At 43.4% G+C, this 144,179-nt stretch overlaps 3 protein-coding genes and 1 non-coding gene across 5 annotated transcripts; 1 reads left to right on the plus strand and 3 right to left on the minus strand.

Moving 5' to 3' along the window:
* Positions 1 to 3,068: 3,068 nt before the first annotated feature.
* Positions 3,069 to 20,573, plus strand: LOC115457952 (NXPE family member 3-like). Of its 2 annotated transcripts, none has more exons than XM_030187672.1 (5): positions 3,069 to 3,313; positions 7,974 to 8,746; positions 16,471 to 16,541; positions 17,133 to 17,345; positions 19,064 to 20,573. In XM_030187672.1, exons 1-5 carry the CDS (start codon positions 3,176 to 3,178, stop codon positions 19,594 to 19,596), a joined length of 1,728 nt encoding a protein of 575 aa, XP_030043532.1. In that variant the 5' UTR covers positions 3,069 to 3,175; the 3' UTR covers positions 19,597 to 20,573. The 2 variants fall into 2 exon arrangements, with proteins under 2 accessions (XP_030043532.1, XP_030043534.1); XM_030187674.1 differs by having other exon boundaries at positions 3,233 to 3,313; positions 8,036 to 8,746.
* On the minus strand, positions 7,465 to 7,546 carry TRNAS-CGA. Its single transcript has one exon. It is a non-coding gene; the product is annotated as a tRNA-Ser (tRNA).
* A 16,222-nt stretch (positions 20,574 to 36,795) lies between the features above and the next one.
* Positions 36,796 to 73,027, minus strand: LOC115458037 (NXPE family member 3-like). The gene is given in 5 exon segments (XM_030187809.1): positions 36,796 to 38,164; positions 54,229 to 54,441; positions 55,511 to 55,581; positions 72,174 to 72,372; positions 72,375 to 73,027. Coding segments are annotated over 5 exon segments (1,632 nt in total). The 5' UTR covers positions 72,991 to 73,027; the 3' UTR covers positions 36,796 to 37,631.
* A 31,750-nt stretch (positions 73,028 to 104,777) lies between these two features.
* LOC115458036 (NXPE family member 3-like) lies at positions 104,778 to 121,464 on the minus strand. Its single transcript, XM_030187808.1, has 4 exons — positions 120,730 to 121,464; positions 117,859 to 117,929; positions 116,572 to 116,784; positions 104,778 to 105,337 (listed from the first exon to the last, which is right to left on the minus strand). Exons 1-4 carry the CDS (start codon positions 121,449 to 121,451, stop codon positions 104,805 to 104,807), a joined length of 1,539 nt encoding a protein of 512 aa, XP_030043668.1. The 5' UTR covers positions 121,452 to 121,464; the 3' UTR covers positions 104,778 to 104,804.
* Positions 121,465 to 144,179: the final 22,715 nt, after the last annotated feature.

The following is a 144,179-nucleotide window of genomic DNA, read 5'->3' on the forward strand; positions in this document are numbered from 1 at the left end:
ATTGACATTTACATTACAGAACCAGCTAACTCTAAACTTATGTACTGTAAGTTGGTCAATGTGTTCTGTCTGTGAAGCTCCAGCGCTGTAGCCGACCGTACACGTTATCCTTTCAGAATTATTAACCCAGTGCATTCTGAGAATTGTGGTCCTATTTTTTTTCATGCGCATCACTTTGCAGAGTATGTATTTTAATTCCACAGTCAAAATACCTCCCACTGCTGACCGTAAGAAGGGATATAATCTCCTAATATAAATTTTTTTTATTATTTATTTTTAAAAAAATTAATTTTTTTAGGTGGGTAATCAATAGAAATCAAACAAAATAAAACATGGAAAAGAAAATAAGATGATACCTTTTTTATTGGACATAACTTAATACACTTCTTGATTAGCTTTCGAAGGTTGCCCTTCTTCCTCAGATCGGAACGTAAGACCTTTGAAGTCAGAATGATTGAATATTTTAACACCCAACAGAAAGGACTTAACAAGGACCTGGGGTTCCTAGCCCATTATAAACCATAAAGCTGTATGTCTCTGTTGATCACCCCACCCCTCACCTATCCACACCCACCCTGTTAGAATATCAATGATATGCTTTGATGTCCCCATGCATACCTCCGACCCACCCCCATCCTCCCACCCTGTCAGACTGTCATAGTAATGCTTGAATGTTTTCACTTATATACACTGTCAGCTAGCACATTTGCTTATTTCCGATCTGACGAAGAAGGGCAACCTTCGAAAGCTAATCAAGAAATGTATTAAGTTATGTCCAATAAAAAAGGTATCATCTTATTTTCTTTTCCATGTTTTATTTTGTTTGATTTCTATTGATAACCTTAAGAGTGGACTAACACGGCTACCACACTCCTCTACTTTAGGTGGGTAAAAAATGCCTCAAAGTGCCTGGATACACCAGTTCACAAACAGTAGACGATCCCGTTGACCAATCTCTCGGTCTTAAAAGGATCTGATCTTTATCATCGGCAGAAAAAAACCCCAAACAAACTGATGCCACAGTATAGGTTGATACTCAGTACGAAATAATCATTAATATGTGCTATGGTCAACTGATGAATATAAAAGCACTCATCTCTCCTTATTCCCTTGTTGACATCTTTGCCAGAGATTATATCCCTTCTTACAGTCAGCAGTGGGAGGTATTTTGATTGTGATTTAGTGTTCTGCTACTTCCACCACCACTCCATATTATTTTTAATTCCACAGGGCAGGCTGAGCCCGTTCTGGTTGTACCCTGCTATTGCATACAGGGAAATGTAGTCCTCAACTCTCTTCAGGAGGTCAGAACTACATCTACCTGCATGCACTGGCACAACAAATAAGGACCGGCTCAGCCTGTCCCTCTTGACCGGGCGTTATACAGTTCCCCTGCCGTTCTACAAGGCCATCTATGCTACGGGACAGAATGCCCGCTCCTCCAGTTTAATATTTGAAAGGTATTAATCCATAAACAAATGTTTTCCAAAGACAGGAAGGCGGTAGAACTAGAGGGCATGAATTGAGGTTGAAAGGGGGCAGACTCAGGACTAATGTCAGGAAGTATTTTTTCACAGAGAGGGTGGTGGAGACCTGGAATGCCCTCCTGCGGGAGGTGGTGGAGATGAAAATGGTAATGGAATTCAAACATGCATGGGATAAACACAAAGGAATCCTGTTTAGAAGGAATGGATCTATGGAATCTTAGCGGAGATTGGGTGGCAACGCTGGTAACTGGGAAGCAAAACTAGTGCTGGGCAGATTTCTACAGTCTGTGTTCTGATCGTGACTGAATAGATAGGGATGGGCTGGAGGGTAAATTTTAAGGGGCTTCCACGTTAGCTTCAGAACTTTTAGTACAAGAACAGTGCTGGGCAGACTTCTATGGTCTGTGCCCTGAGAATAGTAAGGACAAATCAAACTTGGGTATACATATAAAGTATCACATACCATGTAAAATGAGTTTATCTTGGGCAGACTGGATGGACCTTACAGGTCCTTATCTGCCATCATTTACTATTTCCTGCACTTGTGGGCTTTTAAGCCCCTGCTTCGCATCCTTCTTATCCTATCAGGGAGCCTGAATTTGGTGCAAAAAAGCTGCTTTATGGCCTTTTTCAGTAGTAGCTCAAGGTGAGTTACATTCAGGTACTCTGGCTATTTCTCTGTCCCAGGAGGGCTCACAATCTAAGTTTGTACCTGAGGCAATGGAGGGTTAAGTGACTTGCCCAAGGTCACAAGGAGCAGTAGCAGGATTTGAACCAGCCACCTCTGGATTGCAAGACTGGTGCTGTAACCACTAGGCCACTCCATACATGTATCAGTCATATTCCTCCCTCTTGTTTTCATTTTACTAGCGTGCCTAAAGTTTGGGCATGGGGGAGCTAGTTTTCTGCGCTGTTCTTGCACCATTGGATGCGCACTCCTGCCTCTAGCGCTGGTGTTTTGAGCATTGCACCCTCAAAAATCTTACTTGGCATGTAGTGCAACTACAAAGAAAGAGAAACTGACATGCATTTCCTCCTGTCCCATACAAAGACATTAGAAATGCACATTTTGCAAAAAGAGAAAAATAATATTTTTTAAAAACTTCCCATAAAGCATTGAACAACCCTCCCCCCCCCAAAAAAAAAACCTCTCTATCTAATCCTGGGAGAAACAGCAGAAAAGTATACTGTATCCTGTGACCAGGCTAGAAACATAATTTGACTATGGACAATTTGGATCAACATCAGAACCTGACCTATATATTGTCATGCTGATAAAACTTTCTCAGTCAGAATCTGGAATCAAAAAACAACTTAGCCTGTCTGTGGTTCCCCCAAGGGACTGAAGTCACCCAAAACGGAAACTGAAAAAGAAAAAGAAAAATTAGGTGAACCTTGGGCTATCGAGGTTACAATGGGATCCAATATCAGAGCTGTCATCACATAAGGGGGGAAAAAATGCCACTCCACAGGTTTGTTTGCTCTGCCTTCCTTGGCCCTCCTCTTCCTAATCAGAAGGTAACTGGAGCCTCCCCTTCACGCCCTTGCACTGATGGTGGGGGTCTGGGGGCAGAGGGGGACAGCAACCTGGACTCTGGTTTAATTTAGCTCCTGGCTGGAGGAGGCGACACAGATGTCCCCTTGATGCTGGGCTGTAGGGGAGACTTGGGGGGCAGTCAGTTCTCACCATGGGTAAAATAATCATTGCCTGCAGGGCCTCCAAGACGTCTCCACGGTTCCACTTTTTCAAGTACGTCGTGGGCTTGGTGGCACGCAAAAGAGTTTGGTACCTGACTGCGACTCTCGTTGCGTGTATCGCGACTGGGGTAAGTGTGGCTGCATGAGTTTATCTTTTATACACAGAGATATGTGCTAGGTTTATTTGATAAACTGACCATGGATATAGTATCCAAATGGTTAAAATATTTAAAACTAGTTTCAGATCACACATTTATCACTGTTTTCTGGGTGCTTGTGGCTGAAAAAGTACTGTACAATTTGATCAAAATATCTTAAAATCATTAGTGCCGTCGAACTACACATACAGTGCATTTTAAAATAATTTTTAAACACACATTTAAAGATATTTACAGATTTTTATCATAAATCTCTATCAAAACTTTTATAAAACTAGAGATGTTCACTCTAATTAAAATTCTGCATCACCCCACACTCATGCTCGAGCGATGCCCACTCAAAAAAAAGCCCAAATCCAAAGCTCAGAACATTGGGGCAAGCTGCGGACAGCGTGGTTCCATGCTGGAAGTCCAGGACCCGCTTCCGGAGCCACAGCACTGGCCACCAGCAATCACTGGAAGCCCAGACCCCAGATTAAAAATAAAAAAAGAATAACTCACCGGGTTACAGTACTTTTCCTAACATTGCCTGTACAGAGAAGCAGCCTGGATTTTACCTTCCTGTGTGAAAGGGTCTTTTGGATCAGTGTCTCTCTACCATCTGCAGCGGGCCTGGGACTTCTCAAAGGTTTTGCTTGGATGAGCTATAAGCAGGATGAATATTTTTTTAATTTCAATCTCACTTTGCCCTGTCCTTGAATTGCATTGGGGTTGAGGATGGAATGAAAGGGCGGAAAAGGTTACGTTAAGTTGTTTGATCTTGATGCACTGCGAGCAAAGCGGTTTAAAAATTCAAAATAATAAGAAATGGAAAGGACCTACAATGTATCAGAGGAAAGATGTATTAGGAACTACTGAACATTTGAATGTTTCAAGGGAAATATTTCCTTGCAAACACTTCAGGTCCCAACATTTTTTTGGTGGTGGTGGGGGAGGGGATTGTAGGGACGCCTTAAGTGGGGACCCAAGTGGTTGCCTGATTATTCACTCTCTAAGGTGCTGATGCTTACCATTCTGGGGGACACTGCTCCCTGTTGTTTCTGACTGGTGAGTGGGGGTTGTCAGCTGGCTTCAGATTTGCTAGGGTTGATCCAGTCCTGGACGTACCCCTTGCATTCCCTAAGAAAAGTAAGGCTGCACATGGCAATGGGCTTAAAGCCAGGATCAACTCTTGTCAGATGAAGCAGGAGCTAGCTGGCAAGCCCATTTGGAGCAGATCAAGTGGTGTTTCAGAGCTACCCAGTCCCAGGAGAGTGACCCTTTTGACCAGCCCTGCCTGGATTTGCACTTACATCCCGAAAAGCAGTGGGTATTTGTAGTCCCTGATTGTGTCCGTTGAAATCAGTACTGCAGGTCCATAATGCACCTGAAGGGGGTTGGTGCTCTGGCTATTTCTCTGTCCCAGGAGGGCTCACAATCTAAGTTTGTACCTGAGGCAATGGAGGGTTAAGTGACTTGTCCAAGATCACAAGGAGTTGCAGTGGGCTTTGAACTGGCCACCTCTGGATTGCAAAACCAGTGCTCTAACCACTAGGCCACTCCTCCACTCCACATTAAAAATCTCCCTCCTGGAATGGGTAGTTTGGCATCTGATAGACAGTAAGACTGGCTGGGATTAGCACTATCATTGCTTAATCTCCATTTAATGTAGCCTTTTTGTTAACAAAGGGAAACCACAAAGCCCTTTTTGGTTTGTTTCCACAGATAAGACCTTTCACAAAGACATACAAGGTCTAACAGTAACATAAAGAGACAGACTGACAGACAGATATACACAGCTTCCCTAGGCTGACAGCATTTGGAGTTTGTGTTTGGATTAAGCCTTATGAACACAGCAGCAGGAGGCTGCATAAGAGCTGGGAATGCTTCTGCTGGACTTTGGGTAAATTATTGACGGAAAGAACCCTTATCATGTGTCCGGGATCACTGTGTTTACCATAGCTGAAGGCCACCAAGGTACATCTGATTAGGTCCCACTGGTTAAGATGAGGTCTGGTCTCTGGTGTCTACAGCTAGCAAACCAGCCACTTCCTACAAAGTCAGAGAACCAAGTTCACTGAAGCAGAAATGCTGGTCGGAGCTTGAGATGCCAAGTTGCCCATTGCCAGGCTGGTGACTTTTTGTCCAGTCCTGGTTGTGAACTTACATCCCTGGTTTCGAGTGGAGGAGTGGCCTAGTGGTTAGGGTGGTGGACTTTGGTCCTGAGGAGCTGAGTTTGATTCCCACTTCAGGCACAGGCAGCTCCTTGTGACTCTGGGCAAGTCACTTAACCCTCCATTGCCCCATGTAAGCTGCACTGAGCCTGCCATGAGTGGGAAAGCGCAGGGTACAAATATAACAAAAATAAAATAGATACTATTGGAGATTCTACATGGAATGTTGCTATTCCACTAGCAACATTCCATGTAGAAGCCTGCGCGGCCACATTGGTGATCTGCAAGGGCCGACTTCTAGTGGAATAGCAACATTCCATGTAGAATCTCAAATAGTAGCAACAGTGGAGTAGTGGCCTAGTGGTTAGGGTGGTGGACTTTGGTCCTGAGGAACTGAGTTCAATTCCCACTTCAGGCACGGGCAGCTCCTTGTGACTCTGGGCAAGTCACTTAACCCTCCATTGCCCCATGTAAGCTGCATTGAGCCTGCCATGAGTGGGAAAGCACGGGGTACAAATGAAACAAAAAAAAAAACAACCTGGGAATTGTAGTGCACTGGTTGTGTCCATTGAAGCTGTGCAAATGGTCCCCTTTGTTTCTTTCTTGCTGGGGCAGAATAGATACTATTGAAAAGGTACCGACTCCTCAAATCAACTATATTTTTGATGATTCTATAGAACAAAGATAGAATCATCAAAATATAGTTGATTTGAGGAGTTGGTAAATTTTTTTCTGGAAAAATAGGGTACCTGGAATTGTTCTTAAAACTCTTAAAGCATCCAAAGAAACTTTCCTGACTTGTATACATACCACTGAGCCTCTTCGGCACATTATGGACTCTGTTGATTATTTATTTATTTATTTGTTGCATTTGTATCCCACATTTTCCCACCTATTTGCAGGCTCTCAATGTGGCTTACATTATGCCGTAATGGCGATCGCCATTTCCGGAACTGAGAAATACAAAGTGGTATTGCATTGAAGTTCATAGAAGATAGAGTAAAGTGAGTTAGACAGTCATGTCACTATGGTACAACCCTAAATTTCACATTGACCCTAATACTATTTACCGGTCTCTGTGGAACTCTTTTGGAATTTACTTACTGGATCATCTTATGCATAAACAACAATTTCATAACTTTGATGAGCTGTCTCTAAAGTACAAGTTGCCTTCTTTGCAGTATTTCAACTGGTTGCGGCTTACCCAGATACTACTACTACTACTTATCATTTCTATAGTGCTACTAGACGTACGCAGCACTGTACACTTGAACATGAAGAGACAGTCTGTGCTCGACAGAGCTTACAATCTAATTAGGACAGACAAACAGGACAAGTAAGGGATAAGGACAAAGAGTAGCAAGATTCCAAGCAGAATCCCAAAAAGTAGCAAGATTCCGGAATCCCACAGTAGCAAGATTCTGTGCGGAAGCCCTAAGAGTAGAAAGATTCTATGTGGAATCCCAAAGAGTAGCAAGATTCCGGAACCCCAAAGACTACTACTACCACTACTACTTATCATTTCTATAGCGCTACTAGACGTACGCAGCGCTGTACACTTGAACATGAAGAGACAGTCCGTGCTCGACAGAGCTTACAACCTAATTAGGACAGACAAACAAGAGATAAGGGAATATTAAAGTGAGGGTGATAAAATAAGGGTTCTGAACAAGTGAATAAGGGTTAGGAGTTAAAAGCAGCATCAAAAAGGTGGGCTTTTAGCTTAGATTTGAAGACGGCCAGAGATGGAGCTTGACTTACCGGCTCAGGAAGTCTATTCCAGGCAAATGGTGCAGCAAGATAAAAGGAACGGAGTCTGGAGTTAGCAGTGGAGTAGAAGGGTGCAGATAAGAGAGATTTACCCAGTGATGATATAGAGAAAGAAACGAGAGGTTTTAGCAGTCTGCTGAATATGTGCAGACAAGGAAAGGGAGGAGTCGAAGATGACCCCAAAATAAGGAAGGCACTCGCTGCGAGCAGGATTTGAACCTACGCAGGGATACCCCATTGGATTTCGAGTCCAACACCTTAACCACTCGGTCATCGCAGCCACATGGTCACAGCTGCTCAAAACAAGCTCAATAGAAATAAATACATTACATGACACATCTTCTATACATGCCCTTAATACAAAGCAGATGGCTGAAGGGAAAATTCTCAACTATCTACAAATCTATACATATTCTACATTCAGTTTAGACAATAGATTGAATTCCCGTTGGACTACAGGACTGAATTGAACATCAATCAATATCACGGGAACAATTTGGACCAGAATTTCCAGAAAAATAGTATTAAAAAGTTCTAAAAATAGAAAATGACTGAAAATTGAAAGTTTGAAATATCGGGCAGATTAGGATACAATTTATCAAAACACATATCATGTAATAACCCTGCTTGTAGCTTAACCTCTGTAATAGAATACCTCATGGAATAAATATGTTAAATTGTCTCTTGTTTCTTCCTTCCCCTTCCAGGTCCTGATCAGATTTTGGAACGCAGATCTTGAACCTAAGTTATTTTCCTGTTTTCCACTCAGGATGAATCGTTTGGAGAAAGTAACACCTGCTCCTCATTCCCCTACAGGAACACAACAACCCTGGCGTGATAGGAACTCATCTCCATGGCAGGACTCTGAGGAGGTGAAGACGCTGAAGGAGCTGATTGCATGGCCAGAACCCCAGGGCTCGCCGACTTTTAACTCATCCACGAGTCCTCAGAACTGTGATTATCGGATCCTGAAACCCAGAGCCAGCTATTTTGTCGGAGAGACCCTGGAGCTGCTGCTAACCGCAAGAGACCACCGGAACAGGCCGAAGAGTTATGGAGGAGATTTCTTCCTGGCCAAGCTCCATTCCCCGAGACTGAAAGCTGGTGTGACGGGGTCTGTGAAGGACCACCAGAACGGGACGTACACCGTCACCTTCCTGCTGCTGTGGCCTGGAGACGTGGAGGTCTCTATCCAGCTCATACACTCCAGTGAGGCTGTCCAGATCCTCAAAAGACTTAGAGACACCTACCCCGACAAGGTCTATTTTTATGGGTATTTCCGGAGAAATGGAACTGAAGAAAGGACAGAATGCAACTTGGATATCCCGCAGAAGCCAGTGTGTGAATACATCGACCCCGGGACTGGCGAGAGGTGGGTCTGTGTCAGACCAAAATGGCTTCCATGCAGCAGTTTGGTTTACCACTCCGCAGGAGGTGTCAGGAAGATCACATCCACAGAAGATGAAATGTTTCTAAATGGGTAATTTTCTAGAATACGTGTGTATGTGTGCACCCCTCCTCCTGCCATGCAGAGGGGTGGTTAAGAATTTCAATGAGCCATGCTGCTCATGCTTTTCCCATTTGTTATTTTTGTTATTTCATTAATTCCCAGCAAAATGTTTATTGTGGGAAGAGCTAGTTTAGATTTCCTCACCAAATCTGTGAGAGAACAGCAATGACAGAGGCCACTTGCCACATACAGAGTTACCAAATAGCACATATGCAAAAGCCCAGCTTCAGCCTCCCCTAGAAGCATTACACTAACCCATTAAGAAATTCTGTTGTATGCCATTTTTTAAAAAATCTAGCAAGACTCCTTGAAGGATGACATGTGAAGCGTCTGTTTACGCTTTCCAAAAATACTAGGACTGGGGGGCATGCAATGAAGCTACAATGTAGTCAATTTAAAACTAATCAGAGAAAAACTATCTTCACTCAATGTGTAATTAAACTCTGGAATTTGTTGCCAGAGAATATGGTAAAGGCAGTTAGCCTAGCAGAGTTTAAAAAAGGTTTGGGCGGCTTCCTGAAGGAAAAGTCCATAGACCATTATTAAATGGAGTTGGGGAAAATCCACTATTTCTGGGATAAGCAGTATAAAATGTTTTGTACTTTTTTGGGATCTTGCCAGGTATTTGTGACCTGGATTGGTCACTGTTGGAAACAGGATGCTGGGCTTGATGGACCTTTGGTCTGTTCCAGTATGGCAATACTTTTTTACTTATGTACTTGGGATTCTGAATGGAATGTTACTACTCTTTGGGGTTCTACATGGAATCTTGTTACTCTTTAGGATTCCAGAATCTTGCTATTGTTTGCAGTTCTACATGGAATCTTGCCAGGTATTTGTGACCTGGATTGGCCACTGTTGGAAACAGGATGCCGGACTTGATGGACCTTTGGTCTGTCCCAGTATGGCAATACTTGTGTTCTTATGACATTTTTCCACTTCTGACAGATCTTGAGCCATTTATTGGGGATGGGGACCAGGGGGAGGCACTTACCAAGAACTAAGGGGTGGCCCTTTCATAGTTTCAAAATACTTTGCAATTGCTTAAACATTTAGGTCCCTGTTTACAAAGGCGCGTTAATTCCTATGGGCTTCTACAACATTAGCGTATGCTAAAAATGCAAGCGTGCATTTGTAAACTGGGCCCCTAGTATGACCTTTGAAAATACATTAGTATAATGGGGTTTTTTTTAGGGGCTTTTTTACTGAGCTGCGTAAGCAGCTACACACGCCAGTTCTGAGTTACTGCTCGGCTACTGCATGGCCCTTGTGGTAATTTCATTCTTGGTGTGCATCCACTACGCACGTCCGAAAAATCATTTAAATTTTCTGGCGCACGTCAGCTACGCACGCCAAGTGGCATTTGATGCATTTAGGTCATTACCGCGTGAGACTTTACCGCGAGGTCAACGGCTGGCGGTAAGGTCTCAGACCCCAAATGGATGGGCGGCGATTTTCATTTTGCCACACGCCCATGTTCGGCAAAAATTTTAAAAAGGCATTTTATTTGCAGGTGTGCTGAAAAATGATTCTGCGTGCGCCCAAAAGACGCGTCTACCCTACCGCAGGCCATTTTTCAGTGCACCTTAGTAAAAGGACCCCTTAATTAATTCATCATTTGTGTTCAAAGTGTCCTCCTTCAACCTTGACACATTTACTAAGTCTTTGTAAAAAAGAAAAAAGGTCTTACAGTGCAATTGTTTTGCAAGTTCCATCCTGCTGAAAGCTAAAGCATTCGGAAATGTCTTGAATTTCAGGCAGAAGTTTCTGCTGCAGTAGGATGTTTTGGGGTTATTTGGAAAAACAATTGGGGGATGGGAGGGAGGGGCTGTCCCGTTTTTCCAGACACCGTGTATTATGCAATGAACATTTTAACCACAATCAGAACATGAAATTATATTTTGATTTAATTGGCACTCATGTTGTGCTTTAGGCCTTAAAAAGGTTCAAGGTGGATTAGAAGCTGAAAACATAGTGTCATCCATAGCAATGATTTCATAGCACTAAACATAATCCTTAAATTTATATTGTAACTTGATCTGTTACATCTCTCCAATAAGCGGAAAGAAGCACCAGGGAGCCTTCAAAAACGGGACACAATTTCTTTAATCATGTAACTTGAACATCATAAATGACCCGACACGGGCCGTGTTTCGGCGCACAGTGCCTTCGTCAGGGGTCAATAAAGTTGTGATTTCTAAGGAGCAGTGGGGTTTTGTCCTTTTGAGATGATCAAAGTATGAAGGGACTGCTTCGGCTCTATTCCGCTAAGCTACCAATCGTATTTTATTGGCACTAAGCGGGACAATCATCCAATTTGTCATCTCAAATGGTGGTGGACGCTTGGAATGCCCTCCTGCAGGAGGTGGTGGAGATGAAAACGGTAACGGAATTCAAACATGCGTGGGATGTGCATAAAGGAATCCTGTGCAGCAGGAATGGATCCTCAGAAGCTTAGCCGAAATTGGGTGGCGGAGCAGGTGGGGGAAGAGGTTGGTGGTTGGGAGGCGAGGATAGTGGAGGGCAGACTTATACGGTCCGTGCCAGAGCCGGTGATGGGAGGCGGGACTGGTGGTTGGGAGGCGGGAAATACTGCTGGGCAGACTTGTACGGTCTGTGCCAGAGCCAGTGGTGGGAGGCGGGGCTGGTGGTTGGGGGGCGGGGATAGTGCTGGGCAGACTTATACGGTCTGTGCCAGATCTGGTGGTGGGAGGCGGGACTGGTGGTTGGGAGGCGGGGATAGTGCTGGGCAGACTTAAACAGTCTGTGCCAGATCCGGTGGTGGGAGGCGGGACGGTGGTTGGGAGGCGGGGAATAGTGCTGGGCAGACTTATACGGTCTGTGCCAGATCCGGTGGTGGGAGGCGGGACTGGTGGTTGGGAGGCGGGAAATACTGCTGGGCAGACTTGTACGGTCTGTGCCCTGAAAAAGGCAAGTACAAATCAAGGTAAGGTATATACATACACATGAGTTTATCTTGTTGGGCAGACTGGATGGACCATGCAGGTCTTTTTCTGCCGTCAACTACTATGTTACTATGTTAAATGGACAAAGCTCCGCTGCTCCTTAGAAATCACAACTTTATTGACCTCTGACGAAGGCACTGTGCGCCGAAACACGGCCCGTGCTGGGTCATTTATGAAAGAACTGATGTTCAAGTTACATGATTAAAGAGATTTGTGTCCCGTTTTTGAAGGCTCCTGGTGCTTCTTTCTGCTGTTCGGACTTTGTTCAGTGCTTCGGGGACCCTCTCTGTGCTGTTCTGTGACATCTCTCCAATAAAACGATGCATTAGCGTAGCTTCAGCTCCTCACCTGGATCACCTTTAAAACAATTTCATTCCCTATCAGGATAAGCAAAATGCAGATCACGTTTCAAAATAGCGGGACTCCATTTATTTTTCTCTATAACAAACAAAGGACTGGTTGTACCTTAATAAAACTTGCTTCACAATTGCACCTATGATAAAGCTACAAAATGATCATCTCAGCTGACATTCATGTGTGCCTAGTACCACACAGGGGCGTAGCTATAGGGAGCCACGGGGGCGTGGGCCCCCTCAAATTTCATCCGGGCCCCTGGTTTGGCTGGTGGGGGTCCCCAACCCCCGCCAGCCGAAGCCTTCTTCAGCGCAGGTCTCTGGCGCAGCCGCGTTCCTGCCCCTGCTCTTCTTTCTTCTTGCTCCTCCTGTGCACGCTGACGCTCCTGTATGTGAAACTGAGAAGGAGCGTCAGCGTGAACGGGACAGGAGGAGCAAGAAGAGCAGGGCAGGAACGCGGCTGCGCCGGAGACGGCGCTGAAGAAGGCTTCGGCTGGCGGGGGTTGGGCACCCCCGCCAGTAAAGGTATTTGTTTGCGAGGCGAGGGGGGGTGCGAGGAGGTGGTGGTGGGGGAGGTGAGGCGAAGCGAGGCATGGCGGTGTGGGGGGGGGGGGCGGCACTCAAAATGTGCCTCCAATCTCGTGCTCTGGCCCCCTCCCACTGTAAGGTCTGGCTACGCCCCTGGTACCACATGGTCCATAGGTATAAAATAGGACAGGCAGCATTTACTGCTGGATTCTATATATTGTGTCAAGCATTCTGCGCTGAAATCTAAGCGTATTCCATAAAAACGCGCGTAACTTAATAGGCTTAACAAGTTAATCAGCGTTGATAACAGCACTTAACAAGCAATAATGAGCACTAATTGGCAATAATTAGAATTTACGTGCACAACTCGCTAAGCGTATTTAGTAATAAGCTGCGCCTGAATTCTAAAGCGGGGAAACGGGCGTTTTGTGGGCTTTCCAAAATTTACGTGCATTGTAATAGAGTATGACCCGGTGCATGTGAATCTACACGCAGGGATTTACTCCATGTTTTCGTTGGTGTAAATGGAGGGACATAGTTTTAGGTGCTGGGATATCAACTAAGCGTATTCTATATACCATACCTACATTTTATAGAATACGCTTAGGCGGAAATGTGTTCCGCACGGAAGCACCATATATGGGATCTGACCATTAGCACTTATGTGAGAGACAATATCAGAGCGGCTGAAATGCGGGGAACCTGGGAAAAGGAAGAAGCTTTATAAGGAGGTGCTGATGCCCCTCTTCAAGTCGTTGCTGAGGCCCTGCTTGGAGTATTGTGTTCAGTTTTAGAGGCCGTATTTTGCTAAAGATGTAAAAAGACTGGAAGCGGTGCAAAGAAAAGCTACAAAAATGGTATGGGATTTGTGTTGCAAACCATACGAGGAGAGACTTGCCGACCTGAACGTGTATACCTTGGAGGAAAGGAGAAACAGGGGTGACATGATACAGATGTTTAATATTTGAAAGGTATTAATCCGCAAACAAACCTTTTCAGGAAGGTGGTAGAACTAGAGGACATGAATTGAGGTTGAAGGGGGGCAGACTCAGGAGTAATGTCAGGAAGTATTTTTTCACGGAGAAGGTGGTGGATATGTGGAATGCCCCCTCCCGTGGGAAGTAGTGGAGATGAAAACGGTAATGGAATTCAAACATGCGTGGGATAAACACAAAGGAATCCTGTTTAGAAGGAATGGTTCTGCGGAATCTTAGCGGAGATTGGGTGGCGACGCTGGTAATTGGAAACAAAACGGGAGCTGGGCAGACTTCTACGGTCTATGCCCTGATTGTGACTGAATAGATAGGGATGGGCTTGAGTGTAAATTTTAAGGGGCTTCGATGTTAGCTTCAGAACATGGTCTGTGCCCTGAGAATGACAAGGACAAATCAAACTCGGGTATACATATAAAGTATCGCATACCATGTAAAATGAGTTTATCTTGTTGGGCAGACTGGATGGACCGTACAGGTCTTTATCTGCCGTCACTTACTATGTTACTATGGCCATTAGCGCATACTAACCAGAGGCATAGCTAGATGGGGTGTGAGGGGAGCAGGAAACCGGCCAAAGAGTCGGTTGGGCCGCTGGACGAAAATGGTGTTAAAGGGGCGATCAAGGAGGACAAAGCCGTAGCGGAGAAATTAAATGAATTCTTTGCTTCGGTCTTCACCGAGGAGGATTTGGGGGGGACACCGGTGCCGGAAAGAATATTTGAAGCGGGGGAGTCGGAGAAACTAAACAAATTCTCTGTAACCTTGGAGGATGTAATGGGTCAGTTCAGCAAGCTGAAGAGTAGTAAATCACCGGGACCTGATGGTATTCATCCCAGAGTATTAATAGAACTAAAAAATGAACTTGCGGAGCTACTGTTAGAAATATGCAATCTGTCCCTAAAATCGAGTGTAATACCGGAAGACTGGAGGGTAGCCAATGTTACTCCGATTTTTAAGAAAGGTTCCAGAGGAGATCCGGGAAATTATAGACCGGTGAGTCTGACGTCGGTGCCGGGCAAGATGGTGGAGGCTATTATTAAGAATAAAATTGCAGAGCATATACAAAAACATGGACTGATGAGACAAAGTCAGCACGGATTTAGTGAAGGGAAGTCTTGCCTCACCAATCTAATGCATTTTTTTGAGGGGGTAAGCAAACATGTGGACAATGGGGAGCCGGTTGATATTGTATATCTGGATTTTCAGAAGGCGTTTGACAAAGTGCCGCACGAAAGACTCCTGAAGAAATTGCAGAGTCATGGAATCGGAGGTAGGGTATTATTATGGATTAAGAACTGGTTGAAAGATAGGAAGCAGAGAGTAGGATTGCGTGGCCAGTATTCTCAGTGGAGGAGGGTAGTTAGTGGGGTCCCGCAGGGGTCTGTGCTGGGTCCGTTGCTTTTTAATGTATTTATAAATGACCTAGAGATGGGAATAACTAGTGAGGTAATTAAATTCGCCGATGACACAAAATTATTCAGGGTCGTCAAGTCGCAGGAGGAATGTGAACGATTACAGGAGGACCTTGCGAGACTGGGAGAATGGGCGTGCAAGTGGCAGATGAAGTTCAATGTTGACAAGTGCAAAGTGATGCATGTGGGTAAGAGGAACCCGAATTATAGCTACGTCTTGCAAGGTTCCGCGTTAGGAGTTACGGATCAAGAAAGGGATCTGGGTGTCGTCGTCGATGATACGCTGAAACCTTCTGCTCAGTGTGCTGCTGCGGCTAGGAAAGCGAATGGAATGTTGGGTGTTATTAAGAAGGGTATGGAGTCCAGGTGTGCGGATGTTATAATGCCGTTGTATCGCTCCATGGTGCGACCGCACCTGGAGTATTGTGTTCAGTACTGGTCTCCGTATCTCAAAAAAGATATAGTAGAATTGGAAAAGGTACAGCGAAGGGCAACGAAAATGATAGTGGGGATGGGACGACTTTCCTATGAAGAGAGGCTGAGAAGGCTAGGGCTTTTCAGCTTGGAGAAGAGACGGCTGAGGGGAGATATGATAGAAGTGTATAAAATAATGAGTGGAATGGATCGGGTGGATGTGAAGCGACTGTTCACGCTATCCAAAAATACTAGGACTAGAGGGCATGAGTTGAAGCTACAGTGTGGTAAATTTAAAACGAATCGGAGAAAATTCTTCTTCACCCAACGTGTAATTAGACTCTGGAATTCATTGCCGGAGAACGTGGTACGGGCGGTTAGCTTGACGGAGTTTAAAAAGGGGTTAGATAGATTCCTAAAGGACAAGTCCATAGACCGCTATTAAATGGACTGGAAAAATTCCTCATTTTTAGGTATAACTTGTCTGGAATGTTTTTACGTTTGGGGAGCGTGCCAGGTGCCCTTGACCTGGATTGGCCACTGTCGGTGACAGGATGCTGGGCTAGATGGACCTTTGGTCTTTCCCAGTATGGCACTACTTATGTACTTATGTACTTATGTACTTATGTACTTATAAACGGATTTTCAATTAAATGGTGGCTCTGCAGATTGGGCCTGCAGTCTCGTACCGGGACCTGTTTTCCAAAAGGTTTGCGCCCCCTGACTTCAAAACCTGCCTACGCTTCTGACGCTAACCGTTAGTACATAATTTAACTGGACATAACTTAACTCTTCTTCTTACGATTCCCCAATATGTCTGTCACACATGAACTTTACTTTACCACAACCTCACTTTGTATTAGTTATAACCGGTATTGGCGATCGCCTCTACGGTACTATGTAAGCCACACTGAGCCTGCAAATAGGTGGGAAAATGTGGGGTACAAATGTAACAAATAAAATGTAACAAATAAAAATTCAGACTCGTATTGAAAGTGTTTTTTTTCCTCCTTTGCCTCCTAACAGAACATTGACCCATCCGATAATCGAGGGACATCTCTCAGCTCTTCACGTCCTGGATAGGAACAGCACCAGGGGTAAGAGGCTTTTACAGACCTGCAAACACGGATGCTGACAAAAGCTGCTTGGTCTACCCAGTCTGGTCACTTCTTCCTGCCTGCTGTGTTGACCAGGGTCCAGTGGCATAGGAAGGGGGGGGGCGGGGGGGGGGGCAGTCCGCCCCGGGTGTACACCGCTGGGGGGTGTCGGCTCCGCGCTGGTGCACTGCCCTCTCTGCCCCGGAACAGGTTACTTCCTGTTCCGGGACAGAGAGAGCAGTGAACCGGCGTGGAGCCGGCACACCCCAGCAACGAGGTTGCGGGCAGATGAGACGGGGACGATGAGGGTGTTATCAACCGAAATAGAGAGAGGAGGTAGAGGAGAAGTGGGTTTGGGTGGGAAGACAAGAAGTTTGGTCTTGGCCATGTTCAGTTTTTGTTTAGGTTTTGTCACACCAGCCATTTAAGCTTATTCACATCTCCTTTTTTCTCTATCCTGTCCTTTCTCACTCTACCTAATTCTAATACCCACAAAGAAATATTGTAGACAGGACAGAAACGTTCTGTAAGGAAATCAAGGCATGCTAATATGAGTGTAACCTCCATCTTCAATGTATTTGCCCTCCTCAGGTGAACCGCGGCCTCTTGTCTGCACCCCTGGGCTGCCGATTCCAAATCCATCCGGATTCTATTTCAACGATGTCTGGATGTCCCGAGTCTGTACCGGCAAGAGGTTCCCCAACCCATCCGATATGAGACGCTGCCTGAGGGGGAAAATCGTGTACATGTTTGGGGATTCAACCCTACGGCAGTGGTGGGAGTACCTTGTGAATGTCATTTCCAGTAAGAGACATGTTGTTTCGCAGAGTGCACATTTCCTGGAGGGTCCGAATGTTCTCTCTCTCTCTCTCTCAAACTCTTCTCCCTGATTCTCTTTTCTCCACCCAGTTCCCTTTCTCTTCTCTTATTTTTCTTTGTTCACTTTCTCTGTTTTCCTCGTTCTCTTTCCTTAATTTATTTTTTTGCTTCTCTTTGCCTTTAGCTCATTCTTTCTTTGTTCTTCCTTTTCTCTTGCCTTCTCTTAGACAGACTTACTATTCATATATTTCAGGAGTCTTTGATGGGACTCCTTTTAGGTGGGTTTGGTTTGCATTAGATTTTGTGTCCTCATTGTCCCTCCAGACCAGTCCAGACACATGAGTATATGCTGTCTTGCCAGCAGATGGCGACTGAGAACCACTGGTTCGATGCCTTTCACCCTATGAAGGATCGTGTGCAGTCTACACCAACCAATAGTTCTCAGTATCTAGCAAGTGGGAGGTATCTGCTGGCAGGAGAGTATATACCCACACACCTGGGCTGGTCTGGAGGGACTCAAGGAAAGAAAATTTCTCCTTTTTACTTTATATTTTTATGATTGAATCATTATATTCTGAACAGTGTTAGGTGCCTTGGTTGGGTATTGAGTGGGTTAATTCCAAATTTAAATTCTGGTGGAATTGGAATTTGTAGATATTGATTATGACGTCTGTGGGTTAAAATTCTATTTATTCTCCTTCTCCGGCAAATTTTTCCCCCCAATCCTAAGTGTTTCTTGAGGCATTCAGATACACTCCCATTTCTCAACAGGCATAATCTCTATTGCTTTTCTCAAAGAGTTTGAAAATCAGTGCTAAAGTTGGACTGGTGGATCAATGACAGCCTGTGCACTGCACTCTTTGGGCTACATTCCTTGCTCAGGTTTCTCTGGGTTGGCTGGGCTGGGAATGCTGGGGAGGTAGGTAGTCATAGATATGGTGCAACAGTGACACCTTGTGGCTGGATTTAGGACCCTTGATTGCCTGGCTGCTGGCCAATCATTGTCATGTCAAGGGACCCGTTTACTCAGCCGCCCAGGTGCCTATGCACACCCAATGTGCGCCAAATTGGAGTTACCGCATGGCCCTTGCGGTAATTTCAATTTTGGCATGCGTCCGCTACGCGCATCTGAAAAATGTTTGTTATTTTTCTGGCACGCGGCAGCTACGTGCATCAAGTGGCATTTGACATGCGTAGACCATTACCGCCCGGTTAACGCGTGAGACCTTACAGCTAGGTCACTGGCTTGCAGTAAGGTCTCAGACCCAAAGTGGACGCGCGGCAATTTTCATTTTTGGCAAAAAAAGGCATTTTTTTTGTAGGTGCGCTAAAAAATAATTCTGCGTGCACCCAAAACACGCGTCTACACTACCGCATGCCATTTTTCAGCGCACCTTAGTAAAAGGACCCTTTAATGGGGGAGGGATCGCTGGGTAGGTGTGAAGGAAGTCTCTAGAGTCTAGTCCCAGTTCCAACAGAGCTGGAGGCCCAGAGAAGGAAACCGCTGGACCCTAAAAATAAAAGTGAATCAATGTAATTATTTCCTATACAGGAAAAAAAAAGCCAAACTGCTAAATGAGCAACTGTTCTTGGTCTTTGGAAGGGGGGAATTGAAGGTTTTTGTTTAGGGACTGGGCGGGCGCTCGGTGAGAATCTGAGGCTGGGGATGAGTACTGACAATCTTCCACCTCATTATGTTACAGCGCTGATACAGATTGATTTGCACGTTGAGCATAATTCGGGGCCCCTCCTGGCCACGGACTCCGAGGACAGTTATTTGCTGCAGTACAGAGCACATGGGAACCCACTGAGGATGCTGAAGTATTGGATGGCAGACCGTCACTACGTGGCGAACGACATCGATGCTATTGGAGGTGGTCCGGATTTGGTGATCGTCCTCAATCTCTGGGCTCACTTTGTCACTTACCCTGTGGACTTGTACATCCGCCGGCTTCAGAGCATCCGCAGGGCAGTGACGGATCTCCTGCAGAGGAGCCCTCAGACCACTGTTATCATCAAATCAGCCAACACGGGGTTCAGCATGCTGCACGGCAGTGACTGGCTGTCCCTCCAGCTGGACATTATCATGAGGAAGATGTTTTCTGGGCTCCCAGTGGCTGTCATTGACACATGGCAGATGACGTCCTGTCACTATCTGAAACAGGACCTTCATCCTGGGAGAGTCATTGTTCAGAACGAAATAGATTTGTTTCTCTCATATATCTGTCCCCACTGAGCTTTGCCTTACATTTGTGTGACTGTTGCATCCCTTGCACTGTGACGTGACTGCTCTCCTACGTTGATCTCTGTTTGCACCTCCTGCAGTGTGACTGCTGTCCTGGAGCAGTCTCTGCTTGAATCGCCTGCAGCATGACCACATTGCTGTGGTGGTCTGTGCCTGCACAGCCTGCACTGTGACTGCTCTCTTATGAAAGTCTCTGTTTGCATGTGCTGCTCTTTACGTCCTGACTGCTCTCCTATGGAAGTCTCTGTCTACATCATCTGCGATGTGACTGCTCTCCCGTAGCAGTCTCTGCTGCTCTGTAGCTCCTGAAATGTGACTGCTCTCTTATGAAAGTCTCTGTTTGCATCATCTGCAATGTTACTGCTTTTCTGTAGCAGTCTGTGCTGCTCTGTACGTCCCGACTGCTCTCCTATGGAAGTCTCTGTCTACATCATCTGCAATGTGACTGCTCTCCCGTAGCAGTCTGTGCTGCTCTGTACCTCTTGAAGTGAGACTGCTCTCCTATGAAAGCCTCTGCTTACAATATCTGCAATGTGACTGCTTTTCTGTAGCAGTCTCTGTACCTCCTGAAGTATGACTGCTCTCATATGGATGTGACTGCTCTCCCATAGCAGTCTCTGCTGCTCTGTACCTCCTGAAGTGTGACTGCTCTCTTATGGCAGCCTTTGCCTGCACCTCCTGCAGTACAACTGCTGTCCTGGAGCAGTCTCTGCTCGAATCACCTGCAGTGTGACTGCTCTCCTGAAGCGTCTTCTTGCCTTTTTACTGCCATGTGACTACCTCAACACCACCCAACCTACTAAAAATAAATTACAAATAAACAAGTGAAAAGTCCCATATAAGATGCTATCAAGTACAAAAAATAACAACAACAACAACAACAACAAAATCCCTCTACATATACATTACTACTGAAAACATTTTTTGAACTTCAACTATGACATCCATGCCTAATAAAACATTTGCCAAAATAATCACTGGTTCTGTTGTAATGTCTAATTTAAAGTCTTAACTACTACTACTACTACTACTACTATTAAACATTTCTATAGCGCTACTAGACTTACGCAGCGCTGTACAAATGAACATGAAAAGACAGTCCCTGCTCAACAGAGCTTACAATCTAAATTGGACAGACGAACAGACAGCTAGGGGTGGGGAAAGTGCAGTGGTAGGGGTGATAAGTGAGGGTGTTGAGTAAGAGAGTCATGGTTAGGAGTCGAAAGCAGTAGCAAAGAGGTGGGCTTTAAGCCTAGACTTGAAGACAGCCAGAGACTGAGCCTGACGTACCCGGCTCAGGGAGTCTATTCCAGGCATAGGGAGCAGCAAGATAGAAGGAACGGAGCCTGGAGTTAGCAGTGGGGGAGAAAGGGGATGACATGAGATATTTACCCAGCGAACGGAGTTCACGGGGAGGAGTGTAGGGAGAGATGAGAGCGACATGAGATATTTACCCAGCGAATGGAGTTCACGGGGAGGAGTGTAGGGAGAGATGAGAGCGGAAAGGTACTGAGGAGCTGCGGTGATTTAACCAGAGCTTACATTGTGATGTCATAATGCCTCAGTCCACCAATGCCTAAGAGCCAACCTCATCAGTGATGTCACAATGGCTTGACTGTCCTATACTTGGCTCATACTACTACTACTACTATTAAACATTTCTATAGCGCTACTAGATTTACGCAGCGCTGTACAAATGAACATGAAAAGACAGTCCCTGCTCAACAGAGCTTACAATCTAAATTGGACAGACGAACAGACAGCTAGGGGTGGGGAAAGTGCAGTGGTAGGGGTGATAAGTGAGGGTGTTGAGTAAGAGAGTCATGGTTAGGAGTCGAAAGCAGTAGCAAAGAGGTGGGCTTAACCCTTTTGTTTTCATTTTTCTTGTGCATCTTAATATAATGGGGGGGGGGGGGGGGGGGAAACTTTTCCTGGATGAAGAAACCATGAAAATAAATTGTCCAGCAGAGGCCAACTTTTTCACCATTCATCTGTGTAAGAGCACATAAAGAAGTGGCAGCTTGTATATCTGTGAATTAAATCGATTTCTTTCTTTTTGATTTTATATCCTCCTTTGCAAAGCTTCTCTCCTTGGTTTTTTTCCCATCCAGCTCTCATGACCTGTGTGGATACAGATGTTGTAGACTGAGGCTATGCAAATTACAGCCTGGTACAATCAACGGTGCTAAGCCACCTAGATTACTGCAATGCCATCTATGCCGGATGCAAAGAACAAATCGTTAAGAAACTCCAAACTGCCCAAAACACAGCAGCCAGACTCATATTTGGAAAAACGAAATACGAAAGCGCCAAACCCCTAAGAGAAAAACTACACCTGCTCCCACTAAAAGAATGAATTGCGTTCAAAATGTATTTATTTATATATTTATTTATGGCATTTATATCCCACATTATTCCCACCCACCCTAGCCCATAAAATCGTTCACGGCGAGGCCCCGGTCTATATGTCAGACCTCATAGACTTACCAACCAGGAACACAAAAAGGTCAACACGCTCATTCTTGAATCTCCACTACCCCAGTTGCAAAGGACTTAAATATAAGATTGACGCCGACCTTATGACCCTGAAGCAGGTGACGAAACGCTGGCCACCGTTGGTCGTGGTCGCGCTCAGTGCCAAACAATAAAGAAAAGATCGGACCCTTGGAAAGCTAAGTAGTTTTCAAGCTAAACTCCTTATAGACTTATATTCCGCATGAGAAGCAAAAATTAAAATAGAAAAAAAGAAAAAAAAAAGAAAAATTAAGTGCATGCAGGATATTGGACTGTTTAACAGCTCAGGGGTGTTTGCCAATGATGAAGCAGCCCAGCCCCCGTGAGCTCTGAATATATAGAGCCGGGGGCTTCTAGAGGCAACACCTCTTTAATTCAATGACTTATTCTGTGGCCAGGTTGTATGCCAGTTGTGCTTTTTCATATCTCCTTCATATCTGAGTTTGTTATATAGATAACGTAGTAAGAAGGAGATAGCCTTCAGAATTTACTTAAATATAAATCGACATATGCATCCAGCTTCTCCTACATAAGCACGCAACTATGGAACGCACTGCCAAACGTCATAAAAACAATGCACGACCTAACAATCTTCCGAAAATCACTAAAAAACCAACCTGTTCAAAAAGACATACCACCATGATCCATCCTAAATACTAGACAACGAATCTGTACCAAAATCAGACAAAAAACGAATTCTTTACACTTGACTGCTTCATTCACTCTTGTCACTAATGAACTCTAACGCACCACCACTCTATCTCTCATTCCGGAAACGAACTCTCTATAGTTGACTGCTTAATTTACTCTATCATTTATGAACTTTAATGCAACACCACTTTGTATTTCTCATCCCGGAAATGGCGATCGCCACTACGGCATAATGTAAGCCACATTGAGCCTGCAAATAGGTGGGAAAATGTGGGATACAAATGCAACAAATAAATAAATACATTATACAACCATATGCCACAAGGTGGCAGTATAACACAAAATAGAAAAAAATAAACTTTATTAAAAAAACAAAGTGATTAACATATATAATTAGAGAGAGGTTAGACAAATAAGACACGATTCAGGAACCATATATGGCGAGATGCAGAAAGTAAGCTTGAACTTAATTTCTATTTTATTATTCTAGGTTATTTATTTATTTAAAGCGGTCAAGCCATACAGTCCACATCAAATAATGACCCTATGGTACAGCCGTCCTGTATTGGATGGCTTTCCAAAATGAACAAATTCATGGGCATTGCCACCAACTAGCATAATATAATCACTGTCTTTCAGTAATAACTGAGAAGGTACTATTACAGGTTGTATATCGATATTCAATAAATTTTACAGTCTGTGCACCCACAGAACAGCTACTTTTCTGCTGTGTGACAAACCGCGGGCAGAACTTCAGGGAGATCTTTAACTTGCTAGGAATTTAGGATAACAGGTTGGGATCAGTATAACTGGATGGCCGTAGCTATCAGAATCCGCTTACTCCACCTTCTCACTCCAATAATTCAATCCAGGCTAGGATTTTATTCTAAACCAAGAACTTTACTAAAGTCTTTACGGGTCAAATTAATATTAATTTTTTTTGTTACATTTGTACCCTGTGCTTTCCCACTCATGGCAGGCTCAATGCGGCTTACATGGGGCAATGGAGGGTTAAGTGACTTGCCCAGAGTCACAAGGAGCTGCCTGTGCCTGAAGTGGGAATTGAACTCAGTTCCTCAGAACCAGAGTCCACCACCCTAACCACTAGGCCACTCCTCCACTGTTGCTACTATTTGAGATTCTACATGGACGTCAGACTCACAGAAACAGAAGCCTGCGCAGCCTTCTACATGGAATGTTGCTAGTGGAATAGCAACATTCCATGTAGAATCTCCAACAGTAGCAACATTCCATGTAGAATCTCCAATAGTATCTATTTTATTTTTGTTACATTTGTACCCTGCGCTTTCCCACTCATGGCAGGCTCAATGCGGCTTACATGGGGCAATGGAGGGTTAAGTGACTTGCCTGGAGTCACAAGGAGCTGCCTGTGCCTGAAGTGGGAATTGAACTCAGTTTGGCTGAGACTTCCTTGAGTCTGGGGAATTCTCTCTTTCACTCCACGACAGGGGCGTAGCCAGACAACAGATTTTGGGTGAGCCTAGGAAAGAAGTGGGTGGGCACCAAGTGTTCTCCCCCACCACCAAAAAAAAAATATATATCTCAGCTGGTGGGATATAACACTTCTTTCCACCTTGGCAGTCTTTAGCAAGCATGTGCTAAAAACTGAGAACGTGCAGGTGCCAGTATCCTGGAGAGTAGCGTTTTCGTGCCAGTATCCTGGAGAGTAGCGTTTTCGTTACCATCAGCTGGCAGAGATTGGGATCCCCACCAGCTACCGCTAAACGTGTGCTACTGTTGGGTGAGCCTGAGCCCTAAGTGGGTGGGCCCCGGCCCACCCAAGCCCACCCGTGGCTACGCCACTGCTCCACGAATACCTTCTGGAGCAGGATTTTCAGGGCCGACTTAACCACTGGATCAGGTGAGGCGCTGGCTGACAAAGGCCTGCCAAAATCCCCAGCCTCTGACTTTGCGGCCAGTGCCTCACCTAATTTAAAGGTTACAAAAAAGTGTACTTTTGTCCTCACAGCCCTGAAGCAGCTAGGTGACATGCTGGCCACTGTAGGATGTGGACACAGTTATAGTGGAGTTTGAAAGTCTGGGCACCTGAGCTATGATACCTAAAGTTTAAAACGATAAGTACTTCTTTCTTTCCTTTTGAGTTATGAAAGAAGTAAATTAATAATTATTGGTTAAAGGCAAAGTGAAAGTTTATTTTTATGCCAATAATGATTTGGAGCTCATTAGATTTTGCAATCTGAGGTGTGTGAGGCTTTTCCCTTCCATTTTCTACGATATGTAACGTTGCACGGACGAGATCTCCCATAACATTTCCAGAGAGCCCAGAGGTACCTCATAGGGTCCGCATCACCATCTGCTTATCCCCCTCCATCTTTCTTTTGTATCACCTCCTAACGTATGGCTGCCGACTGCATTCAGATTCTCAGGATAGGGTTGATCCAGTTCTGAGTTTACCTCAGTGCATTCAGGCACTTGTAGATCTGAGTTCCCCATTGCATTCCCTAAGACAAGCAAGACTACAAATTCCAGATGCACTGGGCTGAACCCAGGACTGGATCAACCCTGTCCTGTGAATCTGGATCCAGTTGGCAGCCTTATCCTAATTGGATCCTGTGATGACTTAGTCCCAGAGTAAATGACCAGGGAAGGATTGTGGCCAAAGCTCAGTCCAGGCTTGAGGGTCCCTTCCCTGGCCCCTCTTCTCCCTTCAGCCCTTCTCCTCCCTACCTATCCTCGATGCTGAAGCCTCAGCCACTCCAAGCTCCAGTCACAACTTTCCCACAATCTGGCCTCATCCCCCCCCTCTCCCCACGCTGTTGCAGGGGTAGTATGTCCCCTTCTCCCCCACTTCTCTCATCTATCCTCTTAAAGGCACAGGGGTAGGGTTACCATATTTGGTCCCCCCAAAAAGAGGACACATGCCTCGCCACACCCTCCCCGCCCCCTGTCACCCCCCACCCCTTTCACCCCTCCCCCCAACACCCCCTAAAGGTGTCCTATCCCCTAGTCCCCTCCCCTTACCTTACTCTACTGCCCTGGTCATCTAGCTTCAACTCTTGGCGGCCATTTTGAATCGGCACCAGGACCCTCAGCATTGCAAGGGGAAGAGAGAGAATGCAGGGCAGTGCTCCGGGCAGGAAAGAGGGGGCTCTTTCCTGCCCCAAAGAGGTCACTAGACCACCAGAGCAGTAGAGTAAGGTAAGGGGAGGGGACACCATTAAGCTCGCCCGCCAGCCTACCCGTTTTTTTTATTTTCGGACGTGCGCCAAGGGGCATCTGATGCGCGTATGTCATTACCGCGCAGATTCTTTAATCGCTAGGTCTATGGCTGGCGGTAAGGTCAGAAACCCAAAATGGACACGCGGCAATTTTGATTTTGCTGCACATCCATTTTCGGAAACATTTTTTTAAAAAAAAGGCATTTTTGGAACGTGTGTTGTAAAATATTTCTGCGTGCACCCAAAACCCGTGCCTACACTACTGCAAGCCACTTTTTACCGTGGCTTAGTAAAAGGACCCCAAAATGTATGGAGGGAGACTAGGGTTTCTTCTGGGGTTTTTTTCTCTTATTTTTGTGAAGCATCCAGCGTGAGAACGCAGGAACAATGCAGAGCTCACTTAAATTATATTTAAATGAGCTCTGCGGTATTCTGCCCCTATGATCAGAGCACAGCGCCTTAACCCTATGCCTAGGACTAAGGCTCTGTTCCTGCCCCCACACCCCATCCCGTCAAGAGAATCAGGCAGTTTGGGCTGTCAAGGTCAGCCTGGGCTGCCACCGTGTCCCAGGGGAGGGAAGTCCACTGGACCCCCGGATTCCCCCAGAGAACGACATGTGGGGCTGGAGTTTCGGCAGACCCCCGACCTCCCTGACACCCCCCGACACAAGGGCCCAGGGGGCTGGAGATCCATCGGATCTCTAGCCCCCCCCAAACACCCAAAAAAAGAAGCCCTGGTGGCCCAAGTGGGCTGCTGCTCCAACCCCCATGCTCCCTGGTGGTCTAGCAGAGCCCTTCCACCTCTCCCCTCATACCTCTTTGACGGAGGAGGGAGTAGCACACTCTATCTTCATCCAGCGCCACCTTCATAATGGCTGTGCATTGGGCGGGGCTTCCCTACCATATAAGGGATGCTAAGCACAAGGAGAGAACATGCCACAGATGTCCGGATCGGTTCTGCCAGGGTTAGTTCTGTACTTGAACTGTGAACCAAAAATGCAAGCGTGGAACCGTTACTTGATTTCTGAAGGGGTGACCTATGAGCCTGACGGTTGTGCAGAGAGAGGGGAGCAGGGAGGGACAATGGTGAAAGTTGGCTTAAATTGCCTAATACCCTTGCACCAGCTCTGATCTGGTCACCCTGTACTTTGAGTGCTTTCAACCATGGTCCAAAGTTAGCAGATCAACCACAAGTGAAAAGAATCCTAACACTGTCACAAGTTAAGAACAAAGATCTCCCTCATCCCCCCTTACACATAAATAATATTTATAATAATTTACCCATTTAAAAGACATAATCCTCTTTGCTTGTGACGCTCCTTATCTATCCTACTTTTTGGTAGATCTAGGCACTACAGGGAAGTTCTTTGGGCTTCACACAGTACAACTTTTCTCCAGTACCAGGGTCTGTGAACTCACACAATGACCCATTCAACTTGTACATGTTACATTCTGTGGCTTCCTGCTTTCCCTTGTTCTAGAAATATCCAAGAGAGTAAACTGGCTGGCGTCTGGTCTCTGGGTTAAAGATTGTGGCTTCATTTCCATTCAAGGTTTTCTGTTTCTTGAACGGAAACTCAGGATACGTTTCACAACAGGTACGACTTGATTGCAAGCCAAGATTTTAAAGGTTATACAAACATCCCGTGTTTGACATTGAGGAGTACTCAGGCTTCTTCTGAAGAGTCTCCTGAGGTGACACCTTGTTTCAAGAACTGAACCATGGCTCAGGCCATAGTTACACTAAAGACCAAGGAAGATGAAAAGGGTCACCCGTTCCATTGTTCAGGGGGGGGGGGGGGCAAAAAAAGGCCAAGGGAGAGGGTGACAGTAGTTCTATCCTACAAGGGAAACAAAATAATTAGGGGGAAGGGTCTGAAGGATATAATTATGGAGGCAAGAGAGCCAGTAACTGAGGAAACAAGCAGTTCAAGAAAAATCACAGGAAGATCAGGCTAACAGCAAATATTATATCATGTGAACCATTTAATCATTAATATACATAAGCATAAGTACATAAGCATCGCCATGCTGGGACAGACCAAGAGTCCATCGAACCCAGCACCCTGTCACCGACAGCGGCCAAAAAAAACAAGCAATTTGTCCCGCCCATCCTAGAAATACTGTATTATTCCCTCGTCCATTCAATAATATTCTATGGCTTTTTCCTCCAGGAGTTAGGAGTTACGGATCAAGAAAGGGATCTGGGTGTCGTCGTCGATGATACGCTGAAACCTTCTGCTCAGTGTGCTGCTGCGGCTAGGAAAGCGAATAGAATGTTGGGTGTTATTAGGAAGGGTATGGAGTCCAGGTGTGCGGATGTTATAATGCCGTTGTATCGCTCCATGGTGCGACCGCACCTGGAGTATTGTGTTCAGTACTGGTCTCCGTATCTCAAAAAAGATATAGTAGAATTGGAAAAGGTACAGCGAAGGGCGACGAAAATGATAGTGGGGATGGGACGACTTTCCTATGAAGAGAGGCTGAGAAGGCTAGGGCTTTTCAGCTTGGAGAAGAGACGGCTGAGGGGAGATATGATAGAAGTGTATAAAATAATGAGTGGAATGGATCGGGTGGATGTGAAGCGACTGTTCACGCTATCCAAAAATACTAGGACTAGAGGGCATGAGTTGAAGCTACAGTGTGGTAAATTTAAAACGAATCGGAGAAAATTTTTCTTCACCCGTGTAATTAGACTCTGGAATTCATTGCCGGAGAACGTGGTACGGGCGGTTAGCTTGACGGAGTTTAAAAAGGGGTTAGATAGATTCCTAAAGGACAAGTCCATAGACCGCTATTAAATGGACTTGGAAAAATTCCGCATTTTTAGGTATAACTTGTCTGGAATGTTTTTACGTTTGGGGAGCGTGCCAGGTGCCCTTGACCTGGATTGGCCACTGTCGGTGACAGGATGCTGGGCTAGATGGACCTTTGGTCTTTCCCAGTATGGTACTACTTATGTACTTATGTACTTATGTACTTATGAAGCCGTCCAACCCTTTTTTGAAGTCCGCTAAGTTAACCGCCTTAACCACCTTTTCCGGCAGCAAATTCCAGAGTTTAACTACGCGTTGAGTGAAGAAACATTTCCTCCGATTCGTTTCAAATTTACCACACCGCAGCTTCATCGCATGCCCCCTTGTCCTAGTATTTTTGGAAAGCGTAAACAGACGCTCCACAGCGACCCGTTCAATTCCACTCATTATCTTACAGACCTCTATCATATCTCCCCTCAGCCGCCTTTTCTCCAAGCTGAAGAGCCCCAGCCTCTTCAGCCTATCCTGATAGGGAAGTCGTCCCATCCCCTGATGGAGGAAGGGGAAATCAGAATTGGGAGGAGTGTTGGAACCTTGCCAGATAGCCTCATGCAGGTCCTGGGTGATATCCAGCTGCAGTTCAGATTTTGGAAAGTTGACTACAATCCGTGACCTGGTTAACAGTTTTCTCACTTTATTCCAAATGAAGATACCTCCCACCCCTCCCCCTTGCAAGTAATCCAAAAGATAGAACTTGACAGGAAAAAAAGAGCTAAAATACCAGTTAACAGATCACACTTCTGTTCAAGAGCAGCACATCTGTGTGAATCTGGAAGCCCAACAAACATGCAGATGTGATCCTATGTACCATAGTTTTTCCCCCTTGTCTCAATTGATATATAGTACACCTAAAGTTTTACTGCCATGTGACTACCCTCAATACTTCTAAAATCTACTGAAAATAAATGACAAACAAATGGAAAAGTCCCATCTATGAGGTTATCAAACACTAAACGTAGCAAAATATCTCTACATACGCATTGTTATTGAGAAAAAATCAGATATGACAGACACCTATGCCAGATATGGCATTTACCAAAATCATTAGTAGGCTTCAGATAATCACTGGTTCTGATTTTTATGTCTTATTTAATGTCTTCTTACTGCCTTATTGTTTTTCCAGTGCTTTCTCAAATAATGAAAATAATCATTTTCCAGGATGAACGATCCAGACTAGAGAATTACCTCTCTTCCCTCCTCTCCCCCTATGTCCCCACCCGTAACCTCTGCTCTCAGGAGAAATCACTCCTATCTGTACCCTTCTCCACCACCGCTAACTCCAGACTCCGCCCCTTCTGCCTCGCATCACCTTATGCCTGGAACAGACTCCCCGAGCCCATACGCCATGCGCCCGCCCTGCCCATCTTCAAGTCCCTACTCAAAGCCCATCTCTTCTCCCTTGCTTTTGGCGCTTAACCGACCTTCCCCATTCATGATACCTACACTGACTACATAGCTTGTTACCTTTAGATTGTAAGCTCTCTTGAGCAGGGACTGTCCTTCCCCATGTTTTAACTTGTACAGCGCTGCGTAACCCTTGAAGCGCTATAGAAATGCTAAGTAGTAGTAGTAGTAGTAGAATGACACGGGGTTGTCCCCACTCCGTCCCCGTGGGTTCTGTCTCCATCCCCGGCTGTCCCTTCCCTGCCCCATGGGCTCAGTCCTCATCTGCAGAAGCCTCAAACACTTTATATTTAAATCTTTTTATTAAAGTATGAAAAGGAGCAATATGCTGTGCAACTGTTGCTTATAAATCACAAATAGAAAATAATAACAACGAGCAAACTATAAAACCCCTCCTCACCATCGCCCTCTATCCTTCCAACCCCAACAATAGCTGGGAATCCTAATCCACCCTGTTAAAATGTCCAGGGGTACAAAATAGAACCCGTTCTGTATGCCCTAGAGGGAGAAATATGCCCTATGAAGCAACGTTATTATTTTTAAATCTGTGGATGAATAAGAAGTCATCATCATTCTCAGGATTCAGTTTTGCTCTCCTGTCTTCCACAGTCCTTCCTGCAATGGAAGGTGTCTTCTTAGAAGGGTTGGACGCGGTGTTCGGGGTGCGGTCGCACCATGGAGCGGTGCAAAAGCATTGTAACGGCCTCATTTTTGTTTTCTATTCCTTTTCTGGTAGCGCCTAGCATTCTGTTTGCTTTCTTGGCCGCCGCTGCACACTTGGCAGGGGGTTTCGGCATGTCATCGGTGATGGTGCCTAGGTCCCTTTCTTGGTCTGTGACTCCTAACATAGAACCTTGCATGGTGTGGCTGTGGTTTGGGTTCTTCTTTCCCACGTGCGTCACTTTGCGCTTGCTCACGTTGGGCGTCGTCTGCCATTTGGACGCCCGGTCTCCCGGTCTCGTGGGGTCCTCTTGTGGTTTTTCGCAATCCTCCTGCGATGTGACAACTTTGAATAACTTTCAGGCTCATTTTCAAAAGAGAAGGATGCCCATCTTGCGACACAAATCGGGAGATGGGCGTCCTTCTCACAGGGTCGTCCAAATCGATATAATCGAAAGCCGATTTTGGACATCCCCAGCTGCTTTCCATCGCAGGTACGGCCAAAGTTCCCGGGGGGCGTATCGGAAGTGTAGCGAAGGCGGAACTTGGGCGTGCCTAACACTTGGACGTCCTCGACCCATAATGGAAAAAAAAGGGCGTCCCTGACGATCACTTGGACGACTTTACCTGGTCTTGTTTTTCTTACGACCAAGGCACAAAAAGGTGGCTGAAATGACCAGATGACCACCGGAGAGAATTGGGGGTGACCTCCCCTTACTCCCCCAGTGGTCACTAACCCCCTCCCACCCTCAAAAAACATCTTTCAAAATATTTTTTTGTCAGCCTCAGATGTCATACTCAGGTCTATCACAGCAGTATGCAGGTCCCTGGAGCAGTTTTATTGGGTGCAGTGCACTTCAGGCAGGCGGACCCAGGCCCATCCCCCTCCCTACCTGTTACGTTTGTGGAGGAAACGGCGAGCCCTCCAGATCCCACCAGAAACCCACTGTACCCACATGTAGGTGCCCCCCCTTCACCTGTAAGGGCTATGGTAGTGGTGTACATTTGTGGGTAGCGGGTTTTAGGGGGGGTTGGGGGGCTCAGCACACAAGGTAAGGGAGATATGTTCCTGGGAGTATTTTATGATGTCCACTGCAGTGCCCCCTAGGGTGCCCGGTTGGTGTCCTGGCATGTCAGGGGGACCAGTGCACTACGAATGTTGGCTCCTCCCACGACCAAAGGGCTTGCATTCGGTCATTTCTGAGATGGGCGTCCTTGGTTTCCATTATCGCCGAAAATCAGAAGCAACCAAGTCTAGGGTCAACCATCTCTAAGGATGACCTAAATTTCAAGATTTGGGCGTCCCCGACTGTATTATCGAAACGAAAGATAGACGTCCATCTTGTTTCGATAATACGGGTTTCCTTGCCCCTCCATCGGGACGTTTTGCAAGGACGTCCTCAAAAAACTTGGCCGTCCCTTTCGAGTCTCCATGACTCTCTTACTCAACACCCTCACTTATCACCCCTACCATTGCAATTTCCCCACCCCTAGCTGTTTGTTTGTCTGTCCAATTTAGATTGTAAGCTCTGTTGAGCAGGGACTGTCTTTTTCATGTTGATTTGTACAGCACTGCGTAAGTCTAGTAGCGCTATAGAAATGTTTAATAGTAGTATTAGTAGTAGTAGTAATGTGCTAGTAGCAGGAATACACAAGATCCCCCATGCAAATTTTGCTAGTTGTGGCCAGCATGTTTGCTTATTTTAAAAAAAAAAAAAAAACCTCTAAATATCGTGGTCTGCATCACTCAGACATAAATAACAGTCCAGTTCACTAACAGACTTCAAAGTAGAAAATGACATGGGGACAAGGTTTGTCCCCATCCCCACGGGCTCTGTCCCCACTTCTGCCACATCCCTGTGGGATCTGTCCCCACCACGTCCCAGCGGGCTCTGTCCCCATCCCTGCGGTTACCGCTGGTCCCCATCCTCATGTCATTCTTTAATCCAGACCCATGAAAACAAATTGCTGACTGGAATTTGTTGCTTGCAAACCTCATCTTGTCCAGCAGAGGGCACTAAAGGAAAATGATTGGAAGGGACTTTGGCAACATTGGTCTGTGTATGATTGTACGTAAAGAAGTGATAAGGGATGCTGGAGAAGCAGCAGACAAAACGGTGAAAACACTGCAACCTGGACTGGCAAATGCCAGGGAGGCTAGATACAAAGATATCAAAATGACACCGGAATGGCAGAAAAACAGACCTTATTGATACGTCGACCCAACATGGTCATGTTTCGGCGTAAGCCTGCATCAGTGTATCAGTTCTAAAAGACATACTGTATGTAAAATGTTTACACTCTCAAATAAAACATTCAAATTAAACATATAAATTAGGTGTTAAAATATAACATGAAAGTCATACTGGTGAACAAAAGACAAAACTGAGCTAATGGTGGAATTTTCTGGATGGAACCACATACTGAGTACTTTGCTGGCTGCAAGAACAATGTCCCCTAAGGAGTATTCAATAAATCATAGGGTCCTTTAGTACTGACCTTAATACACATGAAAAAGAAGGTAGAATATATACAGCTTGCAAGGATCATCTTGCGCTGATCTCATAGGAAACATCCAAAAAAACCCACAGGGATATTAATTAATTAGTGAATCATCTTGCAAGGACCACACAGGACAAGTCTCACCGACAAAACATAAAATACCTGCATTTCTTAGGGAAACATGGCAAGATAAACATCATTTTTAGGATCAAATGGATTAAATTTGCTTTGGTGGTTTTCTGTCAGTGCCGTCAGCATCCTTCGGATCAAGATTTGTATCATCATTACACGTTTTTAAAAAAAAATCTGGATTGTGCTTGCAGCGTGTCATAATTACAACTTAAGTGCCAAGTTTTTCTACTATTTTCAGGCAACCCTACAAGTTCCTGTACCCATGATGCAGATGAATATTTGCCGAAACATGGCCCGTGTCAGATCCCTCTAATAAAAAAAAATCACTTCTTCAGTTAGTGCATTAGGATAATCAGATGGTAATTTTATAGCAAGTTATTTTTGTATTTTGCTTGGAACTTTGCTTCAGAACTATTTATATATATTTTTCTTTACCTTATAAAAATATATATTTCATCTGTGGCATTGTTCATTTCTTCACACAGCTAATGTACACCTCCTAGACACGAGTACAGAGTATTGCTATCTTGTAATGGCTCTGATATATAAGTACCTCTAAAATCCCTACCTAATGTACTAATTGTATGGGTCATGAAGTTCATCCAAAAGGAGGTTACTGGGAAAATGAAAAGTAATGATGCAGGTGCAGGATGAGGTAAGACATGGAGAAATGTAGATGGGAAACTGGGCAGATAGACCATATAAGGGAATAGATAATTGGACAACGTAAGTACATAAGTATTGCCATACTGGGAAAGATCAAAGGTCCATCGAGCCCAGCATCCTGATTCCAACAGTGGCCAATCCAGGTCACAAATACCCGGCAAAATCCCAAAAAAGTACAAAACATTTTATACTGCTTATCCCAGAAATAGTGGATTTTCCCCAAGTCCATTTAATAACGGTCTATGGACTTTTCCTTTAGGAAGCCGTCCAAAACTTTTTAAAACTCCGCTAAGCTAACCGCCTTTATCACATTCTCTGGCAACGAATTACAGGATAGGAATTGATCTAATGGTGAAAGAAGGTATATAATAACAGGGGAATTCGTATAGAGTTAGACAACAACCTCCTACTTGTGTGTTGGATTTATCTCCTGTGTGCTGGATTAATCTTCTGGATGTTGTCTCCTTGCAAGTAATAAAGCTGCTTTAAACTGCTTTAAGCCTGACTTGGTCTCGTGGTGTTCGTGAGTATTGGTAAAATTATTTTAACAATCATCTTTCTCTCATGTTCTTCAGCCCAAAACTCCCTGCTACTTTATCTATTACCTCATGTTCTGTTCCCTGAACTCCTGTTCACATACCATTCTAACTACAGTCATGTCTGTTTAGTTTGGTCGGCCTTCACCTTTGGACATGATATGAGATTGAAGGGGGGCAGACTCAGGAAAGATGTCAGGAAGTATTTTTTCACAGAGAGGGTGCTGGACGCTTGGAATGCCCTCCCGCGGGAGGTGGTAGAGATGAAAACGGTAACAGAATTCAAACATGCGTGGGATATGCATAAAGGAATCCTGTGCAGTAGGATTGGATCCTTAGCAGCTTAGCCGAGTGGAGCAGGTGGGGGAAGAGGGCTTGGTGGTTGGGAGGCGAGGCTAGTGGAGGGCAGACTTATACGGTCTGTGCCAGAGCCGGTGATGGGAGGCGGGACTGGTGGTTGGGAGGTGGGAAATACTGCTGGGCTGACTTGTACGGTCTGTGCCCTGAAAAAGGCAGGTACAAATCAAGGTTAAGATACACATATGAGTTTATCTTGTTGGGCAGACTGGATGGACTGTGCAGGTCTTTTTCTGCCGTCATCTACTATGTTACTACGTTCTGTTCCCTGAACTCCTGTTCACATACCATTCTAACTACCATTTATTGGCTGCCAGTAAAGGTATGCCTAGCATGCCCACATGAAGGGATGGAGGAGAGAGAGGCAAGTGTTGCTTCCCCCCCCCCCCCCCCCGGCCACCCCTAGCCCTTCCAACTGCAGAGCTGGCTACGTCCGGAGAAAGAGCCTGTTGTTAAAAATTTATCAGCACACCCCTGCCTGTAACCAATAAAATGCCTTGTCCTGGATGCCACATTGATGTAATATATTAATCATGATCTGCCCATCAACCAGGTCAAAGGCACTGGAGAGGTCGAATTTTTTTAAAAATTATTTATTTATTTATTAATTTGCAATTACATTACATGTATATACTTGTTTAAGAAAATTGGTTAATAGAGATTACAACTATCAAAGGAAAATGTTTACCATCTATATTAAACATTTCTCAAACCAATATAAGTCCACATAAAGGAGTTCAAAATTTCAATATTGTTGAAGATTAAATAAGCAAAATATAATAGAAAAGATTAGACGGACGTGCATTGGACTCTATATTTCAATATCAAGCATCATTGCTAGTTGGAAGAAATCATTCCAACTGCCCTTCTAGTTGTGATAAAGGACTCAAGTTGGGAAGGGTCATAAAATACAAATTTTTCAGATTGGTAGTTAACGAAACATTTGCCCGGAAATTTAAGAAAAAAGGATGCTCCCAGTTGAATCGTTTCTTGTTTCTTCTGAAGGAATCTTTTATGGCGCACTTGTGTTTCCCTCGACACATCAGGAATATACACTAATTTTTAGTCCCTTAAAAAGTTTTTCTCGATTTTTATAAAACAATTTTAATGTCCAAACTTGATCCGGTGACAAGGGCTACCGTAGCCACCAATGTGGCCGGTACTAATTGTTCAGTATCTGAAATTTCTAGTAATGCTGTTACATCAAGTGGTTGATTTTCTTGTAATTGTTGATTTCTGGGTGGACTATAGAAAACTTGCACAAATGGAGGTATATTCTCCTCCTTTATTTGGAGTATTTCCTTGAAGTATAATTTTAACATCTCTCTTGGTGCCATAGTAGATAAATAAGGAAAATTTATGAATCTCAAATTATTACTTCTAGAGAAATTTTCCAGTGTCTCAGTCTTTCTTCTTAAATTAGTTAAGTCTTTAAGCATATTGTTCTGAACAACTTGTAAACGTTGAATATCTTTAACTTGTTTTTCAACTTGTACGTTCAATTGCTTTACTTTAAAGCTCCCAAAGTAACATTAGACTGTCTTTGGGCTCTAATAGTTGATTTGGGCAAAGCACTAATTCCCCAGATACAGAAAGTTAAACAAGATGTTGTCTGTGTGGAAGAGAAAGTTTGGTCATTAAAATTGTTTTATAAAAATCGAGAAAAACTTTTTAAGGGACTAAAAATTAGTGTATATTCCTGATGTGTCGAGGGAAACACAAGTGCGCCTTTTTTCTTAAATTTCCGTGCAAATGTTTAGTTAACTACCAATCTGAAAAATTTGTATTTTATGACCCTTCCCAACTTGAGTCCTTTCAAGTTGTAAGGCTGCAAATGAGAAGGTCCCTACCTCGGTTTGTTGTAAGGGAATACCTGCCGAATTTGAGGCACTTTGCTCCTCCATCGAAGTTTCAGCCAGCATGGTCATCCCTGTTCTCTCTTGATCTTCTACCGCCCCACGTCTTCCTCTTTCCATCGCCCTTTCCGGGTTTAGAGTCGGAGACGCCGTCGCTGAAGAGCTGAGTCCATGCGGCACTGGAGGAGGGGGAGGTGCTCGGTCGTCGGGGCTCAAAGAGACTTCCAGCTCTAGGTTCCCCTGCGTGCCTTCAACTGCCGCAGGGAACAACAGCGAGCCACTCACTGGCGTACTAGCGTCCTGAACCTGCTGTAAAAAGGAATCTAGTGGTCCACTTTGAGTTGGGGTGACAAGCCGCTGAGAGGCAGCGGCAGCGGCTTTCTGCCTTCTCTTGGGCATTGTAGAGGATCTCAAAAACAAAGGTAATTTTGCGGGAGCTGTATTGCACGTCCGTACTAGTCAGTGGCCATTTTGAACTCGGAGAGGTCGAATTTTAAAATGATGGCACATTGACCCTACTGAACAATCTTTTCCCTTGGGCTATCAAAGAGCCAATCATTGTTTCCATGCTGTGATTTATTCTAAAACCAGACTGGGTGGCATAGAGAAGATCATGATGAGTCAAGTAGTTTATCGTTTATTGAATTTTCTATATCGACATTAATTGCACAGCAAGTCAAATTGGTTAACAGAAGAAGAAGAAAGCCCGGGGCATGCCCTCAGGAGCCTGATTTAGTGGGGACAGATAAAAGAGAGAAAAATGTCTATTTCATTCTGAATAATTATCCTCCCGGGGTGGATGTCTTCGGTCAGGTAATGGCAGGATGTCATCTGCCATGCGTCAACGATGGCCACTGGGATCCCTGAGAACATCCTTCTTAAGATGATGTCCAGCTGCAGGCACAGCCAGTCATTGATGTCAACACGTTTGCGTCCTGTGTTTGCCGACTTGATGATAACAGTGGTCTGAGGGCTCCTGTACAAGAGATCCACCACCGCCCTACGGATGATCTGCACCCGTCGTATGTACATTTCCACAGGCAGAGAGGTGAAATGGGGCAAGATGCTGATGGCAATCACCACTTGAGGTCCACCGCCAATCCCATCAATGTCGTTTGCTATGTAGTGGACGTCGGCTACCATGGTCTTTGTCATTTTCAACGGTATTCCGTGAAACCTCCAATGAACTACGTACTTATTTTCTGGATCTGTGGCTAGTAAAGGGCCTATTCCTTGTGGCACATGTAAATCAATACTCTTTAGAGCTGTAAAAGAAGGAGATAACCAGTGTTACTATCAGTAGTATATACTTAGAGCAAAGCTCGTCAGTATAGGTGAACGAGGCCTGAGAAATGGATCAGAGGTCAGTTCTCAGATGTACGTATACAAACAAAATAAATAAATTTGGGGTAACAGGAGCAAAAAAAATGGCTTCTTTCAGAAATAAAGATGTGGAGGTTTTGTGAGCATTTCTCTTGCAGACCAGCTGCTCCTCCTGATTTTGGGGCCCCTTTAGTAAGCCGCAAAAGCATGTACGCATGCCCAATGCGCACCAAAATAGAGTTACCGCCCGACTAGCGCGTGGCTTTTGCGGCAATTTCATTTTTTGCGCGCATCCGATACACACGTCTGAAAAATATTTTTTATTTTCAAACGTGAGCCAAGCGGCATTTGACGCACGCGGGTCAATACCGCCCAGATTCTTTACCGCTTGGTCAGTGGCTGGCAGTAAGGTCTGAGACGCAAAATGGACAAGCAGCAAGTTTGATTTTGCCGCACGTCCATTTTCGGGCAAAAAAAAAAAAAGGCCTTTTTCACAGGCGCGCTGTAAAATGGATTGGCACGCGCCTAAAACCCTGTGCCTGTACTACCGCAAGCCATTTTTCAGCGCACCTTAGTAAAAGGACTCCTTTAATTCCCACAGAGCAATTTTTTAGAAAAAACCCCAAACCACAAGGCAGGTGGAGGAGATTTATTTTAAATAATAATTGAATTGTGAACCTTTACATAAAACTGTGCCGCTGGACAGTACCCAGAGCTCAAATCTAGACAACGATTCAATCCCACTGTATGTGAGAACAAAGAAAGTTCTTATTAGAGGAAGACACATTTTGCTGCGCGGTTGGGAGGCAGGGCTAGTGCTGGGCAGACTTATATGGTATGTGCCAGAGCTGGTGGTGGGAGGCAGGGATAGTGCTGGGCAGACTTACATGGTCTGTGCCAGAGCCGGTGGTGGGAGGCAGGGATAGTGCTGGGCAGACTTACATGGTCTGTGCCAGAGCCGGTGGTGGGAGGCGGGGTTGGTGGTTGGGAGGCGGAGCTAGTGCTGGGCAGATTTATACGGTCTGTGCCGGGGCTGGTGGTTGGGCGGTGGGGATAGTGCTGGGCAGATTTATACGGTCTGTGCCAGAGCTGGTGGTGGGAGGCAGGGTTGGTGGTTGGGAGGCGGGGATAGGGCTGGCCAGACTTATACGGTCTGTGCACTGAAGAGGACAGTACAAATAAAAAAGTAGCACATATGAATTTATCTTCTTGGGCAGACTGGATGGACCGTGCAGGTCTTTTTCTGCCGTCATCTACTATGTTTATGTTTATAGGCTGTAAAGATAAGAGCTGTACTGGTTAGTAAGACACACTGGGATAATTATATTAGGCTTTTTTGCACCTCTAAAATAGTCTGGGGTTATTTACTTGAAGAAATTATGAGTACAAGTTATGCATTATGGAATAGGGTTAAAAAGGTTAGAGATTGAAAAAGTCTGTACAGCTCTGGAAATTATGGTCCCTGGAATTTATGGTACCTTTAGGGGGCAGACAAGCAGCAAAAGAATGTTGCCTTAACAGCTTAAAAGAACCAGATCCCTGGAAATCAGATAAGCTCTGAGAAAGACAGTCTTGCAGAAGAAGGAACTATTGTGTGAAATAGGTATATTTTTTATTTATTTGTTACATTTGTACCCCATGCTTTCCCACTCATGGCAGGCTCAATGTGGAGGGTTAAGTGACTTGCCCAGAGTCACAAGGAGCTGCCTGTGCCAGGAATTCCACCACCCTAACCACTAGGCCACTCCTCCATATCCTCTAAGAAGAATATGTTGGAGATGAGCACAGACTAACATCTAGTTATGTTGCTGTATAATTGTGTCATGAGAAAATATTGAATTTGTAATTGGTAAGCAAATAAAAAGAAAATACTTTCTTATATCCTGTTTAATTAGCATTGGTTTCTGTTACCCCTCCAGCAGGTTCAGAATGGCTGGTTCATGCTAATTGGGAGGGGATAGAGCAGCCTTTATATAATTAAAACCACACTGTGCTACTGACATGCTTAGGTGTCCTGGAGATGGAAGTTGTGCAGAGCTGGTGTGGAGTTCTGACAAAACGCGCGTGAGTTACAAAATACATGTCTGACTACACAAACGTAGGTGTCCCGTTTGCACCTGATTCAGAGCTGGTGTAAGCATGTGTGTTGACTTTCTTTGCTAAAACAGGTGCCACAAATATGCCTCAGTTTTCACAGTTCAACCAGAAATACAGGTCCTTGGCTGTTTCTAAACAGGGCTCTGTTGGCTTCAGACTACGGGCTGATAAATCCTCTGAGTGCAACTCACTTTGCTGCCTCTGGAAGCTGAGTCCAGGGTTAGATACTGAATCCTAAACTAAATCCCCTTCCCTTCTTCATGGATTAGCATGAGAGAGGAGAAAGTGAGAATCATGGTATCACTATGACAAATCTTCTTCCATCCCTCTAGTACATGGATTGATAGCCCTGCAGGCAGGACTTACCCCTGACAAGTCTTCTGGCTTTGTATCTCTTGAAAAGATGTTAAATTCCTCTTTAAGAGCCTTGGGCTCCCTGTGTATGTGTGATCTGTGATTCCCAGCTAGGGCTGCCAACTTTTTGACTAAACCCCCCCCCCCCCCCTCCCCAGGCAGGGGAGGTCCAAGGCAATGTGCTGCCAGAGGTAGGGATGAGATACTGCTCCCACCTCCATCCGGTCTGGCATCTCCCCCCCCTTGCCTCCGCAACCCTCTTCCCTGTGTTTACCTTATTTTTTTTTTTTTTTTTCAAAAGGAGGCAGAAACTCCCATAGGCTGCCCTGCCGCGGTGCTGACGACACTGGCCGCTCTACTGCTTCCCACCTCTGAGGATACAGGAAGCTACGTCAAGAGGTGGGCCACAGTAGAGAGAAGAGGCCAGTGTCGGCGCAGGGTAGCCTAAGGGAATCGCTGCCGCTGTCGCCTTTTGGAAAGGAAAAAAAATAAGGTAAACATGAGAAAGAGGGTTGAGGAGGGAAGGGGAGGGTGCCGCTCTAGAAGCCTCTGGAAATTGAACAAATAATAGAAGTGTAAATATAATTTGGGGGAAGGGCTAGTGGGCTAGTTGTTATAAGCTCATAAGCACATAAGCACTGCCACGCTGGGAAAAGACCAAAGGTCCATCAAGCCCAGCACTCTGTCTCCGACAGCGGCCAATCCAGGCCCCAAGAACCTGGCAAAAAACCCAAAATTTAATAACGATCAATGGGCTTTTCCTTCAGAAATCTGTCCAGATCCCCTTTAAACTCAGCAAGGCCAGCTGCCGTCACTACCTTCTCCCTGTTTGCCTGCGAAATTTGTCTTGGGTTCCATCTCCTGCCTTTGACCCATGCCAAGAGGGAGATCCTTCCTGTCCCACCTGATGCAGAAATCTTGAATGCAGAATCAGCCTGCTGCACTCCCATGAGTTGGGAGTAAAAGGCACTTGCTAAAGGAGAAAGGATTCAAGGACCAAGGGACAAGTAACAGACCGGAGAGACTCCGCGGGACTGGACAATAGTGGTCCTGCTTCTCAAAAGAAGTGGAAAACTACAGGCTGGAAACCTTTCTTCAGTGCAGTGGCGTAGCTAGGGGGCCATGGGGGCCTGGACCCTCCCCCAAATTGGCTCCGGGGCCCCCCGTTTGGCTGGTGGGGGTCCCCAACCCCCGCCAGCTAAGGCGTTTAGTCCGCGCTGGTCTTACATTGCCTGGCACCCTGCCCTGTTTTCAGCGCCGTGCATGCTTGTTTTAATGAAACTGAGCATGCACGGTGCTGAAAACAGAACAGGGGGCCGGCCAGGCAATGTGAGACCGGTGCGGGACACAAGCTTTAGCTGGCGGGGGTTGGAGACCCCCGCCGGCCTTAAGGTACCTTCCAGCGGTGGTGGTGGGGGGGGGAGCAACGGCGGAGGGGAGGCAGAGATGGTGGCAGCGCGGCAGAGGTGGCAGCGAGAGGGCGGCAGCGGGGAGGCCATCCAAAATGTGCCCCCCCCCCACCTTGGGCTCTGCCCCCTCCCCCATCAAGGTCTGGTTACGCCCCTGCTTCAGTGGTTAGAAAAGTATTGGAAGCGCTGCTGAAGGAAAGGATAGTGAACTACTTTCTAGAATCTAATGGGCTGTAAGATCCAAAGCAACATTGGGTTTAGCAAAGGAAAATCCTGCCAAACGAATCTGATCGATTTTCTTTGACTGGGTGACCAGCATAGGCGTAGTTTGACTGTTTCATTTGGGGGGGCAAAGAATGGGCGGAGCATATTAGCATATCATTTGCATATATACATATGCAAATGAATATGCTAATATGGAGGAAGGAATTGAAATTTACAGGCAAAATATCACAGATGCACATTTCAAAAAGCTCACATATTTCAATTAATAAATTATGAATAAAATACTTTTATCTACCTTTGTTGTCTGATCATTTAGTTTTTCTATTCGCTTTGGTCCCAGTGTCTTCTGTTTTATGCAGTGTCTTCTTTCCAGTAGGCTTCCCTCTGCTCCCCACCCTCCCAGTCCCATCCATCTCTTGCTCCTTCCCTCTGCTCACCTCATTTCCCAGTCCAATCCATTTCTTGCTCCTTCCCTCTGCTCCCCACCCCTCCCAGTCCCATCCATCTTCTGTTCCTTCCCTCTGCTCACCATCCCTCCGTCCCATCCATATTCTGCTCCTTCCCTCTGCTGTGCCTGACCTCTCCCAATCCCATCCATCTCCTGCTCCTTCCCTCTGCTCCCCACCCCTCGCAGTCCCATCCATCTCTTGCTCCTTCCCTCTGCTCCCCACCCCTCCCAGTCCCATCCATCTTCTGTTCCTTCCCTCTGCTCACCATCCCTCCGTCCCATCCATCTTCTGCTCCTTCCCTCTGCTATGCCTGACCTGTCCCAATCCCATCCATCTCCTGGTACTTCCCTCTGCTCCCCACCCCTCCCAGTCCAATCCATCTCCTGGTCCTTCCCTCTGCTCCCAACGCTCCCAGTCCCAACCATCTCTTTCTCCTTCCCTCTGCTCCCCACCCCTCCCAGTCCCAACCATCTCTTGCTCCTTCCCTCTGCTCCCCACCCCTCCCAGTCCCAACCATCTCTTGCTCCTTCCCTCTGCTCACCATCCCTCCGTCCCATCCATCTTCTGCTCCTTCCCTCTCCCAATCCCATCCATCTCCTGGTTCATCCCTCTGCTCCCCACCCCTCCCAGTTCCATCCATCTTCCTTCTATTGCCCCCCCCCCTTGAGGTCCAAGATCGTGATTCCGTCTACCCCCTCTCTTCCTCCCTCCCTCCGGCGCAGGCAGCAGTCTTTTCCAGCGTTCCTGGCAGCGGTAGCGTTGTACACGCTGCCTTCGGTCTGCCCCGGAAGCCTTCTCTTCAAGTTCCTGTTCCCACCTATGCGGGAACAGGAACTTGAAGAGAAAGCTTTGGGGCAGAGCCGAAGGCAGCGTGTACATCGCTACCGCTGCCAGGAACGCTGGAAAAGACTGCTGCCTGCGCCGGAGGGAGGGAGGTAGAGAGAGGGGTAGACGGACACGCTCCTCTCCGTCCGCTTGGCTTCCCTGCCCTCTCTGTCTGCGTCCCGCCTTCCTCTGACGTCAGAGGAAGGCGGGACGCAGACAGAGAGGGCAGGGAAGCCAAGCGGACGGAGAGGAGCGCGTGCCTGCATGTGTTTTTTTTTTTAACTAATGGCGTGGCGGCGCCTCGTCGTCATTTGGGGGGGCATTGCCCCCCCTCGCCCCCCCCCAAGTCTACGCCTATGGTGACCAGAGAACTGGATCGAGGACATGCGTTAGATGTTTTCTACTTGGATTTCAGGAAAACCTTTGACACAGTTCCTCGTAGAATGACCCAACGTGGTGGACTAGATTAGAAACTGTTTGAGTGACAGACATCAGAGACTGCTGGTTAATGGAATTCACTGAGACGAAAGATAGGTGAATAGTGGGAGTGCCTCAAGGATTGGTGCGGGACATTGCTGAAGGGTTAGAAAGAAGAGTTTGTCTTTTGGTGGATGATACCAAGATTTGCAACAGTAGACAACACGAGAAGTGATCTGCAAAAATGAAAAGAATGGGCTAATGTTTCGCAGTTAAAATTTAATGTGAAGTGCAGAATGATGCACTTGGAGAGTAGAAAAGGGAACCATATGTGCTAGGAGGTAACATGGAGGGGCATAATCGAACGGCGCCGGCCATCTACAGTGGGGGAAATAAGTATTTGATCCCTTGCTGATTTTGTAAGTTTGCCCACTGACAAAGACACGAGCAGCCCATAATTGAAGGGTAGGTTATTGGTAACAGTGAGAGATAGCACATCACAAATTAAATCCGGAAAATCACATTGTGGAAAGTATATGAATTTATTTGCATTCTGCAGAGGGAAATAAGTATTTAATCCCTCTGGCAAACAAGACCTAATACTTGGTGGCAAAACCCTTGTTGGTAAGCACAGCGGTCAGACGTCTTCTGTAGTTGATGATGAGGTTTGCACACATGTCAGGAGGAATTTTGGTCCACTCCTCTTTGCAGATCATCTCTAAATCATTAAGAGTTCTGGGCTGTCGCTTGGCAACTCGCAGCTTCAGCTCCCTCCATAAGTTTTCAATGGGATTAAGGTCTGGTGACTGGCTAGGCCACTCCATGACCCTAATGTGCTTCTTCCTGAGCCACTCCTTTGTTGCCTTGGCTGTATGTTTTGGGTCATTGTCGTGCTGGAAGACCCAGCCACGACCCATTTTTAAGGCCCTGGCGGAGGGAAGGAGGTTGTCACTCAGAATTGTACGGTACATGGCCCCATCCATTCTCCCATTGATGCGGTGAAGTAGTCCTGTGCCCTTAGCAGAGAAACACCCCCAAAACATAACATTTCCACCTCCATGCTTGACAGTGGGGACGGTGTTCTTTGGGTCATAGGCAGCATTTCTCTTCCTCCAAACACGGCGAGTTGAGTTCATGCCAAAGAGCTCAATTTTTGTCTCATCTGACCACAGCACCTTCTCCCAATCACTCTCGGCATCATCCAGGTGTTCACTGGCAAACTTCAGACGGGCCGTCACATGTGCCTTCCGGAGCAGGGGGACCTTGCGGGCACTGCAGGATTGCAATCCGTTATGTCGTAATGTGTTACCAATGGTTTTCGTGGTGACAGTGGTCCCAGCTGCCTTGAGATCATTGACAAGTTCCCCCCTTGTAGTTGTAGGCTGATTTCTAACCTTCCTCATGATCAAGGATACCCCACGAGGTGAGATTTTGCGTGGAGCCCCATATCTTTGTCGATTGACAGTCATTTTGTACTTCTTCCATTTTCTTACTATGGCACCAACAGTTGTCTCCTTCTCGCCCAGCGTCTTACTGATGGTTTTGTAGCCCATTCCAGCCTTGTGCAGGTGTATGATCTTGTCCCTGACATCCTTAGACAGCTCCTTGCTCTTGGCCATTTTGTAGAGGTTAGAGTCTGACTGATTCACTGAGTCTGTGGACAGGTGTCTTTCATACAGGTGACCATTGCCGACAGCTGTCTGTCATGCAGGTAACGAGTTGATTTGGAGCATCTACCTGGTCTGTAGGGGCCAGATCTCTTACTGGTTGGTGGGGGATCAAATACTTATTTCCCTCTGCAGAATGCAAATAAATTCATATACTTTCCACAATGTGATTTTCCGGATTTAATTTGTGATGTGCTATCTCTCACTGTTACCAATAACCTACCCTTCAATTATGGGCTGCTCATGTCTTTGTCAGTGGGCAAACTTACAAAATCAGCAAGGGATCAAATACTTATTTCCCCCACTGTATATGGCCGTCCGTCTATATGGCCGGCGCCACAGACAGCTGTCCCGAACCGTATTATCGAAAAAGATGGCTGGCCATCTTTCATTTCGATAATACGGTTGGGGCCGGCTAAATGCATTGGATTTGGTCGGGTTTGAGATGGCCAGCCCCGGTTTTTGCCAATAATGAAAACCGATGCCGGCCATCTCAAACACGGCCAAATCCAAGGCATTTGGTTATGGGAGGAGCCAGCATTCGTAGTGCACTGGCCCCCTTGACATGCCAGGACACCAACCGGGCACCCTAGGGGGCACTGCAGTGGACAAAAAATAGCTCCCAGGTGCATTGCTCCGTTCCCTTGCATGTTGAGCCCCCCAAACCCACTCCCCACAACTGTACACCACTACCATAGCCCTTATGGGTGAAGGGGGGCACCTACATGTGGGTACAGTGGGTTTCGGGTGGGTGTAACAGGTAGGGGGGATGGGCCTGGGTCCACCTGTCTGAAGTGCACTGCACCCACTAAAAACTGCTCCAGGGACCTGCATACTGCTGTAAGGGAGCTGGGTATGACATTTCAGGCTGGCAAAAAATGTTTTAAATTTTTTTTGGGGGGGTGGGAGGGGGTTGGTGACCACTGGGGGAGTACGGGGAGGTCATCCTCGATTCCCTCCGGTGGTCATCTGGTGCTTTGGGGCACCTTTTTTGAGGCTTGGTCCTAAAAACAAATGGACCAAGTAAAGTCGGCCAAATGCTCGCCAGGGCTGGCCTTCTTTTTTCCATTATCAGCTGAAGCCGGCCATCTCCTAACCACGCCCCCGTCCCGCCTTCGGTACGCTGCCGACATGCCCCCTTGAACTTTGGCCGGCTCTGCGATGGAAAGCAGTTGAGGCTGGTGAAAATCGGCTTTCGATTATACCGATTTGGCCGGCCCTGGAAGATGGCCAGCCATCTCCCGATATGTAACATAGTAACATAGTAGATGACGGCAGGAAAAGACCTGCATGGTCCATCCAGTCTGCCCAACAAGATAAACTCATATGTGCCACTTTTTGTGTATACCTTACCTTGATTTGTACCTGTCTTTTTCAGAGCACAGACCGTAGAAGTCTGCCCAGCACTGGCCGGCCATCTCCCGATATGTGTCGGAAGATGGCCGGCCATCTCTTTCGAAAATAAGCAGGATAGTAAATGACGGCAGATAAAGACCTGAACAGTCCATCTAGTCTGCCCAACAAGATAAACTCATTTTACATGGTATGTGATACTTTATATGTATACCCGAGTTTGATTTGTCCTTGTCATTCTCAGGGCACAGACCGTAGAAGTCTGCCCAGCACTGTTCTTGTACTAAAAGTTCTGAAGCTAATGTTGAAGCCCCTTAAAATTTACATTCAAGCACATTCCTTATCTATTCAGTCACGATCAGGGCGTAGACAGTCACAGTAGAAGTCTGCCCAGCTCCCGTTTTGTTTCCCAATTACCGGTGTTGCCACCCAATCTCCGCTAACATTCCGCAGTACCGTTCCTTCTAAACAGGATTCCTTTGTGTTTATCCCATGCATGTTTGAATTCCATCACCGTTTTCAACTCCTCCACCTCCCGCTGGAGGGGCATTCCACGAGGTGAGAGACTGATATGGACAGTCAGGGAGAGGGACCTTGGGGTGACAGTGTCTGAGGATCTGACGGTGATAAAACAGTGTGACAAGGTGGTGGCCTTAGCCAGAAGAATGCTACACTGCAAAGAGAGAGGCATAACCAACAGAAGAAAGGAGGTGTTGATGCCCCTGTAGAAGTTGTTGGTGAGGCCTCACTTAGAGTATTGTGTTTAGTTTTGGAGGCCGTATCCAGTGGCGTAGCCAGACCTGACATTTTGGGTGGGCCCAGAGCTAATATGGGTGGGCACTATATAAAAGTCTGCCCAGCACTATCCCCGCCTCCCAACCACCAGCTCTGGCACAGACCGTAAAAGTCTGCCCAGCACTATCCCCGCCTCCCAACCACCAGTCCCGCCTCCCAACCACCAGCTCTGGCACAGACCGTATAAGTCTGCCCAGCACTATCCCCGCCTCCCATACACTGCCCTATTGAAGATCGCTGTGGTCAAGGGAAATTAATCAATCCCCTAAAGCAGCAGATGTGAAATGAGGATTCCTTGGGATGTGTAACAGCTACGCATTGGAAGGATCTGGATAAGTAGTGTTTGAAAAAAATATAATTTGAAAATATTGAGAAACTGAAGTCATCTCCATAGCTGACATTACTGTTCTGTTCTGAATTGTTATTGCCATTTCTTCTTCCCATACAGTTGACCATTAGTGGAGTTTTTTTCTGACCTCCCATGGCTGGTATGTCTGCACTGCTGGTTAAGAAGCAGTTATTGACTTGCTGAGGTCTTTTTTTTTTCTCCACTGTTTTGAGTGATTGAGTGTCCACTGAAGGAAAGCTACATGACAGTCTCTAGAAACACTGTTTGAAAGTTTCTGTAAATAATCAGACTACCCGTAGGGCAGATGCACATACTACTATCAGCACTCATGACAGCCAGCAATATTTTTACAACGATGGCTGCCTTTTTAGCGCAGGAGATATTAGCATGGATCCACACTGTCCACCACGAAATAAACCCTGCACTAGCTGCTTACTATAGCTTAGTAAAAGAGCTCCAAGATTGATATACAGGCTCAGACATAGCCCTTTACCCACAGCACTGCAATCATTTCAACTACATGCAAAGCTATAATGTGGTGGAGAAGAAGTGAATCAAGATGGCGTCAGAAACAGATGTGTGCTCCCAAAGCTCCTGAGACCCATCGTTAAACTAGCGAGGGAAGTTCTTTCTCCGACGTTAAGATGGGGAAAAGAAAGGGGAAGACGGCGGTTCCTACCTCCGTGGTTCCGCCGACGACGCCAATCTCTCGACAAGCAACTTTGGAGAGCTTTGGAATTGGGATCCATGGCGAACAGATGACTGCTTTGACGGGTTCGACCTCTTTGGGCACGGACCGCAGCATTGAAGGAGTGACGTTGAGCCCTCCTTCTTACACTGCCCCTCCACAGCCCGGAAGTGAAAGGTTACCCGAGGGACCACGGCAGTTGGAAGCGGTATTCGCAACGCCGTTGGGAGGAGGACCTTCGAGTACCTCAACCCCGGGGAAGGAAACAGCAGTGCAGGAGCAGTTGCAGGTCGATGCCCCTGTCGCCCGAGGTTCCACTACCGGGAGTAACGGAGGACTACAGAGACCAGCAGTGGTGACTATGAACTCATTATGGGATGCAATTCAAGGGGTCAATAACACTTTACTTCAAATGAATACCTCTATTAAGGGTGAAATTAAGGAATTAAAACAAACTTCTGAAAATCTGTCTAATAATTTTCAGGAACAAAAAGAAAAAGTTTTAAAGATGGAAGTTGAGGTTGGAAAACTTCAAAATCTAACGGTCTCCTTAATTAAAGAAAAAGGAATACAGGAAAAGAAATGAGAAAATTTGGAAAATAATGCTCGAAGGAATAATTTAAGGTTAATAAATTTTCCAAAATCACCTCTAGTTACAGCTATAGATATGTTGAAAAGATATTTTACCCAAATATTGGGAATTCCAATGGAGGGTTATCCCCCTATAACGAGAACTCAGTATATCTCGGGTGTTTCTAAACCTTTAAAGGAGCAACCGCCATCTACTCCAGATTTAAATCTGACAGAATTTCTAGAGAACTCTCTGGAAACTATTACAGAGAGAACAACACTTATTGTGACTTTTGCACTGGAAATGGACAGAAATAATATCCTGAGACTATATTTTCGCCATTTAAATGATGTCTTCTTGGGCCAAAAGATACAAATTTTTCCAGATTTGGCAAGGAGTACGCAAAAGAGGAGAAAAGAATTTCTGATTTATAAAACTAGAGTTCTTAAACTGGGTGCTACTTTTTTGCTAAAATTTCCTTGCAAATGTTATATTACTTTTGAATCGGTTAATTATATATTCTTTACTCCCTCGAAGCTGTTAGAATTTATTGATTCCAAGGACAGTGTTAATTCACCTGGAGACTTGCCTCCCTAATTAAAAATGCTGTTTAGTTGGCTGCAGATATCTGTTATGTCTCCTCCGTTTAAACAATTTTGTTTATTATTATTAATTCCTGATATAAATATTTCCTAGTATTTTGATTCAACTTATTGAGGTCAAAATTTGAATTATTATTTTCTGTAAGTAATGATATAAATGCATATTCCTTTATTTGATTTTTCTGATATTGCCAATCTTTATATTGTTTGATGTAAATGAAAAACTTATAAATAAAGAGTTAAAAAAAAAAAAAGCTATAATGTGGTAATGGACAATCTGTACGTGTGTGTTTCCTGGTGCATCATGTCGCTGTTTCTATTATATCACTGTGCAGCGTTCAACACAAACACAATCACCTGCTGTCCCAGCACATACCTCTGTTACAATGGTGGAGCGATACACGTCCATGCTGTACGTCCATCCGTCCAGGCATTTCTCTGTCTCTATCTCGGACACGTTCACGTCCAGCCCTGGCAGCAGCCCCTGGGCAGAGAAATTGAGCAGCCGGTACCACCAGCACATGCTGTCCACCGCCACCCCGTCCACCATCTTCTTAGGGACGCTAACCTTCCTCCACGCCTCGCTCAGGTTAGCGGTGGCCGGCACCAGGCAACGGTGTTCGGGAGATGCGGCCAGGAACACCACGGACATGCCGTTGAGGCCGTTGGGGATGATGCTGAGCAGGAAGAAAATGAGCTGCTGGACGGGTCCCCACTGGCCCAGGAAGCCGGTCACCTCGTCGTAGTCCTGCTGCTCCCGCATGACCCAAGGAGCACGTGTCTCTGGAGAGTTCAAGCGCCCTAGCGGAAGGGGAGGGGGGGTGTAACGGACAAGTGCGGCGAACAGCCGACGGACTCCACGCTACCGAAGGTGGTATGACCGCTCCCCCCATGGGCTTCTTCTGAGAGGCAGCGAAAAGGCCACGGGAGGCACCGGTGGGCGGGCCTCAGAACCTGGAGAGAGCTGAGCCAGAGTGCGAACGGGTGCCGTCTCCGTGGTATGCGCTGCTGCTGCTGCAGTGTGTGTGCTTGGGTGGGCGGGCCTGGGCCGAAATTGGGTGGGCCTGGGCCCACCCAGGCCCACCCGTAGCTACGCCCCTGGCCCTATCTTGTTAAAGTACAGAAAGGGGGAGAGCGACCAAGGATACCAAAGACAGGAAGATGTTCCTTAATAAAAGAGTTTATTTGGAGTATGAAGACTTCATACTCCAAATAAACTCTTTTATTAAGGAACATCTTCCTGTCTTTGGTATCCTTGGTCGCTCTCCCACTGTCTTTGTACTGTTATATTTATCGTGGGGCATTTTGAGTTCTCGGCCTGCCAGCGGATTTCTTTTCACATATCTTGTTAAAGCCATAAAAAGATTTGAAGCAGTTCAGAGGAAGGAAAATGGTATGGGATTTGTGCCGAAAGATGTATGAGAAGTGACCTTAATATGTATATGCAACAGTAAGGGAAAATATATGGTATATGGCTGTATTTCTCCCCTTTCTGCTCCTAACAGACCATCAGTGTCTGTATCTAGCTGGTGGCTGGCGGCCATTTTTTTTCTGTCAGCCCATAAGAATTAATGGATGGTGGCTTTGTTTTGTTTTTTAAGCCATCTGCAGACGGAGGGTCTGTAGGCTGCACGTCTGACTGGCTGTTTTTTTTCCTGTTTGATTCCTAGACCTGTTCTAGTGCCCAGATCCAGGATTAGAGCAGTTTCTCTGGAAGGGAGCCTAGAAACAGGGAGGAGTTGGACCTTCTGAAAGGGTGTTTGCTAGTAAGATTTAAACTCTGACTTTGCTACCAAAAATTTGTCTTTGGAAGCTCTCCCACTACTGATCATACCTGTTAACGGACAGCCCCATTCCTGCCAACGCCTGCAGCTGGCCCCGATGAGAAAGAGAGAATCAGCCTGTCTATACCCAACTGGTTAGACATTCACGGCATTTGCGAGAGCAAGGATTCAGAGGCTGGGGCAAGTGACAGATCTGAACCCCAGTACTGGTTTGCTCTAGTGAGGGGGTGTGGTGACCCTTCTCACCCTGTGTAGTCTCATTTGGGAAGGAGGAAGGAGATTTTCAGGACACTTAGCTTACCACCCAGGCAGCCCATACACCACTTCTGTGGGATCCTACGTTTATGGGGGTTTGGGTAAAACGTGGATCATGTGGACCTTGTGCATCCCGCGGATCTAAACCGCAAGATGGAGGAAAATTTAAGAAAATAAGAGTAACATCTTTCACTGTACCAGGCTAAAGCAGCAAAGGTATCTGTTAATGAACGTGTGTGACCACCATCAGCTTGTTCAAGTGTGACATTTTACTGAACTGTGATGATAACTATCTGAATAGCCTTAACGTTTTAAGACGTGTGAGCAAGACAGATGGATATCCACTATAAATACGCTGGTGTTCGAATGGACTTTTTTGTTTTTTTCAATATTCCTGTGTTTCACCAATTGACAGTGCAGTAAAGGTTACTTCATGGTGTGGTCTGGATGTTTATGTGAATGGAAATCTGATGCCTTGCTTGCCTGGCCTTCCAGCCCTAAGGTTGGCCCTGGCTCTGGTCTCACCCAATATGCTCTTCCTCAGTCATTAAGACTTCAACCATCTGTATCTAAATTTAAGACTGACCTCAAAACTTACCTATCTGAAGATGCTTATCACTAATTCCTCTCGCCCAGCTGGTGTGGGCTGTTAGCCATAAAGCACCGTTATTGTTCTACCCCACCCCTCTCTACGATCACAATTGTATTTCTTCCCATTATTACCCTTATTGTATCATGTCTTTCATATCTCCCTACTTGGTCTCCTCTCTTCTCCTTTTGTAGACTGTAAACCGCCCTGACGGCATCCATAGGGCGGGTTAGTAAATACTGAATAAAGTTGGAAATAAATTCTTTATGTGCCCCTTCTGCCACCACCCCAGGCAGTGACTAGGCATTTTCCTAGACACCTCTAAAAAAAGGGGGCATATGATGAAGCTAGAAAGCAGTAAATTTAATACAAATCAGAGAACATTTTTCTTCAGTCAACGTGTAAATTCTGGAATTCATTGCTAGAGAATGTGGTAAAGGCGGTTAGTTTAGCGGGGTTTAAAAAAGGTCTGGACGGCTTCCTAAAGGAAAAGTCCCCATAGAGCATTAGTAAATTGTAGCAACATTCCATGTAGAATCTCCAATAGTATCTATTTTATTTTTGTTACATTTGTACCCTGCGCTTTCCCACTCATGGCAGGCTCAATGTGGCTTACATGGGGCAATGGCGGGTTAAGTGACTTGTCCAGAGTCACAAGGAGCTGTCTGTGCCTGAAGTGGGAATTGAACTCAGTTCCTCAGGACCAAAGTCCACCACCCTAACCACTAGGCCACTCCTCTAGCCTGTGACGCAATTCAAAAGAGATCAGGGATGAACCACCCTAGGGCAGGAGATTTACCACTTGAAGGACCCAACAGCACAGACCCCCTTACACAAGAACAGCACAGAAACCTAGTTCTTCAATCCTCAAAGGAAATGGCATTCAAATTATATGCGCACTATAAAACCAAATGCAAGGAGGAGAAACATGCCTGACATATATGAACAAGGGTTTTGCAGTAAGCACAGCTTTTGTGTCTTTTCCCAAGTAGTCACACATTAGCGCCATTCTTCTGTGCCTTTAAATATAAGCTTTTCAAAAATGGATTTCACTTGAGAGACTCATATTTAAGCGCAGTTTCTGTTTTGCTCGGACTCCCACACATTTGTTTCTCACTATCAGCATTTATAGAAAGCACGGGCAGGCTTCCTTCTGCATCTAAAAGAAGACAACACCAGCAGTTTAAAGTGAGAAATTCTGAAGAAATCCTCTCTTGAAAACCTTCAATGCCACCCCCAAGCTGGTGGTAAGTTTCAAGCATTAAAGGCAGCATTTGCTTCTGCACTGTTCTCTGAGCATTGGGAGGGAAAACCAAATGAAGATCTGTGATAGGTGCTCTATCAAATGCCTTTATAACCTGATGGGATAGAAATAACACAGCCTGACCTTTGTATGTCATTTTCTCTATGCAGTAGATGAGTACATTAAAAATATGGAATGGACCCAGTAAACTGAGCAGGGACTCGGAGAGCATTTGGACACAGACATGACCTGAAGGATCTTGTTTTTCCATACAGACATATCACAGGAGGTAATTATTATTACTGAGAGAAATGAGATGGAATTATTGACTTACATGGAACAAACCTGTTAAGGTACTCCCACCACTGGTGCAGGGTCGAGTCTCCAAACATGTACACCACTTTCCCACTCAGACACTTGGTGACATTGGCCGGTTTGGGGAACTTCTTGGTGGCACAGATCCGAGATGTCCAGATGTCGTCATAATAGAATCCAGATGGATTTGGGATCAGCAGCCCCGGTGTGCAAAGGGGTAGCAACGACTCACCTGAGAATTGCAGAATTCAATTAGAATTTTTCAAGGAATCATTTTTCACCAAGATTTGATATCGTCTCCATTACTAAGATACATACACTGTGAACCTCCTACTGGATATTTATTTAATTATTGGGATTTATTACTCATTACAGTCATGATATGTGCAAATTGCAAAATAAACCCCATTTGAGGACAGTCCCCCAAAACAAATACAAGAAAAAGAATTCTAATACAAACTTCAGTCCCAATAAATGGGGAGGGGGGACATCTAAGGTTTCATCTGTTTTTTCCCCCCTTATTTTTGTGAAGCATAAAAACATTTTAAAATTGGGGAAACTCACTTCCCTAGAAAACAAAGGGTGCTCTGTGTCTCTGGCAGTTTTCCTATTTAATGCTTAGAGCAGCAGGCTGAGAAGCCAGGGTTCAAATCCCACTGTGGCTCCTTGTGATCGTGGGCAAGTCCGATCACCCTCTTTGGCCTCTATGCCCCGTAGGAATCGCTGGTGTAGTTTGATAAAAGAGGCCCTTAGATTATGAGACCTCCGTGGGTAGGAAAATGCCCACCTCTCCCAAATGTAGCTCACCTTGATCTACAACTGCAAAAAGGACTGAACTAAAAATATTCTAATACTCTTTTCCCTGTCTGGAGCAGAGGTAACTATCTTACTCTGAAGACGCCTTGATACAAATAAATGGTTCTCTTGTATTTGGGTGAATAGATGTCCATGGGCAGATTGAATAACATGAATGCAGCATGTGTGGTTGGCTCTTCCTCCTCCACATTCCATATTCAAATTTCAGTGAATATGTTATTGTATGTTTGTGAGAGAGAGAAGAACATCTGGTGAACATTTCCACTTCTGATACTATTTAGTAAAACCCAAAAGCTTAACGGCTGTGGGTGAATTGAGCCTCCTGAGATCTTGGAAATATTGCCCGTCATCTGATGGGAAGTTTCGTAGTCCACAGTTTAAATATTTAGGCGACTGCCTCTCCCTGAGTCATACAGCTGTGTATTAGTGTGGATCCTGTCGAAACAGGGTACATGTAGGGCAGAGGGGGGTTCTGAGATTCTTACCTTGGCTGCTGGTCCCAGCGAGGGCATGGATGACAGGAATTTGCCCTGGGAGCTGTTGATCTATTACGTTCCTGGTATCAAAGAGAAACAGAGAGAGAGAGGAGAGAGATGACTCACAGTACTGCAGCCATCCGAGAGCTCAACAGATAACATTCAATTACACGTCCTCTACATTTATTTATTTTAATTATTTCTTGGGATTTTTTAACCATCTTTATGAAGAGATTCACCCAAGGTGATGACCACGTAAACCCAAGGGCTGCATTAATGTGATTAAAATCCTGTACTGGGCAGTGCTAAAACAAAGAGCCTGGAACGGACCCACTTTCCTTTCTATAATATCCCAGTAGATATGCGTTTATATGCTTAAAAGTGAGCACTGCGGGATGTGGTGGAGATGAAAAAGGTAATGGAATTCAAACGTGTGTGGGATAAACACAAAGGAATCCTGTTTACAAGGAATGGATCTACGGAATCTTAGTGGAGATTGAGTGGCTGCTTGGAGCCCGTTGAATAGTGGATAAGACTGTAACCAATAGACTTGGATGGACCGAAACCTCTTAAACCAAAAGAAATTGAAGTTTGGAATTACTACCGTTGCAGAGTTCAGTAAAGTTTTGCATAAAATTACAATCCCTTGGTGTGCCGAGATTGAGTGGCTGCTTGGAGCCCGTTGAATAGTGGATAAGACTGTAACCAATAGACTTGGATGGACCGAAACCTCTTAAACCAAAAGAAATTGAAGTTTGGAATTACTACCGTTGCAGAGTTCAGTAAAGTTTTGCATAAAATTACAATCCCTTGGTGTGCCGAGATTGAGTGGCTTCTTGGAGCCCGTTGAATAGTGGATAAGACTGTAACCAATAGACTTGGATGGACCGAAACCTCTTAAACCAAAAGAAATTGAAGTTTGGAATTACTACCGTTGCAGAGTTCAGTAAAGTTTTGCATAAAATTACAATCCCTTGGTGTGCCGAGATTGAGTGGCTGCTTGGAGCCCATTGAATAGTGGATAAGATTGTAACCAATAGACTTGGATGGACCGAAACCTCTTAAACCAAAAGAAATTGAAGTTTGGAATTACTACCGTTGCAGAGTTCAGTAAAGTTTTGCATAAAATTAAAATCCCTTGGTATACCGAATCTTCTTTTGAGAGAAAGAATAAAAACAATATGGCTCTTGGACTGGTAGAGGATACTCAGAAATAAGCCTAACTTAACATCCTACAGCCTTTCGGATCTTTATCTGTCTCCAAGCTTGAATGAGAAGGATTGAATGAGGAGTGAGGAATGAGCTGGTAAAGAAAGGAGAGATTCTGTTTGTGGCCCGGATAAGGGGCAACTGAGCTGGTCGGTGAGACTCGGGTTACAGTGATATAAGGAGCAAGATGAATATGATCCCAAGCAGTGTAGGTCTGAGCATGGAGCTGCAGAGCCCAAGAGAAATGTAGATTCTACATCACAGGAAATATGGTAGAAAATTGTAGATTTGCTTGCTAGGATGGGCCCACCAAAGGATAAAAAATAAATTTGTCTGGTGGCAAAATCATTCTGCTTTAAGAAGCATTCAAAGTGGCCCTTCAGAAAAAGAAAGCAGTGGAGTCACAACTAGGGCCAGCCATACCACTAGGCCAACTAGCTATCAGCCTAGGATGGATACTAAAAGATACTAAAGATACTAAATACTAAAAGATCAGCATGCACATTCCTGAATCTCCACTTCCCCAGCTGCAAAGGACTAATGTACAAATTAATACATGCGTCCAGTTTCTCGTACATGAGTTCGCAGTTGTGGAATGCACTACCATTTGATGTGAAAACAATACGCAATCTAATCATCTTTCGGAAATCACTGAAGACTCATCTCTTCAACAAAGCATACTCCAACGATCTATCATAAGAACTGTATCGCATTAACGCTTTATCTATTATTCCGAATATGACCTTTGCATACTGATTACTTAATTCTATTATGTCACCCATGTTCTCTATGTAATATTAATTGTATCTTTTACTCTGTAATGGTGATTGCCATGACAGAACAATGTTAGCCACATTGAGCCTGCAAATTGGTGGGAAAATGTGGGATACAAATGCGACCAATAAATAAATAAAGATTTCAGGGAGTGGCAGTGTGGTACCAGCACAATTGGAAAGATAATAGCAGAGCATCAAACCACTGTCCACATGATGGCAAGCTTTTGAACACCTAGGTCAGTGATGGCAAACCTATGGCACGCTTGCCAGAGAGGGCACGCAGAGCCCTCTCTGTTGGCACGTGCACCATTGCCTCAGCCAGTTCCAGCCCCCCTCCGATTAAAAGTCATACCTGCATCAGGCCACCATCCCTCCCACCGAGCACCAGGCCGCCCGAGCACCAGGTCACCCGCCCTCCCTCCCTCCAAGCACCAGGGCCCCCCTCCGAAATTTAAAAGTCATACCTGGTCGGGGTTAAGGCGGCGTCGGCAGCGGCAGTGAAAAGCGCTGGCTCGGCGCGCCTTCAGCCTTCCCTTCTGTCTCTCAAGCGCTGGTCCCGCCCTCATTTCCTGTTTCCACAAGGGCGGGACCAGCGCTTGAGAGACAAAAGGAAAGGCTGAAGGCGCACCGAGCCAGCACGCTTTTCACTGCCGCTGCCGCCTTAACCCCGACCAGGTATGACTTTTAAATTTCAGAGGGGGGGCCCTGGTGCTCGGAGGGGGGGCGGGCAGGCGAGCTCGGGCGGCCTGGTGCTGGGTGGGAGGGAGGGAGGGATGCCTGGTTCCTGGAGGGAGGGAGGGAGGGATGCCTGGTGCGTGGTGGGAGGGAGGGATGCCTGGTGGGAGGGAGGGATGCCTGATGGGAGGGAGGGAGGGATGCCTGGTGCTGGGTGGGAGGATGGGTGGGTGTTTGGAATATGTCCAATTTGAGAATTTACATCTGCGGTCTTATTTTGCCCTGGGTATACTGGAGCTGTAACAGCTTACAGAAATTATTTATAATGAAAAAATCACGTTATTTTTTTCTCCTATACTAGTATAATATTTTCAATGATGTCTGTTTATATGCACCATGGCTGGTGTAAGGGGTGTGGCTATCATAGGGGTGGAGTCATGTGGTGGTCCCGCCCATAATGAGTACCGGCACCTGTTATTCAGGTTAAATTGCCCTGTTGGCACTTTGCGATAAATAATTAGATTTTGGGTTGCTGTTTGGGCACTCGGTCTCTGAAAGGTTCGCCATCACTGACCTAGGTGCTTACACTCAGGGCCTGCTGCGTTCCTCTCCTCTATGACAGAAACTTTGTGTCAGAGGGAACAGGACTGGCTTGAAGGCACAATGCTGAGCTTACTTTCATTTCAAGGCAGGCTTGAGGTCTGGCATAAATGGAGATAGGGTGGTGGCAGCAGCATCAATAGAGGCAGGAGGAAGAGAAGGGGGAACTCTGGACACCTTTGGGAGGGGAATAGGAGAGGGGAAAGAGAGAGATACTGGACACTTGGGGGGGGAGGTAGAGAAGTGCAGATGATGGATGCCTGATGTGGTGAGGTAAGGAAAGGAAAGAGGAGATGCTGGACACTTGGGGGGGGGGGGGGGGGTTGCAAAAACGTGAAAGGGAGATGGTGGAATACCTGGTTGATAGGGAAAGTTAGGGGAGATGCTATGGGATTGGAGGGAGGGGGGTACATAGATGAAGCTTTGTCTAGAGCATCAGATATTCTCAAGCTGACCTTGACCACAGCTACTGCATGTGGACATCTGGGCCTCCTATGCTCCTCTATTGTAATGGCATCAGGTACTGGACAGATGTTACCCAGAGGGTGAGAACTAAAGAATAACAGACAACACAAATTATTCCGAAAACTGGGGTTTCTGATATAGAACAGATTGAAGTCCATCTTCATATTGGCATGGAAACCTTGAAGGGTACAACATGTAGATGCCCAGGAAGAAGACAGCCAGTGGTGTCTGCTACTAAAGGAAAGAAGAAGCCTGTTCAGTGCTGTTGCCTCTTTGACTTGTTGAGAATTAAGGGGTCCCAAGCCCCCCCCCCAAGAAGGCTTAAATGACCTTAATCTGACTCCATCTCTAAATAGCCCTAGAACTGGGGCAATCAGGGGGTTGTGAAGTTCTAAGAGGAGTTGCCACTGAGAGAGACGTTAGATCTAAGAGACCCGCATTAGTCCGCCTCTCAGCACTGGCAAGGAATAGATACCAGCCTTATGACAAACTGGATTTAGGTTACAAGTTATATAATGCAGCGAGAGATAGCTGCTGGATGCAACAAAAGCATTTATACTTACAGCCTTTCATCATTAAGTTAAGCCCACAAATCATCATTTGGAATAAGGATTTTATTTGCACAACAGACTTTAATCAGGTACATTCAGCAGACAGATTCTGGGTACAACCGGACAGAGCTTCGCCGTCTGAGATAAGCGTTGGGGAGGAGTCCAAAGCTATGGCAAATTGTCCCCTCTTTTATACACAAACTCTCCATAGAAGTCAATGGTGAGATACCTAGCTCTCAATTTCTGAGATGATACTTTCCCACACAGTCTTATCAGCATGTTTTGAGAAGCTTTGAGATAACAGTTCCACATCTGTCTGTGTCGCAATACTTTTCACGCCATCTTAAGAACCCTGTATAACCTCTGTAGCCTTCTATACAAAACTAATAGACTCCATTTTGTTCATCTGATTTAAAGTGACAGTTGTACCTGTTTGTGTCAGAACTCATGGTTCAGACCTGCTTTTTACAGATATTTGGCCTAGTCAGTACTTTAGTTATTTTAGCTGTTAAAGGTATGTAAATTGACCCATCATTATTCCAGTGGATGGATCCCAAGCGGGGACACATATTAACTTACAGGAAAAGCAAGTCCTTGCTCAGCCAGTCATAGATTTTTAAACCTAGCTGGTATTTTTACAGCCTGAGTCCTAAAATCTGGCCTTCCACCCTTCCGGTGGGCATCTTGCTGTAGTATAATTATACATTCCCCACTTGTCACCCCCTCTGAGGAGGGGTGACACAAAGCTCGTCAAGCTTGTCATCATCCATTCCAGAAGGTGGCAAGCTATCAAACGAGGGGACAAGTTTTGTTCTTATGGATTGCTAGCAGATATTATGCCAGACAGAAAACTTCATTCTTAGGTGGTATATTTCTGGGCATATGGAATTCCCTTTATATTACTCAACCCCTTGGGCCTTAATCTTGATATTACCCCTCTTGAGGCGTAAATGGGACAAAACCATGAGTTCATCTACAAAATCTCACGAAGTATATGTATACGGGTAATAGTAATTTCAGGTGGATCATACTAATACTTTCAGGTTTTTTCTATGACTTCTATTGTATCTGTTGCATAGTACATGGGGAGATAATCTAATGTATGTATCTCAGTGGTCTTGAGAAGGAATAGTGGTTTTGATTAAGCATTGTTATGGGCTCAACAAATATGTGGTTAGTATTCAGATTGCTGTTTAAGGTTATAGGTATTCAGAATCCTTAAATAGGTCGGGATTCCTGGACCTTACTAGTACTCATCATTGGCATCCAATCATGAGCACTAATAAGTGGATAACAAGTATGAGGTTGCCTCATACAGCAAAAATGGTAACAAAGGTCATGCATGGATCTTGACATATGCATAATGACCTGGAAGTATGGGAAGCAATTTATATATCCATTACCCCACTTGGAGCTTAGTCAAACCTACAGAAAGACATGTAATGTAAGTAAGCCTACACCAGAGTTAAACAATTGCATAGCTGGTTGATACTAACAGAGTTTACATCTACATTATGATATCTTAGCCAGTATTAGGGTTTGATGTTACCCTTGTATCTGAGCAAGATCAACTTCAATTTTAAATTACCTAAACAGAAATAATAGGGAAACTCTTAGAAAAACAATTAGAACAATAAAGAACAATAAAGAAAATAATAGGAAAATAAAATAAAACCTTTTCTAGACAGGATTACTGCTAAACTGCTAAACTGAAAATAAAACAAAATATGAATCTATAATGTCCATAAACAGCAACAGTAATTCTCAAATTAAGTATCAGTTCTGAATTCTCTTTCATCGATCATGGTTGAGGCGGTGGAAGCGCTGAAGAATCTGGACGGAGATCTAACAGGGCTGGGTTTTCAGGCTGGCTTGCTGAAGGAAGTGGCTGGTCTTGAGATGGTTGGGGGATCTAACATCATTTGGGCCTGGATAGATCTCGAAGACGTACTTGTGGTGTACAAATTGGGATCTTTCCATGTCTTTATTCTAGGCATGCAGCATCATAAACAGTTCATCAAGAGTCAGAGGTTGTCAAAGGAATATGCAACATGACTGTATGCCTGAATGATACATTGCTATATCTTAGTGGGCATAATCAGTGTGAATTGAATAGGCATGAAAGACAATGTAAACACAGAGAAAACAGTGCTAATTAAGTGCAAAAACAAAAGGGAAACCAGAAGGGTTCAATAATGAAAAGCCAATTTACATAAATAACAATAGTATATATGAAATTGTATCTACAAAAAAACAATTAGAATTTAGAGATGATGGTAAATGTTCAATTATTGATGTATGGAGGGCAATGCGTCGCAATCTATCGCCAATAGATATGGAATCTTCACCTACGATGACTACCATTCACCAAGGGTTGAGCCCTCAGCTGCAGGAGGCCAGCAGGACTTACGAGTTAGATGATTCAGAAAGAAGGGTCAATTAGCAAATAGTCATAGTCAAAGTTGAAGACCAATGTGCAGAAATTTAAAACTCATAAATAGTCCAGGTGATGGAAGTATCTTCTGGAATCACGATCGCTGTCTGTTGTAATAGTGACATGTAGGTTCTGAAAAAGATGAGAAGCCTGCAAAAATATTCAATACAGCAGAATATTTAAGAGCATAACCAAGAAGGTCTAAATTAATAACATCATTTGGACAAAAGAAAATTCTCATTGGGGAAGTTGGTTGCTCCTTTTTCTTGCTAGAGGTCAGTTGCAGTAGAATAGAGGCGGTAGATCAGGAATTGGATTAGCAGTCTTCACTCAACCTACAGGACTTAATAAATAGAGGTGATATAAGAAGTAAAATCAAGTGGTCAAATCTCAGCATAGGACCATTAGAAAGAATAGATTATAGAATGCATTGTTAGTTCCTTTGCGCATCAGTAGGTGGAGCATAGTGTCAATATATAATATCACAAATTACCAGTAGGAATAATAAAATGAAAAAAAAATGTTCTCTGTATATTACATGTGGCTGGCACAGGAAGTCAGCAGAGTCTGAGGAAACATTGTGGTCAGAGTCTGTTCCAGGAAAATGCAGCCCTTAACATGATATTTTAAAAGATAGAGAAAGGCCAAAATCAGAAATGTAACAACTATATATTTCTATGAAGCCTTCTCACGTGACCTTTACAAGGTTAAAATAGGTCAAATGAGAAGGACAATAACCTATAGTCCTCTGTAATAGTTCACAGCCAATTTGGAAAATAAAAATTATATTAAATTTTAATTTGATCATTTCTATGCTTTCACAATTTTGGGCCCTAAATTATAACAGCATATGAAGATTCACATTCAGAGAGATAGCTAAAAATAAGCTTATATATTCCCAGCAATCAATTTACAATTTAGAGTATATTTTAAATACAGAGGAGGAGCAGCTTTATAAGCAGGAAACAAGTAGAGGCATTTCTTAGCAAAATTCAAAATTCAAGGATATAATAACAATTTTTATTAATGCAATAAATGCATAAATTGACCAGAAAGAAAGACCAGTATGATATGTTCATAATACTTCAGGAGAGGAAAACAAGGTTATTACTTTATCTGCTTCCAGAGGTACGGTTCTCAATAAAAAGGAAATTGGCAATTGTAGCTAGTCTTATCTGAACATAGCTCTGAAATAATAGCAACCTAAATTTCTTTAGTTCGGATATACCAGTTAGTTATGTTATGCAAGGGTTAATCTTTAAACTCTATTGAGAACCAAAAATGCTGGAACTCTATACAATAATATATCTTAAAACTATAAATCTTTAAGAGGCAGGGAAGGAAGTTTGAAAGTAGTAGATAAGACGTGAAAGGAAAAATTAAAACAGTTAATTCATTATTACGGAACACATCCCCAATAAAAAGCCAGGAAGTGAACATCAGCACTGGTTATTTTAAACAATGTCATAAAGTGCTTGCATTTCTAGTGAAAGCAATTTATCAGAAATCAAAAACAATCAGATATTTAACATCACAAATCAAACAAACATTGCTTAAATGAAATAATATACAATCCTGGAAACAAAACACTCCTTTGAGATTTACTATCACTGCAGTTGATAGGCAATCTCTCCGAGTAACCTTAAAGCACTAATTTAAAACTAAAGAAATGATTCCCTAATAAATAGCTGGTTTAATATATGCTATTTATCACAGGACACACACAGGAACATATAGACGTAAAATTAAAACTGTAACCTAATCCTGATACGTAGAAAACTTAAAACTCAGCAGAAGAAGAAAGATATTCCTAGATGTAGTTCAAAACTAATCATTGGAATTGTACACGGTTAAGGAATTCTTTAGGGTTTTAAAACAAAAAAATAAATATTCCAGTAGCCAATCACAAGTCACAGCACACAGACAGAAAAGAAAAGGAAAATCACACTCATACACATACAAAGTCTTAATCCTAAATTTGGTAAAATAAAATATTTAAATTAGTGCTAATCTAACAGGCTATGAAAGTATACAAAGGCAAACTCAATAGCAACACATACAATAAATAAAAATATACTCACGATTCGTACAATGTAATCTCCAGTGCAGAAAATCAATTGAGAAAGAGGACAGTTGGTGGGATCACTATGCCCTTCCGAACTGTCGGTGGTATAGGGAGGTCAACCGTAAAAATAGGTTGGTTTCGGACGGAAAGTCCTTACCAGAGATCTGAATAGATGTCAGATCACCAGTATCTGGCATTGGGTGCGGAGAGGAAGATATGATATATATAATAACGGGACCTAGCGAGCAAGTGGTCTACAAATAAATTTCAGGCCTGTAATTTGCTATAGAAAAATGAACTAGATTAGTAATATATATATTTTGACCAGACCTAGAACCTGGTTCAAAAGGCAGCTTCAGAGATAGCAAGGAGACCTAGAAATGATAATGTGCTAACAGTTTACAAAAACATGCAAAGACATAACACAATCATACTCACGCATCTGCTAATGTACTCCAACATAGGGACCCCAAAAATAAAAATTACTAATTAGCGGAAAGCTCAACGCTTTTACTGCAGATTAAATTAACAGACAAATGACAGTCACAAAGAGGAAAGGAGAGTTTAAGAAAAAAGTACAAAAAGTAAATGGTGTCAGCTATTATGTATCTATACTACTCTAATAAAAGAAAACTGTTCCCCAGGGTAGGCTTCTACAATTAGGATTCTGCTCTACTAGCTGCCAAGAGTCAGCTCCATTGGCCATGATTCGCTCCAATGGTAGAACCCTCAAAGGAGGGGAGACTACTACCCCTGAAAGTGCTCAGGAAACTGCGAAATTAGTTCCCTGAACTGGGAGAACAGATACCCTCTGGATTTTCGCTGGTTAGGAAGATTCTGCTCTATTCAAATGAAGATTCCGCTCAATTCGACTAACCTCCATCGGATATTTTAAATATACAGGTAAAAATTTAGACTGAAGATTCTGCTCTATTCAACTGAAGATTCTACTCAATTCAAACAACCAAAATACATTTAAGAATTTAGATACGCCCGAATCACCTTGTACACAATCGCAACGAAAGTCGTTAGACGTCTCTTTATTAACCCCGCGGTCATCTATACAAGTAATTCATAAATGGGCAATAATGCCAAAACCGCAGGCCACTCCGAAAAATGGAATGGAAGTCTGCTCAAAATCTAATAAATGAGATACCGTCATCCATTGAAGGAGCACCTTCGATGGATGTGAGTCCCAGACATCGGTATCAAACCCAATGGTTATAGCGTGACACTGGTATATAAGAAAACAATAAAAGTATAGTATGTCCTAGGGGAAAGCCCCTGAAAATTACTATAGAAGTGATAGAAAAATAGAGAGAAAAACGAAATATTCCAAAGCAAAACAAAACAAATGTAAGCTCTTTGGGAAAGGCACAGTCATAAAAAGAGCCTTTAGTTGGAACACCTTAGTCAGGACAAAAAATGTGAAAAATTCCACGTTCATCATTCACTAGACAATATATTTTCCACTCAACAAACCAGGAGAAGGAAACTCAAAAGCATTAGAGCGGAACAGTAACAATAAGAAAGCCTACAATACAAGGGCAAACAGTACAAATAAATTCATTCATACCTGTAGTAAAAGAAGAAAACTAATTAGGAAAGATAAGTGTACATAATATATGATAAAAACTGGGCCTATCTAATTTGTAATGTAAGGCAAAAATAAGCTGTAAGGGTAGGTTGGAAGCTGTATATGAAAACAAAATATAGACTTTAAACAAGACATGAAACTACTACATACTATAATAAGAGTAACAGGGGAGAACCATATATGTAACTGGAAAACCGATTTCAGCAAAAGGCAAGAAAGGCATTATAACATGTGTAGTCCAGAGCTATACCCCTAGAATAAATGAAATAAAGGTAAATACATATTAAATGCTTTTGGGGCGGGTACCGGATAGGTTGGAAGTAGCATCTAAACAGGAAAATATAAGAAAAGCATATAATTCAAGAAATTGTGAAACAGGACACTAGAATCGTTGTGCAAACATGACAAGTTAATACCCATAAATATGACAAATTAATATCCATACACTCAGAAAAGGAACATAGTAAATAAAATAAACCCCAATGCGATGGCAGGAAGCTTTTGTGACTAAACAGGTAAAAGAGAAAAAAAACAAATTAAAACATGTGATTTTTACATCAAGAACTTCCAATGATACAGCATGAAACATACATACTAATCAGTGACTGAAATGATATGTCTAAATGATGACAAACAGAACAGCTGCAGCATTAGAAGGAAAGAGAAGGTTGGGTTATAAAGGACCAACAGGAAATAACTGAAGTGAAACAACGCTGTATTCTCATGGCACGCAGCCATCATCTTCTCAACAGAAAAGGGAAAACATATTTTATATGCATATCTATTAAGGTAAAAACAAAGAAATGCTGCTATATAGGCTATATGTAAGAGCAGGAAGCATAGTCAGGAGAAAAGAAGGGTGCCGTTGCAGTACAGGGCGAAAGGTTATTACCGGAGATTATTAGAAACAGGATAATACATTCCAAAGCTAGAGATTAACAGATACGAGAGACAGAGAGGGCAGAGAATGGAGGGGAAGTTATTTATAAAACAGCCACAGAAAAAGAGGAAAATAGACAGCTATGCACTTGTAAATGGGGAAAGCAAAAATACAGAGAAATGAGACTGCAAGTATAGGGCGAGAGGTCTCAGTCATAAAAAGCTGAGAACTTGAAAACAGCCGTCGAGAGGAAACAGACCTTTCCTTTATTAGAGAGAAGTAAAACAAAAGTGGCTAGAGAGCTGAACGCCGTAATCGGTGCATCCAGCTAACGGTGAAAGAAAGTTATAAATAAACAAATAGAATAAGGAGACATACAAGCGGGTACGAGGAAAAAGGGACACACTCCGAACAGCAATCTTATCAGGGGTGTGCACAGAATGAAACTGTAATAACAAGAGGAAACAAAGGTAGCTGTGCAGTTTTAAATAGAATGCAGGAAGTGTGGTTCATAGCTAGAAAGGTAGCAAGAAAAAATTTTGTTTTAAAGGGAGAAAAACATGTAAGCTCTTCGGGTAAGGCACCTTAGTTTACAGTGTATACTAAGGTTGCCACACAGCAAACTATGAAAGGAAAGCTGGAGGGTGGTAGAGCGGAACAAGAAGGAAGCTAGGGCAAGCAGTACAAACTCAGTCATGCAAGACGAACAAAGCTGAAAAAGACTGTGAAATACTTAACCTTGTAGGACAGTTTTGACATACGTAGCTTAGTGTTAAAGATTGTAGATGGGCAGCGGACCAGCACTGCCATCATAGAAGTAAAAGTTATGAAAATTTAAGCACAAATATTTGTACAAGAAAGATTCTGTAGCTAGCATGCTCTGGAAATCACGCTAGACCCCTGTGTTATAGAACACAAGCACAATATGATAGCATTTAGATATAACAAAAACAGTTGCTTCTCAACAATATAACCACAATATGCAACAGTCTTCCTAAAGTACTACCAGTTAAGCATTCAGCAAGAAATACATGCGTATTAATTATACTAAGGTAAATGTGACATTATAGTGGAACATTAAGACATATATCTGTACAGGGCAAAAGAAAGTAACATCTGTAGGAATTGAGTAATACCATTTAAAGTGCGAAAACCAGGATCCTGAAGCATAAATCATGGGGGGCCACGTAAATGAACTATCAGCATAATACGAAAAACAGATTAAAGAAGTATTGCAACATAATTACAGAAAGCTACACTAGGACAAAGAAGGAGAAAGCCGGTTTTCAAAGGGGTAAGTTATGTATGTTTGAAGGAAAGATACCTTTTTAACACTTTGTAAGCACATGGTGTAGCACAATGAAGTCTATCAGGCTGTCACTAGCAGCACAAAAATAAAGAAACCTGTCTCGGGTTTAAAATCATGACTCAGAGACAGAATGAGAAAGCATTAGAGTATCTATTGTTTAAGGGAGGTGAGCTGAAAGAGAGGGCAACGTACAAAAGTCAAAGTAGTATGAGCATAAAGAAAAGGAGAATGCAGAGTAAGACTAAGATGCAGTGTCATAGTCTTAAAAGTGAAAGAAAAAGAATACATCCGTACATTGTTACATGCTCAGAGGTGCCCGTATAACGGACTTGGCAGCATGAGGCATGAAAAGATAAGTCATTTAACAATTATGATACCTGCTAAGGAAATATACCAGATATAGTTCGATAAATTTAGGAGCAATACAGTTGACGGAGGATAGACAGCAAAAGGTTCACAATATCCCTGTGTAAATGACTGGTTAACTTGTACCGCTTCAGCATAGAACAGAAAAAACGGACGGAGAAGGGGAAAAAAAATTACTTTCTGAGCTTTTAAAAGTGAACTGTAGCCTCTGCCAAAGCAGTGCTGGACTGACTGATAAGGCAGCTAAAATGGGCAAGCTTCCCAGATTCTCATGTCCTTGAGATAGTGAACTACAGCGCTTGTTAGGGAAAACTTTCAAAAGTTACAGAAAGAAATGGCAGTTTCGGAAGCCTGGATAAGGATATGTGAGGGAAAAAGGGTTTAGAACTTCAGCTCTTCGGGCAAATTTAAATGGATTTATAAAGGCAGATTCGAAGCCCAAGAGGGAGTATTACTAGTAATGTAGTAAGTTTTGTTCCAGAAAGAAAATTAAAACTCACACCACATGGGACTGAGAAGAAGAAAGAATAGTTTTATAGGGAATAAAAAAACGATTTCTAGTTTGCACGAGAAGCCAAAAAGGTGTATGTAAGGTGTTAAGTTACCCCAAATGGTATCGTGCGGGCCACAGACATATGGTATAGGAGTCGGTAGAGCATCAGAGAAGAGGGCAGGGAGGGAGGAATTCAGATTAGACTTAAGGGAAAAAGAAATGACTATGGGGGTGGGGTGAGAGCACAGAACTAAGCAGCAGTGAAAAAGGGCAATTAGGTGGACTACGCAGTAAATAATAACGGGCAGGAAATGCGGTTCAAAGTGAAAAAGCCAAGCCAGATTTAGACAGCGGCATACAGAGATAAGAAATAAGAAAAGCAGAGACGGAACAGTATAGTTCACACAAAAAATCCAATTCAGACGGAGTGCAGAGACATACAAAAAGATGCAAAAGGAAAAAAAGGACGGAATAAGAGATACTACGCAGTCATTCATAACAGCTGAAAAGATAGCACCGGAGCACCGGAGCATAAGATCTGTAAGGAGAAACGGAAATCAGAGGTTATAATGCAGCGTAAGGAAAAATAGCCGAGAGAAATGTAGACAGGAAGGGGGGCTGTGGGCTGAGTAATTAGAGAAAAAGCATAGTTCAGAGGACTGAAGGAACTGATTTAGAGAAACCAGAAGGATTTTAGAGGAGAGCAATCTGAAAGCGTGCTGTTCTCCTAGAGTAAAGGAAATTCCCCCGATCCGGGAGCCTACAGAAAAGAACGGAGCAGGATTAGACACAGGGGATTAATAGGAAGAGGTAGGCAGAAGAAGTTAGGATGAAGGAGAACAGGAAAAGGGATTGGGGGGGGGCGACAGAAGAAGAAAGAACAGCATACATAGTAAGAACAGGGGGACAGGGATTTGAAAAGGAGGGATTAAGACAGAACACAAGATGGAATGGGAAACAGAAAATGCCCAATCTCTAAGGATTGTTAAGCGAGAATGCTAGCATAAAGACCAATCCAAAGATTTTGAACATTGAAATAAACTTGCAGCAAACCCCAAATCGCAGTCGCCTGGATTCGGTGTTATGCACCATGCACACAACAAGCACAGTCTTGCGTACATCACGCAAATCAAAGAAATGGACAGAATAGGAGAAAGAAAAGAGAGTGAGAAAGAACAGAACAGAATATTGAAAGACAGTGACAGAATTTTAGTCAAGAGCTAGAATCAATCCCCACTTTGACAAAAATTCTCATGGCGTGTTTAAATCGAACGCTGGGTCACCAATGTTGAGAATTAAGGGGTCCCAAGCCCCCCCCCCAAGAAGGCTTAAATGACCTTAATCTGACTCCATCTCTAAATAGCCCTAGAACTGGGGCAATCAGGGGGTTGTGAAGTTCTAAGAGGAGTTGCCACTGAGAGAGACGTTAGATCTAAGAGACCCGCATTAGTCCGCCTCTCAGCACTGGCAAGGAATAGATACCAGCCTTATGACAAACTGGATTTAGGTTACAAGTTATATAATGCAGCGAGAGATAGCTGCTGGATGCAACAAAAGCATTTATACTTACAGCCTTTCATCATTAAGTTAAGCCCACAAATCATCATTTGGAATAAGGATTTTATTTGCACAACAGACTTTAATCAGGTACATTCAGCAGACAGATTCTGGGTACAACCGGACAGAGCTTCGCCGTCTGAGATAAGCGTTGGGGAGGAGTCCAAAGCTATGGCAAATTGTCCCCTCTTTTATACACAAACTCTCCATAGAAGTCAATGGTGAGATACCTAGCTCTCAATTTCTGAGATGATACTTTCCCACACAGTCTTATCAGCATGTTTTGAGAAGCTTTGAGATAACAGTTCCACATCTGTCTGTGTCGCAATACTTTTCACGCCATCTTAAGAACCCTGTATAACCTCTGTAGCCTTCTATACAAAACTAATAGACTCCATTTTGTTCATCTGATTTAAAGTGACAGTTGTACCTGTTTGTGTCAGAACTCATGGTTCAGACCTGCTTTTTACAGATATTTGGCCTAGTCAGTACTTTAGTTATTTTAGCTGTTAAAGGTATGTAAATTGACCCATCATTATTCCAGTGGATGGATCCCAAGCGGGGACACATATTAACTTACAGGAAAAGCAAGTCCTTGCTCAGCCAGTCATAGATTTTTAAACCTAGCTGGTATTTTTACAGCCTGAGTCCTAAAATCTGGCCTTCCACCCTTCCGGTGGGCATCTTGCTGTAGTATAATTATACAGACTGATGCAGTTTCTGCTGGCAATAACTGCTTGCACAACCAGAAAAAGATTGGTCAACCAACTACACTGTTGGCCATCTTTTCGAAGAGATACTGGAAGAATTCTTGGACAAAACTGACTGTAGACAGGACGGCATTACAAACAAGAATAAATAAAGTAAAGTGGAGAGACAGGTGGATACTGGGTTGGTGGAAGATGAGATAACCCTATGTGCTAACCTTGTTATGGAAATTATGGAAGAGAACCAGGTTTGCCTGGATCAAGGAGATAGCTGTTAATAAACAGATCCCTGCAACTGGTCTGTACCCATTGATCATTCTACTTTTCTAGAAGCACTGGAAGACGTATTAGTCTTTTGGGGTCTAGATAGAAGAATCTGCATAAAAAGGATGAAATATCATTGCACAGATGGTACCAGAAACTCATCTCCTGGAAAGGATTTGAAGAAACCAGATTCCTATCAATAAGTGCGACTCTCTGCAGTTCTGCATGAGACTCTGGTATATTTCTGTTTAGTTGCAAAACATCTGAGAACTACTTACTACATAGGATGAGAGAGAGCATTCCAACAGCTGATAACCCCACTGATTCCAACTTGTAAAAAGGAAAGGCCTGTTTTTCCTTTTCAGGATTTTGCCGGTTGCCAATTGCAAGGAGACAACACATCACAGACCTCAGGACAGGATCAGGTTTGGACTTCAACTGTGAACTGAGGCCCAAAGAAGGAAGGTCTATACTGTTACCTGATTCTTAATGGGGGGGACCTATGGAGGGAAAAGTGAAGGGGGGGGGGGGTTGGAAACGATACTGAAAGTTGGCCTAAGGTGCCTAATAGTCTTGATTTGGTTGTCCTTTATTTTGAGTGATTTCATCCAAGGTGAACAACACTAACAGATCAACCACAAGTTAAAAGAATCTGAGCACTGCTGCAAGTTTAATAACAAAGTTCTCCCCCATCCCCCCATATATGATATTTATAATAATTTACTCATCAAAATAAACATCATCCTCTTTGCTTGTGACTTTCCTCAGCCCTGCCATGCTGTGGTGGGTCCATGAGCTGCAGGGAAGTTCTTTGGGTTTCATGCAGTACCACTTTTCACCAGTACCAGGGTCTATGAACTCACACAATGACCCATTTAACTTGTACCCATTACATTCTGTGATTTCCTTCTTTCCCTGGTTTTAAAATGTCCATGAAAGTAGACTTTGTCTGGCCTGGTTTCCCTGAGTCTCTTGATGATCTGGATGGCCTCACTAGAGTACATAAGACGGATAGAGACCTGCACATCCCCAGGCCAGGGCAGCAGGAAGGTGATGGTGTATGTCCCATTCTGGTGGTCCTTCACAGACCCCGTCACACCAGCTTTCAGTCTTGGGGAATGTAGTTTGGCTCGGAAGTAATCTCCTCCGTAAGTCTTTGGTCTTTTCTGGTGGTCTCTTGCGGTTAGCACTAGCTCCAGGGTTTCTCCAACTGAATAGTTGGCCCTGGGATTCAGGATCTGATAGTCACAGTTCTGAGGACTTGTGGATGAGTTAAAACTTGGTGTCCCCTGGGGTTCTGGCCACTCTATCAGCTCCTTCAGCATCTTCACTTCCTCAGAATCCTCCCATGGAGTTGTCGTGGATGGGGGCTGAGTGGTGGAAGGGATATATTCCATGATATTTATCCTGGGAGGAAAGTAAAATATCAATTTCTTCTCAATCATCAAAAATCTGGAAAACATCTGGGAAGAGAGAAAGATGCTTAAATTAGACCATGGGAACATCTGCATCTGCACCAACCTGGGACAGTCACAGCACATGTGAACATGAAATCCATACTTGAAGCAGATCTGGGATCATTCATGAGCCTTTCACTGACAAATGGAGCTGTGCAGATTGTGACTGGGTTCCCTCTACCTGCACACCTGCTACCTCTCAGCAGAGTTACTCGTATTATGTCTGTCTCGATCTGTTATCATTGTATATTAACCGGACAGTGTTGCTGAATATCCTGTCTAACCACCCATGCCGAAACCGGCTAGTTTGTGGGTGTCCGAGGCGGAATTAGGTTGGTGTGACAACATAGCCAGTTTGTATACCAACCGAGAAACCGTATGAAGTCAGGACAGAAAAAAAGACTTATCCTTATGTGGTAAAATCAACTGGGCACTGGCCTGAATATTAGCTGGTGCCTGCTTACCTTCTAGGTCATAGTCCGATGTCCTGCCATCCCCTTTCCTCCCTGGCAACCCCCCTGGCACATCAGGAATTCCTCTTTCTAGTCCTCCTCCATTCCACCCCCCACCCACCCCACCCAAAAGCACACCAAGACCCCCTCCCTCCCAAACATCCCCAAATTTCATGAAGGATCCTACATTTGGGATTCCCACTCCCCCACCCCCTAGAAACCAAGGAATCCCCCCCAGCTGGATCCCCCTGCCTCCTTCCCTCTTATACCCCCAAGAACTGCAAGCCCCCACAATGGTAGCAGGCTGACCTGCCTGTTGCCCTGGTGGTCCAGTGGGGTGATGGGCAGGGAGTGATACCCTCTCACTCTTGCCCATTGCAGCACCTTTTTTCTAAAATGGCTGCCCCGTAGTAAATCGGGGGAAGGGCATTTAATAACATAGAAGCAGAGCAGCAAAATGCAGAATCACATGAAAAAGCAAGTTAGAATTTAATTAGAGGGGGGATTGGCACGACAAATTCCAGAATGTTATCCTGGCACCTCCATGATTGGGATCATCCCAACCCTAGAATTTAGCAGGAGGGGTAACTACCACCACAAGTTTTATCCCCTGGATTTTATATAGGTTGCCCAAAATTGGATGTCTAAATTTGGACCTGGATCCCTGACAGCATACAAACTAATTAGTTAATTAGCCATTAATCACCAATATTAAGTGTTATTCGGCACTCATTTGGAGTTACACATGGATCTGCCCTGCATCCTATTCTATCACACCCACTTCTAAATCTTAAGGCACACAGCTGAAAAGGGGGCGTGGCCATGGGAGGTGAAAAGGGGATGTGGTCATGGGAGGGGCATGGGCGGGTTACAGGCATTCCCAGAATTTAGTCATTGATGTTATAGAGAATGTATTGGGATGTATGGGGGAGGGGTGTGTGCATTTTTAGTAGGTTGACCAAACATCCCAGCAGAGCAGTGGGGCACCCTAGGGAACACTGCAGTGGACTTCACATAAAAGGTCCCAGGTACATATTTCACTGTTACCCTCTTATATTGTATGGGGAGGCCCTCCAAAACCCACCAAAAACCTTCTGTACCCAACTGTACACCATTATAATAGCCCTTATGTGTGCAGGTGTCACCTATATGTGGGTACAGTAGGCTTTTGGAGGGCTGACACTTTCCACCACAAGTGTAACAGTTAGAGTGGGATGTGGGCCTGGGTCCCCTTCTCTAGTCCATAGCAATGACCACTAGGCTATTCCAGGGACCAGCTTGCTGCTGTAATAGGCCTGGCCATAACATCTGAAGCTGTCATAGAGGCTGGTATGGACTGTTTCTTTCATATCTTGGGGGGGGGGGGGGGGGGGGAGGAGAGGAGGGGGTCAGTGATCACTGGGGGAGTCAGGGAGGATCATGCCTTAATCCCGCCAGTGGTCATCTTGTCATTTAGGGCACTTTTTTGAGAGTTAGGCATGACTGGTAGCGCTATAGAAATGATTTATAGTAGTCGTAATAGTAGTAGACTAGATCAAAATTTCTTAACTTTTAGCCCTGGATGTTTTTGCTTTGTTCCATTATGGCCAAAAAAAAAAAACGATATCCAAATCCTGCCCCCATCATGCCCCCTTGTGTTTTGTACACACTGCAGAGAAAAATCTCTCCGATCCAAGTTTCCAAAATTGTGGCTGGCATGGTGGCAAATTGCTGACTGCCCTGTTTGCGATGCAATGTTTAATCAGGAAGGAATGTAACCTGCATGGGATGGCAGATGCGGCTCTGGCCATCTTGTCGGGAAGACTGGATTGACCATACAGGTCTTTTATCTACCGTCATTTACTTCGTCACTGTGTTTTAAATAAGATGGCCCAATCCTCCACAATGCTTTAAAATTCAGAATCAACACTTAAGTAGAGGAGTGTGGTAGCCGTGTTAGTCCACTCTTAAGGTTATCAATAGAAATCAAACAAAATAAAACATGGAAAAGAAATTTCTATAATAAAGGGACACCAAACAGACCGGAATACAGTCTTAAACAAAAGAACACTTATTTCACCCCACAGGAGGGACAAAACTACAAGCTGGATAATTACATAGAAAGTTTCAGACATAGGGTGAAATCCCAACTTTCCAACAAACAAAAGAGAATCTTGTACAATCTTACTCCACCAGAAAGAGCGGCCATAAGAACCCTACAAACTAATGAATGCATTATCATCAAACCCGCAGACAAAGGAGGCGCAGTGGTAATTATGGACATACAAAAATACATTGAAGAGGGGCACAGACAGCTCTCAGACAATAAATACTACAGGAAACTAACTGAGGACCCCACACAGGATTACACAAAACAGCTGAAAGACCTTATCAAAACATTTCCTACACAAGCGCAACCTCACCTGAAGAAACTCATACCAAATCAACCTTCCGTGGGCACATTCTACATGCTACCCAAGATCCACAAACCAGGAAACCCTGGCAGACCAATCATATCAGGTATTGGCACACTCACGGAAGAAATATCTGGATTCATAGAGGGAATTCTGAAACCTCTCGTACACAAAACTAACAGCTTCATACAAAACACCACAGACTTTCTGAATAAATTGAAAAATATCAAGCAACTACCACCTAACACCCTTCTGGTCACGATGGATGTAGAATCACTATACAGCAACATTCCACATGCGGATGGCATAGCTGCATGTGGAAGACTCCTAAAAAAATCCACACTGGACCATCAATACTCACCAGAAACTATTACAAAATTAATCAAATTCATTTTAACTCACAACTACTTCCACTTTAACAATGATATCTATCTGCAAATAATGGGCACTGCGATGGGCACCAGGACAGCACCCCAATATGCCAACCTTTTTATGGCTGAGCTGGAAGAGACATTTCTGAATACACACCAGACCAAACCTCTAAAATACTACCGGTACATCGATGACATTTTTATGATTTGGACGGAGGGTGAAGAAACTCTGAAACAATTTTATTCTGCCTTCAATACATACCATCCTACAATCAGATTAAAAATTGACTACTCCCCAGAAAAAGTCAATTTTTTGGACACCACAGTCTCAATCAGTGATGGCTGTGTACAAACATCTATATACAAGAAACCCACAGACAGATGCAGCTACCTCCATAACTCCAGCTTCCACCCTTCACATACAAAAAGATCCATTATTTACAGCCAAGCCACAAGATACCACCGTATCTGCTCGGACCCAGAGGATAGAGACAGACACCTTGAAACCCTGACTGAATCCTTCAAACAGAAAGGCTACAACCCCAAAATAATCTCCAAGAATATTGCCTCCTCCCTCAAAACACCCAGGGAGAATCTGCTACAGTACAAAAAGAAAAAATCCACAGACAGAATCCCGCTTGTAGTGACATACAATCCAGAGCTGGAAAAACTGAGGAAAATCATAAGAGATCTACAACCTATACTCCAGGAGGATGAATTACTGAAAGAGATATTCCCATCCCCACCAGTACTGGCCTTCCGACAACCACCCAACTTAAAACACAAGCTAATCAGAAGTAAACTTCCATCACAGACTGAAAAGGAACAGAAGGGCACACGTCCCTGTAATTTATCCAGTTGCAAACTATGCCAAAATATTTCACAGGACCCCACAGTTACCCACAAAGGAAAGATATTCAACTTAAAGGGATCTTTCACTTGCTCATCTTCCAATGTGGTATATATCATTCAGTGTAAAAAATGTAACGAAGGATGCTATATTGGAGAAACAGGCCAAATGCTTAAGACAAGATTCAATTTACATAGACATCACATGAACAATACAGCCAGTAGGGCCCCCACCCCGGTGGGACAGCACTTCACAGAACCAGGACACTGTACCAGTGATTTCACAGTGAGAATACTGAAAGGTAACTTTAAAACCATACAAGAACGTAAGACCTTTGAAGTCAGAATGATTGAATATTTTAACACCCAACAGAAAGGACTTAACAAGGACCTGGGGTTCCTAGCCCATTATAAACCATAAAGCTGTATGTCTCTGTTGATCACCCCATCCCTCACCTACCCACACCCATCCTGTTAGAATATCAATGATATGCTTTGATGTCCCCATGCATACCTCCGACCCACCCCCATCCTCCCACCCTGTCAGACTGTCATAGTAATGCTTGAATGTTTTCACTTATATACACTGTCAGCTAGCACATTTGCTTATTTCCGATCTGACGAAGAAGGGCAACCTTCGAAAGCTAATCAAGAAATGTATTAAGTTATGTCCAATAAAAAAGGTATCATCTTATTTTCTTTTCCATGTTTTATTTTGTTTGATTTCTATTGATAACAGAATCAACACTTGAAACTTCACTCAGATCCACTGGAGCCAGCAGAGCTGTGTCCAGGAGAGAAGAAGCTCATTCACAACATGGGACTCTGCAAATAGTCCTGACCACTTGCAGTTTATGAATGAAGATCAACCAAAAGCACATTACGCTAATTCAGCTGGTTTATCACGACTGCCTGAATTACACTTCTAAAAATAATCCCGCATCAGCAATCGGTACATCTTGAGCACAGCAGACAACTTCCAAAAAGCTCTTCTGGCCAAGACTCCTGTATAATCCTCCAAATCCCATTCCGAGTCTAATGGGACTCCGAAGCCTGTCACTGACTCTCAGGGAACACAAGGTGGTCCTTGAAAAGAGGGAAATCTGCACCGTCTGGAAACTTCAGCATTAACAATCTGAAGGTCATCAGACTTCTTGAGATTAAGTTTAAGTTTACCCAGTGTCACCCACTGTGAATATTTTAGCAAACACAAGTTCAGGTCCTGAGCTGCTCACTACTGACCCTTTCCTTTCCAAAGGGGCATCACAAGTGAATATCATTAGCATAAATTAAAAAAAAAAAAAAAGAAACACATTCCTTACATCAAATTACATAAAAGACTTTTTCTTTGGTTCAATGTCTTTGATGTATTTCTAAGTATATTCAGATTCTGTCTAATGCTCTATGGAGAGAACAGAATATCAATAAAATGAAAATAAATAAGAAAAAATGACAGAGAAATAAAGGCAGAGGAAGAGAAGAGAGAAATATTACTGTATTGAAAACTCACCCCAGTCATAAAAGCTAAGGAGATCAAGAAGGCAGCGCATTTAAAGTCCCAACGTGGCACCAGACCCATGATACCCTGTAGCTGAGCCCAGATACCCAGGTAACAGACTGATTCACCCCAGGGAATCTCTCTTCTTGAAACAGGAGATGAATCTCAGCATGATGTGGAATGGGTTAATGTGTCTCCCAGTTACTCCTCAGGTACATCTGGATGTGCCAAAGTGTGTTGCAATTCTGTGATGTGCTGGGCATGGACTGAGGAGAAATATGAATGTTTCAGGTCTTGCAGAACCTATGAAGAGACCAAACAAAGCAAGGCTTATTAACCTTGTTCAAATAAAAGAAAACTCAGCTGCAGGTGTATCATCACTATTCTGATGGCACAGAAACAACATTACATCAAGAAGGATTAATAGTATGGGAGGTGCCTTCTGTGGCACATTACAGTGAACATAATAAGACAGGGAGAAGTTCCACGGATCGAGGAATGGAGGTGCAGTGGGGTAGCAGGTGGATTGTAACATTTTATATCTAATCATTTTTATTGATGGCAGATATCAAAATAACATTTACATATACAAATCAGGTTTCCACCTTGGTCCATCAAAAGTTTTTATAAACTCCCATCTCCCCTTTCCAACTCCCCCCTCCCTTTCCCGGTCCATTTCCCCCTTCCCCCTATTCCCACCCCCTTCCGTTACACATCTGTCATTACCAATTTATACCATCACACAAATTAGAGCTATACATTCAAAATGTTGCTTCGCGCGGTCGGAGTCAAAATGTTCCAGAACGGGCTCCAGCAACACTGCAGTTCCTCGCCAGCTGCTGACACAATATCGCGTATTTCCATCCTTTCCATTCTTGCAAGGAAGATCATTTTCGTTCTCCAATATTGTATTGTAGGATACCTATTGGATGTCCATTCAGTCAATATGGCTTGCTTTGCAACCATAATAGCTTTCCCTGCAAATTTTGTAATCCCTTTGCGGGGGGGTTGGGGGGTGATTCAAAGCAATTTCAATGGAAAGCAATTGAGCCAGCCGGGTTTTACTTCCATTGCTTGGAAAGCAATGGAAGTAAAACCCGGCTGACTTAATCCATCCTCCTTTTTCTGCAGCCATATGGTAACCCTAGCCTAGGCGCTATGTACGCCCGAACTGCAAATTTATATTGCATTTCCCAGTACACAGCAGACCTTGCGGTATGTCGTATTGCCAGAATATGAGTTCTCAACTGCTCCAATGTGAGTTCTATCAGAATGTCTACCTTCCATGCCTGCAAAATCTGCCGGTAATTTAATTCCGGCATCGTGTCTTTGATATGTCTATGGTGAAACGCTAGTGGCACCTTCCCCTGAGCCTCAAGGGAGAATGCTGCCGATATTTCCTCTTGAACATCTTCTGACAGGTCACTCCACTGTAACATAGTAATATAATGTCTAAGCTGTGCATAGTGAAACATATCCCCACTGAGAATACCAAATTCAGTTTGTAAATCCTTCCAACCATACTTCCAGGTTTCGGTCTGGGATACTTTCTGGGAGGCCCACTATTTTAATGTTTTTGCGCCTTGATCTATTTTCTAAGTCTTCTAGCTTTGTAGTTAACTCCGCTATTTGGAGATTGGCGCGTGCGATATCTGGGGCCTGCCCTCGTGCGTCATCTTCTAGGGCTGAGACTCTGGTCTCCAAGTCTCCTGTGCGAATCCCCAATCTGTCAACTCCTGTCTGCAACAGCTCCAATTGCGTGGTAAGCTTTTCCCAGCACGGTTCTAGCGCTTTCACCATTGTCGATGTCAGCTGCGCTGTCTGGGAGTCCGAGAAAATCACCATCGTAGTCGACAGGGGGTCTGCTATCTTAGATTTGCTGCTCCCCGTCTTGGTCTTTTCTCTCCTAGTCAATTTCTGCATCAGCGCCGGGGATGTCTTTCCTATAAATTTGTCCATTTAAGTTAGCTCAGGTTTGGTGTGCTCTGATGAGTGTCTCAAGTTGCCGTTCTTCAGTTAGGGGCTCCTAGGGCTGGTCGGTCCCGGAGCTACAGCGTTTTGCTGCTGCCTTGCTCACTGCATCACGTGATCTCCCAGATTGTAACATTTTAAAATTAGGACAGGCAATTTCTAAATTCTTCAATTTTAAACAGAATGCATAATTGTAGCCTAGTGGTTAAAGCACCTGGCTGACAATCAAGGAACCACATACAAAAAATTGTAACAACTTTCCAATCAATCAAAGCATAGAAGGCGTCTTCAAAACAGAAATAACAATTCTGCTCATAACAATAATGGGAGGAAAAAGCCTCAAAGAGGGGAAGCCATTTTTCTGGGACTGTGTAAGCCTCTGTTGGTATCAGCTGTTAGACATGGAGCACAATGTCAATTAAGTAAGCTTTTGGTGAAAATGATGTGTTTGTTGAATGATATAAATTTTGAACTTAAGATGGCCGCCGCAGGGATGTCTACAGTTTAAACAGCTCCGTGGATTCACTAGAAGACTTGACTGGAATCGACCTCAATTCAGCCCGATTTCATCGGAATATCACCGAGTAGTTCACCTTAGAGCTCGCTGAACCTATTCGGCTCTCGGTTGACTGTCTCAGGAAGGAACAGTGTGAAATTCTTGTTGGGTCTACAACACATGAGTGCACACGATCAAAACCATGTTGCGATCCTTCTAACGGTTACCTGATTCTACTGCCTCCACAAAGCCTAAACCCACTAGATCCTACCATCTACCCATTAATCTTGGACAAGCCTCACCTGAACTGATTACTACCCAGTACCTAAAACATCTTCTGGGCAGCGGATCACTTCCCAACCCCACTTCAGGATTCACGGTCGAGCTGTCGGTGCTGAAAATTTGCAGGTGGTTATTGGCAGCCGAGAAACAAAGAGATTGACGAGGTGAAGGATTGCGGCAGCGAGTGGAAGGGTTGGAAAGTCCACGGTTGGTAGAGGGTTCATCCAGACAGCGACCCTCATGATTAAGATACTGCGTTTGCCTCCCATGGAAACTTCATCCCCGCACTGCAGCATCGGGACTGCTGAACCCGAACAGCTAGACGACAACACCATCCTGGCCTGGGAGACTTCGGGTTACTGCGGTCGTGATCGGGACTGAGCAGAGGTCAGAGTTCCTGATCTAAACGAACTCCTGCTTTGACTGCTCGTGGCGGATTGTCTATTCATTCAGCCACACGTGCCAACAACTGTGACGGGATTCCCCACTGGTCCGGGAGACTTGTTGTGGAGGTTTATTATGAACATTGGTTCCTTTGGTTTGGTATTTTTCAGATGAGGTGATGATACCATTGTTTTGGTTATTAATGTTGTTATGGCGATGTGTATTGTACTTGGATGGTCAGTAAGGCATATAAATTGTAGGAATGTTATTGGTTTCTGGAAGGGGGGTGGAAAGCATGTGGTGAATTAGAGTGAGTGAGTAGATGATGAAGAATAGATTTGTAATATTCATCTTGATATTATTTCTTGTGAATATTGGGTTCGCTAGAATTCAACAGTGATGGTGAAAAAAACTAATTGTTCAGATGTACTCTGCGTTTGTTTTCAACTGCAGATTATACAGTGTTTAATGGCAGCAGATATTTATCTTGTTAAGGGTCAGTAATAGAGACACTATTGAGCACTTAGTAGTATTATGAAGTGCATTGAATTAACTAATTTGAGTTGCAACAATTGAGTTCAGTTGTCTGCAATTAAAGCTAGCAACAAATTTGGATGCAGACAATCAGCAGTGTTATGACATATGAGCAAAATTTTAAATGTACACAGTCAGCAGTGCTAAAACGTGCAATAAATTGACAGCTAGAAATTATAACAGTAGCATTTGGTTAACAATATTGATATGAAATGCAATCAATTGGTTACCTAGGGATTACATCAATTAAATTAGTTATTTATAATTGAAGTAGATGACTTTTTTATATCTATGCAATCAATAGTAATTAAGTACAACTCTAAAATAGCTGCCAAGAAATTACCTCAGGAGATTCAGTAAACAGCAATTAAGACGGACAGTAATTTTTGGATAAACACAATCTGTATTCAAGCCTAGTTCTAAGGCAAAAAACAGAGCAATACAGTCCCAAATCTAAGCTTCAAATGAAAGGCTAGCATTAGTAAATACGATTGACATAAATTGTAATTAAGCTAGTTATTATATAAGATAGCTGCTACGAGGTCTGAGTATATATATTCAGCAATTAACTAGAGGCTGTTAGGCTCAAGGCTGAGGTTATGGAAAGGTTTTCTTAACAGACTGGTTCAGCTGGGTGACGGTTAGAGGATGGATGGCGGATGGGTGACGGATGGGATTAATAGAGAACGTGGCTAATACACATTCAGCAAGACAACAAAGAAGTTTTGGTTTAGTTTTTGTTACCGACGATCATTGCATGTTAGCATTAATTCGGGTATCATAGCAATCTGTTGGCAGTGAGTTTGTAATATCGCTCTGTAGGCTGAAAACTCATGCATTAGCTGTTAGGCAAACGGCCTTGGACTCTTCACTCCCTTTGTCTCCGCCACTCCGCTCTCTCTACCATCCTCCACTCTCCTTTGGTTCCTCAGTGATGGCTTGCCTAGGGGATGCCGGTGAGAATTCCCGTTGCAGTTGTCGGCACGTGTGGTTGATTGAATAAACGATCTGCCACGAGCAGTCAAAGCAGGAGCTCGTCTGGACCGGGAACTCTGACCTCCACTCAGTCCCGATCACGGCCGCAGTAACTCGAAGTCTTATTATTAACAACATTAATAACCAAAACAATGGTATCATCACCTCATCTGAAAAATACCAAACCAAAGGAACCAATGATCATAATAAACCTCCACAACAAGTTAAGAGGCAACTAAGAAAAATCAACTTATCTGATCCCTTCCAAAAAATCCATATCGGATACATAAATGCCAGATCTGCTGTTAACAAGACAACAATATTAATAGATTGGATCATTGATGATAAATTGGATTTATTAGTCATTAATGTGACCTGGATTCACTTCGGAAATGACCCAATATTAATAGATCTTTGCCCTCCAGGTTACAAAATAACACACTGGCCTAGAAATGGAAAGAGGGGAGGAGGCATTACACTGATATATAAATCCCATTTCACAGTAACAATTAAAGCAGTATCCATGACTCCACAACTCGAAATTGCCTCACTTAGTATCAATCATCCCACACTACTCGACCATCTAAATATTGTTATGTTCTATAGACCTCCAGGAAACTGGCAAGATTGTCAACAAAATCTTATGGACTTCATCTCGAATACTTGCTTATCTAACTCAAATCTGCTTGTATTGGGAGATATAAACTTGCATCTAGAAGACCAGAATGCAAAGAACATACAAGAATGCAAAGATATTTTTCCAACTTTGGGACTTTAATAACATAAACACTCAATCAACCCATATCAAGGGACATGCGCTTGACTTCTTCACACACAAACTCTCTCCTGATCAAATACTTACTATATCAGATATAAGTTGGACACAAGTACCTTTGTCAGACCACTTCAAATTAAAGATATCCATGCAATGGAAAATAAAAAACTTAATTCAGAAACAAGAACGAAAAACTTTCACCACTAGAGGTCACATTGATCCCGCTTTATTCTGGCATCAGTTCTACAAGAATGATTGGTCAACACAAATAGAGTCCAACCAATACCTTCTTAACTGGGATATGAGATGCAAGAATATACTTGATTCAATAGCGCCAATACAAATAAGATCATCACGAAGAAACAAATCACTTCCTTGGTTTAACAATGACCTAAAAAAACTAAAAACCCAAACAAGAAGACTTGAACGTGCATGGAATAAAAAGAAAGATGATCAAACTTTCACTGCATGGAAACTAATGTTAAGAAAATATAAATATTCTATCAGACAATCTAAAAGGTCATATTACAATTCCAAAATAGGGCAAAACAATAAAGACCTACATAAATTATTTCAATTTGTACATAATATTTTAGACATTACACCAGTCACCTTATCTAACATGGATACCCCATCAGCAGACGATCTAGCTACTTACTTTAATGAGAAAATCATCAAACTAAGATCCACCTTACCAATTAACTCCTCCGACTATGTAAAATTCATCAACTACTTAGATCCGACAGCCAATGAATATCCAGCAGATCGAATATGGACAAATCTCCATTTATTAACGGAAGACTCTGTCGCCAAAATGATCAACAAATTCTCCAAATCCCACTGTAAACTGGATGCATGTCCCAGCTACTTAATAAAATCTGCCCCTCAGCGTTTCAGAACAGATCTTACCTCATACTTAAATCACATGCTTCAACACGGTTTCTTTCCTACGGATAAAGGCAATATCTTACTGACACTAATTCCCAAAGACCAGAAGAAAAAGCTAAATGATATAACTAATTATCGTCCAGTGGCATCTATCCCTCTAGTAGTCAAGTTAATGAAAAGTCTGGTAACGAAACAACTTACAAACTACTTGAACAATTTCTCAGTACTACACACATCCCAATCTGGATTCCGTACTAATCACAGCACCGAAACAGTTCTAATAACACTCATGACCAAATTCAAACATATTATTGCAGCTGGTAATAATGTCCTTCTGTTACAATTCGACATGTCCAGCGCGTTTGACATGGTCAACCATGATATTCTATTAAACATTCTAGAATATTTTGGAATAGGAAGAAATGTATTGAATTGGTTTCATAGTTTTCTAACAACAAGAACATACCGGGTAATATCATCGATCATATCATCACCATGGAGACCGGAATGTGGTGTGCCTCAGGGATCTCCACTTTCACCGATTCTCTTTAACCTAATGATGTTACCTTTGGCCAAAGCATTATCCAACCAAGACCTAAATCCATATATTTATGTCGATGATGTGACGATATATATTTAGTTAAAAAATGACTTATCAGAAATTGCAGACAAAATAAAGCGCAGCTTCCAAATTATGAACTCATGGGCAGACGCTTTCCAACTAAAGCTGAATACAGAAAAGACACAATGCCTAATACTATCATCGCAGTATAATAAAATCAATTATCCCAACATAAACACACCAAACCACACTCTCCCTGTTGCGGACACCCTGAAACTCCTAGGTGTAACAATTGATCGCAATCTTAATCTAGATTGCCATGTAAAAAATGTCATAAAGAAAATGTTCTATGCAATGTGGAGGCTCAGAAGAGCAAGACCTTTCTTCCCAAGAGAGACATTTCGCGTACTGGTGCAATCATTGATTCTGAGCCATTTGGACTATTGTAATTCCTTATACGCAGGATGCAAGGTACAAACCATCAAGAAACTCCAGACAGCCCAGAACACCGCAGCCAGATTGATATTTGGCAAGGGGAAATATGAAAGTACCAGACCCCTTAGAGAAAGGCTGCATTGGCTCCCACTGAAAGATCGTATTGCATTCAAGATATGTACATTGGTTCATAAGATCATTTATGGAGATGCCCCATCCTATATGTCAGACCTAATTGACTTACCAGAGAGAAATAACAAAAGTTCATCACGCACCTGCTTAAACCTTCATTATCCCAATTGCAGAGGACTTAAATACAAATCCGTACATACATCTAGTTTCTCATACATCTGCACACAACTATGGAATGAATTACCGACCGCCATAAAAACAACACACGACAACCTTCCGAAAATTATTAAACACTTACTTATTCATAAAGGTGTACAAAAAAGATTCCCCATAACGATTCGACTCCCAAATTATTCCTATTACAACTATTACGGAGCCCTCCTATTTGTTCATCTTAATTACATCCTCATGACTGAATATTATATCTTGTCCTGATATCATTATGTTATGTTTATATCTCAATCCACTTCTATTCCAATGTGATTTTCTTATGCACTCTTATTTGTAACAATTGTAAAATTATTATTCCGTTAATATGATTGCTATGATATTCTTATGTACCTATCTGTACCTATATTCTGAAATTCTTATTCTATAATATGTATATGTCATTGTAACATTTTGTAAGCCACATTGAGCCTGCAAATAGGTGGGAAAATGTGGGATACAAGTGCAGCAAATAAATAAATAAATAAATAAATATGTTGTTGTCTCTTATCTTTTGTTCAGTTCAATCTACAAGCTCTGAAGCAGCTCAAGAGAAACACTGGCCACCGTTGGTCGTGGGCTTGGCCTTGTGCAACTGGAGAAGAGGGTTTTCTTTATATTTTGAAGATTAGTTGATTTTTCACTTTATATATTTTACAGTTTTATGATGGGAGGTTTTTTAATGCTTATGATGAATGTATAGCTGTAGAGACAGTTTAAGTCTGGAGCTCTTTGAGGCTTTTCCCTCCCATTAATGTTACGAGCAATATTGTTATTTCTGTGCGGGTCAGGGGCATTACAAAAAGTTGTGCGCATCGTTATAGAACACTGGGTCAGTGCGCCTAACTTGAGAGCGAGCATTTACACCAGGTTTCAGCAGGCATAAGTCTGGCGCCTTAAGCTGGGAGCGGGAATCGGGGTTTCGCACTATTCTATGTGGGGTCCGTCCCCGTTCTTGAATAACGCTGAGTGCTGATTTTGTTCAGTTCCCGAGTGCTATTAGTAGAATTCCCTCCTATAAGGACGAGAATAACTGGATTGTTCTCACCAATCTCTTAGCTATAATTATAACTGTTAACATGTATCTAATTATGATATGAATGTTATTTTTTTAAATTTTATATTATTAATTATATTTTACATAGTAACATAGTAACATAGTAGATGACGGCAGAAAAAGACCTGCACGGTCCATCCAGTCTGCCCAACAAGATAAACTCATATGTGCTACTTTTTGTGTATATCTTACCTTGATTTGTACCTGTCCTTTTCAGGGCACAGACCGTATAAGTCTGCCCAGCACTATCCCCGCCTCCCAACCATCAGCCCTGCCTCCCAACCACCGGCTCTGACACAGACCGTATAAGTCTGCCCAGCACTATCCCGCCTCCCAACCACCAGTCCTGCCTCCCACCACTGGCTCTGGCACAGACTGTATAAGTCAGCCCAGCACCATCCCCACCTCCCAACCACCAGTCCCGCCTCCCACCACCGGCTCTGGCACAGACCGTATAAGTCTGCCCAGCACCATCCCCGCCTCCCGCTACAGGCTCTGCCACCCAATCTCGGCTAAGCTCCTTAGGATCCATTCCTTCTGAACAGGATTCCTTTATGTTTATCCCACGCATGTTTGAATTCCGTTACCGTTTTCATTTCCACCACCTCCCGCGGGAGGGCATTCCAAGCATCCACTACTCTCTCCGTGAAAAAATACTTCCTGACATTTTTCTTGAGTCTGCCCCCCTTCAATTTCATTTCATGTCCTCTCGTTCTACCGCCTTCGCATCTCTGGAAAAGGTTCGTTTGCGGATTAATACCTTTCAAATATTTGAACGTCTGTATCATAGCACCCCTGTTTCTCCTTTCTTCCAGAGTATGCATGTTCAGGTTGTTGGAATGTAATTGTATTTTACATGCATTGCCTGTCACCTATTATTTCTCTGTGATTACTCTGTGACCTCTGATGTGAATTACTTAGAGAGGTCACACAGCTATGCAACTTCCTGTGGGGGTTAGATGCAGCAGATGCAGCACATGGAGCACATGGAGCTCATGATCTCTCCTAACCTGAGAGGATCTATGGTGGTGTGAGCATCCATTACCATCTAAGCACATGGAAGGAGCTGATAAGACAAATGTATAGTAATATGTATATATAAGCCTGTCTGATTATAATCTAACTGCAAACTGTGAGTAAACAGATGTTTTGTTACTTCAACTTTAAAGTGACTCAGCAGTGAATTATTCAGGGGTGAATGAGAGAGAGATGAAGAAAGAAATTAACATTTCTAAAGCTGAAGCTGTGTGTACTAAAATCTGCTAATTATTTACTACAAATAATCCAACAAAAGGGTTATGGGCCCAGGGTCCAGGAATTGAAAAAGAAGAGAAATATTACCAGGCAGAAAAAAAGGCCACATTTTTCTCTTAAGTTTTAAAGGAAAGATTCAGTCTGTCTCTCTCTCCCCCCACACAGCAGACAGAAGGCTAAGAAAATGGCTGAGGGAAGAAATTCACTATTGTTCTACTCTCTCAAGGTGCCTAAATTAACTGAATTTAATTATCAGCAGTGGGAACTAAGATTCATATGTCTCCTTCGAGCAAAAGGATTAAATATATGCTTAGACCAAGACAGAACAGCTGAAAATATGGCTGAATGGGACAATGCAAACTATTATGTGAAGTGCATGCTTTTGGAAGCTCTCTCAGAGAAACAAGCCATATTAGTGGAGGGAAAAGATACACCAAAGGACATTTTATATAAACTGAGAACTATGTATGCAACTACATATGCAAAGCAGCAACCAATTTGGTTGGCAGAGTTGAATGAAACCAAATTAAGGGATAAAAGTAAATGTAATGATCACATTATGCATCTTATGTCTTCATTTCAAAAGTTAGAACTTTCTGGAATTCCCATGTGTGATGCATTGAAAAGAGCATTTCTTTTTACCTCACTATCAAAGAAGTTTGATGTTTTTAGGTCTGTAAATGAGGCCATTGAAGGGCAATCTTTTGAACAGGCAACATCAAAACTAAGGCAGGAATGCATAATAAATGATTCTGAGGAGATGTGTTCTCAAAGCAAGTCAGAGAGAAATGAAACAAATTTCTTGGCAAAGAACAGAGGAAGGCGGAGCTATGGGAAAACTCCACCCAAGGGCAAGCTGATTTGCTACTCATGTGGAAAGGAGGGACATGTATCTAAATGGTGTAAGGAAACACAAAACACTCCCTCTAGCTCACCTAAGCCAATGGAACTAAAGAATTTTCAAACCAGGAAATGTATGAAGGACAAAGATAAACACAAGGGCTTTCTAATGGCAGAAAAATCTTTGACTATGGTAAATAATAATTCAAATGAAAGTACTTGGATTTTGGATTCGGGGAGCACATGCCATTTAACCAATTCTAAGGATTTCTTTCAGGAAATGTGTCCAGAGGAAGGTATTCTTAAAACTGCAAACGCAGGGACTGCTAAGATCCAAGCAAAAGGTATTGGATTCTTAAAATGCAAAGTGTCTAATGAAGTTAAAGAAATTCCTGTAAGTGATGTCTTGTATATTCCCCAAGCAGTTTGCAATATGCTTAGTGTATCTACATTAGATAAGAAGGGATTTGTGATTCATTTTGAAAACAGTAAGTGCACAATCTCTAAAAATGATGAAGTGTATGCTGAAGCTTTTATGCATAATGATGTTTATAAGCTGAACATTTCAGGTGAAGCCTCACATATGGCGCAAGTAAGGAAGAATGATGGTAAATGTAGTCTGGAAATCTGGCATCGCCGCCTGGGACATCGTGATTCTAAGGTGATCCAGGATCTTTACAGTAAGCAACTGGCCACCGGCATTCAGATAAGTGCAGATGCTGGTAAAATGGAGAAATGCATAGACTGTGTTACTCAAAAAGGTGTGAGACCCTCATTTCCTGCATACACAGGAAATAGGAGTAATAAAGTACTGGACTTAATACACAGTGACTTATGTGGACCGTTTAATATCCCATCATTGGGAAATAACAGATTTGTGCTAATATTCTTGGATGATTTCTCTAGATATTGTGTGGCCTATTTGCTGAAAAAAAAAAGTCAAGTCACAGACATGCTGAAGAAATACGTAGCCATGGTGAGCAATAAATTTGAAAGAAAACCAAAGGTTCTTCAGACCGACAATGGTGGTGAGTTCACTTCACAAAGCATGCGCACATTTCTAGAACAAGAAGGCATTCAGCATATCACAACAGTAGCTTATACACCAGAGCAAAATTCTGTTGCAGAGAGAAAATTTAGGTCACTTGTGGAAATGACCAGATGTATGCTGTCAGATAGCAATCTCCCTAAAAGACTATGGGGGGAAGCCATTCTCACAGCAGTGTACCTACAAAACAGAATGCCAACTAAAGGCGCTGAGCGCACACCACATGAGACATGGCATGGTAGGAAGCCAAACCTATCACACATAAGAACATTTGGAAGTACAGCATATGCTCATGAACCAAAGCAAAGAAGGCATAAGCTGGATTCCACAACAGAAAGGGGCATTTTAGTTGGCTATACTCCAGGGTACAAAGGATATAGAATTTTGAATCTGAAAACTGGCATTGTTGGCATAAGACATGTTACATATTTTGATGAAAACAAAAGGGTTGATAAAGGCTGGATTATCCCAGATGAGCCTTATCATCCAGAATATGAAACTAGAACCATAATAGACATGCCAGTGTATATAAATGCCATACCAAGGCAGATGTCTGAAAGCAACTCACCTGTATCTAACGAGGAACAGGCAGAGGAAACAGACACAGAAAGGATCATTGAAGAAGACAGTACAGTTGGAGAAGGGGAATCAATTGGAGAAGGACTCTCAGATTTAGAGGATGCGGAAAGGTCAGACCAACCTGTTGTCAGACGCTCATCCAGGGAAAACAAAGGTGTTCCACCCCCAAGACTGTCTTACCTAACAAAGTCAGCAGAAGCTCAAGAGCCCTTAACATGGGATGAGATTGAGAAAATGCCAGCAGAAGAAGCTGCTGAATGGCATAAAGCTGCACAAGAAGAAATTGATGCATTGGATAAAAATAATACTTGGATTCTTACAAAATTACCTCCTGGCAAGAAAGCTATAGGATGCAAATGGGTATTCAAGTTAAAAAGGAATGCACAAGGAAAAGTGGAAAGGTATAAAGCCAGATTAGTGGCAAAGGGATATCTTCAAAAATATGGAGAAGATTTTGATGAAGTGTTTGCACCTGTAGTGAAACACACGACAATTAGAACACTTCTGAGCATTGCAGTCTCAAAAGGCATGCAAGTCAACCACATTGATGTGAAAACAGCGTTTCTTCATGGAGATATAACTGAAGACTTGTACATGGAACAACCAACAGGTTTCATAAATACAAAACAAAGACAGCTAGTGTGTAAATTAAACAAAGGTCTTTATGGATTAAAGCAAAGTGCAAAATGTTGGAATGATAAATTGCATGAAATATTGACAAATTTAGGATTTAAGCAAGGTGAAGCAGATAAATGTTTGTACACTAGGTGCACAAATGGACAATATGCATACATTTTAGCTTTTGTTGATGATCTGCTCATTGCAAGCGAAAGTGAGCAAGAGTACAAGGACATTGTAAAATATTTAAACCTCAATGTTGAGATAAAAGAACTTGGTAATGTGTCATACTATCTTGGTATAGAAATTGAGAAACAAAATGATGGTTCTTATCTTCTAAGCCAGAAGCAGAAAATAAATGAGCTTATTGAAAGTTTAGGTATGCAAGATGCCCAAGTTGTAAGCACTCCCATGATCACTGATTTTCTGAAGGATGAAACAGTAAGAGAACCTTTACCAGATAACATCCAATATAGATCAGCCATAGGTAAGCTTTTATATCTAACTACCACATACAGGGCTGATATAGCAAATGCAGTAGGAATTTTGAGCAGAAGGGTCAGCTCACCTACCAAATCAGATTGGACTGCAGTTAAAAGGATGGTAAGGTATTTAAAGGGTACCATTGATTGTAAATTAAAGATTTCAGCCAATAGTAATCCAAAACTAATATGTTACTGTGATTCAGATTGGGCAGGGGATCATTCTGATTATAAATCCACAAGTGGATATGTGTTTATGTATGGAAATGTACAAATTTCATGGGCCAGTCATAAACAAAGTATTGTGAGTCTGTCTTCTACAGAAGCTGAATATGTGGCCGTATCGGAAGCGTGCAGAGAACTGATGTGGATTGAAAAACTTTTGCTGGATTTTGGAATAGCTGAAAAGAGACCAATCCAGATAATGGAAGATAATCAGAGCTGCATCCGACTGTCACAGAATGACAAGGTTCAGTCACGCACCAAGCACATCGCAACGAAATACCACAACGTGCGAGAGTTGGCGAAAGAAGGGGTCATCAGTCTACACTATTGTCACACCAGTGAGATGACAGCTGACATCATGACCAAACCGTTACCCAGAGAACATTTTGTGAATCTGCGTATAAAGCTTGGACTTTGTATGAATAAATAATTGCATGACAGTTATGCATGAGAAGGGGTTTGTTGGAATGTAATTGTATTTTACATGCATTGCCTGTCACCTATTATTTCTCTGTGATTACTCTGTGACCTCTGATGTGAATTACTTAGAGAGGTCACACAGCTATGCAACTTCCTGTGGGGGTTAGATGCAGCAGATGCAGCACATGGAGCACATGGAGCTCATGATCTCTCCTAACCTGAGAGGATCTATGGTGGTGTGAGCATCCATTACCATCTAAGCACATGGAAGGAGCTGATAAGACAAATGTATAGTAATATGTATATATAAGCCTGTCTGATTATAATCTAACTGCAAACTGTGAGTAAACAGATGTTTTGTTACTTCAACTTTAAAGTGACTCAGCAGTGAATTATTCAGGGGTGAATGAGAGAGAGATGAAGAAAGAAATTAACATTTCTAAAGCTGAAGCTGTGTGTACTAAAATCTGCTAATTATTTACTACAAATAATCCAACACAGGTCATCAAGTCTCTCCTCATACTCTTGTAACGCAAATCCCTTACCATTCTCGTAGCTTTTCTTTGCACCGCTTCAATTCTTTTTACATTCTTAGCAAGATATGGCCTCCAAAACTGAACCTAAGTCATCTTTCCCTTTTATTCCTTCTCTTAATTTTTTTTGTGTTATTTTATTTTTAAATTGTGAACCGCTTAGCTGTTAGGATTTTGCAGTATGTTAATCAAATTTGAACTGTATTTGAGCTGTGGATCTGTCACCTGTGAACAGTTCAAACTGTCATGAGGGACAAATACCTCTACACCATGCACAAAATGGGGCTAGAAAGAGAGGCAATCCCCCCCCCCTCTCTCCATACAGGCCTACTGCCAACCATCCGTGCACAACAAAGGGAATGGAACGACTTCCCTATGAGGAAAGGCTGAGAAGGTTAGGGCTCTTCAGCTTGGAGAAAAGGCAGCTGAGGGGTGAGATGATAGAAGTCTACAAGATAATGAGCGGAGTAGTGCGGACAGATGTTGCCGGGTTCTTGAAGCTTGGATTGGCCACTGTCGGAGACAGGATGCTGGGCTTGATGGACCCTTGGTCTTTTCCCAGTATGGCGGTGCTTATGTACTTATCAAGGATCCAGTTTGGATGGCACTAGACACGGTGGATGGACAATAGAAGTTGTTGGCTATTTCTAAATTTGGTACTGGTTGGTTGGTCCATTTTCAGTCCATTTTGCAGGGCGAAGTTATTTAGAAATACACCCTGTAGATATACGTGATTCACTTGATATTGGAATTGTTGAGTAGACTGGCTGGCATCTTATCTCTGGCTCAAAGATGTGGCTTCTTGCCCATTCAAGGCTTCCTATTTACTGAACCCAAAGTCAAGACAAGTTCCACAACAGGTATGATTTCTTTTTTACCTTAATTGTAAGTCAAGATTTGAAAGGTTATACAAACATCTAATGTTTGACATTGAGGAGGACTGAGGCTTCTTCTGAGTCTCCTCAGATGCACTGAACGATGCATCAGGCCTTAGTTACGCTGAAAGCCAAGGAGAATGAACAGGGTCACCCTTTCCTTTGTTCAGAAGGGGGCAAAAAAGGGACAAGGGAGAGGGTGACTTAACCTCTATCCTACCAGGGAAACAAAATAATTAAGGGGAAGGGTCTAAAGGATATAATTATGGAGGCAAGAGAGCCAGTAACTGAGGGAAGGAAGCAGTCCAAGAAAATTCACAGGAAGATCAGGCTAACATCAAATACTACATCATGTGAACCGTTTAATCATTAATGTGTTGGGCAGTGTATCAAATAAAGACGGAACTTCGTAACTTGGCACCTCAGAGATGTTAACCACATTGGGGTTGATATTTCAAAGTGATTTAACTGGCCAGAGACAGCTCCTGGCTGGTTAAATCATTTATTCGGGGCTACCCACTGATATTCAGTGGAATAGGTACCATGCATTCATTTTTGTTCTTTCTGGCCTCATGGTTATGGAACCAAATGCCTGAGGATCTTTGGGTTGGGGTTTGGATGGACCCACGAGGCTGTATATATATTGTAACATAGTAGATGATGGCAGATAAAGACCTGTACGGTCCATCCAGTCTGCCCAAAAAGATAAACTCGTATGTGCTACTTTATATGTATACCTGACCTTGATTTGTTCTTGCCATTTTCAGAGCACAGACTGTAGAAGTCTGTCCAGCACTAGTTTTGCTTCCTAATTACCCGGTGTTGCCACCCAATTTCTGTGGATCCATTCCTTCGGAACAGGATTCCTCTGTGTTTATCCCATGCAGTTTTGAATTCCGTTACCGTTTTCATCTCCACCACCTCCCGCAGGAGGCCATTCCATGTATCCACCACCCTTTCTGTGAAAAAATATTTCCTGATATTATTCTTCGGTCTGCCCCCCTTTAACCTGTGTATCAACAGATCTTTTTTTCCTCCTCCTCCACCCCTCTATTCTCCCTTCCTTGTATGAATTAGGGTTGTACCGAATATTCATATTCAATTTGATTCAGCCCCGAATACATTACCCATATTTGGCCGAATAGTGTTTTAAATTTGAATACGAATAATCTGGGGCTCTACTGTGCTAAATCCTACTGAAATAAACACTTGATCTAGTACATAAGTACATAACTAGTGCCATACTGGGAAAGACCAAAGGTCCATCTAGCCCAGCATCCTGTCACCAACAGTGGCCGATCCAGGTCAAGGGCACCTGGCATGCTCCCCAAACGTAAAAACATTCCAGACAAGTTATACCTAAAAATGCGGAATTTTTCCAAGTCCATTTAATAGCGGTCTATGGACTTGTCCTTTAGGAATCTATCTAACCCCTTTTTAAACTCCGTCAAGCTAACCGCCCGTACCACGTTCTCCGGCAATGAATTCCAGAGTCTAATTACACGTTGGGTGAAGAAAAATTTTCTCCGATTCGTTTTAAATTTACCACACTGTAGCTTCAACTCATGCCCTCTAGTCCTAGTATTTTTGGATAGCGTGAACAGTCGCTTCACATCCACCCGATCCATTCCACTCATTATTTTATACACTTCTATCATATCTCCCCTCAGCCGTCTCTTCTCCAAGCTGAAAAGCCCTAGCCTTCTCAGCCTCTCTTCATAGGAAAGTCGTCCCATCCCCACTATCATTTTCGTCGCCCTTCGCTGTACCTTTTCCAATTCTACTATATCTTTTTTGAGATACGGAGACCAGTACTGAACACAATACTCCAGGTGCGGTCGCACCATGGAGCGATACAACGGCATTATAACATCCGCACACCTGGACTCCGTACCCTTCCTAATAACACCCAACATTCTATTCGCTTTCCTAGCCGCAGCAGCACACTGAGCAGAAGGTTTCAGCGTATCATCGACGATGACACCCAGATCCCTTTCTTGATCCGTAACTCCTAACGTGGAACCTTGCAAGACGTAGCTATAATTCGGGTTCCTCTTACCCACATGCATCACTTTGCACTTGTCAACATTGAACTTCATCTGCCACTTGCACGCCCATTCTCCCAGTCTCGCAAGGTCCTCCTGTAATCGTTCACATTCCTCCTGCGACTTGACGACCCTGAATAATTTTGTGTCATCGGCGAATTTAATTACCTCACTAGTTATTCCCATCTCTAGGTCATTTATAAATACATTAAAAAGCAACGGACCCAGCACAGACCCCTGCGGGACCCCACTAACTACCCTCCTCCACTGAGAATACTGGCCACGCAATCCTACTCTCTGATTTCACGTTGCTTCATTTATTATTTGTCATGTTAAAGCACGATGCCCATTATTCGTATTCAGCCGAATAATATTTTTCATTATTCGTATTTGGTCAAATAGTAAAATAAACTATTTGGTACAGCTCTAGCATGAATCTTGTCTATTCTATGTAATATAGTAATTCTTTTCCTTTCTTTTTCTTTTTTCACTTTAAATATTTTTTATTAATGAAGCAACTTGCAACATTCAAGACAGTACAGATAATGCTAAGTTGACCTAAAATATTGGACATCCATATAATATAACAGAAAAGAACAAAACAACAACCCAGTCACCCTTATGGTGAAAATTGAACTATCAACTCCCAATCACTATAAACAAGGGTCTATACCCTCAGCTCTGTCCTACCCCCTTAAATTTGTTCAAGCATATAATTGCCTCACTTCCCCCTCTAGCCCTCCTCTTCCGTTCCTCCCTTCCCTACCACCCCCCTCCCTCCCTCCCTTCCTTCCTCCCCCCTCCACAACTATCACCCGTTCCTATCAAAGTTTAATTGTCCCCACCCATTCTTGCAGTTGAGACCATCCTCTCTTGCGCCGTAGCTCCCCATCTCTACGGTATGCCGTTAAGCGTTCCATAGCTATGAGTTGTTCTAATTTTGCTTTCCAATCCCCCAAGGAAGGAGGGCCAGTAACTCGCCACTTCCGAGCTATCAGGCATTTTCTGCCGCCAGACCCCAACATAACATTTTGCTCCGTTCCCATGAGTCACTGTCATTATACATCCTCTTTTCCTTTCTTTTTTCAATTCAAATGTATTTATTAAGTTTTCAAAAAAAATATACAAATAAACAAAAGAAACACAGTCCTAACCAGGATGTCATAAAAAGTTCTATACAATGCAACATCCTTAAATACAGAATGCCATTACAGACAGTTAAAGAATAACAAAACAGACAGGTTTACTTATCAAGGAGTTAATTCACAGTTGAAATTTGACAAAATTTGGCTACTTGTTCCCACACTTGATGAAATACCGGTAAAGAATTGGTACGTTCAGCTAGTATCTATATATATAAAAGGCAAGACCAACGTTCTATGAAGCCTCCAGCCGGAAGTGTGAAGCGCCAGAGATATCCGGTTTCCCCATGAGTGAAGGAAAACAGCACAGCACGAAATCCCTCTCTGTAACAGTGAAGGACTCAGAGGGGGAGGGGAGAGAGATGCCCTCACTCTCTCTGTAACACAGAACAGCAGGAAACTTAACACTGAAGGACTGGACTCCAAGGGGGGAGGGGGAGGGAGACAGGGCAGAGGGCAGGGACACACACTCCCACATGCACACTCTGAAGAAAACCTTGCTAGCCCCCCCCCCCCCCCCCGTTTCATTTGCATCAGAAACGGGGCTTTTTTACTAGTTTTTTCATAAAAGTCATACATACAGTAGCCCACCAAAAGCAAAAAGAAACCAGTTTATGATTTTTCCAATTTTTTTATAATAGTAGAGATTGCTACTGCTAATAGTGCAACAAATAATTTATAGTTACACTTAACTCCTGCTTGTTTCAGCCCTGCAGAACGAAAAACTATAACAGGGAATGAAAGAGGGAGATTCAAATGAAAGATAGCACAAATTCTGTTCCAAACTGATAACCAGAAATCCCGAAGATCAGGGCAAGAAAAACACCTATGGTCTAATGTACCTATCCTGCTTATTTTCGAAGGAGATCGCCGGCCATCTTCCGACACAAATCGGGAGATGGCCGGCCATCTCCTAACCCCGGCCAAATCGGTATAATGGAAAGCCTGTTTTGGCCGGCTCCAACTGCCTTCCGTCGCAGAGCCGGCCAAAGTTCAAGGGGGCATGTCGGCATGGTAGCGAAGGCGGGACGGGGGTGGGGGCTTCGGCCGATAATGGAAAAAAGAAAGCCGGCTTGGACGAGCATTTGGCCGGCTTCACTTAGTCCATTTATTTTTAAGACCAAGCCTCAAAAAGGTGCCCCAATTGACCAGATGACCACTGGAGGGAATCGGGGATCACCTCCCCTTACTCCCCCAGTGGTCACCAACCCCCTCCCACCAAAAAAAAAATTTAAAAATCATTTTTTTGCCAGCCTCTATGTCAGCCTGAAATGTCATACCCAGCTCCATGACAGCAGTATGCAGGTCCCTGGATCAGTTTTTTGTGGGTGCAGTGCACTTCAGGCAGGTGGACCCAGGCCCATCCCCCCTCTACCTGTTACACTTGTGGTGGTAAATGGGAGCCCTCCAAACCCCCCCCCCCCAAATCCACTGTACCCACATGTAGATGCCCCCTTCACCCCTTAGGGCTAAGGTAGTGGTGTAGAGTTGTGGAGAGTGGGTTTTGGTGGGGATGTGGGAGGCTCAGCACCCAAGGTAAAGGAGCTATGCACCTGGGACAAATTTTTGAATTCCACTGCAGTGCCCCCTAGGGTGCCCGGTTGGTCTCCTGGCATGTGAGGGGGCCTAGTGCACTACAAATGCTGGCTCCTCCCACGACCAAATACCTTGGATTTGGCCGGGTTTGAGATCGCCGGCATTAGTTTCCATTATCGCTGGAAACCAATGCTGGCCATCTCTAAAGCCTTCCCAAATGCTGAGATTTGGCCGGCTCCGACCGTATTATCGAAACGAAAGCTAGCCGGCTATCTTATTTCGATAATACAGTCGGGACGCCGCTTTACGGGGCCGACCATCCCCTCTACATTTCCATTACAAGACCAGCACAAATTTGAAGATGTAGAATCCACCTTATGTTGTTTAACTGGGGACCATAATGCTTTATGTGAAAGTAAGGTTATCAATAGAAATCAAACAAAATAAAACATGGAAAAGAAAATAAGATGATACCTTTTTTATTGGACATAACTTAATACATTTCTTGATTAGCTTTCGAAGGTTGCCCTTCTTCCTCAGATCGGAAATAAGCAAATGTGCTAGCTGACAGTGTATATAAGTGAAAACATTCAAGCATTACTATGACAGTCTGACAGGGTGGGAGGATGGGGGTGGGTCGGAGGTATGCATGGGGACATCAAAGCATATCATTGATATTCTAACAGGGTGGGTGTGGATAGGTGAGGGGTGGGGTGATCAACAGAGACATACAGCTTTATGGTTTATAATGGGCTAGGAACCCCAGGTCCTTGTTAAGTCCTTTCTGTTGGGTGTTAAAATATTCAATCATTCTGACTTCAAAGGTCTTACATTCTTGTATGGTTTTAAAGTTACCTTTCAGTATTTTCACTGTGAAATCACTGGTACAGTGTCCTGGTTCTGTGAAGTGCTGTCCCACCAGGGTGGGGGCCCTACTGGCTGTATTGTTCATGTGATGTCTATGTAAATTGAATCTTGTCTTAAGCATTTGGCCTGTTTCTCCAATATAGCATCCTTCATTACATTTTTTACACTGAATGATATATACCACATTGGAAGATGAGCAACCGACTGGTTTCCCTTCTGCTTTGCTGCCTGCCGGTAAGACTCTGTTTGGTTCATGGACTATTCTCCTGCTTCTGCTTAGTGCTTCTGTTCCAGTCCAGCTGCTCCAGTCCAGCCTGTGCCTGTCTGTCTGTGGTCTGCCTTGCCTCCTGTTTGGGTGATTTGCCTGCCACTGCTGCTCCTCGGCAGTGGCCCAAGGGCTCACTTTTCCTCACTAGCTTGACATCTATATATCTGCACGGCCCCTTGGCTATATAACAGGCTGTATTGTAGAAAAGCATTTAATTATATAGCTATATTATTTGAATGTTCTAATGTGTGCTTATTAGGTGTTTCATTAGTATTATGCTGACACTGTATTATATTTCGGGAGCCCTTTTTCAAAGCTGCGTAAACGCCTATGCGTGCCCAATGCACGTCAGTTCTGAGTTACCTCCCGGCTACCGCGTGGCCCCTGCGGTAATTTCATTTTTGGCGTGCATCCGCTTCTTGCGTCTGAAAAATACTTTTTATTTTCTGGCACGCGTCAGCTACGCGTGTCAACAGGCACTTGATGCGCGTAGGTCATTACCACCCGGTTACCGCGTGAGACTTTAGCCCCTAGGTCAATGGCTGGCGGTAAGGTCTCCGACCCAAAACGGACGCGCGGCAATTTTCATTTTGCCGCACGTCCATTTTCGGCAAACATTTTTTAAAAAGGCATTTTTTTACAGGTGCGCTAAAAAAAATGATTCTGCGTGTGCCCAAAACAGGCGTCTACCCTACCACAGGCCATCTTCAGCGCACCTTAGTAAAAGGACCCCTCTGTTATTTGACTTTGATCTTGTTTCATTTTACTATTCATTTTACTGTTAGCAACATTGTAAGTTTGATGTTAAACTGTACCTGCTGTACACTGCCTCGGCTGAATCTCTTCATAAAGGCACTTAATAGATCCCAATAAATAAATAAATAAATAAATAAAACAGGTTTCTCGGTTTATTCCTAATAAATAGAAATAAATCAAAGCATAGAAAAGAAAATAAGATGATACCTTTTCTTTTAGACCAACTTAATACATCTTTTGATTAGCTTTAGAAGGTAACCCTTCTTCAGATCAGAAATAAACAAACGCTGATAAATATCAGAATATATAAGTGAAGGACACAGGAAGAGGGACGGGTAATTTAAGTGAATGCAGGTGGTCAGAAAGAAAAGGAGACTGTTCACTTTTGTTTCTTTTTCTGTTTGCTCATTTGCTTGCTCATACGGCTGTATGCGGTATCTTCCATCTTGAGTAGCACCCGCCACTTTATTCCATTTATTCCTAATGAAAATAACTCCCACCCCTCCCCCTTTCAAGTAATCCAAAAGGTAGAATTTGGAAGGAAAAAAGAGCTAGAATATCAGTTATTACAGCTGATTACAACTTCTGTTCAAGAACAGCACATTTGTGTGAATCTGGAAGCCCAACAAACATGCAGATGTGATCCTATGTAGCATAGTTTCCCCCCCTTATCTCACTTGATTGAAATACTGTACGCCTGAATTTTTACTGCCTCAATACTTCCCAAATCTCCTGAAAAAAAAATAACAGAAAAGTCCTATCTAAGAGGTTATCAAATACTAAACACAGCAAAATATCTCTACATATTCATTGTTATTGAAAAAACATCAGATATGACGGACACCAATGCCTAATATGGAATTTACCAAAATCATTAGTAGACTTAAGATAATCACCGGTTCTGATTTTTTATGTCTTTTTATTGCCTTATTTTTTTCCATTTTTCTTGTGCTTTATAAAATAAATAAAAATAATTTTCCAGGATGAAGAAGGATCTAGACCCTTGAAAATAAATTGCTTACTGGAATTTGTTGCTTGCAAACCTCATCTTGTCCAGCAGAGGGCACTAAGGGAAAATGATTGGAAGGGACTTTGGCAACACTGGTCTGTGAATGATTGCAGGTAAAGAAGTGACAAAGGATGCTGGAGAAGCAGCAGACAAAACAGTGAAAACACTGCAACCTGGACTGGCAAATGACAGAGAGGCTAGATACAAAGATTTTTTTTATTTTTTGTTACATTTGTACCCTGCGCTTTCCCACTCATGGCAGGATCAATGCGGCAGGCAACGGAGGGTTAAGTGACTTGCCCAGAGCAGGGGCGTAGCCAGACAGCAGATTTTGGGTGGGCCTAGTCAAGAGGTGGGTGGGCACCACATTTCCCCCCCCCCCCCATGCAATGAGGCCAGTATCAGCAGCTTAGGAAGTTTAGACTGCTGAAGTGGAAAGCAGTGTTTTCAGCACCATCAGGGGGAGGTCTTCAGCTGGCAAAGCTTGGGATCCCCACTGGCTAGCACTAAATATGTGCTGCTGTTGGGTGGGCCTGAGCCCTAAGTGGGTGGGCCCCGGCCCACCCAGGCCCACCTGTGGCTACGCCACTGGCCCAGAGTCACAAGGAGCTGCCTGTGCCGGGAATTGAACTCAGTTCCTCAGGACCAAAGTCCACCACCCTAACCACTAGGCCACTCCTCCACTCCTAAGATATCAAAATGACACCGGAATGGCAGAAAAACGGACTTTATTGATGCATCGACCCAAAATGGTCATGTTTCGGCTTAAGCCTGTATCACTGTATCAGAAGGAACAAGGGGAGGGCAATTGAGTAGTGGCTAGGAGCCAAAAGCAGTGGTGAAAAGGTGGGTTTTTAGCATAGATTTGAAAACAGGTAGAGATGGAGCTAGACATACAGGCTCAGGAAGTGTATTCCAGGCATAAGGTGCCGCGAGGGAAAAGGAACGAAGTCTGGAGTTAGCAGTGGAGGAGAAGGGGAGAGATTTGTATTCTGATCTGTTACGTTATATCATGTCTTGTATTTTGCCACTTCCTATTTAGTTCAGGGTGGATCTCAGCTGAAAAGAAGCCAGACCCAATACATCTGGGAATTATAACAACAAAATGGCTGACAAGAACTACATAACATTCATTCTATATAGAAACTCATATAAACAACTCAATCAAAACTTAAAAGCCTAAAACAAATCCTGTGAAAAAAAATCTTCAAATTTTCCTGCACAACAAATAGTGTGAACAGAATTGCAGAAAGGCAGTTAAAGAATTCCAAATAGTAGCCATTTGAAAATAAAGTGATAAGGAGAAATGTCTAACTGATTTAGTTTAATTGTAATTGGAAATGCAAGAGAAACGGGTTCCAAGTACTAACTTTAAACACAGCTCCTCAGAGGTGTAGCCAGACACCTAATTTTTGGGTGGGCTTTGGACCAAGATGGGTGGGCAGAAGAACCTCGCCCCATCCCACAGGTGATCTGGTCTCTTCTCTCACCTGAATGCCAAATGATCTTTCTGTAACACTAAATGTCTATTCTCTATGTAATTCCACTATTCATGATGTATTGTAAGCCACATTGAGCCTGCAAAGAGGTGGAAAAATGTGGGATACAAATGCAATAAATAATAATAATATGGTCTCTCAAACATCCCCCCTCTCCTGCATACCTTTTAAATAGCAGTTTTTCACCGGCAGCGAGCAGCAACTAATACACACTGCTCCTGTTGGCCCAACAGCCTCCTCACTGACGTAACTTCCTGTTTCCGCATAGGCAGGAATACATTAGAGGGAAGGCTGTGAGGTCGGTGCAAGCAGTGTGTATCAGTCGCTGCTCGCTGCAAGGTATGCAGGAGGGACAGATGTTGGGAGTTTTCAGCTGGTGGGGCTTGGGAAACCCTGCCAGCCACATCATAGGTGTGCTGCTACTGGGTGGGCCTGAGCCCAAAGTGAGTGGGCCTGGGCTCACCCAGGCCTACCCTTGGCTGCACAGCTAGGTCATTCCTATATGCAGGAGCATCACCAGATACAATTTTGAATACCATTATGCTCACCTTAAAATGAAAACAAACCAAAATCGGCAGCCAGTGTAACTTTAGATAGTAACTCCTATCTGAACCATATCTCGATAAACCAAAAATCAGCCTAACGGCTATATTTTGCATGATCTGAAAAACGATCAATTAAAACCTTAGAACATCCAATCAAGACAAGGTTACAATAGTCTAACCTAGATAGTATGAGTGATTGGACAAGCAATCTAAAAGTATCTATTGAAAAGTATTTTTGATACCCCTAAGTTTCCTAAGGACAAAATACGTTTTCTTCATTACCAAAGATATATGCTGTTGTATTATTAATTCTACACCTATGATTTTCGAGTGCAAATGTAATGAAAATAAATTCCCATCTTATCATAAAATACGATATATATCTTATAATATCACTGGCCCCTATGCAGAGAAACTTACTTTTCTCCTTCTTTAATTTGAGACATCGCCTAGTCTTGGCTTGTCCAGTATTGGTGATATATCAGGTTTTGTGCATAAACATAAACATAGAAATCCGGGAATCTATTTGTTTCATGCACATCTGGATATGGGACAAAGTTTCTGCCCAAGGTGGAAAGGATGATAAAAATACAGTGATATTGTCCACATAAATACAGTGCATAAACCTTGTTGGATCTAATAGCTTATCCAGTGATCTCATAAGTAGGTTTAATAGCACTGGGGAGAGAGAAGAACCCTGTGGAACTCTGCTCGATGCCCTCCATTTATCGGATAATTTCCCATCTTTTTAAACAAATAACTATGGTTGATTAAAAAGTCCTGTAACCAATAAAATGCCTTGTCCTGGATGCCACATTGATGTAATATATTAATCATGATCTGCCCATCAACCAGGCCAAAGGTACTGGAGAGGTCGAATTTTAAAATGAAGGCACATTGACCACTACTGAACAATCTTTTCCCTTGGGCTACCAAAGAGCCAATCACTGTTTCCGTGCTGTGATTTATTCTAAAACCAGACTGGGTGGCATAGAGAAGATCATGATGAGTCAAGTAGTTGCAATTAATTGCACAGCAAGTCAAATTGGTTAACAGAAGAAGAAGAAAACCCGGGGCATGCCCTCAGGAGCCTGACTTAGTGGGGACAGATAAAAGAGAGAAAAATGTCTATTTCATTCTGAATAATTATCCTCCCGGGGTGGATGTCTTCGGTCAGGTAATGGCAGGATGTCATCTGCCATGCGTCAACGATGGCCACTGGGATCCCTGAGAACATCCTTCTTAAGATGATGTCCAGCTGCAGGCACAGCCAGTCATTGATGTCAACACGTTTGCGTCCTGTGTTTGCCGACTTGATGATAACAGTGGTCTGAGGGCTCCTGTACAAGAGATCCACCACCGCCCTACGGATGATCTCCACCCGTCGTATGTACATTTCCACAGGCATAGAGGCGAAATGGGACAAGATGCTGACGACAATCACCACTTGAGGTCCACCGCCAATCCCATCAATGTCGTTTGCTATGTAGTGGACGTCGGCTACCATGGTCTTTTCCATTCTCAATGGTCTTCCGTGAGCCCTCCACTGAACTAGGTACTTGTTTTCTGGGTCTGTGGCTAGTAAAGGGCCTACTCCATGTGGCACATGTAAATCAATACTCTTTAGAGCTGTAAAAGAAAGAGTTAACCCGGGTTACTATCAGTAGTACAGACTTAGAGCAAAGCTCGTCAGTATAGGTGAACAAGGCCTGAGAAATGGATCAGAGGTCAGTTCTGAGATGCACATATACAAAAAAAAAAAAAATTGGGGGTAACAGGAGCAAAAAAAAAAACACGTCTGGATTCTTTACCGCTAGGTCAGTGGCTGGCGGTAAGGTCTCATATGCAAAATGGACAAGCAGCAATTTTGATTTTGCCGCATGTCCATTTTTGGCCCCCAAAAAGAGGCCTTTTTCACAGGCGCGCTGTAAAATGGATTGGCACGCGCCTAAAACCCCGCGCCTATACTACTGCAAGCCATTTTTCAGCACACCTTAGTAAAAGGACCCCTTTAATTCCCACAGAGCAATTTTTAGAAAACCCCAAACCACAAGGCAGGTGGAGCTGAGGTTTCCTTCCTTTATTTTTCATAGATTTATTTTAAATAATAATTGAATTGTGAACCTTTACATAAAACTGTGCCGCTGGACAGTACCCAGAGCTCAAATCTAGACAACGATTCAACCCCACTGTATGTGAGAACAAAGAAAGTTCTAATTAGAGGAAGACACATTTTGCTGCACGGTTGGGAGGCGGGGCTAGTGCTGGGCAGACTTATACGGTCTGTGCCGGGGCTGGTGGTTGGGAGGCGGGACTAGTGCTGGGCAGACTTATACGGTCTGTGCCGGGGCTAGTGGTTGGGCGGCGGGGATAGTGCTGGGCAGTCTTACATGGTCTGTGCCAGAGCTGGTGGTGGGAGGCGGGACTGGTAGTTGGGAGGCGAGGATAGTGCTGGGCAGACTTATACGGTCTGTGCCAGAGCTGGTGGTGGGAGGCAGGGATAGTGCTGGGCAGACTTACACGGTCTGTGCTAGAGCTGGTGGTGGGAGGCGGGACTGGTAGTTGGGAGGCGAGGATAGTGCTGGGCAGACTTATACAGTCTGTGCCAGAGCTGGTGGTGGGAGGCGGGGTTGGTGGTTGGGAGGCGGGGATAGTGCTGGGCAGACTTATATGGTCTGTGCCAGAGCCGGTGGTGGGAGGCAGGGATAGTGCTGGGCAGACTTACACGGTCTGTGCCAGAGCTGGTGGTGGGAGGCAGGGATAGTGCTGGGCAGATTTATACGGTCTGTGCCAGAGCCGGTGGTGGGAGGCGGGGTTGGTGGTTGGGAGGCGGGGATAGTGCTGGGCAGACTTATACAGTCTGTGCCAGAGCTGGTGGTGGGAGGCAGGGTTGGTGGTTGGGAGGCGGGGATAGGTCTGGCCAGACTTATACGGTCTGTGCCTTGAAGAGGACAGTACAAATAAAAAAGTAGCACATATGAATGTATCTTCTTGGGCAGACTGGATGGACCGTGCAGGTCTTTTTCTGCCGTCATCTACTATGTTTATGTTTATAGGCTGTAAAGATAAGAGCTGTACTGGTTAGTAAGACACACTGGGATAATTATATAAGGCTTTTTTGCACCTCTAAAATAGTCTGGGGTTATTTACTTGAAGAAATTATGAGTACAAGTTATGCATTATGGAATAGGGTTAAAAAGGTTAGAGATTGAAAAATCTGTACAGCTCTGGAAATTATGGTCCCTGGAATTTATGGTACCTTTAGGGGGCAGACAAGCAGCAAAAGAATGTTGCCTTAACAGCTTAAAAGAACCAGATCCCTGGAAATCAGATAAGCTCTGAGAAAGACAATCTTGCAGAAGAAGGAACTATTGTGTGAAATAGGTATATAAACTATCCTCTAAGAAGAATATGTTGGAGATGAACACAGACTAACATCTAGTTATGTTGCTGTATAATTCTCTCATGAGAAAATATTGAATTTGTAATTGGTAAGCAAATAAAACGAAAATACTTGGCAGAGTTTTAAAAGGGGTTGGACGGTTTCCTAAAGGACAAGTCCATAGACCGCTACTAAATGGACTTGGGAAAAATCCACAATTACGGGAATAACATGTATAGAACGTTTGTACGTTTGGGTAGCTTGCCAGATGCCCTTGACCTGGATTGGCCGCTGTCAGGGACAGGATGCCGGGCTCGATGAACTTTTGGTCTTTTCCCAGTAGGGCATTACTTATGTACTTTCTCATATCCTGTTTAATTAGCATTGGTTTCTGTTACCCCTCCCGGTTCAGAATGGCTGGTTCATGCTAATTGGGAGGGGATAGAGCAGCCTTTATAATTAAAAACATTACCGGCGTCACCACTCAATCTCTGCTAAGATTCCATGAAATCCGTTCCTTCTGTAACCAGTAAATGTTTTTACCTCTTTACCTGGGAGCTGTGGGGAGACACTGGGATGTTTCTGTGTCCAGGGACAGTGTCCGCATGGGGGTCGCATTTTTCCCATGATTTGCGATGTTCTGGGTCATTTTACGATAAAGGAGAGGTGGTTTAGACCAGCTGAGAAGAGTGGGTAATATGGGGAAGTAGGAAACTGCTGGAATTGGGTTCGCGATGTGCGGGTGCGTAATGACGTCATTGATGATGCCAGTCATGGAGGAGTGATGCTCCGTTGTCTACCGATGGCCCCGTTTGCAAAATGGAACATAGGAGATCATCCAGTTACTAATAATTAATTAAAAACATTGTGGGGAAGTTTGTTATAACCCTTTAAAAGGACAGATACAAAAATAAAGATGGCGGCCAAAAGCAAAGGCTGAATATAATCGCGCATGCGCGAAAAGCGTGCATGTGATGAATTTACAATTAAATTTACCCGAGGGAGCCTGGGAAATAAAGGGGGAGGTCTGGAGGCGTCTTTTGTTGCCACAGTAACTGTAAAACGGCGCGAATTTGGACGCATGCGCAGTAGTGTTGATGGAGACCTGCACTGACACTTGCAAGCTTAAAAGTATTGAAATTACATTTTAAAATAATTTGCATGGGTTTTACTGGTGGAAGTTAGGTGCTAGATACTTGTACTTGCTTGCTATAAGGTTACTGAAGCTTAGCTGGCATGCAAATTAGTCCGTTTTTGAAGGGTTCTAGTTTGGGCATTTAAGGTTCAATTTTCTTGGGAATTTTTAGAGAATAAACATTAGGCCATGGCTGTGACCTAAATTGTGAAGTTTAAGTCCAAAACGAAGGGTTTATATATTGTTTTTATCTTAAAATACCTGATGGAATTTCTGTATGGAAATATGGTCTCAAATAGAGATTCCTGATTGGCTGCACTACTGTCGTTAGAGATCTGCTTAGTGACAGTTGAGGGAGAGCAACAGAAGATCCTGATGAGAGAAGACCTGTTTTCCTTTTCTGTTTGTGTGTGAGAGGTGCTTGATGAAAGGATTTGATAGAATTTGCATGAAATATCAAAAGAGTGATTGAGATCACTATAACTGAAAGTACTGAGGGTTTCAGAGGTTTGGTAAAAGGAAACTGATTTCCCTGCTTCTGGGAAGAAGGTTGGGCTCTTTAGATTATTTTAATTATATTGATATTATTTAAAAAGGAGGGGAGAATAAGAGAGCACTGTTTAAGGGGAACTTTATTGGGTAAGTGTTAATGAGCAGAAATATCCCATGATTTTCTAGGGCTGTGTAATGAACATGGGGAATTACTACTACTACTATTTAGCATTTTTATAGCGCTACAAGGCGTATGCAGCGCTGCACAAACATAGAAGAAAGACAGTCCCTGTTCAAAGATCTTACAATCTAATAGACAAAAAATAAAGTAAGCAAATCAAATCAATTAATGTGTACGGAAAGGAGGAGAGGAGGGTAGGTGGAAGCGAGTGGTTACGAGTCAAAAGCAATGTTAAAGAGGTGGGCTTTCAGTCTAGATTTAAAGGTGGCCAAGGATGGGGCAAGACGTAGGGGCTCAGGAAGTTTATTCCAGGCGTAGGGTGCAGCGAGACAAAAGGCGCGAAGTCTGGAGTTGGCACTAGCGGAGAAGGGAACAGATAAGAAGGATTTATCCATGGAGCGGAGTGCACGGGAAGGGGTGTAGGGAAGGACGAGTGTGGAGAGATACTGGGGGGGCAGCAGAGTGAGTACATTTATAGGTTAGTAGAAGAAGTTTGAACAGGATGCGAAAACGGATAGGGAGCCAGTGAAGCGACTTGAGGAGAGGGGTAGTATGAGTAAAGCGACCCTGGTGGAAGACGAGACGGGCAGCAGAGTTTTGAACCGATTGGAGAGGGGAGAGGTGACTAAGTGGGAGGCCAGCAAGAAGCAGATTGCAGTAGACTAAACGAGAGGTGACAAGGGTGTGGATGAGGGTTTTGGTAGAGTGCTGGGAAAGAAAGGGGCGGATTTTACGGATGTTGTAAAGAAAGAAACAACAGGTCTTGGCGATCTGCTGGATATGAGCAGAGAAGGCGAGAGAAGAGTCAAAGATGACCCCAAGGTTTCGAGCTGAGGAATTGATATGATATGATTTCTGAGGGATATTTGTTGGGTTACAAAGAGAAGGCATATTTGAGTTAAATAGGGTAATGCTTAAATTCTGTACATGACAGATAATTAAATTACCTGGTTAGGAAATCAGAGTAGAAAGTAACTGAAACCCAATCTCTTGTGGCTGTGTGTATTCCAGGTGAGACTGTGAGTGTGAATGTTTTGAATGTTCTCCATTTTAGCAAACCCTGTGAAGAAGAACTGCTCTTCTGCTCTCTTTAGTTAGTAAAAATTAAATAAAACTTAGAAACCTCAGATATTGAACAAACTATACCAGCTACTTTGGTAGCGACGGTGGCTTTATCGCTGGATAAAGTTTGGATACTAAAAATGTTTTATAAAAACCGAGAAAAACTTTTTAAGGGATTAAAAATCTCTGTCTATCCGGATGTATCGAGGGAAACGCAAGCACGTCGAAAAAGATTTCTTCAAAAGAAACAAGAAACGATCCAATTAGGAGCAACCTTTTTTCTTAAATTTCCGTGCAAATGTCTTGTTAACTATCACTCTGAGAAATTTGTGTTTTATGATCCCTCCCAACTTTAGTCATTTATTACAACTAGAAGGGTAGTTGGAGTAGAATCTCCAATAATTAACGATGCTTGAGATAGTATATATAGGATCAAGCACACGCCCGTTTACTCTGTTTAAGTATATGTTCTTTATTCTTAAACGTAATGCTTATTTTGAACTCTCCATGTGGACTTATGTTGGTTTCATTGTAGAAATATATAACTATGATTATTTCCTATGATGTTAAATCTTAATTAACCAACTTTCTTAACAAGTTTGAAATACTTGTATGTACTTGAAAAATGTGATAAATAAAAATTAAAAGTTAAATAAAATAAGTCAGGAACGTAGACAAAGGAAATTTACTTTATTTTATTTCGTTTCTAGTAGAATACAGTCCAGGTGCCAGCGACAGGCAGGCTCACATATAGATGCTCAAACCACAGGGAGGTAGAATCTCTCCTGTTATTTTCTTTATAGAATAAGTTTAGGAAGAAGGTCAAGTGAAGATCAACCAAGACAGATGAATGGTTCCAGTGGACAAGAAAGCAGGAAAATCAGCTAAGTACTGAAGAGAAGACACCTTAATGGAACTCTGAAATTAATAGAGTGAAAATTTGCTTTTACTCCATAAACTTATACTTATCTCAAGGAACTGAGAAACTGAGAAAGGAGGAAAGAAAAAAAAAATAATTAAAATAGGTTTAATTATTCCTCGACTATAAAACTGGTCCGGAGTATTATAAAATTAATACTTACCAAAAAGGGAATTCCTATGGGAGAAAAGGAAATTAAAATTTGCTACGTAAAAGTTTATTAAGGAAATTTATGCTAAACTTACTGATTGTCATGTAAAGTTATTTAGAATTTTGGTGATTCCTATTAAAAAGAAAACATATTGTAGAGTGTAATACTGGATCCAGTAGGGGTTGTAGCTATTTATAATATTTAACATATCTATTATATTGAAGTGTCGAACAATTTTAAATAGTTATTTTAAAATTTGAGTGCAATATTCCTACAAAATTTGCACTTTAATAAATAAATTATTATAGAAACCCAGAATTTGTGTGGTGTAAGTATGTGAATTAAGTTGATTCTTTTCATAATAATTACCCATAACTTTAATGTATTCATCCGGTAGCACCTATTTCCAGGATGATGTTTTGTTTATGTTCCCTTTGTCCCTTGTGAACTGAACACAGTGAACCTCGGCTCACACGACTACAAACCAGAGAGATAATTGACCTGTGGGAAGTTCACAAGCAGGGCGGGTGTCGTAAATTGTCGCAGTCTTGTGGCAGGATTCTGAGCGTTCTATTCAAAGAATTTTCAGAATTCTTGACCCAAAAAGTATAAAAGGGAAATTTTGTGTGCACTGCATTAATAATTGTTTGGCAGGTGAATTTGCAAAATCTTTCCTCTGGTTTGTGGCGGGGACAGGTCCTTGTTTCAACACTAGAACCCATTCACAGAAGAAGAAGGGGAATGGCTGAAGAAAGAGTGGGAGAAATGCAATCACAAATGGAAGAACTCAGAACAATGGTGGAGCAATTAGTGAGAAAACAGATGCAGCAACCACAATCACCTCAACCGATTGTAAACACAGTAGTGATTTCTAGCAACAAAACTATCCCAGATTTCTTTGGGTTTCCTACTAAATCAGGTGACCTGACAGTGGAAGACTGGATCGATAGTGTCAGATCAGCTCTAAAAATTTTGAGAATTCCACCTGAAGATCAATTGTGAAGGGACAAGCTAAGGAAGCCATAAAATATTCTTTACCCAGAACAGATGCTGATTTAGAAATGTTATTTGAAATACTAATATATGTATATGGAGATTAAAGTCCCTTTGGGAGTTCGTGTGAATGAATTCTATGCTAGGAGACAAAGGGATGGAGAATCTATGACATTACGCGTATCAGTTACAAGAAAAATTGGCTGCTGTTACTAATAGAAATCCACATAAGATTGGAGACCCAGACGTAACCTTAAAAGAACAGTTTATACTTGGTTTGAAAGATGATTTTGTTTGAAAGGTAGTGGAAGAAAAATTTGAAGAAAATCGACAATGGTCATTTGAAGAATTGATGCAAATTGCTATAAAGTGGGCGGAAGAAGAAAAAAACCACTAATCTTCAACGTGGAAGGTTGGAGATGGGAAAAAGGAACCTTGCATTTTCTGAAAGAAATATGAGTGGTGTCAGGGAAGATATGTCACTTAATGAGATAACCAGACGGATTGGCCAGCTTGAAAAGAAACAAGAAGAATGGTCGAGTTACAGGTTAGAGAATGAGAGACCTGGACGAAGTAGATGGGAACCTGAGTGGAGAAATTTGAGAGAAAATTCTGGGGAGATTTCTTACAATTCTCGAAGACCTATGTATTCCAATAACAGGCGACCAAATGAATATCGGGTAATGAGATCACCCAGGAATGATAGAATTAGAAGAACACCCGCTAGAGGTGGTGGGAGTGACATTGTCTGCATCCGATGTCAAGAATCCGGACATATAGCATGGAATTGCTTAAGTGAGAGGAGGTTCAACCGTCCAGAGTATAGGAGAGAAACTGATCATGAAAAACCAGGTCCTAGTTCAAAATTTCTAGTAAGTACTGGAGAGCCTAAGGAGAGTTCTGCTAAGAATCCTGTACAGTGGAAGGGCAAGAATCTGAATCAGACTGGGAGACATATAAAGAAAGAGCTGTCGGAAGTTGCCTGGCTCTGCCAGTGATCATTGGTGGTGTCAAGGCTAGATGTTTGATTGACACTGGTTCAAAAGTTTCCACTATGACTGCTAGTTTCTTCTATAGAAATTTTGAAAATCCAGAACAACTTAAGAATTCAGGAGGAATTAAAATCTTAGCTGTGAATGGAACAGACATAAAAGATTTGAAGCAGTTCAGAGGAAGGAAAATGGTATGGGATTTGTGCCGAAAGATGTATGAGAAGTGACCTTAATATGTATATGCAACAGTAAGGGAAAATATACGGTATATGGCTGTATTTCTCCCCTTTCTGCTCCTAACAGAGCATCAGTGTCTGTATGTAGCTGGTGGCTGGCGGCCATATTTTTCTGTCAGCCCATACGAATGAATGGATGGTGGCTTTGCTTTGTTTTTTAGCCATCTGCAGACGGAGGGTCTGTAGGCTGCACTTCTGACTGGCTGGTTTTTTTCCTGTTTGATTCCTAGACCTGTTCTAGTGCCCAGATCCAGGATTAGAGCAGTTTCTCTGGAAGGGAGCCTAGAAACAGGGAGGAGTTGGACCTTCTGAAAGGGTGTTTGCTAGTAAGATTTAAACTCTGACTTTGCTGCCAAAAATTTGTCTTTGGAAGCTCTCCCACTACTGACCATACCTGTTAACAGACAGCCCCATTCCTGCCAACGCCAGCAGCTGGCCCCGATGAGAAAGAGAGAATCAGCCTGTCTATACCCAACTGGTTAGACATTCACGGCATTTGCGAGAGCAAGGATTCAGAGGCTGAGGCAAGTGACAGATCTGAACCCCAGTACTGGTTTGCTCTAGTGAGGGGGTGTGGTGACCCTTCTCACCCTGTGTAGTCTCATTTGGGAAGGAGGAAGGAGATTTTCAGGACACTTAGCTTACCACCCAGGCAGCCCATACACCACTTCTGTGGGATCCCAAGTTTATGGGGGTTTGGGTAAAACGTGGATCATGTGGACCTTGTGCATCCCGCGGATCTAAACCGCAAGATGGAGGAAAATTTAAGAAAATAAGAGTAACATCTTTCACCGTACCAGGCTAAAGCAGCAAAGGTATCTGTTAATGAACATGTGTGACCACCATCAGCTTGTTCAAGTGTGACATTTTACTGAACTGTGATAATAACTATCTGAATAGCCTTAACATTTTAAGACGTGTGAGCAAGACAGATGGATATCCACTATAAATACGCTGGTGTTCGAATGGACTTTTTTGTTCTTTTCAATATTCCTGTGTTTCACCAATTGACAGTGCAGTAAAGGTTATTTCACGGTGTGGTCTGGATGTTTATGTGAATGGAAATCTGATGCCTTGCTTGCCTGTCCTTCCAGCCCTAAGGTTGGCCCTGGCTCTGGTCTCACCCAATATGCTCTTCCTCAGTCATTAAGACTTCAACCATCTGTATCTAAATTTATCCAGTTGCAAACTATGCGAAAATATTTCACAGGACCCCACAGTTATCCACAAAGGAAAGATATTCAACATAAAGGGATCTTTCACTTGCTCATCTTCCAATGTGGTATATATCATTCAGTTTAAAAAATGTAACGAAGGATGCTATATTGGAGAAACAGGCCAGATGCTTAAGACAAGATTCAATTTACATAGACATCACATGAACAATACAGCCAGTAGGGCCCCCACCCCGGTGGGACAGCACTTCACAGAACCAGGACACTGTACCAGTGATTTCACAGTGAGAATACTGAAAGGTAACTTTAAAACCATAGAAGAACATAAGACCTTTGAAGTCAGAATGATTGAATATTTTAACACCCAACAGAAAGGACTTAACAAGGACCTGGGGTTCCTAGCCCATTATAAACCATAAAGCTGTATGTCTCTGTTGATCACCCCACCCCTCACCTATCCACACCCATCCTGTCCCCATGCATACCTCCGACCCACCCCCATCCTCCCACCCTGTCAGACTGTCATAGTAATGCTTGAATGTTTTCACTTATATACACTGTCAGCTAGCACATTTGCTTATTTCCGATCTGACAAAGAAGGGCAACCTTCGAAAGCTAATCAAGAAATGTATTAAGTTATGTTCAATAAAAAAGGTATCATCTTATTTTCTTTTCCATGTTTTATTTTGTTTGATTTCTATTGATAACCTTAAGAGTGGACTAACACGGCTACCACACTCCTCTACAATTCATTGTGGAAACTGGAAATAGAAAAGAGTATACATTTGTGATGGCAGAAGTTTTGGGTGCATGATGGTGAGATACATGATAGTATTAAAGTCATAGACATTAGGTACATGATAATGTGAAAGCAAAAGACATTAGAGAACGTTCATGGATATCTTAAAGAATGTAGAGTTACTCGTGTTGTTCTTTATGATATATTTTGTTTTCAGGAGTTTGCGGAAACTGGTCATTTCGTAGACCATTTTCAGGTTACGTGGTAGTGTGTTCCAGAGCTGTGTGCTTGTATATGAAAAGGTTGATGCATGCATTGATTTGTATTTCAAGCCTTTACATTTGGGAGGATGAAGGTTGAGAAATGTGCGGGAGGACTTTTTTGCATTTCTGGGTGGTAGTTCTATTAGGTCTGACATGTAGGCTGGGGCGTCACCATGGATGATTTTATGGACCAAGGTACAGAGTTTGAACGTGATGCATTCTTTGAGTGGGAGCCAGTGTAGTTTTTCGCGAAGGGGTGTTGCGCTTTCGTATTTTGGTCTGCCGAATATAAGTCTGGCTGCCGTGTTCTGGGCTGTCTGGAGTTTTTTGAGTATTTGCTCTTTGCAGCCGGCATAGAGTGAGTTGCAATAGTCCAGATGACTAAGTACCAGTGATTGTACCAGGTAGCGGAAGACATTCCTTGGGAAAAATGGTCTGACTCTTTTTAGTTTCCACATTGAGTGGAACATCTTTTTAGTTATGTTTTTTGCATGATTCTCAAGTGTTAGGTGTCGATCAATGGTGACTCCAAGGATTTTTAGGGTGTCTGAGACTGGTAGACTTAGATTAGGTGTGTTGATGGTGGTGAATTCCTTTTTGTTGTATTGTGAGGTGAGAACTAGGCATTGGGTTTTTTCAGCATTTAGTTTCAGTCGAAATGCATCTGCCTAGGAGTTCATTACGTGTAGGCTTTGGTTGATTTTGTCGGAAATTTCTCTCAGATCGCATTTGAATGGGATAAAGATTGTTACATTATTGGCATATATATATGGGTTTAGATTCTGATTCGATAGTAGCTTAGCCAAGGGTGTCATCATTAGGTTGAATATGGTCGGTGAGAGAGGGGGATCCTTGTGGAACTCCGCATTCAGGTGCCAATGTGGTTGATGTAGTCGAGTTTGATGCCACTTGATATGAGCGGGTGGTTAGGAAACCCTTGAACCATCTGAGAACGTTACCTCCGATTCCGAAGTATTCGAGGATGTGTAATAAAATTCCATGGTCAACCATATCGAATGCGCTTGACATGTCAAATTGTAACAGTAGTATGTTGTAACAGTAGTATGTTGTTGCCGTTTGCTATCACGGGAGGAGGAGGTAATTATTATTACTGAGAGAAATGAGATGGAATTATTGACTTACATGGAACAAAACTCTCAAGGTACTCCCACCACTGCCTCAGGGTCGAGTCTCCAAACATGTACACTACTTTCCCATTCAGGCACTTGGTGATGTTGGATGGTTCAGGGAATTTCTTACTAGAACAGACCCGGGATGTCCAGATGTCGTCATAATAGAATCCAGATGGATTTGGGATCAGCAGCCCCGGTGTGCAAAGGGGTAGCAGTGGCTCACCTGAGAATTGCAGAATTGAATTAGAATTTTTCAAGGAATCATTTTTCACCAAGATTTGATATCGTCTCCATTACTAAGATACATACACTGTGAACCTCCTACTGGATATTTATTTAATTATTGGGATTTATTACTCATTACAGTCATGATATGTGCAAATTGCAAAATAAACCCCATTTGAGGACAGTCCCCCAAAACAAATACAAGAAAAAGAATTCTAATACAAACTTCAGTCCCAATAAATGGGGAGGGGGGACATCTAAGGTTTCATCTGTTTTTTTCCCCCTTATTTTTGTGAAGCATAAAAACATTTTAAAATTGGGGAAACTCACTTCCCTAGAAAGCAAAGGGTGCTCTGTGTCTCTGGCAGTTTTCCTATTTAATGGTTAGAGCAGCAGGCTGAGAAGCCAGGATTCAAATCCCACTGTGGCTCCTTGTGATCGTGGGCAAGTCCGATCACCCTCTTTGGCCTCTATGCCCCGTAGGAATCGCTGGTGTAGTTTGATAAAGAGACCCTTAGATTCTGAGACCTCCGTGGCTAGGAAAATGCCCACCTCTCCCAAATGTAGCTCACCTTGATCTACAACTGCAAAAAGGACTGAACTAAAAATATTCTAATACCCTTTTCCCTGTCTGGAGCAGAGGTAACTAACTCTATCTTACTCTGAAGACGCCTTGATACAAATAAATGGTTCTCTTGTATTTGGGTGAATAGATGTCCATGGGCAGATTGAATAACATGAATGGAGCATGTGTGGTTGGCTCTTCCTCCTCCACATTCCATATTCAAATTTCAGTGAATATGTTATTGTATGTTTGTGAGAGAGAGAAGAACATCTGGTGAACATTTCCACTTCTGATACTATTTAGTAAAACCCAAACGCTTAACGGCTGTGGGTGAATTGAGCCTCCTGAGATCTTAGAAATATTGCCCGTCATCTGATGGGAAGTTTCGTAGTCCACAGTTTAAATACTTAGGCGACTGCCTCTCCCTGAGTCATACAGCTGTGTATTAGTGTGGATCCTGTCGAAACAGGGTACATGTAGGGCAGAGGGGGTTTCTGAGATTCTTACCTTGGCTGCTGGTCCCAGCGAGGGCATGGATGACAGGAATTTGCCATGGGAGCTGTTGATCTATTACGTTCCTGGTATCAAAGAGAAACAGAGAGAGGAGAGAGATGACTCAAAGGGTTATAGTACTGCAGCCATACGGGATCTCAACAGATAACACTCAATTATACGTCCTCTACCTTTATTTATTGTACTTATTTCTTGGGATTTCTTAACCATCTTTATGAAGAGATTCACCCAAGGTGATGACCACGTAAACCCATGGCTGCACTAATGTGATTAAAGTCCTGTACTGGGCATCCTGTTTACAAGGAATGGATCTACGGAATCTTAGTGGAGATTGATTGGCTGCATGGAGCCCGTTGAATAGTGGATAAGACTGTAACTAATAGAGTTGGATGGACCGAAACCTCTTAAACCAAAAGAAATTGAAGTTTGGAATTACTACCGTTGCAGAGTTCAGTAAAGTTTTGCATAAAATTACAATCCCTTGGTATGCCGAATCTTCTTTTGAGAGAAAGAATAAAAACAATATGGCTCTTGGACTGGTAGAGGATACTCAGAAATAAGCCTAACTTAACATCCTACAGTTTTTCAGATCTTTATCTGTCCCCAAGCTTGAATGAGAAGGATTGAATGAGGAGTGAGGAAAGAGCTGGTAAACAAAGGAGAGATTCTGTTTGTGGCCTGGATCAGGGGGAACTGAACTGGTCGGTGAGACTCGGGTTACAGTGATATAAGGCACAAGATGAATATGATCCCAAGCAGTGTGGGTCTGAGCATGGAGCTGCAGAGCCCAAGAGAAATGTAGATTCTACATCACAGGAAATATGGTAGAAAATTGTAGATTTGCTTGCTAGGATGGGCCCACCAAAGGATAAAAAATAAAATTGTCTGGTGGCAAAATCATTCTGCTTTAAGAAGCATTCAAAGTGGCCCTTCAGAAAAAGAAAGCAGTGGAGTCACAACTAGGGCCAGCCATACCACTAGGACAACTAGCTGTCAGCCTAGGATGGAAGATTTCAGGGAGTGGCAGTGCGGTACCAGCACAATTGGAAAGATAATAGCAGAGCATCAAACCACTGTCCACATGATGGCAAGCCTTTGAACACCTAGGTGCTTACACCCAGGACCTGCTGCGTTCCTCCCCTCTATGACAGAAACTTTGTGTCAGAGGGAACAGGACTGGCTTGAAGGCACAATGCTGAACTGACTTTCATTTCAAGGCAGGCTTGAGGTCTGGCATAAATGGAGATAGGGTGGTGGCAGCAGCATCAGTAGAGGCATGAGGAAGGGAAGGGGGAACTCTGGACACCATTGGGAGGGGAATAGGCGAGGGAAAGAGAGAGGCAGATACTGGACACTTCGGGTGGAGGTAGAGAAGTGCAGATGATGGATGCCTGTTGTAGTAAGGTAAGGAAAGGAAAGAGGCGATGCTGGACACTTGGGGGGGGGGGGGGGTTGCAAAAAAGTGAAAGGGAGATGGTGGAACACCTGGTTGATAGGGAAAGTTAGGGGAGATGCTGGACTATGGGATTGGAGGGAGGGGGTACATAGATGAAGCTTTGTCTAGAGCATCAGATATTCTCAAGCTGACCTTGATCACAGCTACTGCATGTGGACATCTGGGCCTCCTATGCTCCTCTATCGTAATGGCATCAGGTACCGGCCAGATGTTACCCAGAGGGAGCTGAGAACTAAAGAATAACAGACAACACAAATTATTCTGAAAACTAGGGTTTCTGATTTACAACAGATTGAAGTCCATCTTTCTATTAGCAAGGAAACCATGAAGGGCACAACATGTAGATGCCCAGGAAGAAGACAGCCAGTGGTGTCTGCTACTAAAGGAAAGAAGAAGCCTGTTCAGTGCTGTTGCCTCTTTGACTGATGCAGTTTCTGCTGGCAATAACTGCTTCCACAACCAGAAAAAGATTGGTCAACCAACTACACTGTTGGCCATCTTTTCGAAGAGATACTAGAATAATTCTTGGACATAACTCTCTGACTGAAGCCAGGACGGCAAACAAGAATAAATAAAGTGGAGAGACAGGTGGACACTGGGTTGGTGGAAGATGAGATAATCCTATGTGCTAACCTTGTTATGGAAATTATGGAAGAGAACCAGGTTTGCCTGAATCAAGGAGATAGCTGTTAATAAACAGATACAGGATCCCTGCAACTGGTCTGTACCCATTGATCATTCTACTTTTCTGGAAGCACTGGAAGACGTATTAGTCTTTTGGGGTCTAGATAGAAGAATCTGCATAAAAAGGATGAAATATCATTGCACAGATGGTACCAGAAACTCACCTCCTGGAAAGGATTTGAAGAAACCAGATTCCTATCAATATGTGCGATTCTCTGCAGTTCTGCTGGAGACTCTGGTATATTTCTGTTTAGTTGCAAAACATCTGAGAACTACTTACTACATAGGATGAGAGAGAGCATTCCAACAGCTGATAACCCCACTGATTCCAACTTGTAAAAAGGAAAGGCCTATTTTTCCATTTCAGGATTTTGCCGGTTGCCAATTGCAAGGAGACAACACATCACGGACCTCAGGACAGGATCAGGTTTGGACTTCAACTGTGAACTGAGGCCCAAAGAAGGAAGGTCTATACTGCTACCTGATTCTTGATGGGGGGGACCTATGGAGGGAAAAGTGAAGGGGGTGGTGGTTGGAAACGATACTGAAAGTTGGCCTAAGGTGCCTAATATCTTGATTTGGTTGTCCTTTATTTTGAGTGATTTCATCCAAGGTGAACAACACTAACAGATCAACCACAAGTTAAAAGATTCTGAGCACTGCTGCAAGTTTAATAACAAAGTTCTCCCCATCCCCCCCCATATATGATATTTATAATAATTTACCTATCAAAATAAACATCATCCTCTTTGCTTGTGACTGTCCTCACCCCTGCCATGCTGTGGTGGGTCCATGAGCTGCAGGGAAGTTCTTTGGGTTTCATGCAGTACCACTTTTCACCAGTACCATGGTCTATGAACTCACACAATGACCCACTTAACTTGTACCCATTACATTCTGTGATTTTCGTCTTTCCCTGGTTCTGAAAATGTCCATGAAAGTAGAATTTGTCTGCCCTGGTTTCCCTGAGTCTCTTGAGGATCTGGATGGCCTCACTAGAGTACATAAGACGGATAGAGACCTGCACGTCCCCAGGCCAGGGCAGCAGGAAGGTGATGGTGTATGTCCCATTCTGGTGGTCCTTCACAGACCCCGTCACACCAGCTTTCAGCCTTGGGGAATGTAGTTTGGCTCGGAAGTAATCTCCTCCGTAAGTCTTTGGTCTTTTCTGGTGGTCTCTTGCGGTTAGCACTAGCTCCAGGGTTTCTCCAACTGAATAGTTGGCCCTGGGATTCAGGATCCGATAGTCACAGTTCTGAGGACTCGTGGATGAGTTAAAACTTGGTGTCCCCTGGGGTTCTGGCCACTCTATCAGCTCCTTCAGCATCTTCACTTCCTCAGAATCCTCCCATGGAGTTGTCGTGGATGGGGGCTGAGTGGTGGAAGGGACATATTCCATGATATTTATCCTGGGAGGAAAGTAAAATACCAGTTTCTTCTCAACCATCAAAAATCTGGAAAACATCTGGGAAGAGAGAAAGATGCTTAAATTAGACCATGGGAACATCTGCATCTGCACCAATCTGGGACAGTCACAGCTAACTGCATATACTTGTTCCACTCAGTATTTACCTCATGGAGAAAGGTGGTACTCCTGTTTCAGAATAAAGGTTAGATTGCATTACACACCTGGATTAGCATCTGCCTTTAAAGTGGTCTCATACTTTCATACAAGTGGATACAAGGTGGAAATATTGCTGTAACATTGCAGCAAAAAGGACTGATAAATTTAATAGGAAAATATGTCCTGGTTGGTTACTTGAATTGTGTAAGAATCAGGTTTTATGTGTGGGTTACTCAAGAGCACTAAGTTAAAATTAAGAGTAGCTCAGTGTTGATTTGGCACTGAGCACATCCGTTGATGGACTGACCTGGGGGGTTTGGTACACAGATCCATTCCTGGTTTTACTCCATTGCTACAGCCACAATGTATGCTGGGACGTAACCTGGGTGCCTTAAATTCAAGGAAAGCTAAAAAATAAAGGGGAATAACCCAAATTAAAAAGAAAAAAGCCTAAAAGTGTTAGAAAAATAACTGATAAAAGAGCAAAACTGGGGGTTGAGGGGGGGGGGGGGGGGAGAAGTGTTGGGCAGACTGGATGGACCGTACAGGTCTTTATCTGCCATCATTTACTATGTTACTATCTTCTGTTATCATTGTATATTAACCGGACAGTGTTGCTGAATATCCTGTCTAACCACCCATGCTGAAACCGGCTAGTTTCTGGCTGTCCGAGGCGGAATTAGGTTGGTATGACAACGTAGCCAGTTTGCATACCAGCTGAGAAACCGTATGAAGTCAGGACAGAAAAAAAGACTTATCCTTATGTGGTAAAGTCAACTGGGCAGTGGCCTGAATATTAGCTGGTGCCTGATTAACTTCTAGGTCATAGTCCGATGTCCTGCCATCCCCTTTCCTCCCTGGCAACCCCCCTGGCACATCAGGAATTCCTCTTTCTAGTCCTCCTCCGTTCCACCCCCACCCAAAAGCACACCAAGACCCCTTCCCTCCCAAACATCCCCAAATTTCATGAAGGATCCTACATTTGGGATTCCCACTCCCCCACCCCCTAGAAACCAAGGAATCCCCCCCAGCTGGATCCCCCTGCCTCCTTCCCTCTTATACCCCCAAGAACTGCAAGCCCCCACAATGGTAGCAGGCTGACCTGCCTGTTGCCCTGGTGGTCCAGTGGGGTGATGGGCAGGGAGTGATACCCTCTCACTCTTGCCCATTGCAGCAGCTTTTTTCTAAAATGGCTGCCAACACTTCTAGCGGCAGCCCCGTAGTAAATCGGGGGAAGGGCATTTAATAACATAGAAGCAGAGCAGCAAAATGCAGAATCAAATGAAAAAGCAAGTTAGAATTTAATTAGAGGGGGGATTGGCACGACAAATTCCAGAATGTTATCCTGGCACCTCCATGATTGGGATCATCCCAACCCTAGAATTTAGCAGGAGGGGTAACTACCACCACAAGTTCTATCCCCTGGATTTTATATAGGTTGCCCAAAATTGGATGTCTAAATTTGGACCTGGATCCCTGACAGCATACAAACTAATTAGTTAATTAGCCATTAATCACCAATATTAAGTGTTAATCGGCACTCATTTGGAGTTACACATGGATCTGCCCTGCATCCTATTCTATCACACCCACTTCTAAATCTTACGGCACACAGCTGAAAAGGGGGCGTGGCCATGGGAGGTGAAAAGGGAATGTGGTCATGGGAGGGGCATGGGCGGGTTACAGGCATTCCCAGAATTTAGTCATTGATGTTATAGAAAATGTCATTTCTGAGCCTAGGTTGAGCACCAGCATTACAACTGGTTTTAGCAGGTGCAAATCTAACGTCCAAAGTTAGGCATGAGATCCACACTAAGCTGGTATTTTGCAAAGGGTGCTCTGCAGACATTTTGTCTATCTATCTTTTACGACTATTTTCGGGGGGAAAAATCCAAGGGAAAATCCCACAAAAACAAGCTATTGGGATGCATGGGGGAGGGGGGGGTGCATTTTTAGTAGGTTGACCAAACATCCTAGCAGAGCAGTGGGGCACCCTAGAGAACACTGCAGTGGACTTCACATAAAAGGTCACAGGTACACATCTCACTGTTACCTCCTTATATTGTATGGTGAGGCACGGGCGTAGCCACGGGTGGGCCTGGACGGGCCCAGGCCCACCCATTTTCCCTCCAGGCCCGCCCATCCTTCACACGCTGTCGCTGCCCTTTTGTCCCTCGGAGGCAGCGTTCAGCGTTTCCTTCCTGCCCTGTCTTTTCCCCAAGCTCCGCTGCATCGTCCCTGCAAGTGGAATTCTTCTCCTTTTCGGCCGTCGCGCTTCGCTGCCGTTCACACAGGCAGCTTCGCTCCTCCCTGCCGCGTCCATTCTGGCCCTCTCTGATGCACTTCCTGTTAGGGCCGGATGAACGCGGTAGGGGAGGAGCGAAGCTGCCTGTGTGAACGGCAGCGCAGCGCGACGGCCGAAAAGGAGAAGGATTCCACTTGCAGGGACGATGCAGCGGAGCCTGGGGAGGAGACAGGGCAGGAAGGAAACGCTGAACGCTGCCTCCGCGGGACAAAAGGGCAGCGGGAAGGTTGTGGATGGGCGGGCCTGGAGGGAAAATGGCTGAGCTGCTGGGACATGGGAGGGAGAGAGGAGGAAGGGACTTGAGGGAAGGGAGAGAGCTACTGGACATGGGAGGGAGAGGAAGAAGGGACTGGAGGGAAGGGAGAGAGCTGCTGGGACATGGGAGGGAGAGGAAGAAGGGACTGGAGGAAAGGGAGAGAGCTGCTGGGACATGGGAGGGAGAGGAAGAAGGGACTGGAGGGAAGGGAGAGAGCTGCTGGGACATGGGAGGGAGAGGAAGAAGGGACTGGAGGGAAGGGAGAGAGCTGCTGGGACATGGGAGGGAGAGGAAGGGACTGGAGGAAAGGGAGAGAGCGTCTGGGACATGGGAGGGAGAGGAAGAAGGGACTGACGGGAAGGGAGAGCTGCTGGGACATGGGAGGGACTGGCGGGAAGGGAGAGAGCTACTGGACATGGGAGGGAGAGGAAGAAGGGACTGGAGGGAAGGGAGAGAGCTGCTGGGACATGGGAGGGAGAGGAAGAAGGGACTGGAGGAAAGGGAGAGAGCGTCTGGGACATGGGAGGGAGAGGAAGAAGGGACTGACGGGAAGGGAGAGCTGCTGGGACATGGGAGGGACTGGTAGGAAGGGAGAGAGCTGCTGGGACATGGGAGGGAGAGGAAGAAGGGACTGGAGGAAAGGGAGACAGCGTCTGGGACATGGGAGGGAGAGGAAGAAGGGACTGACGGGAAGGGAGAACTGCTGGGACATGGGAGGGACTGGCGGGAAGGGAGAGAGCTACTGGACATGGGAGGGAGAGGAGGAAGGGGCTGGAGAGCTGCTGGACAAGGGAGGAAGAGGAAGAAGGGACTAGAGGGAAGGGAGAGAGCTGCTGGACATGGGAGGGAGAGGAGGAAGGGGTTGGAGAGCTGCTGGACAAGGAAGGAAGAGGAAGAAGGGACTAGAGGGAAGAGAGCTGCTGGACATGGGAGGATAGGGAGATAAAGAGGGGAGATGGATGAAAGGATGCAGAGAGAAAGGGGAGAAACTAGAAGGATGTGGAGAGAGGGAGGAGACTGAACAGAAAAGGGTAGAGAGATAGACTCTGGATAGAAGGAGAGGGGAGATAGAGACACTAGATGGAAGGATCAGGAGAGAGGGTAGATGAGTGGAAGGATAAGGAGAGAAAGAGGCAAGACACTGGATGGAAGGGTAGGGAGAAAAAGGAGACGCTGGATGCAAAAGAAAGAGGAGAGACACTGGAGGGATGGGGAGAGAAAGAGGGGAGCTGCTGGATGGAAAGAGGGAGAGGACAGAGTAGGGAAAGATTGGAGAATAAGAGGAAGGGGCATGGGGAGAACAAGGGTGAGAAAAAGATGAAAAGCCATAAGTAGATGAAGGAAATTAAAGAATGGATAGTAAGAATGAATTAAATCTGGACACAGAGACAGGCAGAAAAATATTGAAGAAAGCAAAGAAAAAGGAGAGAAAAATGACAAATGGCCAGGAAACCCTGGCAGAAGAGTCAAGCGAAAACGAAGGAAAGCAGAATCTAGAGACTGGGAGCAACACAATGAGAAAAAGTAAATGGCCATACAACAAAGGTAAAGAAAATAATTTTATTTTTAATTTAGGATAAAGTAATATGGTGTTAATAAAGTTTCAGAGACCAATACTTCCTTCCTTAGGTCAGGAGAGGATACCGTAACAGCATTATACTGACCTGAGGCAGGAGGTTTTGGCCTCTGAAAGCTCACTGAAAAGTGTGACTAAATTTTGCTGGGGGAAGTGGGTAGAGAGAAAATTTTGTGCCCACCCACTTTGGGTTCAGGCCCACCCAAAATTGGCAGTCTGGCTACGCCACTGTGGTGAGACCCTCCAAAACCCACCAAAAACCTTCTGTACCCAACTGTACACCATTATAATAGCCCTTATTTATTTATTTATTTGTTTGTTTGTTTGTTTATTGTACTTGTATCCCACATTTTCCCACCTCTTTGCAGGCTCAATGTGGCTTACAATACATCATGAATAGTGGAAATATATAATAAGATAAACAATTAGTATTATGGAAGGATCTTGGGTAACATGATAATGAAAAAGTATGATATTAGTGTAACAAGCAAATATAATAAGACAATGTAGAGGAGTTCACATTTGTTGATCTTTGTGGTATGCCTTGTTAAAGAGATGGGTCTTCAGTAGTTTGCGGAAGTTTGTTAGTTCATAGATCGTTTTTAAGTTGTGCGGCAGCGCGTTCCAGAATTGTGTACTCAGGTAGGAAAAGGTTGACGCATGCATTAGTTTGTATTTTAGACCTTTACAGTTAGGGAAGTGAAGGTTGAGGAATGTGCGGGATGATTTTTTAGCATTCCTGGGTGGTAAGTCTATCAGGTCTGATATGTAGGCAGGGGCATCTCCGTGAATGATTTTGTGGACTAGGGTACATATTTTGAACATGATGCGTTCTTTAAGTGGGAGCCAGTGTAGCTTTTCTCGTAGGGGTTTTGCACTTTCATATTTTGTTTTACCGAATATGAGTCTAGCTGCAGTGTTCTGGGCTGTCTGAAGTTTCTTGATTATTTGCTCTTTGCAGCCAGCGTAGAGTGCGTTGCAGTAGTCTAGACGACTGAGTACCATTGATTGTACCAGGTTACGGAAGACAGTCCTTGGGAAGAAAGGTCTTACTCTTTTTAATTTCCACATTGAGTGGAACATCTTCTTGGTTGTGTTTTTTGCGTGGTTTTCAAGTGTTAGATGTCTATCAATGGTAACTCCAAGAATTTTTAGGGTGTCCGAAATTGGAAGATTCAGTTTTGGTGTGTTAATGGTGGTGAATTTGTTCGTGTTATGTTGAGAGGTGAGTATTAGGCATTGGGTTTTTTCTGCATTGAGTTTCAGCTGAAATGCATCCGCCCATGAATGCATGATATGTAGACTTTGGTTGATATCATTGGAGATTTCCTTTAAATCTTGTTTAAATGGGATGTAGATTGTTACGTCGTCTGCGTATATGTATGGATTGAGGTTTTGGTTTGATAGTAGTTTGGCCAAGGGTATCATCATTAAGTTGAATAAGGTCGGTGAGAGGGGGGATCCCTGTGGAACTCCGCATTCAGGTGTCCATGTGGCTGATGTAGTTGAATTATATGTCACTTGATATGATCATGCGGTTAGGAACCCCTTGAACCAATTGAGAACGTTGCCTCCAATTCCGAAGTACTCGAGGATATGTAGTAGTATTCCATGATCAACTATGTCAAAGGTGCTGGACATGTCAAATTGTAGAAGTAGTATGTTTTTGCCAGTTGCGATCATTTGTTTGAATTTTGTCATTAGAGTAACTAGTACTGTTTCAGTACTGTGATTGGACCGAAATCCTGACTGGGAGTCATGTAGTATTGAGAATTTGTTTAAATAGTTTGTAAGTTGTTTGGTCACCATTCCTTCCGTTATTTTGGTTATTAAGGGAATGGATGCTACTGGCCTGTAGTTGGTTAGTTCACTAGCACTTTTCTTTGCGTCTTTGGGTATGGGGGTGAGTAGAATGTTTCCTTTCTCCTTCGGGAAGAGTCCATTTTGTAACATATAGTTCAAGTGGTTCGTTAGATCTGTTATAAATTGTTGAGAAGCTGATGCCATTAGGTTGTTTGGGCATATATCTAATTTGCAATGAGATCTGGCAAATCTATTGAGCGTTTGGGAGATGGGATCTTCCAATAATATCTCGAAGTTGGTCCAGGTTCTGTCTGCTGGGTATACACCAGGGTCTGGGTCTAGACAGTCAAGGAGTTTGGCGTAGTCAATGGTGCTGACAGGTATTTTAAGTCGTAGTTGTATGATTTTCTCATTGAAGTATTTCGCGAGATTGTCTGCTCCTGGTGTATCTTTGTTGTTGGTTGTGACTGGTGTGATATCTAATAGCTTGTTCACGAGTTGGAAGAGTTTATGTGTGTCTTTGTAGTTTGGTCCAATTTCAGTTTTGTAATATAATCTTTTGGTTTGTCTTATGGTATATTTATATTTTCTTTGAAGTTGTTTCCAGGTGTTAAGTGTATGGTCGTCTTTCTTTTTATTCCACGCTCGTTCTAACCTTCTAACTTGTGTTTTAAGTTTTTTCAGTTCTTCATTGAACCATGGTGTTGATCTCTTTCTGTGTGAGGTTCTGGTTTGAATTGGGGCAATGTTGTCTAATATTGATCTACATCTATCGTCCCATTCTAGGAGGAATTGGTTTGTGTCTGCCCTTATTGTCCATCCATTGTGGTATATCTGTTGCCAGAATGTTACCGGGTCTATTTTTCCTCTCGTGCGCAGGTGTCATCTATATGTGGGTACAGTAGGTTTTTGGAGGGCTCACACTTTCCACCACAAGTGTAACAGTTAGAGTGGGATATGGGCCTGGGTCCCCTTCTCTAGTCCACAGCAACGACCACTAGGCTACTCCAGGGACCAGCTTGCTGCTGTAATAGGCCTGGCCATAACATCTGAAGCTGTCATAGAGGCTGGTATGGACTGTTTCTTTCACATCTTTGGGGGGGGGGGGGGGGAGGAGGGGGTCAGTGATCACGGGGGGGTGTCAGGGAGGATCATGCCTTAATCCCGCCAGTGGTCATCTTGTCATTTAGGTCACTTTTTTGAGAGTTAGGCATGACTGGTAGCGCTATAGAAATGATTTATAGTAATAGTAACAGTAGTAGACTAGATCAAAATGTCTTAACTTTTAGCCCTGGATGTTTTTGCTTTGTTCCATTATGGCCAAAAAAAAAAAGATATCCAAATCCTGCCCCCAACATGCCCCCTTGTGTTTTGTACACACTGCAGAGAAAAATCTCTCCGATCCAAGTTTCCAAAATTGTGGCTGGCATGGTGGCAAATTGCTGACTGCCCTGTTTGTGATGCAATGTTTAATCAGGAAGGAATGTAACCTGCATGGGATGGCAGATGCAGCTCTGGCCATCTTGTCGGGAAGACTGGATTGACCATACAGGTCTTTTATCTACCGTCATTTACTTCGTCACTGTGTTTTAAATAAGATGGCCCAATCCTCCACAATGCTTTAAAATTCAGAATCAACACTTAAGTAGAGGAGTGTGGTAGCCGTGTTAGTCCACTCTTAAGGTTATCAATAGAAATCAAACAAAATAAAACATGGAAAAGAAATTTCTATAATAAAGGGACACCAAACAGACCGGAATACAGTCTTAAACAAAAGAACACTTATTTCACCCCACAGGAGGGACAAAACTACAAGCTGGATAATTACATAGAAAGTTTCAGACATAGGGTGAAATCCCAACTTTCCAACAAACAAAAGAGAATCTTGTACAATCTTACTCCACCAGAAAGAGCGGCCATAAGAACCCTACAAACTAACGAACGCATTATCATCAAACCCGCAGACAAAGGAGGCGCAGTGGTAATTATGGACATACAAAAATACATTGAAGAGGGGCACAGACAGCTCTCAGACAATAAATACTACAGGAAACTAACTGAGGACCCCACACAGGATTACACAAAACAGCTGAAAGACCTTATCAAAACATTTCCTACACAAGTGCAACCTCACCTGAAGAAACTCATACCAAATCAACCTTCCGTGGGCACATTCTACATGCTACCCAAGATCCACAAACCAGGAAACCCTGGCAGACCAATCATATCAGGTATTGGCACACTCACGGAAGAAATATCTGGATTCATAGAGGGAATTCTGAAACCTCTCGTACACAAAACTAACAGCTTCATACAAAACACCACAGACTTTCTGAATAAATTGAAAAATATCAAGCAACTACCACCTAACACCCTTCTGGTCACGATGGATGTAGAATCACTATACAGCAACATTCCACATGCGGATGGCATAGCTGCATGTGGAAGACTCCTAAAAAAATCCACACTGGACCATCAATACTCACCAGAAACTATTACAAAATTAATCAAATTCATTTTAACTCACAACTACTTCCACTTTAACAATGATATCTATCTGCAAATAATGGGCACTGCGATGGGCACCAGGACAGCACCCCAATATGCCAACCTTTTTATGGCTGAGCTGGAAGAGACATTTCTGAATACACACCAGACCAAACCTCTAAAATACTACCGGTACATCGATGACATTTTTATGATTTGGACGGAGGGTGAAGAAACTCTGAAACAATTTTATTCTGCCTTCAATACATACCATCCTACAATCAGATTAAAAATTGACTACTCCTCAGAAAAAGTCAATTTTTTGGACACCACAGTCTCAATCAGTGATGGCTGTGTACAAACATCTATATACAAGAAACCCACAGACAGATGCAGCTACCTCCATAACTCCAGCTTCCACCCTTCACATACAAAAAGATCCATTATTTACAGCCAAGCCACAAGATACCACCGTATCTGCTCGGACCCAGAGGATAGAGACAGACACCTTGAAACCCTGACTGAATCCTTCAAACAGAAAGGCTACAACCCCAAAATAATCTCCAAGAATATTGCCTCCTCCCTCAAAACACCCAGGGAGAATCTGCTACAGTACAAAAAGAAAAAATCCACAGACAGAATCCCGCTTGTAGTGACATACAATCCAGAGCTGGAAAAACTGAGGAAAATCATAAGAGATCTACAACCTATACTCCAGGAGGATGAATTACTGAAAGAGATATTCCCATCCCCACCAGTACTGGCCTTCCGACAACCACCCAACTTAAAACACAAGCTAATCAGAAGTAAACTTCCATCACAGACTGAAAAGGAACAGAAGGGCACACGTCCCTGTAATTTATCCAGTTGCAAACTATGCCAAAATATTTCACAGGACCCCACAGTTACCCACAAAGGAAAGATATTCAACATAAAGGGATCTTTCACTTGCTCATCTTCCAATGTGGTATATATCATTCAGTGTAAAAAATGTAACGAAGGATGCTATATTGGAGAAACAGGCCAAATGCTTAAGACAAGATTCAATTTACATAGACATCACATGAACAATACAGCCAGTAGGGCCCCCACCCCGGTGGGACAGCACTTCACAGAACCAGGACACTGTACCAGTGATTTCACAGTGAGAATACTGAAAGGTAACTTTAAAACCATACAAGAACGCAAGACCTTTGAAGTCAGAATGATTGAATATTTTAACACCCAACAGAAAGGACTTAACAAGGACCTGGGGTTCTTAGCCCATTATAAACCATAAAGCTGTATGTCTCTGTTGATCACCCCACCCCTCACCTATCCACACCCATCCTGTCCCCATGCATACCTCCGACCCACCCCCATCCTCCCACCCTGTCAGACTGTCATAGTAATGCTTGAATGTTTTCACTTATATACACTGTCAGCTAGCACATTTGCTTATTTCCGATCTGACGAAGAAGGGCAACCTTCGAAAGCTAATCAAGAAATGTATTAAGTTATGTCCAATAAAAAAGGTATCATCTTATTTTCTTTTCCATGTTTTATTTTGTTTGATTTCTATTGATAACAGAATCAACACTTGAAACTTCACTCAGATCCACTGGAGCCAGCAGAGCTGTGTCCAGGAGAGAAGAAGCTCATTCACAACATGGGACTCTGCAAATAGTCCTGACCACTTGCAGTTTATGAATGAAGATCAACCAAAAGCACATTACGCTAATTCAGCTGGTTTATCACGACTGCCTGAATTACACTTCTAAAAATAATCCCGCATCAGCAATCGGTACATCTTGAGCACAGCAGACAACTTCCAAAAAGCTCTTCTGGCCAAGACTCCTGTATAATCCTCCAAATCCCATTCCGAGTCTAATGGGACTCCGAAGCCTGTTACTGACTCTCAGGGAACACAAGGTGGTCCTTGAAAAGAGGGAAATCTGCACCGTCTGGAAACTTCAGCATTAACAATCTGAAGGTCATCAGACTTCTTGAGATTAAGTTTAAGTTTACCCAGTGTCACCCACTGTGAATATTTTAGCAAACACAAGTTCAGGTCCTGAGCTGCTCACTACTGACCCTTTCCTTTCCAAAGGGGCATCACAAGTGAATATCATTAGCATAAATTAAAAAAAAAAGAAACACATTCCTTACATCAAATTACATAAAAGACTTTTTCTTTGGTTCAATGTCTTTGATGTATTTCTAAGTATATTCAGATTCTGTCTAATGCTCTATGGAGAGAACAGAATATCAATAAAATGAAAATAAATAAGAAAAAATGACAGAGAAATAAAGGCAGAGGAAGAGAAGAGAGAAATATTACTGTATTGAAAACTCACCCCAGTCATAAAAGCTAAGGAGATCAAGAAGGCAGCGCATTTAAAGTCCCAACGTGGCACCAGACCCATGATACCCTGTAGCTGAGCCCAGATACCCAGGTAACAGACTGATTCACCCCAGGGAATCTCTCTTCTTGAAACAGGAGATGAATCTCAGCATGATGTGGAATGGGTTAATGTGTCTCCCAGTTACTCCTCAGGTACATCTGGATGTGCCAAAGTGTGTTGCAATTCTGTGATGTGCTGGGCATGGTCTGAGGAGAAATATGAATGTTTCAGGTCTTGCAGAACCTATGAAGAGACCAAACAAAGCAAGGCTTATTAACCTTGTTCAAATAAAAGAAAACTCAGCTGCAGGTGTATCATCACTATTCTGATGGCACAGAAACAACATTACATCAAGAAGGATTAATAGTATGGGAGGTGCCTTCTGTGGCACATTACAGTGAACATAATAAGACAGGGAGAAGTTCCACGGATCGAGGAATGGAGGTGCAGTGGGGTAGCAGGTGGATTGTAACATTTTATATCTAATCATTTTTATTGATGGCAGATATCAAAATAACATTTACATATACAAATCAGGTTTCCACCTTGGTCCATCAAAAGTTTTTATAAACTCCCATCTCCCCTTTCCAACTCCCCCCTCCCTTTCCCGGTCCATTTCCCCCTTCCCCCTATTCCCACCCCCACCCCCTTCCGTTACACATCTGTCATTACCAATTTATACCATCACACAAATTAGAGCTATACATTCAAAATGTTGCTTCGCGCGGTCGGAGTCAAAATGTTCCAGAACGGGCTCCAGCAACACAGCAGTTCCTCGCCAGCTGCTGACACAATATCGCGTATTTCCATCCTTTCCATTCTTGCAAGGAAGATCATTTTCGTTCTCCAATATTGTATTGTAGGATACCTATTGGATGTCCATTCAGTCAATATGGCTTGCTTTGCAACCATAATAGCTTTCCCTGCAAATTTTGTAATCCCTTTGCGGGGGGGTGGGGGGGGGGGTGATTCAAAGCAATTTCAATGGAAAGCAATTGAGCCAGCCGGGTTTTACTTCCATTGCTTGGAAAGCAATGGAAGTAAAACCCGGCTGACTTAATCCATCCTCCTTTTTCTGCAGCCATATGGTAACCCTAGCCTAGGCGCTATGTACGCCCGAACTGCAAATTTATATTGCATTTCCCAGTACACGGCAGACCTTGCGGTATGTCGTATTGCCAGAATATGAGTTCTCAACTGCTCCAATGTGAGTTCTATCAGAATGTCTACCTTCCATGCCTGCAAAATCTGCCGGTAATTTAATTCCGGCATCGTGTCTTTGATATGTCTATGGTGAAACGCTAGTGGCACCTTCCCCTGAGCCTCAAGGGAGAATGCTGCCGATATTTCCTCTTGAACATCTTCTGACAGGTCACTCCACTGTAACATAGTAATATAATGTCTAAGCTGTGCATAGTGAAACATATCCCCACTGAGAATACCAAATTCAGTTTGTAAATCCTTCCAACCATACTTCCAGGTTTCGGTCTGGGATACTTTCTGGGAGGCCCACTATTTTAATGTTTTTGCGCCTTGATCTATTTTCTAAGTCTTCTAGCTTTGTAGTTAACTCCGCTATTTGGAGATTGGCGCGTGCGATATCTGGGGCCTGCCCTCGTGCGTCATCTTCTAGGGCTGAGACTCTGGTCTCCAAGTCTCCTGTGCGAATCCCCAATCTGTCAACTCCTGTCTGCAACAGCTCCAATTGCGTGGTAAGCTTTTCCCAGCACGGTTCTAGCGCTTTCACCATTGTCGATGTCAGCTGCGCTGTCTGGGAGTCCGAGAAAATCACCATCGTAGTCGACAGGGGGTCTGCTATCTTAGATTTGCTGCTCCCCGTCTTGGTCTTTTCTCTCCTAGTCAATTTCTGCATCAGCGCCGGGGATGTCTTTCCTATAAATTTGTCCATTTAAGTTAGCTCAGGTTTGGTGTGCTCTGATGAGTGTCTCAAGTTGCCGTTCTTCAGTTAGGGGCTCCTAGGGCTGGTCGGTCCCGGAGCTACAGCGTTTTGCTGCTGCCTTGCTCACTGCATCACGTGATCTCCCGGATTGTAACATTTTAAAATTAGGACAGGCAATTTCTAAATTCTTCAATTTTAAACAGAATGCATAATTGTAGCCTAGTGGTTAAAGCACCTGGCTGACAATCAAGGAACCACATACAAAAAATTGTAACAACTTTCCAATCAATCAAAGCATAGAAGGCGTCTTCAAAACAGAAATAACAATTCTGCTCATAACAATATTGGGAGGAAAAAGCCTCAAAGAGGGGAAGCCATTTTTCTGGGACTGTGTAAGCCTCTGTTGGTATCAGCTGTTAGACATGGAGCACAATGTCAATTAAGTAAGCTTTTGGTGAAAATGATGTGTTTGTTGAATGATATAAATTTTGAACTTAAGATGGCCGCCGCAGGGATGTCTACAGTTTAAACAGCTCCGTGGATTCACTAGAAGACTTGACTGGAATCGACCTCAATTCAGCCCGATTTCATCGGAATATCACCGAGTAGTTCACCTTAGAGCTCGCTGAGCCTATTCGGCTCTCGGTTGACTGTCTCAGGAAGGAACAGTGTGAAATTCTTGTTGGGTCTACAACACATGAGTGCACACGATCAAAACCATGTTGCGATCCTTCTAACGGTTACCTGATTCTACTGCCTCCACAAAGCCTAAACCCACTAGATCCTACCATCTACCCATTAATCTTGGACAAGCCTCACCTGAACTGATTACTACCCAGTACCTAAAACATCTTCTGGGCAGCGGATCACTTCCCAACCCCACTTCAGGATTCACGGTCGAGCTGTCGGTGCTGAAAATTTGCAGGTGGTTATTGGCAGCCGAGAAACAAAGAGATTGACGAGGTGAAGGATTGCGGCAGCGAGTGGAAGGGTTGGAAAGTCCACGGTTGGTAGAGGGTTCATCCAGACAGCGACCCTCATGATTAAGATACTGCGTTTGCCTCCCATGGAAACTTCATCCCCGCACTGCAGCATCGGGACTGCTGAACCCGAACAGCTAGACGACAACACCATCCTGGCCTGGGAGACTTCGGGTTACTGCGGTCGTGATCGGGACTGAGCAGAGGTCAGAGTTCCTGATCTAAACGAACTCCTGCTTTGACTGCTCGTGGCGGATTGTCTATTCATTCAGCCACACGTGCCAACAACTGTGACGGGATTCCCCACTGGTCCGGGAGACTTGTTGTGGAGGTTTATTATGAACATTGGTTCCTTTGGTTTGGTATTTTTCAGATGAGGTGATGATACCATTGTTTTGGTTATTAATGTTGTTATGGCGATGTGTATTGTACTTGGATGGTCAGTAAGGCATATAAATTGTAGGAATGTTATTGGTTTCTGGAAGGGGGGTGGAAAGCATGTGGTGAATTAGAGTGAGTGAGTAGATGATGAAGAATAGATTTGTAATATTCATCTTGATATTATTTCTTGTGAATATTGGGTTCGCTAGAATTCAACAGTGATGGTGAAAAAAACTAATTGTTCAGATGTACTCTGCGTTTGTTTTCAACTGCAGATTATACAGTGTTTAATGGCAGCAGATATTTATCTTGTTAAGGGTCAGTAATAGAGACACTATTGAGCACTTAGTAGTATTATGAAGTGCATTGAATTAACTAATTTGAGTTGCAACAATTGAGTTCAGTTGTCTGCAATTAAAGCTAGCAACAAATTTGGATGCAGACAATCAGCAGTGTTATGACATATGAGCAAAATTTTAAATGTACACAGTCAGCAGTGCTAAAACGTGCAATAAATTGACAGCTAGAAATGATAACAGTAGCATTTGGTTAACAATATTGATATGAAATGCAATCAATTGGTTACCTAGGGATTACATCAATTAAATTAGTTATTTATAATTGAAGTAGATGACTTTTTTATATCTATGCAATCAATAGTAATTAAGTACAACTCTAAAATAGCTGCCAAGAAATTACCTCAGGAGATTCAGTAAACAGCAATTAAGACGGACAGTAATTTTTGGATAAACACAATCTGTATTCAAGCCTAGTTCTAAGGCAAAAAACAGAGCAATACAGTCCCAAATCTAAGCTTCAAATGAAAGGCTAGCATTAGTAAATACGATTGACATAAATTGTAATTAAGCTAGTTATTATATAAGATAGCTGCTACGAGGTCTGAGTATATATATTCAGCAATTAACTAGAGGCTGTTAGGCTCAAGGCTGAGGTTATGGAAAGGTTTTCTTAACAGACTGGTTCAGCTGGGTGACGGTTAGAGGATGGATGGCGGATGGGTGACGGATGGGATTAATAGAGAACGTGGCTAATACACATTCAGCAAGACAACAAAGAAGTTTTGGTTTAGTTTTTGTTACCGACGATCATTGCATGTTAGCATTAATTCGGGTATCATAGCAATCTGTTGGCAGTGAGTTTGTAATATCGCTCTGTAGGCTGAAAACTCATGCATTAGCTGTTAGGCAAACGGCCTTGGACTCTTCACTCCCTTTGTCTCCGCCACTCCGCTCTCTCTACCATCCTCCACTCTCCTTTGGTTCCTCAGTGATGGCTTGCCTAGGGGATGCCGGTGAGAATTCCCGTTGCAGTTGTCGGCACGTGTGGTTGATTGAATAAACGATCTGCCACGAGCAGTCAAAGCAGGAGCTCGTCTGGACCGGGAACTCTGACCTCCACTCAGTCCCGATCACGGCCACAGTAACTCGAAGTCTTATTATTAACAACATTAATAACCAAAACAATGGTATCATCACCTCATCTGAAAAATACCAAACCAAAGGAACCAATGATCATAATAAACCTCCACAACAAGTTAAGAGGCAACTAAGAAAAATCAACTTATCTGATCCCTTCCAAAAAATCCATATCGGATACATAAATGCCAGATCTGCTGTTAACAAGACAACAATATTAATAGATTGGATCATTGATGATAAATTGGATTTATTAGTCATTAATGTGACCTGGATTCACTTCGGAAATGACCCAATATTAATAGATCTTTGCCCTCCAGGTTACAAAATAACACACTGGCCTAGAAATGGAAAGAGGGGAGGAGGCATTACACTGATATATAAATCCCATTTCACAGTAACAATTAAAGCAGTATCCATGACTCCACAACTCGAAATTGCCTCACTTAGTATCAATCATCCCACACTACTCGACCATCTAAATATTGTTATGTTCTATAGACCTCCAGGAAACTGGCAAGATTGTCAACAAAATCTTATGGACTTCATCTCGAATACTTGCTTATCTAACTCAAATCTGCTTGTATTGGGAGATATAAACTTGCATCTAGAAGACCAGAATGCAAAGAACATACAAGAATGCAAAGATATTTTTCCAACTTTGGGACTTTAATAACATAAACACTCAATCAACCCATATCAAGGGACATGCGCTTGACTTCTTCACACACAAACTCTCTCCTGATCAAATACTTACTATATCAGATATAAGTTGGACACAAGTACCTTTGTCAGACCACTTCAAATTAAAGATATCCATGCAATGGAAAATAAAAAACTTAATTCAGAAACAAGAACGAAAAACTTTCACCACTAGAGGTCACATTGATCCCGCTTTATTCTGGCATCAGTTCTACAAGAATGATTGGTCAACACAAATAGAGTCCAACCAATACCTTCTTAACTGGGATATGAGATGCAAGAATATACTTGATTCAATAGCGCCAATACAAATAAGATCATCACGAAGAAACAAATCACTTCCTTGGTTTAACAATGACCTAAAAAAACTAAAAACCCAAACAAGAAGACTTGAACGTGCATGGAATAAAAAGAAAGATGATCAAACTTTCACTGCATGGAAACTAATGTTAAGAAAATATAAATATTCTATCAGACAATCTAAAAGGTCATATTACAATTCCAAAATAGGGCAAAACAATAAAGACCTACATAAATTATTTCAATTTGTACATAATATTTTAGACATTACACCAGTCACCTTATCTAACATGGATACCCCATCAGCAGACGATCTAGCTACTTACTTTAATGAGAAAATCATCAAACTAAGATCCACCTTACCAATTAACTCCTCCGACTATGTAAAATTCATCAACTACTTAGATCCGACAGCCAATGAATATCCAGCAGATCGAATATGGACAAATCTCCATTTATTAACGGAAGACTCTGTCGCCAAAATGATCAACAAATTCTCCAAATCCCACTGTAAACTGGATGCATGTCCCAGCTACTTAATAAAATCTGCCCCTCAGCGTTTCAGAACAGATCTTACCTCATACTTAAATCACATGCTTCAACACGGTTTCTTTCCTACGGATAAAGGCAATATCTTACTGACACCAATTCCCAAAGACCAGAAGAAAAAGCTAAATGATATAACTAATTATCGTCCAGTGGCATCTATCCCTCTAGTAGTCAAGTTAATGAAAAGTCTGGTAACGAAACAACTTACAAACTACTTGAACAATTTCTCAGTACTACACACATCCCAATCTGGATTCCGTACTAATCACAGCACCGAAACAGTTCTAATAACACTCATGACCAAATTCAAACATATTATTGCAGCTGGTAATAATGTCCTTCTGTTACAATTCGACATGTCCAGCGCGTTTGACATGGTCAACCATGATATTCTATTAAACATTCTAGAATATTTTGGAATTATTTATTTATTTATTTATTTGTTGCTTATATCCCACATTTTCCCACTCGTGCAGGCTCAATGTGGCTTACAGTAAGTTAAATAAAAGTACAAACTTAAAGGTTATGCAAGCATCTAACAGAGTGAACTAGATAGGGAAGGGGACAAAGGATACATTAATCAACATTGTAAGTTGAGGAGTAAGTCTTAGCAAAGAGGAATGTCTTTAACAACTTCTTAAAAAGGCCATGGTCTTCTTGAGTTTTAAGGTGATGAGGTAACAAATTCCAGTGTTTGGGACTCCAGTAACGGAAGGACGAGGCAAAGATTTTCTTGTACTTTACTCCCTTACAGGTCGGAAAATGGAGGTAGAGATAGGACCGAGCAGCAGGATTGGCATTTCTAGGCGGAAGGTCAATCAAGGGGAGCATGTATTCCGGTGCAGTCCCATAGATGATTTTATGTGTCAGGGAACAGATCTTAAAAGCAATTCGCTCGTGTACAGGCAGCCAATGAAGTTTAAAGCGCAGGGGTTCGGCATGTTCAAAACGCCTTACTCTAAGGATGAGCCTCGCCGCAGTGTTCTGAGCCGTTTGGAGCATTTTCAATAAGGAGGCCTGACAACCCACGTAAATACCACTACAATAGTCCAGATGGGATAGGACAAGCCAGTGGACAAGGGTTCGAAACAAGTCTCTTGGAAGGAGGTATCTGATGCGCCGAAGCCTCCACATTGCCTGGAACATTTTTTTGGTGACCAAATGTACATGATCAACCAGCTGGAGATGTGAGTCCAGATGTATTCCTAAAAGTCTCAGGCTGTTGGCAATCGGGAGGGCCGAGCCCAGAACTGGAAGCATAGTGTCAGATACATGAGCGTACGTGGACGAGAGGATGAGACAGTGAGTTTTTTAGGAAGAAATGTATTGAATTGGTTTCATAGTTTTCTAACAACAAGAACATACCGGGTAATATCATCGATCATATCATCACCATGGAGACCGGAATGTGGTGTGCCTCAGGGATCTCCGCTTTCACCGATTCTCTTTAACCTAATGATGTTACCTTTGGCCAAAGCATTATCCAACCAAGACCTAAATCCATATATTTATGTCGATGATGTGACGATATATATTTAGTTCAAAAATGACTTATCAGAAATTGCAGACAAAATAAAGCGCAGCTTCCAAATTATGAACTCATGGGCAGACGCTTTCCAACTAAAGCTGAATACAGAAAAGACACAATGCCTAATACTATCATCGCAGTATAATAAAATCAATTATCCCAACATAAACACACCAAACCACACTCTCCCTGTTGCGGACACCCTGAAACTCCTAGGTGTAACAATTGATCGCAATCTTAATCTAGATTGCCATGTAAAAAATGTCATAAAGAAAATGTTCTATGCAATGTGGAGGCTCAGAAGAGCAAGACCTTTCTTCCCAAGAGAGACATTTCGCGTACTGGTGCAATCATTGATTCTGAGCCATTTGGACTATTGTAATTCCTTATACGCGGGATGCAAGGTACAAACCATCAAGAAACTCCAGACAGCCCAGAACACCGCAGCCAGATTGATATTTGGCAAGGGGAAATATGAAAGTACCAGACCCCTTAGAGAAAGGCTGCATTGGCTCCCACTGAAAGATCGTATTGCATTCAAGATATGTACATTGGTTCATAAGATCATTTATGGAGATGCCCCATCCTATATGTCAGACCTAATTGACTTACCAGAGAGAAATAACAAAAGTTCATCACGCACCTGCTTAAACCTTCATTATCCCAATTGCAGAGGACTTAAATACAAATCCGTACATACATCTAGTTTCTCATACATCTGCACACAACTATGGAATGAATTACCGACCGCCATAAAAACAACACACGACAACCTTCCGAAAATTATTAAACACTTACTTATTCATAAAGGTGTACAAAAAAGATTCCCCATAACGATTCGACTCCCAAATTATTCCTATTACAACTATTACGGAGCCCTCCTATTTGTTCATCTTAATTACATCCTCATGACTGAATATTATATCTTGTCCTGATATCATTATGTTATGTTTATATCTCAATCCACTTCTATTCCAATGTGATTTTCTTATGCACTCTTATTTGTAACAATTGTAAAATTATTATTCCGTTAATATGATTGCTATGATATTCTTATGTACCTATCTGTACCTATATTCTGAAATTCTTATTCTATAATATGTATATGTCATTGTAACATTTTGTAAGCCACATTGAGCCTGCAAATAGGTGGGAAAATGTGGGATACAAGTGCAGCAAATAAATAAATAAATAAATAAATAAATAAATATGTTGTTGTCTCTTATCTTTTGTTCAGTTCAATCTACAAGCTCTGAAGCAGCTCAAGAGAAACACTGGCCACCGTTGGTCGTGGGCTTGGCCTTGTGCAACTGGAGAAGAGGGTTTTCTTTATATTTTGAAGATTAGTTGATTTTTCACTTTATATATTTTACAGTTTTATGATGGGAGGTTTTTTAATGCTTATGATGAATGTATAGCTGTAGAGACAGTTTAAGTCTGGAGCTCTTTGAGGCTTTTCCCTCCCATTAATGTTACGAGCAATATTGTTATTTCTGTGCGGGTCAGGGGCATTACAAAAAGTTGTGCGCATCGTTATAGAACACTGGGTCAGTGCGCCTAACTTGAGAGCGAGCATTTACACCAGGTTTCAGCAGGCATAAGTCTGGCGCCTTAAGCTGGGAGCGGGAATCGGGGTTTCGCACTATTCTATGTGGGGTCCGTCCCCGTTCTTGAATAACGCTGAGTGCTGATTTTGTTCAGTTCCCGAGTGCTATTAGTAGAATTCCCTCCTATAAGGACGAGAATAACTGGATTGTTCTCACCAATCTCTTAGCTATAATTATAACTGTTAACATGTATCTAATTATGATATGAATGTTATTTTTTTAAATTTTATATTATTAATTATATTTTACATAGTAACATAGTAGATGACGGCAGAAAAAGACCTGCACGGTCCATCCAGTCTGCCCAACAAGATAAACTCATATGTGCTACTTTTTGTGTATATCTTACCTTGATTTGTACCTGTCCTTTTCAGGGCACAGACCGTATAAGTCTGCCCAGCACTATCCCCGCCTCCCAATCATCAGCCCTGCCTCCCAACCACCGGCTCTGACACAGACCGTATAAGTCTGCCCAGCACTATCCCGCCTCCCAACCACCAGTCCTGCCTCCCACCACTGGCTCTGGCACAGACTGTATAAGTCAGCCCAGCACCATCCCCACCTCCCAACCACCAGTCCCGCCTCCCACCACCGGCTCTGGCACAGACCGTATAAGTCTGCCCAGCACCATCCCCGCCTCCCGCCACAGGCTCTGCCACCCAATCTCGGCTAAGCTCCTTAGGATCCATTCCTTCTGAACAGGATTCCTTTATGTTTATCCCACGCATGTTTGAATTCCGTTACCGTTTTCATTTCCACCACCTCCCGCGGGAGGGCATTCCAAGCATCCACTACTCTCTCCGTGAAAAAATACTTCCTGACATTTTTCTTGAGTCTGCCCCCCTTCAATTTCATTTCATGTCCTCTCGTTCTACCGCCTTCGCATCTCTGGAAAAGGTTCGTTTGCGGATTAATACCTTTCAAATATTTGAACGTCTGTATCATAGCACCCCTGTTTCTCCTTTCTTCCAGAGTATGCATGTTCAGGTCATCAAGTCTCTCCTCATACTCTTGTAACGCAAATCCCTTACCATTCTCGTAGCTTTTCTTTGCACCGCTTCAATTCTTTTTACATTCTTAGCAAGATATGGCCTCCAAAACTGAACCTAAGTCATCTTTCCCTTTTATTCCTTCTCTTAATTTTTTTTGTGTTATTTTATTTTTAAATTGTGAACCGCTTAGCTGTTAGGATTTTGCAGTATGTTAATCAAATTTGAACTGTATTTGAGCTGTGGATCTGTCACCTGTGAACAGTTCAAACTGTCATGAGGGACAAATACCTCTACACCATGCACAAAATGGGGCTAGAAAGAGAGGCAACCCCCCCCCCCCCCTCTCTCCATACAGGCCTACTGCCAACCATCCGTGCACAACAAAGGGAATGGAACGACTTCCCTATGAGGAAAGGCTGAGAAGGTTAGGGCTCTTCAGCTTGGAGAAAAGGCAGCTGAGGGGTGAGATGATAGAAGTCTACAAGATAATGAGCGGAGTAGTGCGGACAGATGTTGCCGGGTTCTTGAAGCTTGGATTGGCCACTGTCGGAGACAGGATGCTGGGCTTGATGGACCCTTGGTCTTTTCCCAGTATGGCGGTGCTTATGTACTTATCAAGGATCCAGTTTGGATGGCACTAGACACGGTGGATGGACAATAGAAGTTGTTGGCTATTTCTAAATTTGGTACTGGTTGGTTGGTCCATTTTCAGTCCATTTTGCAGGGCGAAGTTATTTAGAAATACACCCTGTAGATATACGTGATTCACTTGATATTGGAATTGTTGAGTAGACTGGCTGGCATCTTATCTCTGGCTCAAAGATGTGGCTTCTTGCCCATTCAAGGCTTCCTATTTACTGAACCCAAAGTCAAGACAAGTTCCACAACAGGTATGATTTCTTTTTTACCTTAATTGTAAGTCAAGATTTGAAAGGTTATACAAACATCTAATGTTTGACATTGAGGAGGACTGAGGCTTCTTCTGAGTCTCCTCAGATGCACTGAACGATGCATCAGGCCTTAGTTACGCTGAAAGCCAAGGAGAATGAACAGGGTCACCCTTTCCTTTGTTCAGAAGGGGGCAAAAAAGGGACAAGGGAGAGGGTGACTTAACCTCTATCCTACCAGGGAAACAAAATAATTAAGGGGAAGGGTCTAAAGGATATAATTATGGAGGCAAGAGAGCCAGTAACTGAGGGAAGGAAGCAGTCCAAGAAAATTCACAGGAAGATCAGGCTAACATCAAATACTACATCATGTGAACCGTTTAATCATTAATGTGTTGGGCAGTGTATCAAATAAAGACGGAACTTCGTAACTTGGCACCTCATAGATGTTAACCACATTGGGGTTGATATTTCAAAGTGATTTAACTGGCCAGAGACAGCTCCTGGCTGGTTAAATCATTTATTCGGGGCTACCCAC

Source organism: Microcaecilia unicolor, chromosome 14, assembly GCF_901765095.1.
Source record: "Microcaecilia unicolor chromosome 14, aMicUni1.1, whole genome shotgun sequence".
NCBI classification, from domain to species: Eukaryota; Metazoa; Chordata; class Amphibia; order Gymnophiona; family Siphonopidae; genus Microcaecilia; species Microcaecilia unicolor.

Bases quoted from the DNA above. Each gene is read 5' to 3' on its own strand.
- LOC115457952 (XM_030187672.1), top strand. From the start codon at position 3,176: ATGGGTAAAATAATCATTGCCTGCAGGGCCTCCAAGACGTCTCCACGG. The intron at 3,314-7,973 runs GTAAGTGTGGCT...TTCCCCTTCCAG, and splicing joins TTGCGTGTATCGCGACTGGG to GTCCTGATCAGATTTTGGAA. The intron at 17,346-19,063 runs GTAAGAGACATG...ATTATGTTACAG, and splicing joins CCTTGTGAATGTCATTTCCA to CGCTGATACAGATTGATTTG.
- LOC115458036 (XM_030187808.1), bottom strand. From the start codon at position 121,451: ATGGTTGAGAAGAAACTGGTATTTTACTTTCCTCCCAGGATAAATATC. The intron at 117,930-120,729 runs GTAAATTATTAT...CTTTGATACCAG, and splicing joins GATGATGTTTATTTTGATAG to GAACGTAATAGATCAACAGC. The intron at 105,338-116,571 runs GTAAGTCAATAA...TTTCTTTTACAG, and splicing joins CCTTGAGAGTTTTGTTCCAT to CTCTAAAGAGTATTGATTTA.